The sequence below is a fragment of the Glycine max genome, chromosome 20 (assembly GCF_000004515.6).
Source record: "Glycine max cultivar Williams 82 chromosome 20, Glycine_max_v4.0, whole genome shotgun sequence".
Classification (NCBI taxonomy): Eukaryota; Viridiplantae; Streptophyta; class Magnoliopsida; order Fabales; family Fabaceae; genus Glycine; species Glycine max.
Window position 1 is genome coordinate 46980184 of NC_038256.2, and position 122572 is coordinate 47102755.

Here is a 122572-nt window from a genome sequence, read left to right on the forward strand (position 1 = left end):
TAAAAATATAACTAATATTTTATAAATATATTACAATTATATAATTCTTAATATTCTTATTATTGTTTTGATTAATTAGATTTTTTATTTCCTTCTCTACAATAAATGATTAATTAAAGATCTAATAGAAAAAAAATTAATGATTCAATAATATTGTAAAAATGACAATCAAAATATATTTTTTACTAAAACGTTAAACAAAATATCAGTTAAAATTTATTAAAAATTAAATGTAATTACTTATTTAATTTCTATCATTTTTAAATTTATTTTTTTAGTTCCTATAATTAATAAGTGAATTATTTTTATTTTTAAAATCTACATTTTAATTCTTAAAAGATATATATTATCAAGAAATTTTTAACTAACAAAGTAAAAAAAAATTGAATAACAAAAATAAGAATTAAAATATAAATTTTAAAGAATAAAAAATAACTCAACTTCAAAATCTCCACTATCTTTATTTTCCTACTTTTTATAATGAAATTTGTATGATTAGAAAATAAATCAACGTCAAAATCAACTTTTATAACAATAATTTTTGTTTTCGTATCCGATGACGGTAACGTTTTGGTGGCTGACTGCGTGTGTTTTTGGTTTTATGTTGGCGCGCCTTTTAATGCATGTTCAACATAATTCTTAGGTTGAATTTTGGTTCTCCTGTATTTTTTAATTAGTGATTTTAGTTTTTTAAAAAAAGAATTGTAATTTTTGGTTTATTTTTTATTTTTTCATGCATTTATTTTGTATATTTGAATTAATTAATTTTTATGACATCTTGTAAGTTATTTTGCATAACCTATAAGTAATCAAATATTCATGTATCTCATTAATCTATTATAAAAATAATTATTAATTAATTTGTAAAACAATCTTTATAAAGTTAATCCACTAAAAAACTTATTTTGAATAGCTTAAAATTAGTTTTATTCCAAAACATTTTTCATTTATAAGAAAAAAAGGCTTAAATATCCTTTTAGTTCTTGTAATTTAGTATTTTTTTTATTTTTTGTTTTTGTAATTTTTTATCATTTTTAATCCTTACAAACTATATTTATTTTATTTTTTGTTTTTATATAATACTTTAGATAAACACTTTTTTCATAATCTTAAAGATTAAAAATAAAATAAATATAATTTGCATGAACTAAAAATAAAAAATAATAATTTTGCATGAAATAGTTTGAGAACAAAAAAACTAATTTTCCACTAATTAAAAACTAATTTCCCACTAATTAAAAAAATTAGTTAAGATCATTTAATTTTGTTAACCCACTTAAAAAGTTTTATTCTCAAACTATTTTTAATTGGAACTTGATATAAAAAAATAAAAATGAATAGTTGAAAATAAAATCTCAATCAAATGAATAATATTTTAGACATGGTCTTATTAAATATAATAAAATTATTTAAGATTTGCTTATTTGAGACAAAAATATATAGCAGATTTTTTTGTTGTTTTTATTTGATACCATGATGTATAAATTTGGGGAAATACTAATAATATATTTTCTGACCCATTCTTTTTAATACATTTTATTATTGATCAAAATTTATTAAAAATTATAAATTTTTATAGGTTTTACTTTTTATTTAATGATTATCTATTAATAAGTTTATAATTTTTCATAAAATATGTATTAGAGAGAAATATATTGTTAATGTTCCTCTTAATTTTTTTAAGGAAAGTGTTTCTCTTAAAATTAATGATTACGGTTGTCTGTTTATTTTATTTTATTCTATTCACAGTTGTTCACATATTTCCATTAAGTTAGAAATATAATGTTGCAGGGAACAACGAAATAAATAGAAGGGAAACACAAAAAAAAAACAAAATTATCAACCTCTGTCTTTCTTTTCTTTTCTTTTTTTCCCTTTATTCTCCTTTCCATTTTCAGCCCCTTCAATTTCCAGTTCTAGTGCAACAAGGGGCACCGGAAACTAGAGGTGGGGGATTATTCTTCTCTTTTTCATACAAAAATCAGGTTTGTACAAAAAGATGGTTTGGAATGGCATCTCATGCTCGTCACTAGAGAAACACAGACAACTATTTAATGCCCTCTAATGACAAACCCAAAAAAAAAAAAAAAAAAAACCTCACTCTGTGCAACTACATTATCATACACAAACCCAAAACAAAAAAGCCAAGGTGATGGAGCAAGAAAACAGAAACCTTATAACTTGAGCACCATTTGGCATTTCCATTGCTTCTCTTTGCATCTGGATGCTTTCTTAGTTGACTAACTACGGTAATTTGTCTCCTTGTTGATGTAGGGGACACTGAAGGGATCATACTCCTTATTCGTAGGAAATGGAAAAAAAGTTAGTTAACGATAACATGATCCTTGACAAGAACAGAAGCAACATGAAGTGCAACACCTAACCTAAATATGAATACCTGGTTTCTAGGTTTTTTGCTTGTCTAAGAGTTGTTTTTCTTGTTTTAGACACTAATCCGTTGGGAAAAGAGGTTGCTTTAGGTACAGGTGCATGTGAATGATGTGATTGCCAACTCTTGTCTGATTCTGAACTTTCACTAGTTGCTAGCTCGATCAAGGTCGTCAGGGTCATTAGATTTTATGGTGGCCACCTCCATGCATATTTTTGAAGGGTCTGAAAGAAACGTGGGACTTAGCATTGGAGAAGATGAGCGTTTGCTTTCTGTTTCACCCTCTCCTACGAGGCTATCATCAGTAGTTAAAGCGGCCATTCCTTTTCATTTACCCCTGCATGATGTGGCCACGGGGTGACTTCCTATAAATTTCCATGGGATCAAAGCTTCGCCTTTTCATGAACTTGGGTGTAGCCTTTTTCTTGTCCTACAAAACCATTTTTCACATGCATGTAAACATCATGTTTTAGAAAACATATGTGTGATGGATTTTGGACATAAAATGTGTAATCTCCTCATTCATTCACATATTAGACTTTGAGTTTAATCTCAGTGCATCAGTTTTACATAGAAAGTTTTACAATATTAATCAATCAGAAATCATAATAAGTATAGTTTTTAAGGTAATTATTATAAAAACTCTTTAAGCATTCAGTGCATGAATGATTTACTTTTATACAGTATACTTTTAGATGCCTCGTACTACTAGAAGTAATCGCCTTCAAATTTAGGATCATTATGTTCAAAGATGAGATTACTAGACTAAACATGTATGTAGATTAGCCTATTTTGTGTTCAAGATATCTTATAATGATCACGGACAAAACATGGTTGATAATATGTTACCTCCATGCTACTAGGATCATCTCTTGATGCCTGTTTGCACTTATCTAACACTATTATTTTTGAACCATTTTCCGTTATTTATTTGTGTTCATGTGCATGCTTCTACTTCTTTTCTTCCCCTCTTCATTTCCATTCTTTTTGCTAGTTGTTGATTATGAGATTCCCCACGCCTTAAGTGTATATATCAGCCAAGTTTAATTTTTATGTAGCGTGAGTATTAATTTTTTTACATTATTAATATAAATAATAATAATAAATATGTTTTTTAAGTTAATTATTATAAAAATTAATAAATTTAAAACCAAGAAGAAAAAGATTTAAAACCAATAAGAAATTAATAAATTTATTATACATGTTTACTGATATCTAGATGTTCATATAATTTTTTTCACCGTTAGTGTATTAACCTTCCATCTCCTTTTCTAACAGAGTCCCATGCACCTAAAAGTGTGAAAATATGAAAACATCATTGACTTGTGAATTAAACATAGTGGTATACTTCAATTCAAATTAAGAGTTGATGCATTTTTATTTACATATTTTTATTGCCTTAGAAAAACAAAGTTAAAAAACTTATATTGTTTTTTAAAATATTTTTATATCTAAAAACATGTTATTTGTAAAATTGATCCTTATTTTTTTATTCATTTTTAGTTCTATAAATTATAAAATAATAAACTTTTTATAGTGGATATACGGAAAGATACTTAATTCACATTATTTTTGTTAATATAAGGAAATAAATACAAAATTTATATTTTTTTCAAAATCACAATCACATTACCACACGAGGATGTTAACTTATTCTATTGCTTGTCCATAATATATATGTGTGTCTCATAATAAAAAAAATATGTGTGTATTATCTTAAACGATAGATCGATGAAGTGTATTTATTTTACACACCGATTTAGGATATTTTTTAACTAAGAAAATTTTTGTAAAAAAATAAGATGTCCAAGATATTTGTGTTAAAGATATTCTTATTCACTCTAACTTTTATAGAGATTCTCTCGTCTAACTTATTCAAATGCTTTAAGTTAAGTATATTTTTTTGGATAAGTAAAATTTTAGAATTAAGTTCGGAAACTTTCATGGGCTTTAACCTGACCAATCCATGGCCCGTTTTGGAACAGCCCGCTGTCTCATTCTCCTCCCATGGATTATCAATATTTTATTTCCACGTAAAGAACGAAAAATGTCACGACTTTTTTTTTTTAAGTTTTCACGAATAAAACATGTGAAATGATATATTGCTTCACTTTATCTCAAAATTAATAAACTTTATTAATTTTTCATGATGCACAACTTTTAGATTTTTGTGCTTCAGAAGAGTAATAAAATAAGCTAATATGGTTTTAGCTATCAAAGTTACAATGTTATGATATAGTTTTTAACACCAGATTGTGATTTTGATAACTAAAATCATACTCGCAGATACTTTGATAGTAAAAAAAAAAAAAGATTGATTTGTTCTTTTGTTTTATGGAATTGATTTTGTTCTCTTTTATGGTGTACTACTGGACACTTGGGTAATATATAGGATAATAGGAAAGTATTTGTTTATAAAATTAAGTTTTATAATAAATAAATAATATTTTGAATATATGTTATGATCCAAATCCCCTTTCTATAAATATGTAATAAGATTATTTTTAATTATTGATAATTTATTTAAAAAAATATTACAATTAAATTAAGAAATAAACATGAAAGTGATAGATGGAAAGAAATATATAAGATATTAAAAAAAATCCTAAACTATTTTCGTTGAAAAAAAAACTCATAAAACTTTTAAAGAACAATTCCTAAAAATCATCTCATTCAATATAGTTATTTTAATTTATAGAGAGGGGATTTGGATAAGAAAGTTTAGTAAGTAATCTAGTTTAAGTTAAAATTTATTTTTTCATTCAAATATGTTGTGCTATTTTATCAATGCATGTAATGAGAAACAAACCCAGCCATTTGAATCACCAACCAAGATCTAAGTGTGCGTAAGCTTATCTTACAAGCTTTTTATTTTAATAAACCTAAATAATGTGAAACTGACTTCTTAAATAACTTGTTATTTTGCCGTAAAAAAACCTGTTTTTAAATAGTTCCAACATCATTATTATTAATGACATGAAATATTTATTAATTTTTAGAGAAAACAAGATCGATCACTTAGTAGTATTTTTTCTTTTCAAGCATATATATAAGAGCTGAATAGAAATCTTATTGAATCTAGTGCGAAATTCAGGCCAACAGTCTTCAAACATGTGTTATTACTGCTAATTCTAATTTTTTAACATTGCTGTTGTTATTAGACTGATATTGGAATCAACATGAATCAATAAAAGGAAAGTTCTATACTGGGATCTATTACTATTTCTCATAAACAGTAAAGGCACTGTTTCATGTACTCCATTCTTAAGGTACAATTACTTAGAAGTTAGAAATAGTATACCGGAGCACCAATTTCCTCCCCCGTCGGCCTTCCATTTCTGTTGGTGTATCGGTACACAAACAAAGTTTCCAATTAGCATCGTTTTAATTTTAAATGAAAACAAGCAAATTCACATTTTTACCAACTGGGTCCAATTTTGTTACTGCTTTTTTCTTTTTCAAATAGGAGTAATTTTTAAATTATTCTTAAAAAGAAGTAAGTCACCAGAAATATCATAACTTTTAAGGTAAAAGTCGTAATATCTATTATAATTATAAATTTTTTTTATGACTTCAAAATAATAAGTTTTTTTTTCTTTTACAACTTTAAAGTAAGATTTTTTATATGAATTTCGATTTCAAAGTCGTAATTTCTTTCTTTTTCACGCTATTTTTTGTATTTTATTTTGTTTTATTTTTAATTTTTTAAAATTATAAATAATTTTATTTATTTATTTATTCAATAAATGTTTTTAATTTTATTTGTTATTAATTTTATTTAATATGTTATATATTTTTATAATTTTATTGAATGTTATATTTTTTTAATGTTTTTATTTAAGATATATTATATTTTTTAATATTATTTTATTTAATATATTTTATATATTTAAAATTTAGATAATTTTTTAATAATGTTATTAATTTTTTTAAAATGAAATATAAAAGTAACTTGATGACATTTAATATATTTTTTTGAATATTTATTTTATTTTAAATACTTAAATTTTAAAAACTAAAATTTGAAACCAAATATTAAAAAAGTTTGTCACTAATATTAAGTTATAACTTATGATGCTAAATTATTTATTTTATATAAAGAAAAGTAGTTGTTAAATTAAAAACAATATAATACATTAACATAAAACGATAAATTAAAAGAAAAAAATAAAAAATAAAAACTATATTATTTATTTACTTATTATTTATTTATATTTATTTATATGAAGAGTTATTATGATTGTAACTTTCAACATCAATGATTATTAAATTATCAATATATAAAATATATTAAATAAAATGATACTAAAAATATAATATATATTAAATAAAATAACATAAAAAATATAACATATTAAATAAAAACAAAAAAAAATAAAACATATTAAATAAAAAATATCTTATGACATAAAAGTTATTGTGTTGTAAATAAAGGCGTATTCCTATAAGGGAATGGTGCCAAAACGCGAGTCGCTGGGGCTCTTTGTTTACGCAAATCGGTGGGCGGTGTCATAATGTTAACGACCTTCATCTTTCAACACACCAAACGCTGCCGTTTTACGATAATACGCACTAACTCGCTATTTCCCTACGATCTGATGCTCTCCCAAGCAGGGCAATATTGTCAACTTCTAAAATTGTGCTTTAATGCCAAATCATTTACGTGTAACCTTTTATATACACTCCAACACTAAATGATATTTAAATATGAATATAGATATTATGCTTTTGATGGAAAATATATATATAAAGAGTTTAACAATGATAATAATAAAATATTAAATAATCATGCAATAACAAATTATAATTAACACGACTTAACATAATTCATAATTATGTAAAAATTAATAAATTTATAATTGAATAAAAATATAAAATTATTTTATATTATAATATAATTTGCCATAACTTTTCTCTTTATAATTTATTATTATTACTTTCGGTATGTGATAGTATCACTAATAAAATTTATATCTAAGATCTCTGGTATAAATTAACAGAATCCTAGTTTGTTAAGAAGAAAAAAAGAGAGCAGAATCCTAATGATTTATTATTAGTAATAAAAGATTTTATATCTTTAATTAATCAAAAATTATCTTTGAATATAATTTTAAAGATAATTATTATAAAAAAATAAAAAAAAATCTATATACAATTTATGATTAGATGATAAATGGTTCATTTTAATTAATTTTTTTAATCTTTTTTATTTTGAGAAATAACTAACACTACCCGGTTACATAATCTGATTAATAATTTTCAATTTTAGCGTATGAAAAGGGAGGGAAAAAAGTATTAATGATGACGTAAAACGAGTTAGAATGGTATTTTGGTAATTTGAAACGAAACCTCCAGCAGGTCGCAGAGATGCGGAGGCCATTTGGACGTTCTTACAAATGAAAAATACTACTGTATCTCAATGCAAAAATAAAATAATAAAATATTATTTGGCAATTTTAAATTAAAAAAAAAGGGGAAAAGCTAAGAAACAAAAACAAGGCAAAAACCTCAGTTTCGGAAAGAAACATAATCTGGAATTCGAGAAGCAAATTAATCTTTGTTCCTCCTCTCGCAGGTAACTCAATCCTTATCTTCTCCGTCCCTTTCTCTATTTGCCCCTAGTAGTTTTTTTCTCTCTCTCTCTCTTTAGAAGATTCCACTTCAACTCTATACCTTCTCGCGTTTCAATTTCAATAAATATATCTAATTGGGTCTTTATCTTTTCAATTATTGCTGTGGGTTTGATTCATGTGATTTTCTTTCCCTTTTGTCTCTCCTTAATTTTACTCTTCTGCGGTGAAGGTTTTTTCTCTCTACCTGCTGAAGGTAAATGATGCCTTAAAATTATTGATTATTTTTTCCATGTTGCTATTGATCGGTACTTTTTTGCGTGTCTGCCTCAATCCTGGTCACTTTATGAGGAAACAGATTGTGGGATCTCTGTAGTTAATTTCGTCCCTTTTATGTTTTTGGTGAATCAGATCCGTGGTGGGGGTAATTTATGAATGCTGCTGCTATTTCCCTACCTGTTTGCAATAATCTAAATACCCCATTTAGGGTTGAGTTGAAAAGGGGAAACCTGTGTTGAAGAATCACGTAATTTATATATATATATATATACACACTCACACACACACACATGATTTTGTTGTTTGTGAAGGTTTTAATTTTTTTTGGCCCTTGACTTGAATGAGGTTCTAATACATTGCGTTCTTTTTGTTATCTGTTTGTGTGTGAGAGCAGATGGTTAGGGGAGGAAGGTTTAGTGGCAAACGCAATTTCAGAAAAAGGGTTCGGTCGAAGGAGGGAGTTTCTGATGATTCGGATGAAGACTATGTGGTTTCAGATGAAGGTAGAGAGGCATCCGACTATTACTGCTCCTCCTTAGATGGATGCGCATCAGAGGAGGGTTTTGATAGTTTAATGGAAGAAGAGGAGGAGGAATTTCGAAGAGTGAGGAGTTTAAATAGATCCAAGTCAGAAAAGGGCATTGCTGGTCGGTGGAAAAATGGCATTAAAAACTCATACAAGAGGGGAAGGATTACATATGAAGAAGAAGAAGAAGAGGAAGAGGTAGAGGAAGAGTTTGAAGAGGAGGAGGAGGAGGAAATTCAAGAAGTGAGGAATTTCAATAGGTCAAAGGCCAAAAATGGTGTATGTAGTAAGAAAAAACGTGCAGGTAAAATCTCCCCAAAGAGGGGAAGGAAAATACGTGCAGAACATTTGGAAGAAGAGGAGGAGGAGGAAGAGGAGAAACAAGTGGTGGAGGATGAGGAGGAAGAGAAGGTGGAGAGAAGTGGAGATGAGGAAGAAGAACCAGAGGGAGATAGAGATGGAGAGGATGAAGATTTTGAATATGATGATGAGGATGATGAATTTTTGCCAGAGGAAGAAGATTATTCAGATGAGGAAGAAGAAATGGGGGGGAGAAAGAAGAAAAACGATGGCGTGAAAATGGAGAAGGAGGTTTTGCAGAAGAAAAGGGCCTCTGTGGTTTCTACTAGGGGTCGGAAAAGGCGGAGTTCTATAGCATCAAAGAAGCCCTTGAGAAACAAAAGAAGAAAGAATGGGAGGTTAAGGAAGAAAGAAAAATGTGAAGATGATTTTATAGATAATGGCACAACCATAGGGACAACGACTAGGAGAAAGCAGGGCCAGAAGAGGAGAAGGGTGCTTCTTTCAGATTCAGATTATGCATCTTCTGGATCATCTGATTTTGAGTTTACCATATCTGAAGAAGAGAGAGAACAGGTGAGAGAAGCCAAGAGATTGTGTGGAAATTTGAGAAATAACTTGAGGAGTTCATCCCATCTAATAAATAATGAAGAGGTTGGAGTCCATGAGTATCAACATCCGCAGCGGAAGCCTCCAGCTCGGAAGGGTAAGGAAAAGATAGAAGAACCTCTGGGAAGAAAGGGTAAGGAAAAGGTGGAGGATTTAAAAAGTAAGGGAAAGCAAACATGTGGAATTTGTCTATCTGAAGAAGATAAAAGAAGAGTAAGGGGAGTACTAAATTGTTGCACTCACTTCTTTTGTTTTGCTTGCATTATGGAGTGGGCAAAGGTGGAATCTCGCTGCCCTTTGTGTAAACAGAGATTCAAAGCAATCAGCAAGCCTGCACGGTCAACGACGGGGATTGATTTAAGAGAAGTGGTGATACAAGTCCCTGAACGTGACCAGGTATTTGAATTTTTCCTCAGCTTTTGCATTTTCTTCTATTTATTGCTCCTAATGTATACATTTTGATTTCATGTGCAGGTTTATCAGCCCTCTGAAGAAGAACTAAGGAGCTATATTGATCCATATGAATATGTTATTTGTTCAGAGTGTCATCAAGGTGGAGATGATGGCCTCATGCTACTCTGTGATATCTGTGATTCCCCTGCACACACATATTGTGTTGGTTTGGGGCGGGAAGTACCTGAAGGTAACTGGTATTGTGATGGATGTAGACCAGTTGCTTTGGGATCTTCAAGCTCCCAAGTTCAAGAAGGTGTGGCTGATCCAAGGGTATCTGTCCAGAGCCATCCTGTTAGACCACCCCCTGTTCTACATGTACGAGAAAGTATAGACCTCAACTTGATTTCGTCACCCCGTGCTGCTTTTAATCAAGGTTTTGGGCATCTTCCATCTTCTAGATTTAGTGGCAGAAGTGCTGAAGGAGCCTCTCCTGTATCTGGAGGGGCACCAACTTTATCAGAGAGACGCTGGATACACCGTCAGATTCAACAACTACTTTCAATAGATAGGATGGCCTCTACACCTGGCAGAACCAATGGTATTTCTGCTACCAGTTCAACTAGTAACTTATATAGCTCTCACTTTGATCAAAGTAGGGGAACCACCACTCTGCATGCAAGGACACAGGATGTGGGAACATCATACCACACATTTTTTGATGAGAGATTATGCAACAATTCCTCCCCATTAATGCAGAATGGGGCATTATGGTCTGGACTTATGGGGACACCCCCAGTACCAGATTGTGAACAAGTTCATCAGTTCAGTAGATCAAACATTGTTCCTGATGGTGGCTTATCCCCTGCTGTCAGAGAAGAGAGTAACTTTCACTTTGCAAAGGAGCAGTTGCAGTCAATGGTTAAAAGCCACTTGAAGAGCTTGTCTCAAAATATTGATTTAGGTAAAGTATTGCTTTTCTTCTCTCAGTTACAGATTTTTTTTTTCTACCACTTTTTTCTCATTCATCATATGGGGAGGGAGGGATTTTTGCAACATTTGGGACTCAAAACACATAAAGTGGGGCCTTCCCCCACCTTTAGAGACACGGTACATGACTTGAAACCACAAGGCCCGGATCATTACAAAAATTGAGGACAGGCTTTCTTGTCTGTGAAGAGAACCTTCATAGAGGTACCTGTGCGTTAATCGTTTTTTAATTAAGCATTGGAATAATTTTCCAACATGATATCTAATAACAGTGAAATTGCATCATGGTTCCATTGAAGTGTTTTTTTGCTTATTATATTATACTGCAGTCATAAAAAATTCATAATGCCTTTTTTTTTTCAGGCCACAATACTATCAAGGATATTGCAAGGAGTTCTATGCACACCATACTAGCAGCTTGTGATCTTGAGCACATGAAGAGTGAAGTTTGCACTGTGCCTCCTCCATCTGCCTGTTCCCATATGGAGCTAATGGCTGGTGGGCAAACGAGTCTAATTAAAGGTTGCTGCTCATCTTGCTTTGATTCCTTTGTAGGAGATGTGGTGAAGAGGATTTTGGACACAAGAATTTCGTCACAGTGGTTACGATTAGGTCTTTAGGCATAAAATCATTGTTATGTGTCCAAAGACACCTTTTTTGTTAGTTCAGAAAGACAAGGAACATTTCATTTACTTGTTTATACATACCATATGAATATGATTCACTACATCTGAACAGAAAGGCTGTTGCTTCTAACATTTTATTTGTTTAATTGATACAGAAACTGGTGAACAATATACGCTTCAGAGTATTGCTTGGTTGAATGAAAAATGGTAATGTGAAAGACTTTTAAAATGAAAATCATTTAGGCGTGTTTGGTTGAACAAAAATACGGAATAAGCTATATTATGTTTTTAAATTTTGAATCTTGTTAAAAGTTATTTGTAATTCGTCGCCTATTCACATTCCGTCTGCTTATTTAACTAAGTGAAGACCATAACTAACTCTTTTTATTTATCGGCTAAAAATAATTTATATATAATTGGTACCAGCAGTACCAATTGTTGTTACAATCAAAATAAATATACTACAATTGATTACGCACAAGAATTTGCTTCTCCCTACAGAGAACCATAACTAACTGTATTTGAAGGTTAAGAGGAAACAACCTCTATGATAGGTGGAATACCCGATATCAAACATTATTTAACATGCACCTTATAATTTCAAAATCGTATATCATAGCTAAAAGAAACTAATTCTGGTCAGACAGTTTTTACACACTGGCAGAAACCTCTTCGTTGGTCTCGACTGTCCAAATATATATAACGGCTTTCATGTCACCCCCACAGGAAAAAATACTACCCATACATACGCGTTAGTTCCTATTTTTATTTTATTTTTTATCATTATACCAGCGGCGCACAGATTTCGTGCCGGTCATTATATTCAGAGTGAAATTCTTATCTTTAAATATTTTGTTTGATAGAAAGGAAACACATGATACTGCTGGCACATTTGCCTGCGGTATGTGCGAAGATGAGGTACACTGCTGTTTCTTGTGACTTCGAAGAATCACCCAAAAAGAACTAGAAAAAGTTCCAAGCATAATGGGAATACGGGTTAGGAAAGGATTTTTTTTTCCTTTTAAGCTTTATGATCTGAGATTAAAGGAGATGATGAAACTCTTGAACTAAAAGCATCAGTTCACATATAACATAAATTACATTCATTTTCTACTACTTATTATTCCACTCTGATCAAATACATAAACAATTTCATCAGGCAAATCATACATAGCAGGTATCGCGTGTGAATTAGCCCACTACTGAAGCAGCCACCTCCATGAATTTCCTTCATAAATTATCATCAAGTATGGTGGACAGCAACAGCCCTTGAACAAACTCGCATCTTTTTGCCTTCTCCTCCTTATCCTTAACTGACAAGGTTGATGTCTCCACATTTCTACAGAAAATAGTACACATTAGAAACTAGGAGATGCTAGTAAGACAATCAAACCCGTGCTACTTGATGTATTATTGTTAGCATATTATGCCCTTAGCAAGCATTGTTTTGCAACAGAGCACTAGATTGATTGGGAAGGTGACAGGTTATAGAAACATGAGAAAATAATATGGAAAAAAAAAAGATTAAGAGAAAGCAAATAGTGTGTTCAATTGAATAGGAATGAAGCTATAAATAATAAATAAATCCAAACAAATAAAGCATGCCAGCATCACATGGTTGGCACTAATGGGAGAGGTGGACAAGAAGGAAGAAAATCATCTAAGTGAATACAATCTTATAAAATATTTTACAATATTAACAAACAATTTCTAAACTTATAATATAAGTATAAAGTATAAACTATCCAAGGTACTATTGCATGAAAAACAATAGATGGGAAGTGTAGGGCACCAACCCAAACAGGAATACTTGCACAGAATCGAGCAGAATTCCATGAGATTACGTTTGGATAGAGAATTTTAACCTAGGAAAGTAATTTATCAGAAAATTTAAATTTCTGTAATCTAAAATTCATTGTTTGGATGTTTTCTTAAAAGAATTTAAATTTTTTAAATTTTAAAACAAAATGTTAAACATCTAAAAATGTGAAATTTCAATTTCCTTCTAAAAGTGAGAAATTGAAATTCTTTTCTTGATAGAAGAATCTTCTAAAACGTTCGCGTATTTCCTTTATAACCTTCATCCTCTCTTCCACCTGAAAGTTCCCGAAATCCTATCCTCGAACACTTTTCTTCAAGAAACATCGTCTGAGCTCATCAAGCATTGAACGAGTGTGGGCGTAGGGGGACACGTAGAACTGCATCCGCCAGTCAGGGGAGCAGCCGCCACTATCCATCACGCAGCAGAGGTGCTCGCCGGCGCGAAGGGCCTAGATCATGCCTTGCACCGTTGACTGAATGTTATGGTCGAGTGTGATGGTATACGTCGTCGTGTCCTGATTCTCCTGCGACTTTCCATGTCGCATCAGTATTCTTTTCTTTGGAAGCACACTAACCATATCTTCTCTTCTTTTTGCATTCATTTTCTTTCACCCTCATAGTTTTAATTTTTTTTATCCAAACACAATTTTGAAAATAAAAGAGTTTCAATTGAAATATTTAAAATTCTTAGAATTTAAAATTGCTCAGAATTTTAAATTTTCTCATCCAAACACACTCTGGAGAAGAAGTGGATTTTTTCAAAAGAAATAGAAAACTGAAAGAGAAATACCTTGTTGATACAGTCTCATCTGAGCATTTTTTAGATGATCTTGTCTCAGTGTGTAAGTGAGGCTGAGAGCTGGCATGTTCATTCGCTAAAGGCAATATAAATGATGACAACAGTGGATCTGCATTGGATGAGGACACTATACATGAAGATCCGCCAAAAAGGGATTGTAAATTTCCTTCTCGCAGTTCCTTCCTCAATAAAGATAGTGTTGAATAAGATCCACCTTTCCGTGATTTCCTCTTGCGCTGCATGTATTCACTGGTTAAGAAATTCAACCAATTGAGTTTAAAAGTAAATTTTTTGTGTTGTTTTCAATTTTATTTTGATTATCCTTTTTTAAAGTATATATTTTGGCAACAGTAACATGTCCCATAATATAATAATATAATAAAAGAAAACTCAATAAATGCTCAGTTAACCTGCAATTAAGTAAAAAGTTGTGCTAAACTGCTAATAACCATTTAAGAATTGGCACAACCAAATTTAACTTCTAAAAAAAAGGATATCTTAAATATACTCCCATGTTGTAGGGTTATATGTGCTACCATATCAACCCCCACCCTCAACGCACAAACAGGACATACCTGCAAACAGAAATGCAACAATAAGAAAACCATTGATTTACTTAATTATGAAAAAAATGAATCACTTTTTTTCCAATATGAACATCATAATGTTATTCTCAAAAATATTTGACTCTCTACCCATATGAAATAGAGGGGAAAGGTATGTAGAAATGAACAAAAACTTTAAGGCTATGCACTATTGGTGCATCAATCAGACAGAAAAGATCAGAAAACCTCAAAAATGCATGAAAATGGTAGAGAGGTAAAAGAAAGTAGTCATACCCCATTTCTTGCCTCCATTGGATGCTCTTCGTCAATGTGGCAGCATAATCCAACGATATCAAAATACTCAGAACAAAATGGGCAGAGAAACTCCTCCCTTATATCATCGTCCCCATCATTTTCATCAAAACCCATGAACATGTCTACATTCACAAAAATGAATATTAGATAATCGGAAATAAACAAACATCAGAACCAGAACAATCCCTTTTGGTCCCTCTTCAGCAAATCCACACAATTTAAAATCACAATGATAAATTCTAAACCCAGGTACATAGCTAATCAAGATCTTCACATCAAAAATCCCAATTATGATTGCTATCACAATATTAATTAATAAACCCGTGCCATAGAAAACGAGGCACCAAAAAGCAGTTTGAGCTACGCTTTTTAGGGAATATCATTATAATTATGCTTCTGATTTCATAAAATTCCCATTTCCATGCCCGGTATAAATAATCCAAACACATCAAATAACCATAAAAATCATCATCAACAACAACAGAAACAATAATAATAACCATCAGCTGAACAATTTTCCGGAAAATAAAAAATTTCACGTTATGTCCCTTATTTTACCCCCTTTTAAGACATCGAAACATAAAATCCAACCCCCGCACCCTCGCAAGTTGTAATTTTTTGGTCACAGAGACCTCATCCTGAATAGGAGAAGGAGAAAACGAAGAAGAGGTGAAAAATGAATTGAATTGGGGAAAAGTAAAGAAGGCGAACCTGATCGAGATTGAAGAGCGGATTGGTAGCGCCTGGAAGCGGAAGAGAGACGAGCACTCCAAGAGGAATCACCGTCCATGGATGGTCTCTGTTTGAGTATGCTCCTCCGATTGTGATATCGAATAGGGTTTTGGATGAGAGACAGAAAGAGAGAGAGAGAGTGAGGGAAAGATGTGAATGAACGAAACAACGATGCCGCTGAGGGGAGGACAGAAGGAGCAGAGAGCATTTTCCTCCTTTCATTTATATCCCTTTTTTCTTTTTTCTTCCATTTGCCACGTCAGCACTAAAATCTCTCTACAGTTCAAGATTCTTCGGCTTGTCTCAATGCTCAGTGCGGTTAAATTAAGGTAAGAGAGTCAAATACAATAAAGTTGTCTTTTTATTAATTAATTAAAAAAAACTTAAGCTTTATTATATATTTTTAATTAAAAACGAAATCAGTTACATTCGTTATATTCCATTTTCTTTTTGTCTTGCTTTAAATAATACAAATAATCGCACTTGTATAATAAGAATAAAACCATAAATCCAAGTATTTTTAGCATTCATCAACGCATAGAAAAGTTACACCAACACCAACCATAAGTCGTAATTCATAATAGTAATTTTTTTTATTTTTGTTAGAAGGAGCTTACTTTTAATATTCTGTAACTTTTTTGTTTATTTATACAATAACAAGTTATAATTTATTACTAACTTATAAGTAATCACGAGGTTTTCTTACTTCGTAGGTAGTAGTACATCTTATACTTTTCCTTATTTTTTTTCTCTCACTCTTGCAACCTAAGACTGAATAGCTAATTGTCCAAAAACGACATGCATTGTTAGTTGTTGTTACCTCTAACAAATTTAATATGTGAGATACAGTTTAATAGTCATGCAATACAAGTATAAAAGTGATTATAATTTAATCATAATTCGTTATTAATATAATTTTTAAAATAATTATCATAAAATTAATAAATTTATCGATAAATACACATCACAATTAAATTAAATATATTTTAAGAATAATATTATTAAATAATATAAAATTAGTAAGATTTATTTCATTTAAGTTCATCATATATGATAATTTTTTATTTTATTTTCATATACTTGAGTCAAAAATTAATTATAAATTTATTTTACTTCTTTAATTTATTGTTAACTTTATTTATTAGATATTTATTTATATTCACTTGTTAGATTGTGGATACTTACATTAAATGACTACCACTTATGATATTTAAACTTAAGGAAATTTTTTTAATAAATTTTGCATTTATGATATTCGTGACTACCATTTTTATTGCTACTAATTATTTATCCTGTGTTTCTTTTTGTACTTTCTCCTTTCTATTGTAATTATTGTGTAAAAAATTATTTGTCCTAATATAATATTTATTTTAGTTTTTCAATGTAGCATTAATTTTTTTTTTGCTTATATCACTCATGCATTAATGATGAACTACAAAATCTAAAAATGAATTGATGATTATGTAAGATTAATTTTGTAAACTACTTTTTTTTTCTTGATTTGTATTAAACAATAAGATTATTATTATTTTGGAGCTAAGGGAATACTATATAGGATCGGAGGTATTACCTCCTTCTTTCCATATTATATGATGTTTAAGATTGTGACACATATATTAAGAAATGTAATTAATTTTTTGGATTTTAAATAAAACATTTGGTGACTCCCTCATATACTTTTTATCTTTCTAATTAATGTCTCATTTACTTTTCCTATCCACTATTCTCACCAAAGTATTGATTGAGTAATTTTGGAATAAAATATTTAATATAAAATTAATTTTATAAAATAGCATATTTTAAAATAATTTTTCTATCTAAAATGTCATAAAGCTATAATGGAGAGATTACTATTTTTGTCATTATTAATTAGTTACATGTGTAAAAGATAACTAAAGTCAATAAATTTTACTCCCTCATCCTAAAATAAATGATGTCTTAGGTTATTTTAAATAGATAAGGAAAAACTAATAATAGATGAAAAAGAATAATAATTTTATAAAATTAACGTTAATATTAATATTATACTAAAAATCTAAAGTGATACTTATTAAAAATATTAGTAGATAAAAGCAATTAATATTATATAAAAAATTAAATATGACACTTATTTTGAGATAAAATTTTTTATCAATTGCGACACTTATTTTTTAAACAAAGAAAATAATAAATTTTGAACACAAAACTAGTTAATAGTTGATAAATTTTAGGCATTAATTTAAAATAAAAATTAGACAAATATTAACTAGTATTCTAAGAACATAAGTTGAGAAATTTAAAATAAAAATATTTTTGAAAGACAAAAAATTACACTATCGATGATTTTTTTATCTTCTTTTATAATTTACACAATAAATATATTTTTTAATTTATTAATAAATATCCTTGTAACACCCGTAACCAATATGCTTGAAATTATATAGGTGAAAGTTGTATTTAAGCCTAAATGCCATTGTGTGTATATGGAAGAACTTTGATGGCACGTGATTGGCGATTTGTTGGTGAAGTTGGATCACGTGAGAGACGATCAATCGATCTTTGTTTCTGGTTTGACTGTTACGAAACGACGAAGCATTCATTTTGATTCTTTTGGGATCTGAATGGCGACGAGAAATCGCACTCTGCTTTTCAGAAAGCACAGAGATGCGTTGAAGAGTGTTCGGGTTCCCTCCATCTCCTCGCCGCCATTCACCGCTTCCGGCGCCGGCGGTGGCCCCGTCATCGAATTGGCCACCACCTCGTTTCTCAATCCCAATCGCTCTTACGCACCGCTAAGTACCGAGGATCCCGGCAATTCCAGGTGCGCTTCATCACATCACAGATCTTAAATATCGATGTTAATTGTTATCGTTGATCAATTGCCCGAATAGCTTTAACTTTCATAGATCCGTAGCTATTTTTATTGACTTCATTTCAGCAATTCATGAATACTTGGAGGAATTATATATATAGGACTAGAAGTGCTCACATTTGCTCTTGAAGTTCGTCACTCGAATCATGAAGTCATACCTGGAAGGAATCAAGAATAGTATTAGTAAAGGATACATGTGATGTGGCATTATCGAGAATGAGTGTTGTGGATTAATTACAGTAGAAATGGATGTTTTTCCTTCTGAAATTGTTCACTTCTTTGTCTTTTATTTTTCACACGCGTGTATTTTTTCTGCGAGACTTGGAAATGGCGAGTTATTCATTGTTTTAATGGATACAGTAGGGGTCCAAATGCAATTACAGTGGGGCTACCTCCGGCGTGGGTGGATTTATCAGAAGAAATATCAGCAAATGTGCAACGTGCACGCACAAAAATGGCAGAGTTGGCTAAGGCTCATTCAAAGGCTTTGATGCCATCATTTGGAGATGGTAAGGAAGACCAACGAGCTATTGAAACTCTAACACATGAGATAACTGACTTAATAAAGAAGTCCGAGAAGAGACTGCGGAGACTTTCTGCTACTGGGCCTTCTGAGGATTCCAATGTCAGGAAAAATGTGCAGGTACCATTGCAGAACTCTCACATGATGCTGATGAGATAGAGGATAGGTTTTTGCCTTTTCCCCATAATAATGAATGCGTTTTATTCAACTTGAAATCTGTTGGGCTCTTCATGAACCAAGGATGACTCTTAAATACTGCTTTTATTTTTGAGGGGTACGGAAAGGAAGTGTATCAGATAAAACTATGAAGCACCAATGCTTCCACTTACTTAAAGTATTGTATCTAATACATATCCAGTATCCCTCATACTTGGGTACCTGGCCCATACTTCATCCTCTTTGTGGCTGATGCTCAAGAGGGAATGAGATTGACACTATTCTTGTTTGTAAGGAATAGATAGTGATTAATGATGACAATGATTTATAATTTCTATTCTTTAGTAATGTCCAAGAAGCACCCTTTAGTTTTGATTTTTGGAATTGCAATTATATATTTATTTTTTCTTTAGAAGATTTTATATATATCTATGTATATATTACATTTAGCATATCCTATATATTTTTGGAATACTCATATCATTGTATTGGATACGATATATGAAAATTGCTTTTATCATAGGAGAAATGAGAAAGAAATTATGACGAGTGGGGGCAGTGGGAGATATAAGACTAAATAGTGCAACAAATTTCCAGCCTTTCTATTTTTCACATATGGAAATTCCATTTAAATTACTGCCTGGTGTGAACATACCATAAATCAACGGGTTTATGAACACCCTTAAGGATGTGCAGACAGAAACCTTAGTAACAATCACAATCCCATCAATAACATATACATGGGCATGCAGATGCCATTAAAGATGCATGCATTTTGCTTTCAACCAAATAATCACATCATCACAAAATTTTATCCTCCTTTTCTTTTACCAACCAAAAATTGTCATGAGAAATTGCTCAAAGGTGAAAAGGGTTGACCAATATTCTCCAATAACACCAAAAAATTTATTCCCAAGGACTGCACTTAAAACAACACATCAACTGAAAAATTTACACGGTATCCTATTGCTTAGTGCTGCACAGTGAACTATAGCATGTTCCTATATACAATCTCAGCCAAAATTAAAATTATCATATGCCAACTGTAAGCTAACAGATAATCATTCCCAGTTTAGTTGACATTATTCTGGCTGTCAAGTATGCTACAGATAGAATCTACAGGTCTTATAAAGAGCACTTGGCAAGGAGGGGATGACAAAAAGGCTTAGGACCATATACTTTTATTTAGTCTATGTTCTCTCCACCCTTCTCCATATGTCTTAATGTTTGTAAAGTACTCATCAAGGCATCCTAAAGTTTTAGTGTTTGATTAAATTAATCCAAATATCTTACTTTGACTTGCATGATCGGGGCAACAGACACTAGTCATGAACATTTATTAATTATTCCAAAATGCCTCAACCATTTCCTTTCTTTCTTAGCCAGAAAGATGATAGGCTCATTTATGCATGAATTTGAGTCTATGATGGTGGCTTGAATTTCAACTGTTTAATCTTTATGTCTGAACTAATGTTTCATTTTTTTCCCGTCTTATTCAATAAACTTGCTACTTGTAACTTGTTGAACATTTTCTTATTTTTTGTACTGCATGCAGCGCTCTCTTGCTACTGACCTTCAGAACCTCTCTGTTGAGCTCCGCAAGAAACAATCAACTTATTTAAAGCGCCTTAGACAGCAAAAAGAGGTGAGAGAAAAAAGAGAAAAGCTTTTTGTTTTACCTTTCTTCCTTTACTAACAAAGAAAATGAAGTTTCTAAATTTTTTCCTGGGCGTTTATTTTTTAACTGGCGTAGTTTATTTATATTGAAAATTTAATAAACCAGAAAATAACACAACCATGCAAATAAATGTTATTGACGTTAGCTCATTAAATTCTATCCTCAATTCTCATCTAGAGTACTGTATAAAGACCGCTTCTCTCACGTCATCAATATTTTTTCTCTCTGTTGTGGCCAAATGATCTCATGGTAAATAATATCCTTGAATTTTTGGTCTTTAATTGAGTTGAATGGTGTCGTATGATCCATGTAGCCAACCTCACTTAGTGGGATAAGGCTTTGCTGTGGCCAAATGATCTCTTGATGTTCCTGTTCATCAGCTAACAACAAGTGAGGAAGTATACGTGCTCTTTTGCTTATAAGGAATATGTTGCTGAAGGAAATTGTACCGCCTTACCTTATTCCCTTGCTCTGTCTCTTATATGGAGATCATCTCAATTATCATGCTGTACATATTACTTAATAACTGATGGATTTTGTTTAAAGCTTTTGATTATCATTTTATTATATCGCAGGGTCAAGATGGAGTTGATCTAGAGATGTTAAATGGAAGTAAATCCAGATATGAAGATGATGACTTGGATAATATGGTATTTCTTCTTTTTTTTTGTTCACTTTGTTTCTTGAGTACGGAGTAGGTGGGCCTATATTTTTATCCTTACCCTGTTTATTAGCTATCTATTTGCTCGAAGATTAGTTGACAAATTCTATTATTGATGTGGTCATACCCTTGTTGTAGTTGGATATATGTCAGTTGATTGCTGATGCTATCAAATTATTTATAAGTAGGTATTTAATGAGCATCAAATGGCCAAGCTAAAAAATAGTGAAGCGTTCACAGTAGAAAGAGAAAAAGAGATCCAACAGGTAAGCAAAAGTTGGATTTATGCCCTGCTGTTAATGACTTATTTTGACCTTATGTGGTGTTCTTGATGGACTTAGAACTTTTTTGTTTGCTTTTATAGGTTGTGGAATCTGTGAACGAGCTTGCTCAGATTATGAAGGATTTATCAGTACTAGTCATAGACCAGGTCAGCAGATACCCTCCTGTGAGGAAGTTGACAATTTTCTTTATTCCACACTCTTTTAACCATTAACATCCTCTATATATAGGGAACCATCGTTGATAGAATAGATTACAACATTCAGAATGTTGCAACCACAGTTGAGGATGGCCTTAAACAGCTGCAGAAGGTCCTACTTTAGTTCCTTGTCTACTATTTTAATTTCGCAGTGTTACTAGCTTCCCTCTTCCCTTCTATCTTACACTCGTTATTTCATTTCCCCTATGATAATTATTTGGTTTATGGGAAGTGCAGGCAGAGAGAACTCAGAAAAAGGGAGGCATGGTAATGTGTGCTACTGTGCTTCTCATCATGTGCTTCGTCATGTTGGTTCTCTTAATCATTAAGGAAATTATTTTGTGATCGATGGTGATATTTGATATATTTTTAATATTTGGCCACCTCTCGTTGGTGTGACCTTTCATTTGACACCAATATCCCTTGCCTACTCGGTTGGATAGTAACACAGCTTGTCTTGGAGAAGACCAAGCGGTTTTGGAGGAGACAAACCATATTTTTTTGGTAGTATGTAGAGACCACATTGATTTTCGCATTTTTTTTTTTTTTTTTTGCAATTGGGGAGGTAGGGTGGAGTAGGTGTGTTAGAGGCACAAGAACTTTAGAGGGTTGGTGTGGTATAGTAGGAAAGGATACATAAGGTCAGAAAATGTATAGTGTTTGTATGAACCTCTACGTAAGCATTGTTTGCCTGCAGAACCGGGTGCTTTAGTTCCTTTTCATACATTTTCTTTTCTTTGATTGATGAAAGAATTCTGAATTTATTGATTGATGAAACCTGGGTGCTTAGTTTCTTTTCATACATTTTCTTTTCCTTGATTTATGTGAATTCTGGATTAATTGATGAAAACTAAAAGTAGTACAGGGTGGAAGTGCGTGCATAAATTTAATTGATCCGACCATTTATAGTAAATGATAGCTAATATTTGATTCAACTGATACGTGTATATTTAGTTGAGATTACATTTAATGAAATTTGTGACATTATGTATATGATTCTGAGGAGTACACATTCCATTAGCATTGAGTTTAACTTTTAACCAAAACAAATTTATTTTTCCATTACAAAAAGCTTCAACTTTTCATATTATTATCTCCACTTTCTTAATGCAAAGAGATTTCGTAGCTCAGTTGGTTAGCACCCGTTTTGCAAATTTAGTTTTTAATAAAGCTTTAGCTTTGAATTTTGGTTTTGGTAAACGATAATCATAAATTGACAGATAATAGATATAAATTAACAATTTACACAATGTCAGCCTTTTAATCACCATTTCCCTATGCAGTTTAACTGTTTAAGCCCCCTAGGCCCCTACACTACATCTATCTATCCAGCATTTCAACACCGATATTTGGTTACTAGTGGGAATTCTTTTTCTTGGTTGTCTTAGCGTTCATCAAATCCCATATGTTTAATGATTTTCTGACGAGGTCAGCTTCAGATCAGGGGTCAACATTGGAAGTATCTGGGTCAATGAGTTCACATCTACCCTGGCTCTGTGAGCTGATCCATCCACTTTAACTTCGTAGAACTCCTGAAGAGCAACAAGAGATGCTGAAGAAAGGTTTGTTCCTATATGCAAACATATGCGGAGATAAGATTTTCAAACTAAGCAGCAAGTGTTTGTGTTTGAGGAATAAGAGAGAAGAAGAATACCACTAGACTTGATCAGTTCACGTCCCAAAGGAAGCTCAGTGGAACAACGGATGAACTCATGGATGAGGAAAGGTGCATCAAAAGTGCGAGCAATGTGATCAACCAATAACACATATCCTCCATGTTTCTCACGGCTTTTAATGTACTGCAAAAGTATGGGAATCAGGTCTTCCATCCTAGAATAAGTTTAGGAGAGAACAAAATTAATATAATGTTGGGAACATGGTGGTAAATAAGCAACTTAGAGGCTAACATGACACAGAACGTTTAAAACCAATAGATTGGTCGGTTTCTTCCACTCTTTCATCAGGGAAGCATTGTTACTATTTCGTCATGCAACCATGAATGAGTCCGATTGAGAAATTATGGAAGGATAAGAAAATTCAAGCGCCGTACTAGAATTGTTGAAATTTTCTTTAAAATAATAGTCTTTATCAGCCCGTTTCTTGATAGAATCTTTTCTAATTTCAGTACAGTAAATACATAGTGACATTGATTCCATTAACAACAATTATTGACCGGATATATATAGGTCATGAGTCAGAGACATAACTTAATGTGGTATTTAGACAACATATATGTGTTCAGTCATAGATTTTATCTCTGCCAACAGTCCTCATTGATCATATTTGATATTTCTATCAATCCATCCTCACATCCTTGAAAATTTGTTACTTGGTGCTCATCCAACAAACTCCCTACTCCATATAAATTACAAACAGCAATGGCCAATGGCAACCAGATCTAATCCAACTGGGTGACTACATCATGATATATTTACTTATTCATGTATTAACTTTTTGTCTACATGAAGTCTTTTATAATTAATATATATTACAAAAATTTCAACCAATAAAAAAAATATGTTAAAAAAATGTGCCTAAAAATATGTTCCTAACACTTCTCAATTTTTATTGATAGTTAATTACCAATTTCTGCCTAACCAAAATATAATAAAGACTTAGCTAATACTTGTAAGAAAAGAAAATCAAATTACTCACATAATTTATTATTAACCTATAGTTTTAAAAAGCTAATTGAGAGAGTAGTTAAGATAAATAAACTAATTCTAACTTGTAAAAAATATTTATTTCATCTCTTTAATTTCTTTACTTATAATTATTTATTAAAAATACCTATCTTTTTTTAATTTTTGATACCATAAAAAACCACATTTTTATTTAAATTATTGTTTATATTTCTTTCCAAATAAATGTCCAATAAACTGTTGTAATTCCTTCAATTTATTTTGGCACTACCAAAAATTACAGGAAAATTCAAAATATTTTTAAAATTATCATTACAAACAAAAAGATTTTAAAGATTATTTTTCTTATTCTACATCACATTCTCCTCCAACAAAATAAATAAATGATAACAGATCAAACGAGACATCACACCACCAAAAACTATGAAGCAAATAATACAGATTATTTTTCTTATTCTACATCACATTCTCCTCTGCATCTAGATTCTAACTGAAATTGAAGGTAAATAATAAGAACAAGTAAAGTGAAAATTAAATGTTTCATTGACGAGAAAGAGACAAGTAAAAATAGGTTAAAAAATATAGTGCAACAGGTTCTTCCACCATTTTTAAAATTATTTTCACCTTATTTCTCCTCTCCCAAACATCCTATTATTTCTATCCACCATACCAAAAATGGGGTTAAAGCCATCATCAACGAGATTTTAACAGTTGGAATCCATCTCGCGTTTTCCCTCCCAGCAACATCAGGTATAAGGTCAGTGCAAACGTAAATCAAGGATTTGTGAGAAAAAATCAGGCGAGTGCATATAACTAGCATGGAACGGATAATAGCCCCGAGAATAAATATATCTTTTGAGACTACACAATAATTGCAGCATGTTTTCTTTTGAAAACATAGTCCCAAGTTGAAGTACTAAATAAATAATGTAAATGTACCGGGGCCTACATAACGTGATGAAAAATGGAACTTTGGGGTAAACGTCAACTAAAAAAGCTTACAAAGGAAGAGGATAAAAGAAAGACTCCAAAACGTTCCTTGTAACTAATGGATAGGCAGTAGCATTTGGCATTTGCCAAAAAAACCAACAATCGTAACTTTTTACTCCAATCTAGGACATATATAACAAAGGAAAAAAAAATCACGAGACTGAGCATTCATTAATTCTATGAAATGATCACTTGGCAGAAAGAAGACTCTAGTATTCTCTACGGTGGCAAAAAAATATAGCCACAAAGCATTTTACACCATGAGATATGAAATATCAGGCATTGCAAAAACCCAAGGCAGTCCAGCAACCATGTATTTACTTGCTGGACCTCGTACAACCCAAGGACATTAGGACAATGACAAGACGTTGACTTGTCCCCCAACTGCTGTCGTGTCATAAAGGAGGACTTCACAGATAGACCAACCAAAACTCCTGCAATTGAAGAAATTCTGAATAATCATTGAACAATTGAAGGAAACATAGAACATATGCAGACTGCCAAAACATAATTGATTAATTCCATTAAACTTTTACAGAGAAGCTAGAACAAAGCCAAAGATATAATGTTACCCCAGTAGAGCATGAATATCTTCTAATTAAAGTTGAATCCACCGGACGGCACAGCAGGAGCGTCACTGCTACCAAAGTTGAACCCTGACTGAGAAGCATCCCCTGGAGGCATAGTCTCATCTTCCTCCTCCAACCAGTATGTCTCAAGAATCTTGACCGCCTTTTCGTAAATCTCTGTGTTGTCATGACTCTGGAGGTTCTCAATTTTCTCCAATCCCTCAGCTTCATCAATCATTTGGGCATATAGATTCACATCACCAGTATTTCCTATGTTTTTATCAGCTTCTCCCACCTTCAAGATGTTTTCAAGGCCTTCCAGACAAACTGTAACAATTCTAGGATCAGGACAGATGAGAAGATCACACAAGGGCTTAATACACCCTTGGCTTACTAGGAACCTGCAAACCAGGGGGAAATAATTCATATCTTGCAAGGAAAAAAATTATGAGATCATATTAACCTCTTTGAGAATATTAAAAACAAGTGCTTCCCCATACTTGATTTGTTCATGAGAACCACCGGATGTAGCATTTGAGATAGCCCAAGCAGCTTCTTTCTTGATATCAAACTCAGCATTTTGAAGCAGATTGACCAAAGGAGCAATTAGATTAGCCTCAATCACAGCCTGTTTATTATCAGGAATTGAAGAAAATATTATTGCAATAAGAACTTTAAAAGTGAAAATCAAGCCTTAATTACCATAAAATGAACAAGTAACTATACCTGAATCTGCTGCTTATTACCAGCTGTGATATTGGATATGGTCCAACAAGCTTCCTTCTTGATGCTTTTTTTATAATTATTGGTCAACAGATTAAGAAGGCAAGGAAGAGCCTGGTGATTGATGATAACCTATGGGGCAAAACACTAGGTTAAAGCAACCAGAAACTTAAAAAAAATAAATCATAGAAAGCATATTTTGATACCAGACACATCATTTCCAAAATAGAAACATGAATAGGTAATCTCAGAGTAACCTATTAAATTGCACTTGACAATGGGGTCTTAAGAAACAAACTACAGATCAGAGTCATCTATTATCTCTCCCCAGTGAAAATCCATTATCTATACAGCACCAATTCAGTCAAAAGAAAGGATTGGCATATAAGCAATAGCATTAGAGTTTGATGTAATGTTTGTCTGGAGGGAAAGGGGAACAACAAACCAACAAAAATCTAGTAACCTTAAAAGCAAACATAAATTGATCAATATATCAGATGACAAAAAAAAAATAGATGATAAACAAAAATAAAAAATCACAATATATGCGCTGGACATCAATGAGAACAAGACTCCAACAGTAAAAAGAAAAATGGAGACATTATTCTGAAGGATTGTTCATGTGTAAAACAAAAGGAAAATAGAAAAGAATATTGCAACTTGCAATTAATAGTCATGCTATCACTGTTTTCCTTATTCTGTAATGTAGAAAGGAAAAGTAACATTACTGTACATAACAACCATAAGAGACATTCCTAAACAAAATACCTGAGTCTGCATATCATCTCCAGTGACAATATTTCCAACAGTTCGAAGAGCAGGAATTAGCACTGAAGGGGATGGGTGCCTGAATAAGAGTAGGACATTTAGTATTTGGCATTAAAATGACACATGGGAGCATATATTTTTGCATAGCCATATTCGAGAAGCAGAGTACTCACAGCAGCAGCTCAACAAGTCGGGGACAAACACCAGCTTCAATTACAGCTTGAATTTTATCATTTGTGCCATCAGAAAGATATGACAGTGCCCAACATGCATCAGTCAATACTTCTTCATCGTTTGAATGGATAAGACGGGCAAGAGCAGGAAGTGCAGGTTTAACCTGAAGGAAAAAAAAACAGTATAATGTATGAACTGTGAAATAGAAAATAATAGCAGCTTAAATCAATCAGTAAAAGCAGGACACATACAAGAAAACAAATACTGGAAAGACCAATGACTAAGCCAACGGGTAACCCTACAAGTTATTTTTTTCATTGGTGCTATGAGCCCAGGATTTACTAGTGTGGCTATTACAAGTTTCAATACTATCGCTTTCATATGCAAGTACAATATTTAAGACTAAGATTTGATGAAATGACCTACTCAAGAAGTACATACATACATGCATATGTATATTCAACAGGTAAAAATGTAGCCTGGCTCCTTACACCAAGCAAAATCTCTCATAAACTAGAAAATACAGCCAAATACAACCAAAATAGAAATAAGACCAAAAAAACTAAAAAAATAAGAAAAAACATTATATAAGATAATGCAGACTCTTCCAGTAGCCAGAACAACCTTTACTTCCAAAATACCCTCTCCCTCTCATGACCCCCACACCCTCTGATAGTCATTTAACTGTTTCCCTGCAAGGACCCTCTATCTATTCTGTTATGCTCATGGTTCACACATCAATTTAGTCCAGTAATGAATACCCCTTCACTACTTCCTCCCTCACAGCCCTTCTCTTCCTTATTTCTCCTAACATAGACATTAGTTTCAGTGCCTAAAAGCATACTTTGCAACTTCACAATAGAAAAGCAAGAAAGATTTTGCTTAAAGAAAATGAAGAAAAAACTGAATGATGTTCTTTAGATCAAAAGACAAACCATATAAAAAAATTTGAGTAATATATAACTGCTTTCTGTTTCATCATGTGTGACAGAATACAAATTTCAATTATGATTACTTCATAAGGAGTATTTCACCAACTAAGGTAATAAAAAAAAAATTGCAGCATTCCATCATATTAACAGAGAATACTATAGCGAAATGAAAAGAAATGGTTAACTAGGAGAAGCAATACATATTTTCATACCTGATCAAAAGGAGGCTGTGGCTTGCCCCTGCAGAAGTTTGAAAGTGTCCAGGTAGCATTTCTAAGCATAGAAAGCTTGGCATGTTCATTTAATTGTGCCAACAAAGGAAGCAAAGCCCCATGACTGAGAACAAGATCACGACATCTAGGTGAATCCCCCGCGACATTGCCTAATGCCCACACTGCCTGTGAGTACCAAAATATCAAGGGTAAAATGTTAAGTTAATAACAAATGATAGCATGGAACAGTGCACCAAGGTATTGTTGCCTTCTGATGTCAGATGCATGTTAATAAATACAAACACCCAGCACAAGCATACAGCTCCTCCACCCACACCCCACCCTACTCCAAAATTCCTTTCTTTTGCATGCACGACCATGCACATGCAACATCACACCCACAATAAGCATACCCAAATCCAAAAATGAACATGAACAAACAAGTTTTGCAATCCTTTTAATTTCATTATCACAAAAAAAAAAAAACTGGATCCCAAAGTTCTTGCATTTCATAGACAGATGAAGGTATGCTAATATATGAAAAATGAATAACATACCTGTTCACGGACATCATCACTAGGAGAAGCAAGTAGCTTCACGAAAATTGGGACAGCCCCGTGATCAATGACAACCTTGGTGTTTTCAGACGTCCCAGAAGCTATATTTGTCAAAGCCCAGGCTGCCTCAAACTGCAACATTCAATAGACCAACATCACCATAAGCAATATTCAAATCACTAATTGAATAAACAAAATAGACAAGTACAAACCTGCAACTGTGGAAAGTCTTCCCTCATGAGAAACTCAACAAAGCGAGAAACCACACCAGTCTGTATAACCTCCTCAATCGGCGGACTACGTTCTGATACACACAAAAAACCAAATTAACCAAAGCACCATTAAAATTCACTAAACAACAAATTAAACACAGAGAGACCGATCCCAAACCAATCGAAAGCAGCTTCCGGAACTGCGTCGTCGCCTCGAGCTGCAGGTTATTATCATCAGTCCAAACACCAGTAACCATAGATGGTAGGTGTTCCAACTGCAGCGACATACACACGCATATAACTATAATTCAGGAAAATTTATCCTATAACGAACCAGGTAAATCAATTCAACAATCAGAGTGATACAAATACGAAAGCGATTCGTTAATTAACCTTCTTCTCTACCAAACTAGAGTGAACGGACGCAGGTATCTGCTGAGGTTGGAATCCTTCGCGCCTCTTCTTCTGCAAACTCTCTTCTCTGCGGTTCTTGCGGATCTCCACCATCGTGTCCTCTCGTCGTCTCCGACCTTCGTCCGCGTCCACCGCCACCTTGTACCGGTTGCGGCGGACCTCGGTCCTGGAGTTCCCGCTTGGGCGATACGACATCGTTTCGGAGGCAATCGACGGAAACCGTACGAACAAAGAAGCAGCGCACCGGTCCACGGGGTGTTGAATTGGGGAACCTAACGGTAGGGTTTGGGGATATATATGGATATGGAAAAGAGAGAGAGCCGAAGAGATTTTGGGTTTCTTTTGCGAGTTTTTGAATAGGGGAAGTGGAAAGTGAAAGGTTTATATACGAGGGTGGAAGTGGAAGCAGAAGCAGAAGTTGGGATAGAAATAGACCTGGATCCGCTCACATTTGCGAAAATGCCACTGGTTTGAATTGGAAGAAGGTCGGGGAAAAAGTCACTATCATTTGAGATTGTAGAGAGATGTTGGAAAGTGGAAAGGAAAGTATTTCACTATTTACAAGCATACACTCACACTTGGTCCAACCAATACAAATTTGGGCTTTAGATTCATTTTTAAGAGGAACTACAATTGGTTCATACTGTTTTTGTTTTCGACCTCTATTGTGAAATTTCATTGTCTCACTCCTCCCTTTTTGCTCTTCCCTCCACCCCCATTCTTGGCACCTCTTTTATCTTTTTCGCCTTCCTTCTCCTCCTAACCTTTTCTCTCTTTCTCTTCTTCATTCTTCCTAACCCTCATACACTTTCCAACCACACTCAACCCTTGTCCCTCTCCTTCCCCAACTCCTTTGAGGTAACAAAATCACAAATTTGTTGTATATTTTAATACAATGAAATCGTGATTTCATTACCTTTTTTTGGGTTTAAGAAACCACAACGGAATCATGATTTCATTGTGGTTCAGGAAAAACATTACAACAGAATTACAGTTTTGTTATGTGTTTTGTTGTTTTTTTATTACTTTTAGACAAATATAATGTTTTTTAGTTAAATATAAGTGTTTATTATGAACGATTAGTGACTCATTTTTTCATTTTTTTTCAAATGGCTCATACGAAACAGGCATCGTATGTTGTTGGACACGACCCCCCCACCCCCCCTCCTCGCATGAAGGCTCTTCACAAGAAGGGAGAAATGTTGTAAAGAGACATTGTAGAGTGATTATGTCAGAGCGCGCATGTCATGATGATGAGCGACAACAATAGCCACAACCATAACCACAATCAGGGCCAACTGCTGATAGAATCATTAGACCTCCATTTGGAGGAGGTCCAATTGATTTATCCCTTCCTCAGTCATGCAACACCCACTATGTTGGTCATGTTTGGATTCATTAGGAGCGGTCAGAGCTGAAGCTTTCCAGTTATAGTGCCTAGGTGTTAGCACCTCTACTTATCTGCACGTTAGAGCTTTGTGGATTGGTTGGGGTTATCAACTCTTGTTATAGAGTGGTATCCTACTGTAAACAAGGGCTTGGTGAATGCCTTTTTTTAGAGGTGACACCAAGAGACGTATTTCTTCCATCTACTTGTTATAGAGATGGCTATCACTCTGGATGATGTGTCTTGTCTGTTGTACATACCTATGACAGGCAAGACCATTGATCATGTCCCTTCACTCTTTGATAGAGAAGCGATGAAGATCCCAATGATGACTCATCTAGGCATTCCAACATATGCAGAGGCTGCAACGAACAAACACAAGTGTCAAAATGGGGTTGGCGTGGTTGACACACTTGTATCCCTGATATGTTGAGTCAGGTTCATATGTTTGTGTTGCCACGACTTATCTTTTGCACTTGATTGATAATACGATATTTGTCAACAAGTCCTCGACTCATGTCCATGTTGCTCTCCTCCAGTACTTTAACAACTTGGATGCTTTTCACAAGTACGCATGGGGAGTAGCTACATTGGAGTACCTGTACAACAATCTCTCCTATACGAGCCAGGTATAGCAGCAAGCAGTGTGAAGATCATATGATGTTACTCGTGGTAAGTAAATTATTTTAGTATTGTAATTATCCTTTTGTTATTATAATTAATATTGTTTACAATCATGGGTATTTACGCATGTACCTGGTGTTGACTACTTAGAGTCAAAGGATTATGTGGTGGAGGACCCAATAGCCACCAGATGGAAGGCATTGCGAGGTACCGGGCTTGCCTTTCCGACCATGTAAAGACTGAATGACCTACAAATGGATGTTGTCGTGTGGTGTCCATAAGGCCTTTCGCACAACAAACCATTTTCTTTGGCTTCATCAGATGCGAGATTGATGTGAGGCCTTATTGTCCGGAGAAAGTGTTGAGGCAGTTTGGCCATATACAGGAAATTCCACGCTAGCCACCTCTCTGTCATATGTATCAACTTTGTGATCAGGCGTGGATAGAGTGACAACAACATATCATTCCTTTTGGCAATGTTATGCCACTTTGGGGTCCTTAGACTTGCACCTCTAACTATTTGCCTTGGTTTTACAAGGTTTCTCATTCCTATATCATTTTGTCAAAGGAAGGACAACAACCATGAGATTCTGTACGTTTACCACCCATTAGAGTACAACTACATTCTAGGTAGCTACTGGCAGACTATGTACTAGGTAGAGACTACTCTTTTTAGGTATTGCAAATTGGATTTTTTTTTTATTTTTTTCATAATTTCTCACTAAAAAAATAGTTACTAACTTTAATTGTTATTGCATGATCGATTCTAGATGACATAAAAAGCTATGCAGAGCTTGCTAGACCTCAGAGTTGTGCTAGATGGCACAAGTCATCGTCAATTCATACAATAAGCTTTGCAACTATTGTAAGAGGACTTAGTAGTTGGGTACAACCCAAACACGTAGAGACTCAGGAAGAGGGATGACAATGGTAGTGACAAGAAAAGCGGCAACCCAAACACGTAGAGACTCAGGAAGAGGGATGACAATGGTAGTGACAAGAAAAGCGGTAAAGATAGTTGAATATTGTATTGGACATATGTTATTATTTTTTATTTTTTATGGTTTGATGTAATATGTAAAATTTTTTATGTTGTTTTGAAATATATTTTTTTCAGTTTATATTGTGGTTGAATTATTTTTTCTTTTGTTCATCAATTGTTTAAACAACACACACCTAGTAATTTAACAACAACGGTTTCTTCAATTGATTCATAAACCAAATATCAACAAATAAAAAAACATTGATAATACAAACTTTTTTATAAAAAAACAACAATTAACGTGCGATTTTTATAAAGTAAAAACATGACTACACAAATTTATCACGTGTCAAAGTAATGATATCATAATCAAATATTGGTTTCATTGGTGTGTGCAACAAGGTAGGGATTTCATCTGGAGATCGGCCAAAAGTTGTATTCAATTCAATTGAACCTTTGCTACTAAATTTTGAAAATATGAAAAATATTCTACCCTCATCATCGTTGCATTTAAGCTTCATAAACTCATATTCAATACAACCATCACCCACGTAAACAAGTTGACGGTAAAAAAATCAAGTAAAATTATGCAACCTCGGATGGTGTTCATAATTGTTTTCCTTAAAGCATTAAGCATCATGTCTTCACTTATTGTGACGACTTTAAGATCACCCGGACATCCAAACAATACCCCTTCAGATGATGAAAGAATGCCACCATTGAAAAACACAACAAAACTTCATTAACCTCCTCGTTGGTCAGAGCCCTCCATCGGTTAGAACTCTTCATAGGTAGCCTTTTTCGAGATCTCAAAAATTTGATATGTTTGCTTTCAAGAGCAATGATTGTTCCCATAAACCAACACGAGATTTTTCAGTGTGTCCTTACTCACACGTTTCTCAGTAAACTTCCCAGAAGGTCACCCATCCCATAACTACTTAAAGTCAAGCATACTTAACTGTTGAGTTATTAAGTGACAAGTTACCAAAAAGTAGATGCATGTTATTGGTATAGGTAGTATCAATGAATTCCTTTAAGTCACCATAAATTGTATAGTCTCATACCTACACATTTTCTTGAACCCCATTTTTTTTTCTAAGGACATGCACAATAAGAGATCCTTTCAATGGAGCACACCAAACTATGAACTTTGAGTTCGGTATATTCACTATTGGACAAGAAATGAAGTCTTTCTCTTCATCATTTAACTATTTGGCATCTTCACCACATCCTTAATATTCCTTCACATCAAAGCCTGAAACATCATTGCCTAAGAAGAACTTTATAGTCAAAAGAGAGTTTAGATACGACTTATCTTTGTCATTGTTGTCCTCTACATCCAACTCGAACCCATTCCCCGTAGACATATCATCTCCTAGCCCTTTACACTTAGTTTTCTTCGTTACTTTTTCTTTAGAATTATCCCTTATCTCAATATCATCTCAAACCCTAGTAGAACTCTCAACCTCCATTTTAGAATAACATTTATAGTTTTTAATACATTCTGAATGATTGAAATGTATCATTGTCACTATCTAATTTCTCTGTATACTTATTAACTTTAAGAAAATTCAACTATAATTAAAAATATGAAAAATAATCTATTCTTACTTTAAGGAAATTCAAATATCATTAAAATATTCAATTATTCAAGCAACCAATGACTAATTAAAAAAATTAAATAAAAAGAATGACATGAAAAATCTTTTAAATTTTAACTTAACACTAATTCAAAAATTGCTAGAATTTTTTTAATTGAAAATATAAGAAAAATAAAGAAAGAAAAAGTTGTCAGATTTTTTTTAAACGAATTTTGACACACATAAAATGATTACGGAATTTTAAATTGAAAATCAAATCAATTGTTACGATTGAATAACAAAATACATTAAAAAAATAGCATTGATTAGTACAAAGAAAAGGAAATAGAGAGTTGATGAGATGGAAAAAAAATACACGAAGAAAAAGATAAGGAAGAAAAAATATAATATGATTTTGTTTATTTTAAAATTCATTATTGAATGCATAAATGCTAATTTGTTTATTTTGATTAAGAAACAAAATTAAACATATAATCAGATTAAAATTCTTTATTATTTTCCTTTTATATTATTACTTAATTGTACATAAATGATAATTGAAAATATATTTATTACTTTCCTTTATTTAATTATGATATTTAAAATCATTAGTATATCACGTTCAATTAGAAAATAAAGGTTTATAATTTTTCAATATAAAAGATAATATTATCTTCAGCAAAGATCTATCAATTTTATAAAATAAAAGTAGTATTTAATTATTAATATAAATAAAAATTGGTTTGGTTTTTGAATTAATTTTTGGATAGAAAATAAAAGAGAGGTGTGTAATTTTTGAATTTTGTAAAAGAAATTTTACAATTAAGCATTAAAAATGTATTTTATAAAATATTTTTAATATAAATTATTATCTATTTAATTATGAACCGGAAATGCAAAATGTGAAATTAAAATTTCTGATTTTTGTAAAAAAATTACAATTAGGCATTAATTTACGTTTCATTTTTAACCAACATGTTTTATTTTAAAAATTATTTTTAAAATCCTAAAACCAAAAAGTTGTCACCATTCCAAGCATGCCTTAGGATTGTTTGGTAGGCGAATTTTTTTTACTTTCATGAGAATCTTAAAGTGAGACACTATAATTTTCATATTTGATACGTAATTAATAAAAAAAATTGCCAAAAAATTATGATTTCCAGAGATCAAATTTATCTCATTTTTTTGCAAAAATATTCCAAAAAAAGACAAAAATTTAACTTTTTCCAGTGAAAGAAAAATTTTATTTACATATTTTACATCAATTTTTAATTTTAGAAAACATATTAAGATTAACTAAATATGTTTTAAACATTTTCATTAATCAATTTTTCCAGAAAAATTATGGCGGGTGATGCTGGATTTTACTTTTAATTCTAATTTACCGTTTGCCGTTGTGGAAAAGATCTTGTGGGTCCGGTAGAATCAATGTATATCCAAATGAAATTTGTAACACATCGACCAAATTAAAAATAATAACGAAATTTGCACGCTCATGCGGTAAATTGGACAGGTCTTATAAAAAAAAATATATAAAACTTTCTCGCGGGTAAATCGGTTAGGTCTTATAAAAAGATATTGAAAGAAAAAATATAGAATCTTCTCGCGTCACGGATTAATGTTTTAATTTTTAAACAAATCATTATTTATTATTTAGTAATACCCGTCCCATTCTCCATCTATTTTCTTCTTCGAATATTTGCATCCAACAACCAACGCTGACAACTTGAAAAATAAAATAAAATTCACAATGCTGACTTTATAAAAAAAATATATATATATATAAATACCAATACTGACTACTGAGTCACCCATAAGGCACACCAGAGCTGCAGAAGAAACAAGGAGGTATAAAGAGCTAGATAACCCTACAATCTGCAATTTTTTTGTACCGAATTGGTTCCAACTGTAGTGGGTAAGTTTCTCTTCTCTTCTTCTTATGCTGTTCTGTTTTTTATTTTATTTTTTCTCCCTTTTTCTCCAAGGTTTGTCTCTTTTTTCCGCTGCATGCTTTGTTTTGCTTATCATATTCAAAAAATAAAAAAAAAGGGAAAAGCAACCGCACCGAACTTCTTCTTTTTATTTATTTTTTATGTTAATCTTCTGAACTTGTCTCCAACGGGGATGAAATGAAACACGATGCTTCTCAAAATCACTGTGAAATGCAGTGTGTTGGCTTCTTCAGCCGCAAATCAAACACCGTAAGACTAAGATCATTGTACTTAAAGCGTCTAAGCTTTTTGTAAACAAATTAATTCTGCATAGTTATCTGAGCCTCTGAATTTTGAGTCATAAATGTGAGCAGAGAGAGAATTGCTAGTACTTCTTAATTTTTGTATGTTAGTTTTCAATGGCGCTTAGGTTACGAGACTTTTAATCTTTGCAGCAAATTTTACCTAGTTGAGTCACCGACATGCTACTGTGGAGTCACTTATACAGTGTTGTGGCACCATTCATATATCACTGTATACATATTGATTTGTGTGTAAAGATAACAAGAATGTTGGTTCAATTTGGTTATGTGTTTGAGTGAAGTTGATGTTGCTTATGTAGAGGAGCCATTCACTTAAAAGCAAGCTTTAGATTAGAGAGGAGATGATCTGATGAATGTATGGAATTAAGAACCATGAGGTTTATGGCTGTAATTTTTTAACCTTAAATAGTTATCTAACGTGTTGCTGCTCTGGTTACAGTTTTAACCAGGGATGGGTTTGGAGGAGAATGTAGCTAAGACAAGCACCACCAAGGACGATGCTAGCCAAATGTTGACCTTATGCACACATGCTTTCTATGATTTAACTCATGTCTCCCCGGTGGTATTTCTGTTCCTGCTGAAAAAATGTTATTACTATGGTATGAATTATTCTCCTTTTCAATGCCAATAGTTGTTGTATGAAATGGGGTCATATGATGATGAGTGCTAAGTGTTTGCTGAAATGGTTCCGTTAACCTTTCTGGTAGTTTGTTTTTCTTTAAGTAAACATCATTTGCCCAGATAGACTGGACATCAATATTTATTGTCAAGGTTTTAAATTAATGTCACGGTTGTAGTTTTGTCGCAATCATTGACATTGTAGAAAATTGTGGGCTTATAACTATTCAGTTAAATTCTTTCCCGCATGTTTCAAGATATTAATGGTCATCCAAAATTTTTCCAAAATCTTTGAGGGCTTAGAATTATTCAGTTAAATTCTTACCCTCATGTTCCAAGATATTAATGGTGATCTAAAATTTGTCCAAAATCTCACTCTTCCTTGTTGTAAATATTTATGTTGAATGAAAGATTGAAATAATTAACATTGTTAATTATGTAGTTTCCCAAAACTATTTATTTTGGGGGTGAACATTTCAATGTTCTGTCATCAAAGATTTTATATACTATTATATCTTTTAGGCTACATGTGTGGTATCCTCTTTAATATGTTATTGCCCATGTGTGGCAATTTTTGTGTGCAGAAAATGATTTTAGAACCAATTATCTCTTTTCAGGGTCTAAAGATACGCTGAAGACTTATTATTTGAAAAGCCCATAACTGTCAATTTAATAGACCTAATTTTTTTATCAGATCTTATAAATGAGTCCCTGATCAAGTTAGTAACCTATTTTTTTCAAACAAATCAGCAATCTCTTTATAAATGATCAATAATAAGATATTTAACATCTTTGGTTGCTATTGAAATTGAAGATTATTCATTACACTATGGTTCTGTCTCATCAATGCACATCTTGTTTCTTGCTATTTTCAATGTTTTTTTCTCTTCAAATGCCATTGCATAGGCACCTGTAAGGCAACAGCAAAATTCCGAGCCCTTCAACATCAAGTACATCTTGTTCTCCATAATGATCCAAAACCCGGACCAGCAACTTTTATTGTTCAGTGCATGTATGTCTCTCCATTATTTGAAGATCACAGTCAAGGATTTACTCATCTGATAATATCAGCTCTTCGCCGATTCCTGAAAAGATCAACAATCACTACAGAAGACTCATTGGAAGTGAAAGACCTGGTTGCCCATCTACTTGTAGATATTATTAGGGGCCAGATCCATCATGATGAAAAGATAGTCATGAAGCTACTCGAGATTTTTGATGTAAAACTAACAAATGTTGAAAAAGCAATGTGTCAAATTAAGGAAAAACACGAATTAAGTTATGGCACAGCAAACGAATTTGTTGAACAGTATATTGTTGAATTGGTAAAATCCCAGTTCTACATGACAGCTGTCACTTTAATAGAGCAATTCTCTATCCACCAGTATGGCCAGTCTTTTCTCCTTGATATGATACAGAGTAATCAATTCAAAGCAGCAGAGAAGTGGGCAACATTTATGGGGAAACCAATGTTATCCACACTTGTAGAGGAGTTCATTGAGAGGAACATGCTAAAGAATGCCTATGAGATTATAAAGAAAAATAATCTAAAGCAGGATTTTCCAGATGTATACAAAAGGTGTAAAGAAAGGTAATTGACTTGTACTGGTTGACACAGTGTGGATTTTCTAGTGCTGTTTGATTGTTCAGAGCATCTTAAATCCAATTTCACAATCCCTTACCTTTTTTAATTTCTTATTTACAAGATTCCCTTATTGATTTGCAGCTCACTAAAAAACTTGGCAGAAAAAGGATGTTGGGATGTTGCTGAGGCAAGAACAAACAATGATAGACAGCTTATGGAATATCTGGTTAGAAGTCATTTTCATCTTTTTGCTAATAACTGCCATTCTATATGTACATCTGTGTTGAATAGGTGTACACCACTGGAAACTGTTTAAAATAACAAATATTTTCTTTTTAAACTATGTCCTTTAGTGAATTGTACTGATTAGTGTCACCATTGTATTCATTTTCCTTGATCTTGAATTTTGATTTCTTTGCTATGTTGATTATGTTATTTACAAAAGACACTTAGACAATCGGTTTCCTATTCTGCTTCAGTTGCATGGTGTTTTCAGCAGTCCTTATTGGACAATCTTCAGGCGTCTTCATTAGCTTTATTTAACTTTTATTAACTTTATATTTGTCAACTTATTCCTCATGAAAACCAGAACAAACATTTCATTGTGTTACTGTTCTCTTCATATTTAATGGGTAATTAGGGCCATGTGAATACCCAGTGCTGCAAAATATGTTTAAAGTATATTTCCTAAATATTGGATGATCTATACGTTGTTTAAAATGGTTTTGCAAAGGTATGAATATTTCTCAGTGAGTTTTTAAATCACTGCTAGTCTGTTGATAAAAGTATTGAACCCATTGCTTAAAGACAAGGGATTTCAGGTGGTACACTCATATTTGTTTGTTATAAACTGATTGATGGTTTAAGTTACAAGGCTAGGGGTCGCCTCGCAGAATATATGATTTGTTTTTTACTTTTTTTACCAGCTCTCTAACTTAATATATCAGTTACATAATACATAGGCACCCTAAGCATAATTTTAGCTTGATTATTAGGCACCATCCACACTCTGCTGCTATTAGAATTGCTTAGAGTGGATATATTAAAAGAAGACTTAAGATTTTCAAATTCAAGACAGGGAGGTTTCATGAGCCCATTATGTCCAGTTTTGAGTGGGATTGAACAGTGTGAAGTGCCCGGGATGTATTATTAAAGCATCAGCTGCTCAACTGGAAATCATGACAGTTTCATTTAAAATGGATACAGAACACAGGCTTATGAGAAAAATATTAACACTCTGGTTCTGCATTATATTGAAATGAAGATGTAATAAGGTTTATAATTCTTTTATTTATTTATGTTTTTGGAAAAAAATGATGCTTGTTGAATGTTAGTTTTTCTCGACAGTTTTGGCCTTATAGCCCCAGTAAAATTTTCAAACGTGCATATAGTATAATCTTTTAATTTTACTTGTTCAAGGTTTACTTGGCACTGGAAGCTGGTTACATGGAGAAAGTTGATGAACTGTGTGATCGGTACTGCCTAGACAGGTTTTTGGACATCAAAGGTAGGCCAGCTTGTTGTGATAAGGAGAATACAGATTGTATTCTAATTAACACAGATTTTGTACTCATTAAGTTTGCTGGTTGCTTATTCTTCTTTTGCTTCAAATAGTTCTGTTTTTTTCCTGTTATTTTTTAATTTTTTTTTCTTGTATCACTGGAATTTCTATTGCCTTTGTTACCATCTCGCTTACATTGATGTTGTTACCATTTTATTTTATTTACTTTATTATGTAAAGTGTCTATTCTCTGCTATTTATTCTCCAGATGATAAACACAAATTTGCTTTATGTCCTGCAGTACCTGAAACAAGTAATCTGCAAGGGCGTTATTTACATCTTGATGAATTATTGGTTGATAGCATCATTTGGGTTGATGAAGTTGAAGGTTTGCTTGATGCAACAAGGCATATTAAGGGTTTTAAAGTTATAGGTCTTGATTGTGAATGGAAACCCAATTACGTAAAAGGCAGCAAACCCAACAAGGTAACTGAAATGATCTTCCTGATAGATTAATGTTTCTCCGTACATCTTTCTAAGTTTATTTGAATTGTTTGAAAATAATTATATCTGGGTTTTGGGCTTATGAGCTATGACATGTTACTGATCAGAAGCTGAACTCTTGATTCTCTCTTTTCCTTTTCTCCTCGAATTTCCATGTTTCAGGTTTCTATCATGCAAATTGCTTCTGAAAAGATGGTTTTTATCTTTGATCTGATAAAGTTACACAAAGAAGTGCCTGACATTTTAGATGATTGTCTATCTTGCATTTTGCTGTCACCTAGAATTCTAAAACTTGGTATGAAAATTCTCAATTCGTTTGACTTTGAATATATTGGCAAACCAAATTTTTGGTGGTTAAGATTGATCCCTAACTTCTGTAATATGATTATTTTGACCTGAATGAGAATGCTACTATTAGTGGGCTATGATAAGTAGTGTCTTCTTACAATTGTAAGCAAAAATGCTCAAGGCAGATGAAGCACTAAGTGTTTTTTGTAAATCTCAACTAGTAACCATTACTGCCCAATGGCTTGTATTTTCAGGCTATAATTTCCAATGCGATGCAAAGCAACTTGCTTATTCATATGAAGAGTTGAGATGTTTCAAAAACTATGAAATGTTGCTGGACATCCAGAATGTTTTTAAAGAACCTCGGGGTGGTTTGGCTGGACTTGCAGAGGTACTGTATGTCTGAATGTTTCTTTTAGTGTTTCATGTCTCTTTTTAAGTAATTTTGATATTTAAGAGGGATAATTATCGAAACCCCTGGGTTTTCTATGTTAGTTTATTTTGACAAAACTGGTGTTTTTATTGGTAAATCAGAAAATACTGGGAGCTAGTTTAAACAAGACAAGACGAAACAGCAATTGGGAGCAACGGCCTTTAACTCCAAATCAAGTAATTGCTCTCCTCTTTCTTCTTTGTTATCCATTAATGCTAAACTTTTCTGATAATGCATTTACGACATTTGCTTTGGGAACTTGATTTTTTTGTATAATTCCTAGTATGCTAGGTCTTTGAATCCATTCACATCGGTTGCTGAATACAAAGAGTTTTATTTTTCTAATAGTGGATAAATGGATTGAATGTTTCAAAATTGTATTGTATATATGATTTATAAAGAGATTTAGAAGATAAGACATAAATGACTATGATGACTACAATACATTTGAATCAAGTCATTCAGTTATCTAACGCTGTTCTGTATGTGCAGTTAGAATACGCTGCTCTGGATGCTGTTGTACTTGTTCACATATTCCACCATCTTCCTGGTCAAGGACATGATAAATCTGAGTGGAAGTCTTGCATCGTATGTGACTATATACCTTTTTTCTGCCTAGCCCGCTAACCTTTCCTTCATTGCAAATTCTCTTTGTTATGAACTTCTACCATGCATAAGATTAAGAATACCCTCCTTGTATGCATGCATGCTTATTGATTTTTACTGTTTTTTTTAACTGCCCTCCAGGTGTCCCACACCGAAAACGCCAAGAAATTCAAGAAATGTGTACCAAAGGTTGTAGACACTGACATGGAGACCAGCAAGCATTGATTCTGAATTGAGATCCATTTTCTTAATTGATTACATGTGTATATGGAAAACTTTCTATAGAAAAATAAGCAATTTTCATGAGGGACATGATCATTAATTTCATTGAATATATATTTTTTTTTTTTGTAAATCTGACAGATAATTTAAAATTTGGCATTTTGTACAGGCTATATTTACTAGCTGCAATTACGGTTATATAAGGTGATGCCCAAAATTAGGGCGATAAAACTGTTTTTTTCAAGAGAAATTATATATAGTTGAGGGTGTTTGATAGCTAACTGGAGATAAAAGAAAAGCGAAGAGAAGGAAAATATACGAGTAAGTTCTAGTCTGTCCATTTTATTACTATTCTTCATGCTTTTATACTTAATTGTGGATCACCAATCTAAGGTGTTGGTGAATAATTCTGCCAACAGAATACACAGATACGGTTATAACTGAATAGATATTGGTGCAATAACAGACGTAGTGGACAGAGTAGTGGAGTGGTAGTGGAATTGTAATAACGGAATAGCTAACTGCTGCTACTATTTTGGGTCTGTTGTTGCTGCTATTAGCTTCAGGTATGTTGCAGTTGCTATCAATACCCCTTTCCGGAAAAACAACCTTGTCCCCAAGGTTGTATACGAGGTGTGCAGTGTATCCCATTGTTCCCACGTGGTGTCCTCTGGGGTCAATCCATTCCATTGAACTAGGACAAGTTTGGTTGGCATGGAAGACGAATTGTCCCACTTCCAGTCCAGTATAGATAGTGGTTCAATGACAGGAAGATGATTTTGTGGCAGTGGGCGAAAGGGGGGCAGAGTTTATGGTAAATGGCCTTGGTGCAGCTTCAAAAGCGAAATGTGGAACACCGGGTGAATCCGGGAAGAGACCGACAATTGTTAGCGATAAGTCACCTGGCCAATATGTTCTTCAACCTGAAAGAGCCCATAGTAACGTTTTGAAAGCTTGGTGTAGGCCGGGGCCAGGGAAGTTTGGCGATAAGGTCTGAGCTTTACATACACCTATTCTCTTGCAGCGAATTGAACATTGCGACGGTGCTTGTTGGCTGTAACTTTCATGGCGACCTGAGTTTTAAGTAAACGTCGTTGGAGAGAAGTGTGAATTTCGGCCCCAGTGGATAGCAAGACATCGACTGTGTCCACTGTAGAAGTGCCCTGTAGATATTGGGGAATGGACAGTGGGGGCTTGCCATAGACGACCTCAAAAGCGAAAATTCCCGTGTTGGAGTGAACGAAGGTATTGTATGACTACTCCGCAAGCGAAAGAAACCTGAACTAGTGAGATGGGCGATCATGAACAAAAGAGCGAAGGTATTGTTCTAGAATGCGATTGGTAACCTCCGTTTGGCCGTCTGATTGAGAGTGGTTGGCGGTGCTTATTCGAAGCTTGGTACCGCTTAAACGGAAAAGCTCCCGCCAAAAGTTGCTGACAAAAATTGGGTCCCTATCTGAAATGAGACTTCGTGGGAACCCATGGAGCTTGCACACCATATCCAGAAATAAAAGAGCGACCTTGTAAGTTGAATGGTGATGAGGGAGAGCACTAAAATGAGCCTCCTTGGAATAGCGGCCGACCACGACCAAAATGACGGTGGACCCATGCGAAGGTGGTAGCCCAATGATGAAATCAGGTGACAAATTTTCCCACACATTCGATGCTATTGGTAGTGGTTGAAGCAAGCCGACGGATTTCTTCGTCTCATACTTTGTCTGTTGACAAGTGGAACATTGAGACACGAAGCGAACAACGTCGGCTTATATATTGGACCAATTGAAATTCTGGAGAAGACGGTGGAGCGTCTTAGCTAGGCCCATGTGACCACCGAGAGGGGAAGAGTGAAATTCCTCCAATAATACATATGTGAATCACGTCGTGAAAGGCAACCAAATATTTCCTTGCCGGAAGATGACATCTTTATGCATGGAGAGGTCTGGGCGAGTCTCGGGTTGCTGGTGGATTTGTCGTAATAGAGCATCATATTGGGGTCCTGGACAAGCGCTTGGCGGAACTTCCCAAGGATGACGGAGTTCGACATAGACAACGAGAAGAGGTGCATTTCCTCTGGTGCCAAAATCCGAGATAAAGCATTTGCAACGACGTTGGTGGAGCCAACTTTATACTTGATGGTGTAATCGTACCCCAAAATTTTAGACATATACGTCTGTTGTTTGGGGGTTTGTATGACCTGCAACATGATGTCCTTCAAGCTCTTGTAGTTCGTGAGGATAGTGAAGGAATTGCCAAGTAAGTAGTGACGCCATTTGCAGACTGACACCGTGATTATGTGTAACTCACAGAAATATGTGAAGGCTCGTTGGAGACGCGGGCAAAGGACTTTGCTATAATAGGCAATTGGGTGGGTATTCTGGAGAAGAATGACATCCATAGCGGAACTTGGCGCATTTTTCTCGAGGGTGAATGGGATAGAAAAGTCTGGAGTGGTGAGAACAGGTATTTGCGTCATCAGGTGTTTGAGTTGCTGGAAAGCATGTTGCGCTTCTAGGGACCAGCAAAATTGATCTCGTCGAATCAAGGCGGTAAGCGATGCTACGACAGCAGCATACCCTTGAATGAATTGGTGATAAAACCCAATTAATCCAAGGAATCCTCACAAGGCAATAGGGGTTGCAGGAATTGGCCAATCCGACATTGCCTGGACTTTGTCGGGATCCAGAGCCACCCCTTTTGTCGATAACATGCGACCAAGGTAATTCAGCTGGTTTTGAGCGAAAACACATTTGGATTGTTGGAGGAGAAATTGTTGTTGAGAGAGTGTGGACAAAATGACCTCCAAATGTTCGACATGAGAAGACAAGGAAGGGATGTAGACTAGAATATCGTTGAAGAACACAACAACATACTTGCGGAGAAAAGGTCGAAGGGTGTCGTTCATGGTGGCCTGGAAGGTGGAAGGTGTGTTGCATAAGCCGAAGAGCATTACCTTAAATTTGTAATGTCCATGGTGGGTGCGGAAAGCGGTTTTATGAACATCATCTTCAGCCATTCGAATTTGATGAAAGCCCTGGCGTAGATCGAGTTTCGAAAACCATGAAGGTGAAGCAGTGAAAAAGAAACAAAGGTGGAGAAGGAAGTCAAGGAACGAAGTCGAAATGTTTGATGCGGCATTTTAGGATTTGGGTAATGTTTGCGTCTTTGTGACTTGTGAGATATTACTTATATATATGATAATTTTATTTTGTATTTTTTTTACTAGTAAAATACTATATTAACCTTTATATTTATGTTATACATATTATAAGTTATAAGGATATATAAGTAAAATTCTATATACGCGGGGATACATGGATCCTGCGAGGTGGAGAGCATAATCCCCGTCCCCAAATTAGCTGCAAGGGATTTTTCATCCCCGTTCCCGCGGAGAATTTTTTCTCGACCGTAGGGCCCAGAATAGGGTAGTCCCTACGGGGATCCCGAGTTGCGGAGATAATTGTCATGCCTAATAGTATGTGCACATGTGATTGTTATCCATATTGTATGATGATAGTCCACTTCTATGTATGAAAGGTACTCAACCAAATATTTTGATATCTCATTAGCGTTGTACGATTCAGACTTTTAGTCAATAGAGTTTATGAAATATGATTCTATGAATGTAATATTAATATAAGATTAAAATTTATATATGTAAAAAAATATTATTAAATTAAAATTAATTGTTACAAAATTTATTATTTAAATTTATGTGTATTAAATATATATTAAAATTTTTAGTGATACATATATATATATATATATATATATATATATATATATGTTGTTAATTATTTTTAATATAATTGATCTATTAGCTCAGTTGGTTAGAACATCGTGCTAATAACGTTAAAATTACATGTTCGAGTTATAGATTTCAAACGAAAATTATGAATTCATAATTTATAAGTTTCATACAAATTGTAATATGTAAGGATATTTTTTATTTTTTCCTTTTATTGTTGGGTGTATTAAAAAAATGTTGAGCGCCTAAAAAAAAATACTATCATATAAGGTCTAAAGGTAAATTATAAGAATACTTATTAAATAATAGCACATGCAATGTATTCCCAAGTAGTCCCGATTTCTTTATTCTTTGGTGTCTTCTTCATAACAAGAAACAATTTTTCAGCATGACGTCTTAACTACTTGCGTTTTTTTGCCAATTTCATCCTCACATAAACTCTCCTAGATAGAAAATAACTATAGAAGCTTGCTATAACTGGCGGAGCATGAGATGTTAAGACAAATGACATATTAGAAAAAACTGAACCTTAAAATAAGATAGTTCATAAATGGTGCTTTCATGTTTATCTTATTAACGTCCGCCGATTTTAGTAGTATTTCTTTTGGTACTAATTGTACGAAAATATATTATAAACTAATAGTCTTTATTATATTCTTTTATCTTAAACGGATTTAGTTCAATTGATTATTATAAATTTTTTTATACTTTTTTTTTATTATTATGGATAAATAAAAATATTTTTTTATCCTATCAGCGGTAAAACACCATAAATTATATGATTTGATACTAATAAATCGTAGGTTCGAACTATAATAAACTTAATTTTTTAAAATAAAATTTCATATTTAAATCTTTTATATAAAAAAATGTAATTAAAAGAAAATATCTATTAAAAATAATTAGTCATATTCTTTCACAGAAATTTATTAATAAAATTAGTGAATAACCATTACGGGTGCACGAGTTCGGCAATGTAGAAATAACTTGTATTACATTACTCAATACCCAAATTTTGTAAACTCGAAATAATAAATTTATTCGAGTAAAGAAAACAGAGAAATAGCTTATTTATAGTGAAAATTAAAGAGACCAAAATAATTCGTAAGCATAATTTTGACACATTGTACTTCGCCTGACAGAATTTATACACGTTAGGTACAAATAAAAATTCTGAACTGCGATAGCTATTACTAGGAATTGCCAACTCACCTGAAGTTAGATGATGAGTGGATCAATAAATTATATTCTGAGTCACTCACATCACGTGTATTGTTATTAAATATATCAATATTAATGTTTTGCATTTGCACCCCAAAAATTAATCAGATTAGGTGAGAGTCACAGGAGAGTTGACAATTCCATTAAATATAAGGTATAATAAATAAATAAATAGTGTCTCCAATCAGATTTATGATTTATTCTACTACGTACTCGTCTCACATGCACTAAAGTTAAAGATGTGGTGCACTGCACTGCTCCATTAAGAACTCACTTCTCCGAGTGACCAGGCAATTTTCTGGTAGACGGGTTATTACTTGATTTTCCTTCAAATGTTTGGAAAATTTTCAAATAATAATTTTGCTACTGATTTGTTACTTTGAAAACCATAAACCGCCCAATGGAGCTGCAACATATTTGAAATTGTTATTTAATACAATCAAATCTATTTTAATATTTTTTATTGCTAAAATTTGTGTTCAAAATGACACAAATAAGATATTTTTGTTTGGATTAATTAAGTTTTTATTCCTCAAATGATGAGGTTTTAAATTTTTGATCCTTAAATTTTTTTTTAAAATAATTGGTCCTTAAAGAATTTTTTATTATTAAAAATAGTCTCGTTATTTACGTTATCTGTTAAATGAGAAACTATGATAAAACAAGATAAATTAAATATCATGTATATATTATATAAGTTTTATTATATTAAATAAATAATTAAAATATTATGTTATTAAAATGTAAAAGAAAAATCATTGTTGAATCCTAACCCTCAAGCACCCAACCACCAACAGGAGTTCTACGATGTAAACTAGTAATTATCCTCCTTCTTGACAATCTATGGTTTCGTGATCACACTTGAGTAAATATCTGAACATTGATCGAATATTATTAACAATAAAAACTATTTATAATAACAAAAAAATTATTTAAGAATCAAATATTTTTAAAAAATAATTTAGGGATGAAAATTCAAAATCCTCATTTGAGGATTAAAAAGTTAATTAACCGTTTTTATTTTATGTTAAAACTACATTTTGAGTTTATCGCATTCACGCTTGCTTTGTCCCGTAGGGATCTGGCAGTTATAAAGACAGTCCGCTGGCCGCTGCATTGCAAGAGTGGTTTGGCTACGTTTTTGTGCATTACTCCTTGGCTAATTTTATGCATTATTCAATAATTCCATTAGTTAATGTAAAAAAAAGTAGTTAACTTTTTAAGAAATAATATTATATTCTCCAAACATACATGATTTTCTTTTACTAAAGAACCAACTCGTAAATAAATTACCGGGTAGGTAAATAAAACTTATGACCTTTTGTTTTTATATACTACAATAAGAGTATTTTTTGGGTACTACTATTAGTATTTTTTTGCAATTAAATATCAATTTATTTTAAAATGTAGAAATTGTTGAAGTGAAGTTTAACTTCTTTTGTTACATTTTTTTTTATAATTTATTTAACATGGCTAATTACTTCATGTACTCCTTATTACAATTTACAAGTAGTCTGTTAAAAGCTCCCAACCGAAGTTTAGTGTAGGCAGAAAGGCCCCCAAATTCTACAACAACAAAAATTATCGTTTTTCTTTCCAAATGTTAATTAATCTTTTGTTTTTACACTCACGGTTTAGTTGTCTTTGTAAAATTCTACAGTTTTTAAAAGTTAGACAGTATTATAATATAAGAAGAATAATTTACACTTTTATGTTAGACAAACCTCTTCATTCTTTACATAAATTAGTACTAATTCGTTTTTATTTATATTTTAAAAAAATAGTCTTATTGATTGGTGTTTTTTAAGAAGTTGATTAAATATTAAGAAATTACTGAATAAAAAAAATACTAACAAGGTGTGATTGATCTGTAGAGGGAAAGAGAATCAAAATCTTTTTCTTAGTTCACTCCACCTCTTTGACTTGGCTTTCATTTAGTTTAGCCCCACGAGAACCCCATTATCCAAGACTTTTCTTTCTTTGTAATAACTATTGTCTTCTTCTTCTTCTTCTTCTCTCACACAGATCTTTTTTGCATTCCTCGTTTTGGACTATCTCCTTTGAGGAATAGAGACAAGACAAGAGTGAATACTGAATAGTGAATACTCGTTTAGGTGGATAAATAAAGTGTAAGCATTGTGCAGTGAGTGGTTTGTTTAATGAGAGAGATTGATAAAAATGACCCATAACTCCTCCACTATTTCTTTCCATTTTCAAGGACCCTCGACTTGAGTTTTAGGACACACAATGTGTTTTCTGGTTGCAAGAAAGAGACTTGAAAATGAGGTTCTTCTTCGCATGAAGGACCATGTTTCTTCTTCAGATTTGGGTTCTTGAGAGAAAATAACTGTCAAAAGAATCTCATATTTTGTTAGAGCAAAGTTTTTAATGGAGATCCAGAAAAAACGTTTCAAGGGAAGCTTCCTTAGCTTCTTTGACTGGAATGGCAAATCACAAAAGAAGCTGCTTTGTGACAGGCCTAACTTACCTGGTAATTATTTGCAGTCTCTCATATATATTTATTGTTCTTATTTTTTAAACTTCTGTCTTGCTTGCTTTGTCCATATATTGTGTACCTTCTTCAATTATTAAGTCCTTGTTTGGATCCTAGTGGGGGAGTTCAAAAGTATTTTCACTCCCAAAGCGACAAATTTTCCTTCTTCATTTTGTGTCTTGGAATTTGGGAATATGCATTAGAATTTCAAAAAGCACATTCCTAACTCTGTTCCAAACATAACCTAAGTCATTTTATGAAGTGAGTTTGATGTGCCTATGCTAAACATTTCTGCTACATTAATTGTAGATGTTTCAAAGCAAGGGAAGGAAAACATGGACAGCATGCCAAAGTCACAGGACAATAGGGTGTGCATTTGTTCAACCTTTCATAGTCCATGACTTATTTATAACATTTCCCCCCCTTTTTTTTGTTAATTCTGCCTTTCATAATACAATTTTTTTTTCTGTTGATTGTTACAATTGTTTCAGATAAAAATGGATAACAATAGAGTAAATCCTAGCAATAATGCAAGTTGTGATATTGATTGTGCCATATCAATTAATAGTGATGAAGGGTGTGGGGCTAAAGTCCCAGGGTTAGTAGCCAGACTTATGGGTTTGGATTCATTGCCAGTTTCAACTGTCTCTGGGCTCTCCTCCTCATCCACTTCATTATATGGCTCCAACTCTCTTGGATCTTCTCATTCTCCTGACGATGATGTTCTTCACTCAATGGTTGACTGCTGTTGCCCTGTGGATCCCATAAATATGCGACTTAAGCCAGAGAAATCTTCTTGGGCTGCCATGCAATCAAGGGCTCAGAAAGTGGGAAACCCGGCCATGAAGAGATTTCAGACTGAAATGTTGCCTCCAAAGTCTGTTAAACCCATTCCAGTTACTCACAACAAACTTTTGTCTCCTATCAAGAGCCCTGGTTATACGCAACCTAAGCATGCAGCTCATGTAATGGAGGCAGCTGCCAAAATAATTGAGGCAAGTTCCCAGCCATGTAGGAGGAATAGAATGTCTTCATCTGGATCTTCATCTGTTCCCTTAAGAATTCTTGATCTGAAAGAGAAATTGGAAGCTGCACAATATGAATTCAAATTCATGGATACGCACACTGCTAACCCTCTGAATGGCAAACCTAGTGAGAGGAGAAACAATTTATATAAATCCTCTTCAAGTTTCAAAGGTTCAAGGGATTCAGTAAAGAACAGTTCTTGTCAGTTGGCAAGCAAAGGAAAATCTGCTTCCCTTGCAATGCCATCTAAAACCAATGCTCAGAGCCGTGATGAATTGACTTTGAATGGTAATAGGAGATATATGAGGCAGAACAAACAGAATGATGTAAAATCAAACCAGTTTCCCAGGAGCCAGAAGAAACAAATTGTAGACCGGGCCAGGGTCATGCAGCAGAGAGCTTGTACAGGCCAGAGTAGCAATGTGCTTGGGAAGAATAACCAAAAGCAGAATAGTGTAACCAACAAAGGTGGTTCAGCTTCAAAAGTGGACTCCAATAAGCCAACACAAACTTGGTCTTCAGAAAGTTCTACCGGCGCCAAGAAGACTACAAAAAAGGTTGTTGTAAATGCCAACATTGAGCCCAAAAGGTTTGGCACAAGGATCACTGATACCATAAAGGAGTTTCCTGTTTCCAAAAGGAAGGGTATTTTCCAAAAGAAAAACTATAGTAGTAGCGATGTTCACAATGAGGCAAGAGGTTCTAATAGTGCAGCTAATACTTATGAAAACAAGTCCGTAAAATGCAATATTACAACTGATAGAAGTATTGACCAGGATGCATTTAGCATGAAAGGGAGCAATGGTGTGATTTCATTTACATTTACATCTCCCTTGAGAAGAAACATGCCCGAGTTGCAGTCCTCTACTGAGCAAGTGATGGGAACAAGGAACGAAATTGAGGTCAATTCTTGTAATAGTGATAAGCTTTATCCCCAAAAGTCATCATTTTCTCCTCCCAGGTTACATGTAATAGATGGTGATGCTTTAAGTGTTCTTTTGGAGAAAAAGCTGCAAGAATTGACATCTAGAATTAACCCACCTCAGTGCTCCCTCACGACAGAAGGGTCTTCTACTGGTTTAAGATCTAGTTTGGAAGACAAATGTCAAAGTGTGTTAAGCACCACAGTAAGGGAACAAGACAGAATCTTTCGCAATAAATTGGACAGCATGCATGATAATTGTTCTTCAAGTGATATTATGATGCTTAGCATGAATCAGCAACTGCAGGTCTCATTTTCTTCTATACTGTCAGTCTCATCTATTGTGGATTTTATTTCATTTTTTATGTAGAACTATTAAATATAGTATATTATCCTTGGTAATCTTCTGCCATCGATTAGTCAAGGGAATATATTTCAATTTGATAGAGGGAAGGGGGATGAGGGGGGTGCACATTATGCTTTTATTACTAGTTTCCTTGGGATTTGTTTAATATGATCCACACGGCAAGTATAGAAACAACTTTCATTTCTATCAAGTTATTCTTATTTGCAAGTTTAAATATTTTTAATGTTTGAAGTTTGAACTGGAAAGAAGAATATACTTATATTAGCACTAAATCACTCTTCACTTGTGCAGACATCAGAATCAATGGAAGAGCCTAGCTGTAGCAGCAACAGTGAAAGCCAAAATGGAAGTTACTTACATAGTGCATATGGTAATGTCTTAGTATTTATTTTCTTTACACTGCCTCTGAGCATATTTTTATCCAGATCTAAAATCAAAACTTTACACATTTTATGGTAATGAGTTGCTTTCACTTTTTTTATAAATCTTTAATTGCAAATTTGCAATATTGCATCAAATTTAGAAGAACCTTGAGGTGTGCTCGGGGTAGGGAGTTAACTCTAGAACTGTCATTGGGCCACATGTGGTAAAGAAACCTTGCAGATGTTGCAGAATTTTTCTTAATAGGTGGCCAATTATGGAGCATGACAGTTTCAATTTAATGTCTAACATCCAACATGCCATGCATGTATTATAAAGATATATGTGTTATTCATCAAGTTTATGTTATGAAAATAACTGTTAAGAATTTTTTGTGGTTCCTCAGCTCAACTGCATATGCTCATAAAATAACCTTTCCATTTTTAATCTCTTTTTAGGCAGCACAATTTATTCTTCCATGCAAGATGAGGAGGTATCTAATTTTTCTCCAATGAATGAATCTCTGTCACTCGAAAACAAGGCAGAATGGTCTGAGCAAAGCTCTTCCATAGTGATGGGGGATAACATGGCCAGTGAGCAGTTAAGTTTAATGTCAAATTCGGCCGAATATACAAGATCAGCAAGGAACATGGAGCTTGAATATGTAAAGGATATATTCAGCAATGCAGAGTTGATGGCAGAAGAATTTGTGGTGGGTGAAACAGACAAGATCATAATGGAAAATCTCTTTGATAAGTTGGAGAATGAAGGCCTTGGGGCAGAAAACTATGAAGAGTACTCTAAGATTGAGAGGAAGATTATATTTGACACTGTGAGCGAGTGCCTTGAATTAAGATGTAAACAAGTTTTTGTTGGAAGCTGCAAAGCATGGCCTAAATGGGTGGCTTCAGTTCAGAGGAAGAAGTGTTTAGCAGAAGAGTTTTACAAGGAAATGCTGAGCTTTAGAAATATGGAAGATGGGGTAGAGGTGGATGAACTTGTCAGCAAGGACATGAGCACTGGATGGGGTAGATGGCTTGACTTTGACATTGAAGCCTGTGAGGAGGGTTCAGAACTTGAATTTGATATTGTAACATGTTTGATTAACGAATTGGTTTCTGATTTGTTGTACGTTTAATTCCACGGTGGCATACATTAACATTCTTCACAATGTATAAATGGATAAAGCAATCACATGACATGGTAGGCTTTGTATTAGTTTTCTATAATTGTAAACAACTGATCCCTTCAAAATTCCCTCTATGCAAATCCATTGGATAGTGATATTTTTTATGTACTTGACGGTAGAACTTATCTTAATCGTTAAAAGATCTATTAGTATATTATACTCCTTTCTCCGTATTTATTAATTTGTACATTTTTTTGTTGTATTTATGAAAAACAATGTTACTTCTACGTTTAATTTTTTATTTCTAGAAGTAAACTGTTTTTTTTTTTATATATTTTCTTTTCACTTTTTCTTCAACCAAATAAAGAAAGTTTTTTTTATTTTTTACTTTCACTCGCTTTCATATCTTCCAAACGTACCATAAGATAAATCTTTTAAGTTAGCAATATTACATGAGCACTTTGTTTTTGACAGAATTACATGAGTACTTATTTCATTTTCTTAGTACTTGTTTATTTTATATTGCGAACACGCGGTGGGAGGAAGGGAAGACCGAATAGGATGAATCTAATTCTCGATCTCTGCATTCACCAACTACAAGGAACTCTTTATTAGGTGGCTTTCAGTGAAAATAACCATTTTAAGTAAATATCTAAATTTATATGCGTTAGTACTTTATAATATAATAAAATACAGGCGTAATTTCCTAATGAACACCAAATATAATAAGCTTTAAATTCGAAATAGATCCATTAAAAAAAAAAGATACAATTATCCCAATTATAAATGCAATGAATTGAACAACTTCTGTGCAAATGTTTGTAGAGACTTGAGACAGCGGGTTGCACCCATTACCCATCGTGGGGTTGAAGCCATGATGTTTTGCTTGACATCAAGCTTAAATGGTTGTCCCCTTGTGTATACCGTTATGTTTGCCCATTAACATTTTTTTTTTATGAAAGACAACAAAATTTTGATTGAACATGCATAATTAGTTTATTTTAAAAACTTTTGAATGGTTAATTATTTGCAGCCACACCATAAAATGATCAATCTCTCCTGAGCCTTAATTTATATGCTTTAATACTCCTGATAAGGTCAGGTTTGTGTGGACAAGCTTGCCAACCATGGTGGCAATATGCCAATATGTTTTACTGTCTTTAGTATTTAGTATTTATTAGTGTTTCTTCTTTTTTAGCTATTCCTCTTATCTCTAACATGCTCGTGGATGTTCTTTGATACATGAATAGCAGTGGGCCAGTGAGAGCTATTTTGAATAAAATTTTGAGCAAAAACCTATAAAAGAGAAGAATAAATTAAATTAAAAAGATATATAAATCTAATTTTGACATAAATTAGAACTAACTTATGTATATTAACTTTAAAAAATCATTCTTTTATGAAAACTTCAATAGTTTGACATTCTTACCTTAAAAATAATTTTAATTTTAATCACTATTGATCTTTTTGATTTAAATTGTGTGCAATTTTGATCTTTAATGTTTTTTTAACTAATTAAATATCTGTATTTGTAAAATTAAGCAAATACTTAGGGTTTATAATAAATTCAAGATTAAAATAATTTAAAAGGTTATAAGTTAGGAAATTAGTAAAAAAAAAAATTGAGCGTATAACTTGGAATATTTCTTAGTATTGTTAGCAAGTTAAAAATACAAATTAAGAGAATCAAGTTGAGCGTTTTTTTTCTTCTTTTTTCTTTGTCATGTTCAATTTGAGTTAAAAGGATGCATCATGTATATTACATCCAATGTGTTGATGGGCTCATAGACTAAACCGACTCAAGTTAAAGCATCATTTAACATTAAGCATGAATGGATTCGACCAAAAACAAACACTGAAGTGAAAGAAATTGTAGAAAAATGTTATTTTGATTGTAATGAAAACAGAGCAAAGCAATTGGTGCGCACATGGGTCCTCTTAGGTGAGAGAAAAGTGGTGTTCTTGACTTTTCAACGCTGATGCAGTTGTTGAGAGGAGAATGGGAATCCACACTGTTTGATGGATTCATTTTATTGTTTGATCTGCATCTATTGTCAACGCGCCTCACATGTCATAACAATCTAATCTATCCGTAACCGCTAACCATTTATTACAACATGACATGTGGTTTCTTATTTATTTCCTTGTCTTTCTGTTATGTTAGCTTAACTCTTTCCTTCCATCTTCTGAGATCTGCCATCAACATTGCACCTTTGCCCAACATAATATCCTTGTCATATGACACCTACTTCTTCATCTCTCTCTAATCAAAGTTAGGTATATGAACCATAATATTAAACTCCCTTCAATGGTATTAGTGTCCATAGTTCACTTAACCCTATGTGTAATTTAATTACAAGTTATTCATTGTGTAATTTTTTCTTAACCCTTTTTTGGTAGAAATGATAGAAATAGAAGATAGATTTTTGAATTAGAGTGTGTTTAGTAGAGTGAAATGAAATGGAATGTAGATGATTTGAGATTAAATTTTTAAATTAAAGTATAGTATAAAAATATGATTTCATTTTATTATTTTATTGTTCTATGTTATTTCTTTTTAGCTGTTTCATCCTGACCAAACAAGGGTAAAATAAAATATAGGAAGTGTGAGTTCCACACAATTTCTCCTATGTTACTCTCTCCACTCACCCTATTTTTCTCTTACCAAACAAAACATAGAATTATTCATTTAATTGAAGGATTTATGTTTAATTTTTTTTAGGTAGAATTTTTTTGAGTTGACAATCACATCCAACGAGTAAAATTAATCTTTGTCTCAGTGGGTTAGGAGACATTTATAATTTCTAACTTAGGAAAAAAAATTATACATTATTATGTACAATAATATCATTTATTTTATAATAATTATTTTATAAATTATATATAAAATAATTTATAACTGATTAATATTGTAAATTTTTTACACCGAATATATGCAAAAAAGATAATATTTTAATTAATTAAGTTAGAAATATAGTATTTAAGGAAAAAGGAACTTTGTAATGTATCATAAAAACATATATAAACGCTAAAAAGTACTGATGAAAATGACAATGTAGTCATGTAGATCTTTTTGATATAAAAGATTGAGCACCATCCCCAGAGTATCATTCCACCTTTTTTTAATGAAATTCAATTATTAACTGTTATTGAATCCGATAAGAACAACTACATTTCTAAATTTAGATTTGCGTATTCGAAATTATTTTGCTGGTCTTTTTAGGACGATGAGATTGGAAAAAATGGCTAAAACTAAAGAGCAGAGTTGAACGAATTTAAGCAATCCGTAAAAGTAATTACACATAATTAACACATAATGTTTTCTAGCCAAAGACCTGTATGTGAGATCAATTGTCTATCCTGATTCAATTTTTTTTTACACGAGAGTAGAACGTCAAGTACGTTGTAATTTTCCATCAAATATATCATATATGTACCATTTATGCGAAGAAAATTATTCCTCATATCAACCTCACCTCATCAATAATGTATATCAGTCACATTTTTTAAGTGTTTTATTTGAGTTTCCTTTAGACTTTTGTAATAGAAAAAAATGCACATGCAGACATTGGTTGTCAGACTTTGATTTGCTGGACACTGTAAGTTGTAACCCTCTTTCCTAAGCAAAATTTGTTGGCAAATGCTAATTAATGCATTAAAAATATGTTTTAAGATGTTATAATTGAATATTTTTTTGTTAAAACTTATAATTATTGTTATTTTCATAATTTTTAATACACTTTGTAATTGTTTAAATAAATTCGTTTAAAAAATGTTTAAATAATTTTTTATGCAATACTTTTTAATTAGTAATTTTAATTCCAAGCCACTGATCTCAACATGACCCAGATCTTTATAATGCTGGCCATGTTACATCCCTCCCCATCCCACTGATATTCTTTCGTTTTTTTCTTGGGTTTGGAGAAAACTGAAAAGAGTCTCTGCTTTCTATGATGTTCAGTTGTTCACAGATTAATATGCCATGTATCTTCTTTCTAGATCATTAATTTAATTGAGGTTTTTAATTGCAGAATGATGCTACTATTAGAATACTCAGCGGAACTGCGAGAGGATCCTATGGGAAGTATTGTCTTTGCTACATCTCAATCTCCTGCGTCTCATAATTTATGAGAACTTGTGTAAGAATTTTGTCTGTGAATCGTATGAAACTGTAAGCATTTCTATAAATATTGAATGAGTCTTGAAAAAATATGTACTAATTCTGATGAGTTTTTAGAATTCAATTTACCTAATTTTTTATGTAAAAAAAAAAAATCACAATTTTGTTATAAGCTTTTTATAATTTAATGATTCCAATATTGTTTACTATAATATTTTAAAAATAATGTGTATTGTACTGATATCATGAGTGAGTCAACTCTCGTTTTCTCTTTATAAACAGCTTATCTAATTCTCTTGATGTGACCCAAACGGAACTTGAGAATTAATATTTACAACTTGCAAGCATTAATTTACATGCCTCGATTCATTATACTAATATATATAGAAACCACTAACCAGTCAACAAATCAAGAACTACAATCTTAAAAAGATAATGCATTTTTTTTTGGGTGAAGCTCTAAAGTAAATAATAAAAGGAATTTAAAACTTAATTCATGATTTTAAAATTTCGATCTAATAATATAAATGTTTTTTACAGGATATAAATATTTAGTTATATATTTGTGTTATGAAATTAGAATAAATCATACATTATTTCTTAATTTGAATATATTATAAATTTAAATAAGGACATATTATAACTTAGCTATTCTAATTAATATAATTATACATTTTCATGAATTAATGATAAAATTTATTTACCGTCTTTTACACACAAATATAATTGATATGATTTTATTGCCGATATGAATTGGAGAAAAAAAGTAATTATACTTTGTAACAGTTGACTTTATTTTTTATTTATGGAAATTGACTTTATTATTTAAAGTTTAATTGAATTGCTTAAGTTAATTAAAATTAAAATTAGCAAATATTGATTAGTTATTTTAGATATTTTTTTAAACACTTTTCAACATTAACAAATAGCTTTAAAAACTCATAAATTCCCGTAAATATCTATCAGTAACACTAACACTAACACATGGATAGGTCTTATGTGGATGAGTAATTTTTTACCCACAGAAATAGGTAGTGGGCTAGTGGCCAGTTGGGGGCTACAAGTTACAATAGTTACCGCCACCTTCTATTTATAGCCATGTGATCATGAGAATGAGACTGGTAAATGCTTCAACAGCCTAATGACTAAAACTATCTAACTAAAATTAATAATATCTGTATAAAAAGATATTTGAAGACTTAATCTTCTAACTTTACTTTTTTCTTTAAGAGTACGATCATTGTTTTGTCATTTATGATTTTATCAATCAAGATTAGCAATTATATGCTCAAAAGTGAGTGGATATATAAACTTTTTATGAATGTGGGACACATATAAAAACGATCTAAAAGCTTTTGAAAGTAAATCATGGAAAAATCTTCGTGACATTTAGGGTCTAAATATTATGCGTGAAAATATAGGTATTAGCAAAATTCTTTGAGATTATCCCAAATTGTATTTGTTTTCTAGTTATAAATAAAATGATATAACCATCATTGTTTTTTTTATAAAAAAACAAAGTTTGGCTTTATTTGGGTTTGTCTACTTTGATTCAAATTTGTTAGAGTTCAAAGTAACTTTTAATTAAATATCTAAGATTAGAAAATATAGAAAAAAAAAGTTAGACAGATTTTTTTTTAAAAGATGTCTAGTACTACTATACGTGTGGGTCAAATGTTCAATTAACTTAATATAGACATGTGTTTCATGGGTATTACAATATTGTAGAAAGTTGATGATTTTTTTTTACATACACAATAAAGCATTTATTAATGTTTCCTTAAAACATAAAATATCAAGCAAATGACGTATGAATTATGAAATATAAAAGTACCTTAAATATAACTCATGAGTTGTTATCACTTTTGTAAAAAATAATATCATACTATTATTTATTTATTTAAGATTTAAATATATTGTCAGTGTTTTAAATTGAGTGAGGTCATTTTTATTTTGTTCCTCCAAATTTAAATTTGTTTTTTTTATCTCTCAATTTCAAAAATATTTTTTCGCCTTTTTTTTATAATCCAATTTTTTTAGTCTCTTAGGTTAAAAAAAAATCAACATGTCAATCACCCCAAAATCAATAAAAAAAAAAAATGATTGTGCGGTGAATGTCAAATAAGAAATTCCGACAATCCAAACAATGGTTCACAATGATTTTGGGTCAATGACTCCAATTGCAACACCTATGAAGACGTCGATACTCAAAGTTAGGATGTGAGTTAAGAAGTGAGAATGAGTGAAATTGGTCTATGCCGGGAGAAGAGTCCATGTATAAAGACATTATTGGTGGAAAAAATTGTTAGATTATTTATGTGCCATGTGAAAAGTTACGTGATTGAATCTATTATATTTGAGTATTTGACTTCTTATATTCGTGTTATTATCCGTTCTTTCATGGTATATTTTGAGTTAATCATGGCTGCCGATTTTTGTGATAAGTTATTGTATGTTTGGTGTTCTTATACTAAGTGACCTTCAAGGCTTCCCTATCAATGAAAATTTACTTTGATAAGATAATATAGGTTTAACGATGAAAATAAATGTAACTTTCATAATAGTTGCTCCCAAGTATTATTTTTAAGCAATATTGACTTAAATAATTTACAAGAGAATATTTCTTCGAGGACAATGTATTTTGAAATTTAAAAATGTTTTTGAAAAACTTTTCAATGTTAACAAATATCTATAAAAGCTCATAAATAGCCATAAATATCACACAGTGGATATCGACGTGAATAATGATCAGTTTTTACACTAAAAAATAGGTAGTGTGGACTACAATTCTTATTCACTTCATCATGTCTAATGACTCAAATTATCTAATTAAAATTAACATTTATAGTGTAAAATGTTTGTGTAAAAAACAAGTTTAAATAAGTATTTGTAAACCTTATCTTCTAGCTTTAATTTTTCTTTAACAATATTATCTTTATTTTGTCATGCATGATTTTATCAATGAAGTGCTACAATTCATTTCGTGTCCTTTTCTCCAGGTTTATTTATTCATTGCCGCTTAAAAGTCAAAAGTGAGTGGATAAATTAAACTTGTCTTGAACCTAGAAAACACATAAAAAAAAAAAAAGATCTAAAAGCTTTTGAAAGTAAATCAAATCATGGGAAAATCTTCTTAGAGCAACATATCATATTTAAATAGTGTGTGTGAAAAAATAGGTATCAACAAAATTTTGTTTATTCAATTGCATCTATATATTTTGATTCAAATTTGTTTGGAGTCAACATAAAAAAAAATTGTTTATTAAACCATTTTTTATAGTTACTTTAAGATGTCGAGTACCACTGTAAGTCTATAAGTGTGGGTCAAATGCTCAATTTAAATCAAACATAGACCTGCGATGCATGGGTATTTCAAAATTGTAGAAGTTATGTATTTTTATTTTTTTTTGAAACCTAAGTTATGTATTTCATGTTTCAAATAAACAAAAAAATAACAACAAATGACGTGAAAAATAAAAAGTAATTTTTGTTGAGAAAGTATTTTTTTGTAATACAATAGAATTATGATAAATATCAATGTTATAAAATGTCATGTTCCTTAGAGCAATATTATTTCTTTTTTTAGCAAGATTTGTAAATTCTCTAACTAACTAAATATTCATTTTTCTTATAAAAAAACTGAATATTCATTTTCATTGATTTTGGAATGAGTCAGTTATTCCTTCATCGTAATTGGTTGTGCGATAAAGAAAATACGTTAACGGAAAATTTTAGGAAGATATAAAAGACGTAAATAAAGTAAGAATTGTAGGAAAATAAAATGAAGTAAAAACAAACAAACTTTTAAATTTGAATTGTGTCAAATATAACTAAATTTTTTTCCTACAACAAGATAAACAATTAAACAAAAAAGGGAAAAAGTGGGTATAATTTCGGAAACTGTGTGGCAATCTTATCAACGACTAATTCGGGTTTTAGCAAGCATGATTCAAGCCTGTGATTGCCTTTAGTTAAAAGGTTCTTATTATTTATTTAAGTTACGGAAAAATTATATTTACTTAATTATTGATTTAAATTATTAAATTGAATATTCATTATTGATTATTTTTATGTTGTTTTAAAATATTTTTTTTATTAAAATGATAATTACTATCGAATACTTATTTTGTATCTATTATTAGTTTATTACCAAAATTCTCCAAATAATTCTTTTCATGAATAAATATATTTTTAATTATTTTTAACTATTTATTTAAAAACTTCTTAATTCCCTTCTGTCCTCCATCATTTTAATTTTTCATTTTCTACTATTTTGAATAAGGATAAATTGAGAAAATTGGTTGGTTAAATTTGGCAAAAATATTTCCGGTGAGTATTTTGATATTAATTATTGTGTTTTTCTTTAACTGAAAGAAGAATTTTCTCATCCAAATTTTCTAAAATTTAAAGCATATACCTTAATTTTATGTGCTTTTTTTTTTGTCAAACTGCCTATCTTTTAAATATATTTTTTTTGGAAGAGGGTCCTGTTAAGATTTCATCCACCACTATCCTTGCATAGCTTATATATTTCGATTTGTCCATCATGATGAATGAAGGCGAGATCTAGGTTAAGCGATAAAAGTATGAGGAATGACAAATTAAGGATATAAAAATGGCGATTTCGCGCAAACCTTGTAAAAGTTCATATAATCCTAAGTAAAACCATTTATTTATTGATTGTGTTGTGTGTGTGTGCACGGTCTCAGGTCAGGTTAATTACACTCACATCTACATCCACTCTCTCTTTCTCTCTTCTTCTTCTTCTTCCTCCTCTAAGACGAATAATAATGGAGCAGCTTCAAACCCCCACCATCACCCATAATAACACGAACCCAGAAACCAACAATGGCGAATCCCTTTTCTTCCAAGACTTCGACAGCACCTGCTCCACCCCTTACGTCAGCGCCCCTTCCAGCCCCGGCCGTGGGCCCCTCCCCGGCTTCTTCTACAGCGCTCCGGCGAGTCCAATGCACTTCGCCATCACAGCCGCATCGTCTTACGAGAAAACTCCTTCTTCCGCACCAATGGGTTTCGAGTTCGAATTCTCCGCCCGGTTCGGGTGCTCCGGTTCGGCCGGGTCCGGTTCGATGAGCTCGGCCGACGAGCTGTTCCTCAACGGTCAGATCCGGCCCATGAAGCTCTCCAGCCACCTCGAACGGCCGCAGGTCCTGGCTCCCCTATTGGATCTGGAAGGAAATGAAGACGAGGAGGACGAGGAAGTAGTAGAAGAAGGCGTTAACGTTAACGTTAGCGTTGTCCGAGGAAGAGATCTGAGGCTGAGGGACAAGTCGGTTCGCAGGAGAACCAGATCCATGTCCCCTCTCCGGAGCAACACGCCCCTAGAGTGGGCCGAGAACGAGGAGGATCACGACCAAAACGTGACCAAGCCCAACAAAACCAACATGATTAGTTCCTCCGAAGCAGAGAAAGTAGAGGATGGTTTTGGTTTGGAGACAACACCTTCGGCCTCGTCCTCACGCTCTTCCTCCGCCGGGAGAAGCTCGAAGCGGTGGGTTTTCTTGAAGGACTTTCTCCGAAGCAAAAGCGAAGGGAGGAGTAACAACAAGTTCTGGTCCACCATTTCCTTCTCACCAACCAAAGACAAGAAAAACCAAAATCCACCAAACACCAACAAAAACGTGGCTTCTTCTGAAACCACGCAGAAACCCAAGGGAAGTAGTAGTTCTCAGACTTGGGCCAGGAGAATAAGTGGGAAGCCCACGAACGGTGTTGGGAAGAGGCGCGTGCCAGCCTCGCCGCACGAGTTGCACTATAAAGCAAACCGGGCCCAAGCAGAGGAGTTGAGGAAAAAGACCTTCCTCCCTTACAGGCAGGGTCTACTTGGATGCTTGGGATTTAGTTCTAAGGGTTATGGGGCCATCAATGGCTTTGCTAGAGCCTTAAACCCCGTTTCCTCCAGGTAAATTTCTTCGCTTTCCCTTTAATTGTACAGATCATTATTATTATTTTTATTTCTTTCTTCATTTTGGAATCCTTTAGCTTAGTCTTAGCCTTAAGAATTAAGATCACCCCATGTTCAAGGGGTTCGTTTTACGAGGGTTCTGGTTCTGGTTCTTGTTCTTCCCTCTCCATCCTTCTTGTTGAGGATGCGGAACTGATAAAAGTATTATTATGTACAATATACCAAGTCATGTACTCGTACTCGCAGCATTTTGCTATTTACACAGTTGCTGTGCAGTGACTGGAGTTTATTACTAATATATATATTTTCCACACTTAGCTTTTCTTTTCTTTTTACTTAATTTATTTAGGTCTAATCCGCTGTTATTATTATTATTGTGGTGATGAGAATTTTGATGCCTGTTATGTCTCGTACACTATATGGATGCATCGGTTACAGAAACCACGTGGTGTGGGGAGCCATGTTAACAGTTGGGTTTGGCCCCATTGTAACTGTGCGAACACGCTTGACATGAGCTATTTCCACACCACAATTGAAAGATGCCTGTGTTTTTGTTTGCATCTCTCGCGTCCTGGGTTTTAGGTTGCGTATGCGAATTGCATGAGAGATAGGCTGTGTCGGGATCATGGCAATAGAATGAATGAGATGATCTAAAGTTTGCGCTTTATTTTTGGGGTCCAAAATGGTCTTTTTAGATGCAGCGTTATAATTATGCCGTGGTGAAAGATTATTTGAGCTTTGAGTTCGTGAAAAAGATGTTTGCAAATCTATATGCGACAAGATGTGGACATAAAGTTGGATTGAGATTATATGACATTGACTCGCTTATAAGTTACTAGTATTATAAAGTAGGAATGGAACCCCCCCAGGGATGTTCCATTTTTCTTTTTGGTTGCTTCTATTTTTTTTCATTCTAGTTTTTATACCACCCTGATGCCCCACTTGAGGGATTTATAAGTTGCTAGTGGATTTGGTGGAAATTATATAAAAAAGGGGCTAATAAATAAACCACGAGACATGAATCCGCCTGGGGGGCCCAAGTCCTTCAATAAGCTGGGAGGCATTTAAATTTGTTTAGATGTGTGTGCGAATAATCAAACGATTGAAACCCTTCCTATCCGGACTTTGTTACGGAAGAATTTGAATTTGGATGGACTTTCCAAATTTTCCTTTTAAGATTGAATCAATGGTAGTTGTGGTAAAATAAGATAATAAATATATCTGGTTGGTTGGTGGTTCCAGAAGAAACTGTTCATTATGTTCAATCACATGCTAGCTAACTGTGCGGGGATTCTGCTAAAGTAAGCAGCTAACTTGTACTTGCGTTACTTGACCCCGAATTTTTTTCCCAACCTTTTTGTCATAATATTTTCCCCTTACCTTTTGCGGATCACGATCCTACTGTAGAGGATACTAGTCCTAGAAAATTTATAAATATAGTTTGTATTAATATGGATTTTTGGATCACAACTGCTCCGCGAGTCAGTTCCTTCATAACTGCACTAGATAGCATTTCACCCTGCATTGCTGGTGACAAGAAATTGGTCAATGAAACTATGACGAGATGACTGCTTATACTTCTTATACTTGGACACGCATAAATTTTAAACACTAGTGACATCTTTCATTTTCTCTCTCTTTCTATTGCTCTAAATCATTAATTAAACAAATCATTTATTTTATCTTTTTTTTTTTATTTCTTTGCTCAAGAATCATTTTTCTAACGAGACAAATTGGAATGATAGTACAATAATTTCCCAAGTGCTAAGAATTTACTCACTTTGTTGATAAATAGTTAATTTGTTAAAAAAATTACTTAAGTAGTGTTGGGTAAAAAGGGATGAAAGTGTGATGAAAGAGAGTGGAAAGAGACTACAAAGGGAAATTATTTGATTGAAATAAAAGAGTGTATAAGAGATAAAAATTTAAATTAAAATAATTGGTAAATAAATAATAATAAAAATTTAAATAATAGAGATGAAACAAATGTCCCTTTTTTTATCTCCAATATCCATGCATGTTTTCAACCTATTATGCGGCATTTTTATTTTTGAGAATTATATTCATAATCGATTATAAAAATTTCATAATAAATTATGCAATTTCATCAGATCACATGATTGATTATGTTTTAAGTATAATTGATTATATTGTAATCCTAAGAATTATTTTATCTGATTTTTTAATGATTTAGTGGATACATAATTGATCATGATATAAGCAAATTGATTATGTTGACAACCCGCAAGTTCTTTGGTGATTTACATGACAAATTATGTGAATATGAAAATGAGATTATGTATGAAAATATTTTAGTGATTACCTAATCAAACTATGTTATAAGCCAAATTAATTATGTTGCAAAGGACCGCAATGGTCATGAGTTATGCAGGACAATTTCAAGAAGAATTATTTTTTTTTTCTCAGCAGCCAATCCAAATCCATCCTCTTTTTTTGGAAGAAAATTTTACCTCATGACACCCACAATTTTTTTGAAAAACTCCGGTGTCTGAATTTATCACAAACAAACATCTATCCCACAACTTTCATCCTTAAATCATCCCAATTCAATTACATATCAAATTCACCCTTTAACCAAATACACCTTAAAAAGATTCAAGTTGAATTCATCTGCTCACAGTGTTGTAATGATGTTAGTAATCTAAATCAACTGTAATAGGTTTAAAATAGGATACTATTTATCAGATGAGAATAATCTATGGCTTTACTGTTAACTAAGCGCATGGTCGGTGAAAAAGATGGGTGTGTGATATGAATTTAGGGGCATGGCCAGGGGCGTAAGACCTTGGAACTCAGGATTTAGAACCCATATCTCCCGGAGCAACGAATCTTCCATCATAATGAGATCAAGCATAGGAAAATAAGATGCTGAGCTTAGTGAGTGTCAATTCATCTGACTATACAAGACTGATTGACTGCATCAACCGACGCAAAAATTCAAACATGTTTAGACGATTCATCCAAATTAACGTCAATAATGAGAGCTTTTTTCGGATGCTTTTTAGAAAACAATCACTTCTCTTGTTAGCAAATTCGTTCCTCTTCTTATTGTTGACTGTTACAGTTTGAATAATTTTCAATTACATTTTATGTTAGTTGATTAATTGGATTGTTTGTTTAAGAGAATGGATCTTTTCTAATTTCTTTTTCATTTTATAAGTTTACGAAAAAATAAATCAAATACGGATGATTAAGTATAACAATGAATAAGGTCCAGATAAGATTATATTACCTGTTGTTGATAAAAAAAAAAAAAAAAACCTGTTCATGTACTTGCACTAAAAAATATATATTTATATTTGTCCTCAACTTGAGTAATAACTTTAATTTTCATTTTTATATATGCTGGAAACTTATACTAGCAAGTACCGTCAACCTCAAAATTGAGATTTAAGATTAGCATTTTTCCTATTAAAGGCTATATTTGATAATATTCATACACTTTGAAATATCATACTTCCTCTGTTCTATTGTAATTATTGTATAAAAAAATATTTATTCTAAAATAATTATCATTTTAGATTTTTGATGTGACATTAATTTTTTTGTACTTAAATTTTTTATGATATTAATGATACGAATTATAAAAAAATAATAATGGATGAAGTACATTTGGTCAATACCAATTATATCTCACTTTTATCTCTTCTTTTTTCTTTTTCTTTAGGTATTAAGTAGACATTGCTATCCACCAATCTTTTACTATTTAAGAAAATTCAATCATATCAAGATTTTCAAAACAAGTATGGATATTTTATTTGAAAATCTGAAAGTCTGACTATTCACCAGGACTTTTATGTCATTGCTAACTATTCGCCAAAACTTTATACTACTGTAAGGATTTATTTAAAATATTTAATTTTTCTATCGTCATCACTTTACGTATATCATAATTTTTATACCTTAAATATAATAAAAAATTACATAATAAAAATTAACAAATTAAGACATTTGATAACATTAGATAAGATCGTCTAAAAATTAAAAAAGTTTAATAATCATGTATTGTTAATTATTTTCTTTTACACTGAAAAAATTAGAAATCATTGTTAGTATGATGTTTTTAAGTAGTTTATGTAAAAAATATAAAATTATTTAATACAAATTAAATAACCTATTTTGTTAAATTAAAATAAATGAAAAAGAAAGAACCTACAAAAGTTTAAACAAAATTCAAGCTCTAAGTTAAAATATATTAGTTTAAAAGTTAAAAAAATAGTTAATCGGAATAGCAAGCTTGAAATATAAATAAAATCTTATAATTAAACTAATTACAATATTTTAGTTTGAATTTAACGAAAAGAATCAATAACCGAACCAATTTATTTATTTAATCGGATCCGGGTAACACCCATGTCTTCGATAATCCACCTATCAAGAAAGCGAATTATTTGTTAATATTAATAATTTGGAGCTAAAAGTCGACAGTTTGTGGAAAAACGCAATAACAACAAAGGCCGAAGATGAATCAAACAAGCCCAAAACCAAATTCTGAGAAAAATTCATTCAGACCCAAGCTAAGAACCCAATTCTCAAAAAATTAAAATAAACTAGAACCCAACTTGTAAAAAGGGGTGTTGCGAGAATCGAACTCGCGACCTCTCGCACCCGAAGCGAGAATCATACCACTAGACCAAACACCCTATACAAATTCTAAAAGTGTCAAATTAGTATTTAACCTAAACAAAATCTCCCTCAGTGCTCTCTATTTGGCATAGACTTCAATGTCAAAACGAACTGATATACGAATAATAAATTTACATGTTAAAGTAGTTAAAACCAAACTAATAAAACAGTGAACAAAAGAATAAACTTCTATATTCAAACAAGCTAAAATCAAACTGATATACCATTTTACTCACTTCGGATTGAATATAAGAAAAAAAATTATATAAATAAACATTTTTTTATAAAAACATAGATAAAAGGTTACAACAAAATAAGATGAGTGATTAATAAAAGTAATTTAAAATATGTTATGAATATGATATTATTCTTTCAAATCAGAGCTGCATTTTTTTAGATATTAAATTTATTTTCACAGCAATAAATAGCATTTTCTTTTTACAGAAATGGGCTTGATCAATTGTATGCATTTGTCATATGCAGTTATGCATTTCCAAACCACATCCTTTGTTTTATCCTATCGAGTATTAAGTATTATTTTATAGGCATCATCACTCTGTGTTCACATTCTTTGAGAAGGAAAGGTCGATAATATTTTTACAATATTTTTAGTATATTATTTCTAGTTTACAATGTAAACAATAAAATAATGAGTAACACGTAGGTTCCTGCTAGCGTTTTAACACATTGAAATTAATAATAACATTTATGTCACTCTTGCTTCATTATATTCTTCGATTATTTCATTTTCATACATTAAATTTTAAAAATTTTATATTTTTAAATATATTATTTTGATCATTTTTTTCGTTAAAAACATTAGTATTCTATTATCTTTTAAATTTAAAAAATGATTAATATGATACATTTCAAAAACACAAAGGAACAAAATAAAACATTTAAAATTTAACTTACAAAAGTGAAACATAATCAAAAGTGATATTAAACATTTTGAAATAATTAACTTTATATAGTGACTACTAAAAAAATAAACAAATAAACAACTAAAAGAAATCATAATCTCCTTCAACCTCTTCTAAATGTAAAAAGGTAAAAAATGCATCACTACACAAATCAAATAAGGTCAATGCATAATCAATCTTACTCGAATCACAATAAATTCTTATACTCCTCGCTAAAAACTCAAAACCTTTTATACAATTATGTTATTGGAAACAAAAGTAGGAAAAACCAGAGCAAGAGTTGTTTTCAAAAAAAGACAAAAACATGATCATAGCTCACTAATTAATCCATATCTAAATTAAGAAGTCAGAATCTGACTCTTTGTGAGGTTTGCAAGCAAAACCTCCATTGTCGTGTGAAGTTGTACAAAGCAAATAGAGAATTTTTCATCCAACATCTACAACTGGATCCAACAAAGATGAGCAGTGTAAAGAGGGGCAAAACGGTGCATTCCATTCGAAGATGATTTTGACTGATCTGGTCAGTCAAACCTCATCCACAACCAGGTATTGTCGTATTCTTTTTTGCCTTCATTAACATGTTGTTGCCAATGACGACGATGAGACAATTGTTTTCATCGGGTGAGGCAACAATTCTGGTCGTGTAGGAAGTTGCGACGAAGACGAAAGCAAGGATGGGACAAAAGTCTTTTGGGTTGACGTCGAAAAAAGAAGGAATACTTACCCATTGTGATTGAAATTATTATCATTATTAAATGATTAAATTGAATGAAGATAGTAATAATAATGTGAGAGTAGATGTTGTTGTTGTTCGTGATTTTAAATCTATCTTTTCTTTATTTACTTAGTGATTTTTATTTTTTTAATAAAAAAGATAGTGATGATTTTTAGATGTTACTATGTTAACTTAACTATTTTAAAACTTAAAACACTAATGGACATTAACATTTCTAACAAAAAATTGAAAAAAGAACAAAATGATACATTTCTGTATCAAAGCAAAACAACTACAAAAAATAATGGACCAAAAGTAATATTAAATCATTTTAAAATTTATAAGAATACTGCCATTACTAAAAAAAATTAAAAAAAGACTAAAATAATAAATTTCAAAAACATAAAAGATTAAAATAAAAATTTTAAAACCTAATATACTAAAACAACTGGGAAAGATAGTAGTCTAATAATAATTAATAAACATTTGGGTCATCAATTAAAAGACAACTTAGACAACTTTTAGAGAAATTAGAATTTATAGATATGCGGCGCTTGAAATAGTTGATTTAGAAACAAATAATTCCATTCCACACTAGTAAACTGACTGGTTACGTACATATATAAATTTAAACACCAATTATTTTCACGAAAGATGAGAATAAATCCTGATTAAGAAGTTTCTTAATCTCCATCCCAAGGCATTACCCATTCTATTATTAGTAATGCTCTGCACAACAGCCATAGAATCAATCAATCTGCACTTCCACCCTGCTAACTTAGTAGACACCTTCTCCAGAAGATAATTTCCCAAAGAGTGGGCTTCGCGAAAACCGGCATCTTGCAAAAATTATCCAAGATCATATGCAAAGATAGTGTTTTACTGTTGTTGATTGTGCCTAAACTGGAGCATTATGGGAGTGTTGTTGACCTGCTTGTCGGACTTATGGCTCGTTCGTCTTGAACCATCGAATTCGGGGAACTATGTGGTGTTGTCCAAGGTTTATGCAGAAGTTGACAAATACACGGATCAAGTCCCAATGCCAGACAATTTTGAAATTTCACCATGGCTTTGCATTAGAGAGGAACTAATCATTTGGATGTAGTGATTGGTTCAAGTGCGCACTGGATAGTTTATCATGCCTTTGAGATCAGGGAATCAATATTTGTTTATATAGATTCTCAAATTTTGGTGATTTTTAGACATAGTAGTTTCAAATGAATTCGAAGCCTGTTCTTCTTTTATATTATTATTCCAAAGGAGTAATATCTAAAATATTTTTCATACATTTTTTACTATTCTTTTATGTCTTTCTATCTTATTGTGCGTTTATGAAATTTGTTTTACCTACTGATACTCTTAAAGAAGTATTCAAGTCTATATTTTTTTTTTATGAAAATTCAATAAAATTACATGAGACATAAAAGCGTCTATAATATAGAAACATGGAAGCATTGTCCATATATTGAATCAAAAATAAAAATTGTCTTCTTTATAGACGATTTCAAGACAGAAATGAGATTGATAATACTATTATCTTGCATGTATTCTATCTTATATATTTTTAGAATAATTGTATTGCCATAATGGATATGCATTGTATCTGATATGTGCATCGTATTTGTGCATCATGAGTGCCTGTACTTTTGCCATAAAGAACTGTACTAACCATATACATTATCCTTCATTTAAAATTGAACCTTGCTTCAGATTGCACGGTACCATATGGAGTACATTAAGACAATAGTCATGCAAGTTACAAGAAAGTAGGAACCTATCACTATCTGGTTAAAAATTGTAATGAAGTCCATTGAGCATCTGTTACTTGCGGCTTATAACTTCAAATCACATTGCATAAATTGCTGCTACTGCCAGGAAGAAGAGATTGCTGATTGATAACTTGGGAGCACCATTTGTCTCTCCTCCGATGTACTCTGCCAAATTGAAGTTTCCTACACACAGCTTATATTTTGTTAAAGCAGCAAAATTTATAAAAAAAAAATGGAAAAAGAGGATATCAAGATAAAATATATAAATTTCCGTGGAAAGTAATTAAACTAGCATCCTGACCTCGTCGCCTTGAGTAGCTGCAGCCAACATTGAGTGCATATCTCATTTGTTGTAGAATAAGAAATTGGATAGTATGTTATCAATGCTATTCAGCACTAGTTGTGTTTCAGTTAGGCATGGCCCCTTTAGCCCCCTTCCCTCCCCACTGATTATGAGTTATTTGCTTTGTTATATTATCAAATATGTGTAATCAATTAAATATTAATGTTTAAAACTTGAAACAATTAATGTTCCAAATCTTTATCACATTAAATATTTATTCATATTTAACATTTTTTTCAAAGTCAATTATTTTTATGAACTTTGATTAAAGAGAGAAATTTCTAGTCAAAATCTCAATAGTTTAGGAAGAAACGCATAAGATAATCCCATTACTCTGATCTCATTCTCAAGATTTGACCATGACACACATCATAAATGACAAACACCCACCACACCTATTTAATCTCACTATCAAACTCAATAATGCACACATATTCACACGCATCGTCTCTAATTTCTATAGGCATTGTTTTTCTGTCTCCAAGTATTTCCCTTTGTTTAACATTCAATTATTTTTCATGGATTTCAAATATCATGCTGACCAAAACCAAAGGACATCATCGCCAATGACACATCCTCTTTCCACTGTCACCTACATATCCAAAAACTCATCAGAATGTAACACTCCTTTCAAGATACCCATTTGTTTGATTGTTTAAAAATACAAAGTTTTTCTAACATCGGTTCATTTATAGGGTTTGAGTTTGCGCTAGGGGGTTTTCTTTGTAATGTTTGGACACCTAATGTTTTTCCAACATCAATACCAATCAATGCCAACGAAGCGTTACAACAAGAGATAGAAGAAAAACATATGCAACGAGAATTGGAGAAGGAGCAAATTAGGAGACAGATGTTTGCAAGAGAGATGGGATTGGCAAGATGACAAGATTTGTAGAAGTCGAGGGAGAAATGGCGTTAGTGAATGCATTGGTAATCTCGTTAGGAAACTTATTTTGAAAACGAGTTTCTATATCTCTTAATCCAAAATTGAGCAATCAGAATAATAACATTAATATATTTGGTGTGCCACAATCCAAATAACCCCTAAGTTGATAGCAAACAACCTTCTATGATGTTGATGTCTAACAATGATAATAAAGTATCCATACTGATTAGTTTACTTGCATCTTTTTGTTTGGCAAACCACTACTCAACAATATGTTTTCTTCATAATATCTTATTCACACACCAACATCCTAAAGAAAAAATTAATCAAGATATAGGAAATGTTGAAGCTCTTAATTGGCTGCTTGGCATATACTATTTTGTTTATCGCATTGCAAGCTAAGCCAGATGTTCGTCTTTTTGGTACAAAGTGGAATGCGGTGTCATCTCCTACAATTTATGGCAATGACAATTCTCCTCTAGTTTTGCTGAAGAGATTCAAGCAAAAATGGATTTGTTCATCATGTCATGTTACTACTACAAGTGAACAAGTGTTGAACGACCATCTTCAGGGAAAAGGAACAAGGCTAAAGAAGCATCCATGAGACATTAGCAGCTTAATGAATTTATATTTCTTTTTTTTTTCCCCTGAGAATGAATTTGTATTTAGATTTTTAATCATAAAAAGATGATTGAAAAGTTTTTATTTATTTAACTCCGGAGAAAACTTCAGAAGATTAAATAAGTTAATATTTCTCAAAATTTGGCACTTCTCCATAATTACTCCTGTTCAACTTTGAGAGGAAAATAGTCAAAATACCATGGACGTGTCGTTGTTATAGAATGTTACTCTTTTATAACGGTGGTATCAGCTACAAAGCATGTGATAGTACAACTCGCATATAAAAGAAATTTGATTCAAAATGTATTTAAAGAAACTAAATTTTAAAAATTAAATATCAAAATTTATATTTAGAAAGTTTCAAATGTTAGTTAAAAATAAAGTTATTAAATTAATAAAATAAAATATACTTCCATTTCTTTTTCACTATAAGAATTGCAACCCAAACATGATTAAAAAGGGTGAGAATTCAATAACTAGTGGGATACCGATTAAATGGATAAACATTATAGACTCCGCAAGCTACATGCCTACATCGTAGGAGTTTTCTGATTTACAACAAAATGGCGAATGGTGTAAAGATTTTAAAATAGAGGTGAAATGTTGTTTAATAAGCCAAAAGCCAGCAACAAAAAGTGTTTGTTTTCGACGCATGGATGTAGAGAGAAGAGTCCTTAAGTATATATTGTAGTCTTCTCTTTCTCTTCTGGAGCAAAGATAAACGATCACCAGAAATAACTAGCATTTGCACGACATATAATGGATTGGTGAAAGAAAGGGAAAAGTGTCATTTTCATTTAACAGCAATTTCTTTGTACTAAGAACAAAATATGTTTAACAGCAATTTGTACTAAAAACATTTCTATAGAAATAAGCATCTAGAAACGGGGATACCAAGCCATCTCTGACTACATGGACTATTTATTTGATGTACTGAGAGAGCCATTTGAAACCATCCCCGTAACCCATTTTCTTCACAATACTGCACATGAAAACCTCCATAGGACGGACTTTAGAGTCTGACAAATTTACATTTCCCTTGCCTGTGGTAAAATTGGTCAGGCCCAAATGGTAACGCAACTCTTCTTCTGAGGCAGCATATGGAATATCTATCTTGTTTCCAAGGATAAGGAAAGGGACAGTAGTCAAAGACTCATCAGAGAGCAGAGCATCTAACTCTTTTTTAGACTCTGCAAATCGTTCCTTGTCATATGCATCTACCAAGTAGACCACTGCATCTACCTGCATTAAAGATGGACAATGCTTACTCTAGATTCTCTAAAAGCAACATAGGAGAGTAAATAAGAAACCTTAAGCAAGAAGTCCTCAGTCAAAATATTAATGGAACTTCTTAAAAGTCATGATGCACGTACCAAAGTCCAGGCATGCTTAATGCTTGCGAATAACAGTGCAAGCAACAACTAAAAAACCAAAAAAAGGAAAGCAACTTCTAAGAAGGCTAGATTTGTTCAGAGAATCATCCTCCCCACAGAGGTATACTATTAGACTATTAGTAGCAACAATTATGAAGGCATGATTATCAGGATATCCCTTGATTTAAGTATATATTATGCTCAACGAGACACTCCATGGGAAAAATTATATCAGCAGCAGATATGTCTGATAGCATACTATTAGCAACCCTCTATTGAGAAAAGGCGCTATCAGCGAATTACCATGTATAATTTCTGCCTCCCATGAATCAGATAAACGAAAACCATTTAGCTGGGATTATGAAGGCATCAATCCTTTAACTAAGCTCTAGTCACATATATTAAACATTAGTTAGAATATTCCACACATGAGAGTATTGTTGACAACTTGATCATTACAGCCAATTTCAGTAATGAGTATAGGAAGAAAACTTTATCCTTGTTAACAGCTAGAACGACAAATTCACATATTCCAAGGCAAACTTCTAGTGCAGCTTCATTTCTGCAATTGCTGCATGAGCATGGATCACCACATATTAATATTAGCATGTAGACCAAAAGTCCAAAACCATATCAGATTGAGAAGTAAGATTTAATCCTAAATTCCAAACATATCTTACAGGAAGCCAAGTTCCATCAAGTGATGTTTTCAAAAGGTGCAAAACAGAGTTGAGAAGTCAACTGTTGGGGTGCACTTTGTAAATATATGCACAAATGTGTGTCTGTGTTAGGAGAGGGAGAAGAGAGAAAGACCTTAGCATAGTAATCTTTCCAGACTCTTCGTGCAATCTGGTGACCCCCGAGATCAAAAGCTTTAAACTTGATCCTCCCAATACTCAACTCCTCTGATGTGGGATACTGTGTAGGCTGATGCTGAACTAGTCTCTGCCAAATAAATTCCCATTAAAAAAAAATTACCAATAACCAGGCGCATATTCTAGCCCCAATAAACTATGGTAATGTCAGGAAGCTAGAGATTACAAAGTACCTATTTGAAATCAATTTGTTAAGCTTGCTAAAACCAGAAAATAATTGTAGAGAAAAACACATTTAAAAAAAATTGATGTTAGATGACACAAAAAAAAAGCATTAGACCAAAACATGACAATACAGATAATTGATTTTAAATTGCAGACCACACCTACAATTGCAGCGCAATCAAGGTTTTAGATTGTGGTCACGGTCACACTTACCATTTTGCTGTGATCCTTGATATTAAGAAAAGATGCATACAAATGCAATGAGGTGTTGAAACGTGGCCACAAAGACCCCAAAAACCTGGACATGGAGGGCAATTGCGGTTGCAGACCATGTTTTAAAACCTTGAGCACATTATTGCAGTTTTTGAGGCTTCCTCAACTGCATCACCTGATGCATCGGGATTGATTTTAAATTGTGGTCCACAGCCACAATTTTCCACAACATTGCACAGGAATATAGACAATTAGTCATGTAACCCTTCATTGAAAAACTCAATCTCATAATATTTAAATTGTACAAAAGGATCCTAATTCAGGAAAAAAAAAATCCAAAGCAATCAACATAGGATTTATAGTTACTCCAAGCACAAGCAGCCCACAAGACACAATGACTTCAATCATATTCTTAGAGAGAAAAAATATTACGGGAAAAGCTCAATAACGTTTCCCATATCATCAATCATCGCTGCTTGAGTTTAATCGTTTCTAATTCTAACTAAACGAATAAGATTCCCAGTAAATTTAAATCGATTCAGGGCTTAAGCGTTTGTGAAGAAGGAGCAGAGAAATAAGCGGAAAAGGATGGGAAAGGGAAACCTCGTCTTTGAGCATGTGAAGCAAGGTGGTCTTTCCGGCATTATCGAGACCTAAGAATAAGATCTTGGCCTCCTTCTGCCACAATCCAAGCGATGCCAGAATCCCATAAAACCAATCAAACAAAAACATCGCCTTTCTTTTACGCTCGATCTCAATACTACTCCACTCCCAATAGATATCAATATTCAAACAGAATACGAAGCCTTCGGTATTAAGATCTGACCCCCAAAAACAGAGTGAAGATGAAAGCAGAAAGCAAGGAATATAGAAAGAGTGACTGTGCTGCTGTAACCATTTCGATGGCTGTGGAAGTAGAACTGTGGGTCTTGTGGGAAGGGAAGGGTGACCGGCTAATCCGGTTCAGCTGAATTTCAAATTCTAAAAATTCTTATATACACGTTTAAATTCTATCTAAGGTTTTGATTTTATTTCTTTAAATAATTTTGTTTTCATTTTACTCTTTATAGTTTTTCTTTAATTTTAGTTTATATTAAGTAAAAATAATTAAATAAATTAAATAAATATATTAAAAATAAAAATTAAAAAAATATTAAAGAACTAAAAAATATATTTTAGAAAACATTATTTTAAATAATATATTAAAAATTAAAGGATGAAATTAAATGTTAAAAATTTGAGAAGACTAAATAAATAAAAAACTAATAAATTAATTTAAAATAATTTGGATAACCAGAATTGTAGAAGAGAAGACACTAGTCTCCTGGAATAATGATCATAGACATCTTGGTTATCTCCAATGATAAAAACATGTTTCATTGTGATATGAGCACATCAAAATCAAAGGCCTGAATTCTATTATCCAGCAAACACTATCTCAATAGTGAAGCTCTAAACCACTGTCAAGTATGGCAATTTCTTTGAGCTGGATTTCACCCTGCTTATCCCATAAGGTGTGTGTTGATCATTTCTTTTTCTATTCTATTCAGTCAATCTTCTTTATACACACACAGCTCTACACCTACTCTACTTTGTACTCTTTCAGCTAAACTTGCCGCATTCAAATTGTTTGCCTCGCAACACTGCAACTTCATCTACCAGCACCGTCTTTTGTGCATTGGAGACAACCCCCGGCGGAGAAAGTAAGAACTTTGACTAAACTGCTTGAAAATGTGTTCATTTGAAACACAGCAAAATTACCGATTATCAAGATTCAGGGATCAATTTCACTTTAGAATGAGTATTTCAATGTCCGTGCTAGTCAAAATTAATGATCTGTAATTCTTTATTAAATTTTGATAAGAAATTCCTCTCTGAATTCACTGTGCATTTAGAAAATTGAATCATTCCTAGTTATGTTTTTGGTGAAAAATGAGAATTCGATGATAAACAGAGTTATCTTTCGTAGTACTGGATTTTGAAATAATTTATCTCATCTCCTTTACGATTTTCAGGTCATTGCCAGAGAAGACCACTACTGTTGGGCATTGGAGCATTAACTGCAAATTTACAACCAACAAATTTGGTCTTTGCTCAAGGTATTCATGCCAGCTGATGTGATCATATTTTGTGTTATTAAGTTTCACTTCACTAAAAGGATCTATCTTCATATGTAAAACTGAAGAGACTAGTCTAGTCATAATCTTCTGAAATTTTGGAATTCCATTACTCTTTGTCGTGTAGAAAAATCAGACAGATGCCGAGTTTTTTTAGACTATGAAGATGGGTATTCTTACATATACCCCATTGATTGGAAGGTAAGAAATAAGAATCCTATTAATCTCACAGACACTCTAGTTATTACAAGAAGATAATGTGCTACAAGTTTGAATGTATCTCTTCCCTAGGAATTTGACTTCAGGGCTCTTGATTCTGCATTCAAAGACAGATATCTACAGTTACAAAATGTAAGGGTGAAATCTATACCCACTGAGAAGAAAGACATCCGAGATTTGGGTCCTATGGAAGAGGTGATGCTGCAAAATTGTCTCCTAATATGTTCTGTAGTCTAATTTATACTTAACTAGTTTGTATCTTAACCAGGTTATATACAATTTGGTGAAACATATATATGCTGCACCAAACCAAAGACCAACAATAAAAGACATGCAGGAGGTTTCTTCTCACTTTATTTCTTCCTCAATGTTTTTACTATTAAATATATATCTTTGAATTCTAAATATATACTTAAAACTATTTTTGAATTCTGAATGCAGAAAACCATAGATGGAAAACATTACTATACCTTTGAATATATACTTACATCACCAAATTATTCTAGTGCCTCCTTTGCAACAATTGCTATAGGAAATGGTAAGTAACCAACCCACTACCCTCTCCTATCTCAATGTGTCACTGGCCTTGATAAATGCTCTGTCATGGTCCCAATGCTACCTAACAGCATGTGCTTTTTTACAGGAAGGTACTACACGCTAATTGTTGGAGCCAATGAAAGGCGATGGAAAAGATTTCGAGATCAGCTTAAAGTGGTAGCAGACTCCTTTAGGCTTCTTGACATCTAAAATGTCACGGGACAATGCAAGACAGACGACTTTTAATTTGCATACATATCAAGTTTGAAATATTTGTATATCAGAGCAAAATAAGTTTTTAAAAGTGAATGATATGATATCTTCTACTATACCAATGGAAATTCTTTTTCCGTACATTACATGCAAAGGTCGTCTATTATAGCTAGTCTAAAATTTCATTATTTTGTGTCACGTGGTCAAACTCAAAATTTGTTCCTCGTGTATTCTTGCATTGTTCCGCGGCAGTAGTTTATGGAATTCTCGGCCAGACAATTTTGAGAATGATGGGTGTGCCATATATCCTTGGACCACTTTTAGACTAGTTTTACAGGTTTTGATGGAAGCAAAGAAGCCAAACTTTAGTGGCAGCATGTTAATATTAGTTGCCTTTGATGTATTTGGTTTAAAAATGCCCTTTTGCAGATACTCTTTCTTTATTTTCTGTTAAGATTAGGTGCTCGTCAGAATGACAATTTTCTGTTATCCAGTAATCTCTGCGGGGGTCTAAAGTATGGGAACTCTTTCCTTGTGGGACGGGGATGAAAAATCTCCCCAAGTAGATTTGAGATGACAGTTCATAAGAAGAAAAAAATCATATCATTGACAGGGAAACTTGTAAGAAGAAATCGAACCAAATCTAACAAAATGGTAGACATCACATTGCTGTAAAAGATGTAAATCTCACATTTGTAGATAAAATAATGTAGTGTAATACTCCACAGTCCACACTCACTTGTCTGTTTATAACTTTATATAAGTAGAAAAGTTCAACAAAAATAGCAAATTAGTTTCATAAAATCTCAAACTACTTGACAAAATACACGTGGAAATTTGCATCTATTATCTAAGGACAAAAAACTCGTGAATTCGTGTAATTCAAGCACTAAAGGAATTTTGCTTCTAGACTATCGCTATGTATATACATAGGTTATAGAACAGTTGAGACTGTATTTTCTACAATTTTCACAAATGAAGATTGAAGAGAAAAAAAACTACAGTAGTGTCATCCGCGCTTGAGAGACAGGAAGAGTGAAAAGTCCAATAGAAGAGTAACTCAGCTGAATTAGTGTTGATTCCGCCGCCTTCCTCTCTTTGTAAAACAAATCAATATATCGTGGAGACAACACCGTCAGTCTAAACTGCTTGCCTCCAAAAGAATATGCATCCTCAGCTTCAATACTAAAGTCTCAAAGCAACCAAATTCCAAATTCCTATCTTTAATTCCTACACTACCCCTGCCACAGTACCCTCTTCTTATGCCAACCAATGCCGAGTGCTGATCCAATACTCCCATTCTTGCTACATGCAAGCCTCCACCTGACATTGGAAAATTCCACCAGGTGCAGCAATCACCAGTCATTCAACTCAAGTAATATATGAAACAATTCTCATGAAGCAACATTAGTTGCAACTACTCACATTATATACTCCCAATCTAAACAAGCCGATGCTGGCGCAAAGCCTTACCAAAATGAGGTTGCATCAATCGGACATACAGACCATTTTTTGCCACCAATGAATCATGGGTCCCCTCCTCCACTATCCTTCCTCCGTTTAGAACTACTATGTTGTCCACATGCCTCATCATCGCAGCCCTGTGTGCTATTAAAATAGTGGTCTTGTTTCCCATTATTAGGGTGTCTAGAGCCTCTTGCACCACTCGGCTTGACTCAGATTCAATTGATGAACTAGCTTCATCCAACAACAAAATAGGAGCATTTTTAAGCACTACCCTTGCAATTGCAATTCTCTGTTTTTGTCCTGGAGTTAAGTCAACACCTCTCATCCCAACATGAGTGTCATAACCATGAGGCAAGCTACTAATGAAATGGTGAGCATTTGCTATTCTTGCAGCCTCCTTCATTTCAGCTTCACTGGCATTATGCCTGGCATATATGATGTTTTCCCTTATGGTAGTTGAGAAGATAATTGGTTCCTGCTGAACCAAACCAAGGTGGCTCCTCAACCATCTCAAATTATATTGTTTTAAATCCCTCCCATCTAGCAAAACTTGGCCGGCAACTGGATCATAGAATCTCTCAATCAAAGATATTATTGTGCTCTTCCCTGATCCCGAAACTCCCACTACAGCAATTGTTTGTCCTCCATTGACTTTGAGACTAAAATTGCTTAATACCAACACTTCAGGTCGAGAAGGATAACAAAAATCAATATTTTTCAACTCAATGCTTCCATATACATTGGGTGGCTTCAGTGCTGAGCTATCATCAGGATCAATCTTAGGCACACGATCTATAATTTCAAACACTGACATGAGAGATTTACGTCGCTTAAGTATGTAAGGAGCCAACCCGAAAGGCTCCACAAGGGCAAATGTAGCAAATGAGAAAACAATGTACTCCTTGAGAGCAGTAGGTAGATCCACATAACTCTTATTTACACATAGTGCAGTGTACCAAAGTAGAAGGGCATTACAAGCAAAGAGCAGAAACTGTGAAAAGCCAAATCCAAAACCAATGGCCACTCCATGAAGAAAGCTTTGCTTAAATATTTTATTTAACTGCAACTGGTAGAGTTCCATCACCTTATTACCAGCACAAAATGCAACAACAGTGTAAATATTCCTAACTGCATCTTCAAGAACCAAAGATGCCTTTCTGTGCATTTCCTGTATGCCCTTTGAAAAGCCAGCAAGCCACAATTTCTGCAAGATCAAGACACATGCATTATCAGTCATTCACATAGTTAGCAAAAGCAGGTCCATTAGTTTTAGTAATTGAAATTAAACATAAATTTACATAAATAAGAATTTCCATCAATGAAAACGAAACCCCCATAAAGAGGCAAATTCAATCATAGTACCCTTGATCCTGCAAGGTAATAAAATGCAATGAAACTTTTATTTCCAAAGGATAAACATTAAATCTGTTGAAGAATAAAATTAGCAAAGACACGGCGAAATTACACTTATTACAGACTATTGATAACTTCAACATGAAAAGGTATATTACAAATTATAATTGTTATTTATCACAATGCCACAGGTAATTTCAGATATCAAATTTGTTAAAACAACCACAACTGAATGTGCATTTAGTTTTTCACCATTCGAGATGCATGCATTATTGTTCTTTTGGAAAAAGATAATTGGACACTCGAGGTGTTGACACCAAGGGAGATAGGAACAGAGGAAACAAGTGATTGATGATGTGATGTGGCATGACATGAAAAGAGAGATAGAGAGAAATGATAGATGTTAATATGATGTTTGTATTATTTGGGTGTTCAAATATCATGACTCTTAATTTCACAGTGAAACAGATACAGTCACGCAAATGAATTAAGAGTGATAGAGAGATGCACTGATACACATGAGTGAAACAATGCCTTTTTTTTTTTCTTTTCAGCCTTTCCTTTCTAAACATTAGCAGGCCACACACCAACTCTGACTCTAAGACATTTCAAGACTTTTGGATTTGGTATCGTTCATGAGGCAAAGGAGACACATTGTAATAGGTCATACTAACTAGCAATTCACCTTAACTGGCTTCTAATGAATGCAATAAAAAAGAAAATGATAGGCCATATGTTAAGAAAATAGTACAATTTAGGATAAGCATCCACGTTTCATTTTTCATTCATGACTTGAGAAGATCCCCACCTGATGGGAAAAGGTTCGGCTGTTGTTGAAATGAAAAGACATGGGAAATTGGAAATATACATTTCAAAAGCACTGAATTTTGAACAGGCATAAATTTTTACAGACTGTTGACAAAAGAAATACAAGCACAATCCTTCCACAAGCAAAAATTACATTGCAAAATCAGAAAAGCAGGTGCAAACCTGGGCAAGAGCAGAAACACAAAGAACTGGAAGTGTTGCTAAGGCCACAAGTGCTAATCGCCAGTGCAGCAAAACACCAATGAGAAAAGCAACAATAACAGCAGCACTGTCCTGAATAAATATGGAAAGTCGGTTACTGAATGCTGCTCGCACAAATGTAGCATCATTGGCCAAGCGCATGGATAAATTGTCAGCACTATTTTCCTCTTCATCAAACCATCCAGTTTCATTGCGAAGCATGGCTGTGATGTTATGAAAACAGGTTAGGTAGAGTTCAGAAGTCCAATTCTTTATTTTGAAAAAAAATGCTTAAATCTACGCACCTGAGAACATCATTCTCCTAACTCTTTCTGTCATTTTCTCCCCCATAATACCAAAATAGAAATGCTGTAAAAAGTTGGCAACAACTGTCACAATACCCATGCAGGCAATGATCAAGCACCATTTGTTTATCTCCCCTTGTAAGTGCTGAGCTTCATCAATTCTATAATAGTCTGTCACCACCAGACCAATAACATAAGCAAGAAGGGGATTGAAAGAACCAAAGATAGCAGCACCTATGCTTCCTAACACAGCATAAAGCCACTCTGCAAAACTAAGCTCTGCTAGCCTCCAAATTGAGGGTTGTTTTCGATGCCTTGCATCCTTTGTTTCACTCATTTTCACCAAAAGATCATCAGAATGACAATCAGGTCTGCTAAAAGTCTGTGAATGGGAGCGTTCATTTTTAGGGTCGGACGTTAAAAGAGGTGAAATGGGAGATTCTGGATCAGAACCATTTGATGTTTGTCGATGCACACATTGAACATCAATCTTGGGTAACTCTGGTAGTCTCATTTCAAAACTATCCTGCCTTTTTATTGATGGCTCCTTATCTGATGAATCTAAAGACTGGCCATTCTCCATCAACTTCTCAGAAGGTGGGCTCCGGATTTTTGGTGATTCTTGTGAGTTGAAGAAGCCATCTGAAGGCCGAAATATGGCAGAAACTCTCTGAAGAGAGGGTGACTTTATCATTTTAGGAGATGAAGGTTCTTTGAAGCTATGACTTTCTGAAGAATCTTTCTCAATTTGGAAAGTTGCAGTCTCCTTGTAGTTTCGAACAGGCATCCTGGATGAGAACAAAGTGATTTTCTACATGCAAATGGTGAAATCTTGCAAATTATAAAAGCATTAAACATTGCCGCTTCAACCATAGTGTAACAATGATTAGTTTATTACTATAGAAATTCATTTTCTTAACAGACTATTGCCACTTCAACCATCATATTATCTGTTTTTTTTTAAAATAGTCGTGTTATATTCTCCATAAACATAAACAAAGTAGAAGCATGATTTGAGGCAGTATCAGACCTCTTAGGAAGTTTTGTGGCCTCTTCACATCGAAGAAGCTCTGCGTATAAGCCATCCAGGGTGAGTAACTCATCATGAGTACCCATCTCAACCAGTTGACCATCCTCCATAACAGCTATATAATCAGCATTCTTTATAAGACTAAGCCTTCGAGCAATTATGATTGTTGAGCGTCCCAACATGAGGAGATCCAGAGCCTCCTGAACAGACCTCTCAGCCTCAAAATCAAGTCCACCAGTAACCTCATCAAGCAAAAGAATGGATGGATTTAAAAGCACAGCTCTTGCAATAGAAAGTTTTATTTTCTGCTCTTCTGTCAAAGCTAGACCAGCCCTGCCAACCTGAAAGACAGAAGCCCCAGTTTAGGAGGTGAAAAAGGATTCCCACCAAAAAAGATATAATTGAACATACAAACCAAAAAAAGAACAATAGGCTTCATATGATCATGTCAATCAAGCTTCACCTGTGTGTCATAACCTTTATCTAATGAGCTGATAAAGGTATGTGCATGAGCTATTTTAGCAGCCTCTTCAATTTGATCCATGGTGGTATCTCGCCCATAAGCAATGTTGTCTCTTATACTCAAACTGAGCAAAGCAGGTTCCTGGGTGACCAGTCCTATTTGGTTCCTTAGCCATTCCAGTTTCATATTCTTTATGTTTTCACCATCTAAAAGAACTTCCCCTGAACCACAGATTGGTAAATTAATTTAAATCTGAAATGACCTATAAAGTGCTTTAGATGAAATATAGAATAAATATGCACTATCAAGGGGAAAACAATTACCTAAAGTTGGATCATAGAACCGCTCCATGAGGGGAATAATACTACTTTTTCCAGAGCCATTTCTGCCAACAAGTGCCACAGTTTTTTTAGCAGGAACAGTGAGATAAAACCCACTCAAGATAGGGATTTCAGGGCGAGAAAGATAACTGAAGTAAACATTCCGAAACTCTATATTTCCTTGGACAGAAGCTGGAGCACTGCCATCATGATTAAAAGATGAGGATGACCGGCTTATCATCTCAAACAGTCTATAGGCAGCTATTCGCCCTTGATCAAATGAGTAGAAATTTGTTGCAGCTTGATTCAATCCCCTTAATCAAATTAACAAAAACTGTAAGCAAATGTAAAACAAATAAAGAAAAAAATAAATAGAAGTTGGGAATGAAGCTCACAAGCCACTTAGAATCACAGCAAACAGAGCTGTTATAATTTCACCACCATGAGCTTTTCCATGTATAATCAAGAGCCTTCCAACCCAGAGTTGTAATGCACAAGAACATATTGCAAGCCCATATGTAAAACCAAGGCCAAGGCCTTGAACGAGACTTATTAATATACCATATCTAAGAGTAGCTTGCAGTGATGTTGCGTATGAATATTTGGCCAATGTTTCATTTGTAAATGCATATAAGGTCCTTATATATGAAACTGCCTGCATCACAAGAAATTATACACATTCAGAACTGATGGCACAAAAAATGATTCATCAAATAATGAGAACTTTACCATTCTTTCCACTTCACGAAACTCAAACCATTAAAGCAAAAATATCAATAAAGGGTGCAGCTTCTCCAAACTTACAGATAAATAAAGAAATCAAGGCAATTGTATTCATTCCCTTCCAACCATAAGTAAACATCAAAACTGTTCCATGTATTATCAAATCAACTAAATATGGATCCAATGAAGCAGGAACACAAATAGAAGCATGGACCAACGCTATAAATATCTCTTATATGTGTATAATCTTAGAATTTGTGACAACTTATTCATGATTACAAACAGAAATTACAAGTAGAATCTAGAAGCATTTTCTTTCAAAGATACCATTTCACAAATTGTGACCTAGTTCTTAGTTCCTATTTGAAGGAAAAAAGATAGTGATGATCTACCCTCAACATGCAGTCAGCAAAACAGAGCTTCCAGCCTTCCACTATTGAGTTGCAGCATAATGCTGGCATATTTAAGGGTGTCTGTGTACCTTTAAATGTGTTAACGTATGTTCATGACTTCTCTTTCGTATTATGCTCATGTCTACGAGAAGGAAGTTGCTAATATGCAAAAAGGTAAGTGTAACCTTGCTGCAATAGAAAATTCTTAAAAAAAATATCTTATCCTCCCCCAAGTAATATTTTTTTCTTTTTTCTTTCTAATGAAACTCTCTTTCTATCAAATAAATTGATACCATCTAAGTAACAGACATCTCACGCAAGTCTTATTTCCATAAATTGGTAAAGAAAAACATAAAATTTGGTTCTATCAAAGACATTCTCCAGAACTTTCCTCTACATGCCGCAAATTGTACTACACTTACTGGATGAATAATATTACAAGGAAAGATACAGAATCACATACATGATATCATGATATGAAAGACTTTCAAACAGATTTAAATCCTTTCTTTCTTTTGGTGTTTAGTAAAATTAAAATCAATTGAAATTTACAATAGAATTGAATCTATGAATAAAGCAAACATTGGTTCAATGCAAGGATGAATTAAAATTTAACAATTAATAACCTGTTCAGCAATGCTGGCTGCTTCAGCATATGCATCTTGAATATTCTCGGCAAGCCTATGGAGGAATATATTTGATATTCCTCCTGCAGCAACAATAAATGGACCTGTAGCTAATGTTATCAATGCAATCTGCCAACAATTGATAAAAGCAATAACAAGACCACTGAAGAATGTTGCCATATTATGAATATAATTCCCAACCTGTATCATCAAAAGTCAATACACACTGTATGAAATGTATTGAGATATTATCTGGAAAGAATAACAAATTTACGAAGGAGTGAATATTCACAAAAGAGCACAACAAACCTTTTCACTAAGAGCAGACTGAATGAGCAGCACATCACTCAATACTTGACTCACAATGTCTCCGTTATTTCCATAAGTATCAAAAAAACTCATATCTTGGTTAAGTAATACTTGGACATATTTTGATCTGATGACAGCAGTCTGCCGTTCTCCAGTAAGAATCCAACACGAAACCTCTATTAAACAAGAAAAATTAGTATTGCATGAAACTTAAATTTAAAATCTAATAAGAAACATTACTTGTAATTAATTTACCAATCCAACCAGCAGCAAAAACTCCCCCAGCAATATAAACAATGGTTAAAGCAAGCTGCAGAAGAAACAAGGGTAAATAAGCATACAGGTCCCTTTTTCACATCTGGTTCACAAACTAAGTGCCTTGCGAAATAATTAAATACGTTGTTATGATGTCATATGGTTCAACCACTGAATTAACCAGTTTAAAAATGAACAGCCATACTGTTTGAAGCGAGTTTAAAACACAAATCTATTATTCATTACTTGTGGGTTGAACCATGCTAAATGATGTAACGACTTTTCTTCTACATAATTATTATTTGCACACCAGCTAACAACAGTAATGTATTTGTAAAAAGTTGAGTGCTAGTGATGCAAGACGTGCTAGCATCAAGAATGCCTAAGTTTAAAGGTCAGATTGCCTCAATTTAATATTATTTACTCAACTTAGCAATTGTAATGTTCCAAATATCATACTTAGTCATAATAGTTAAATTTTGAATTTTCTTTGCAAGGTCTATTTTGGTAATTTTCTTAGGTTGAATTCAGGCTCAGCTTGTTATTTAGATGATATTGGACTTCAATTTGATATATTTTCCAACCATCATAGGAAGTCTAAATCCTTATAATATTAGGACTGTATTCCTTATTCTTAGAGGATATGTCATAGGCATCCTATTGAATAATTGTTAATGTTTTTCTCCTTATATTCGCCCAAAAAGAGAAATGAAATGAATAATCAGTTTTATGAATAAACCCTAGGTGAAATGCCTAGGTTTATTTTCTTCTGCTTCTTAGCTATTGTTCAACTTTCTCAAGTTTTGCACTCTACCCAAGACTTGATTTCCTTGCCATATAGCAACAAAATTCATCCCATCAATACCCTAATTAATCCTTTTTTGAATTCCAAAACCCTTTAAACGTCCATATACCCGCAATTACTGTTAATATCCAGTGAGCCGACCCTAAAATCCCTTCATGTGCCCAAAAATTGCCCTGCCTTAAACATAACCCCAATGAAACTTCTCTCCAACAATTCTTCTGTCAACAATTAATGTAAAGTCGAGATTAGAGGAAAGAGGTTCCTTTAATGGCAGCTCAAGGTCTCACACCTAACCAGCCAGTGGCATGCTGCTGCTCAAACTCATCAGACAGCAGGTGGACAAACCAGGCTCTAATTGCCCACTCATTAAAGCCAGGTTTGATGAGAGGAGCAAGTTCTTTAAATAGGGATTCCAGCCTTCCATTCCATGTCTCACATCGTCACCCTTAGCCCTTCATCTGGATTCCCATTCTTCCCATTTTCTTAACACTTTACTCATGCTAGACAAAAAAAACTCCAAGCATCACTCTCCAAATGTTCAAGTAATAAAATCATTGATGAGTGATGAGTGATGACTAACCCAATAAATAGTAAGTTTATAACTACAAAAGAACAGGCCAAAATATAACATAAAAAGGCATCATAAGGTGCCAGGTTAAGTCCCACGACAACTTTGGTTTCTCATCCAACCCCTTGACGCATGATCTTTTGAAGCAATACATACACTGTAGCTTTAACGTTTTTGATGTAGAAATTGACATGAATGTGCGTAATCAATAAGGAACCTAACACACACAAAGTTGCCAATGTTGAGTTTGGAACCCTTAACAAAGTATCAGCATGGCCCTAAAGACTTGGAAGACCCGTGTGATACACTGACAAGGACAAAAAACCCTTGCGAAAAAGGGAAATAGGGGAAGGACTATGCTATGATATGTCTAGTGTAGTCAGGTCAGTTTTCAATGGAAGTTTAATTGCTGGATTACCTCAGGCTACACGGCAACCAAGTCCATAAAACCTACAAAAACTAATAGCACAGTTCACAACAAGACTTTCACTGCCTAAGCTGAGCGAAATCAAATTACCAGAAGCTAATTAAAATATAGAACCTGCGTACAACAAAAACTAGGGTTTTGAAACGAAAACGAACCTCTTTAAACCTGTGAAACTGCTCTTCCGGCAAACCCTGCTGTGGAACCCGGAGAACCTTGGCGAAGTAGTGCAAGTAAACAACGAGAGCAGTGCCGTGTGCGGCGGCGGCGATGGAGCCGACGAGCATAAGAAACCAATCGAGGTGGTCAGCGCAGGCGAAGAGGCGGGAGAAAGGAACGGCGGCGGGCGGCGGCTCAATCTCGTCGGCCTCCTCCATCTCCTCCTCGACCTCCATAGGCTGAGTTGCGGAGGTCTCGGCACCGAGGTCGAGGTAAGGCGACGGCGACTCCGGCGGCTCCGACACCTCAGAGACGGGCGTGAGAGGCTGTATGTGCGGCGGGGACCACCCGAACAGTCCCCTCGAACCCATCATCTCCGATCACACCAACTAACTCGCCGGGATGAAGAAATAGAAAACAGATCGCACGAGAATTCAGAGCGGCGCGAGCTCCTTTCTTCTGTTGAGGAAACGACGACGTATTGAACGCCGCCGAGGTGGTTGTGACTTGTGAGGTGGCTGCGCGTGGGTTGACTCGGTCAAAAAAGGGGACTATACCTTAATTTCTTCCTTTTTAAGTTTTAAGTTACGACTCTTCTTTCATTCTTCTTCTTCTCCTTCACCTTTTCTTTCTTTCTTTCTGTTTTTTTTTTATAAAAAAAAGAAATTGGAGTTTTGTTTCGAAGAAAAAAAATAAAATAATAATAATGATTCAATGAATTGAAATACAGCGAGTGTGTGCTGTGAAATTCTGATGTCATGCATGCTGGAAAAAATGGAAGGGGGCGTTTTGGTAATTTAAAGACTATGGTGGCTTTGGCAGATGTGTTCACAGCTGGACGATGTGTTGAAATTACGTTGAGGCCCCTAGTGGTAGTCGATGGACTGACACGTGTCAAGTATTGATATGCTGTTTTTTTAACCATTTATTTTTTATTTGATTAATATATAAAATGATCAGGAAGAAATTCATATATGTTATTGCATTAGTTATTAAGGTAATATTTTAATTTCAATTTCATTAAAAAGTAAACACACTTTTTATTTTTGTTTAATGGGCTGGGCAAATAAATTATCTAATTGGGAAGGTTACAGCAAAAGCAGGAATAAAATTGAAAAACTTACAACCAGTTGAAGCAGATAATCCAAATTTAGCAAAACTATCGACCAATGTATTTTTTTCCCCTCTGAATATGGCTGCACATGCAGAAAACAAATTTATATCCTTGAAGCTCCAAATCTGATGAATCAGATAAGGATATTGGGTAGGAGTAGACCAAAATTCATCAACTAGCCTTACTGCAACAAGGCTATCAAATTTCACTTTTAACTTTGTAACTTCATAAACACACTGCCTTCAAGTTTTGGGGTATTTAATTCTAATTCTAATTTAAATATGCATCCATATGCTATTTTGTTTTCTTAAAGACCAAAGAAATGTCAGCAAATTTTTTCCAAAAATAAATACTTAATATGTCACGAGTTTGGAGTGATAGAATCAAAAAGCGTATACAAGCGAGTAGGGATTTTTTATTTTGAAAAATTAAGGGTAAAAACCCTTTTTTTTTATAGTGTGAGATGTTAAAAAATTGATTCTTCAAATACGTATCAATTTAATTATTTAATATGCAAAAAGTATATCTTATTGTCAAATTCATAGGATAATTATGTCATTAAATTATAATGTCTAATGATTAATTTGACAATAAATTATATGTTTTTATGATCAATTTAACATTAAGTTATAAAATATATGAATTAGTTTTCATTAAATTTTTTATACTATCAATTTGTCTCACTTTTTATATTTTTGGTATTAAATTTAAATTTTTTTATCTTTTAAAAACAAATTTATTGTTACTCACACTTTTAGGAGAAAAATGAATATTTATCATAAAATTAATATTAAAATCATATTATGATGGAGTAAATAAAGATTTTATAAAAATTATAAATAACAACAACAAAAAATCCAAATGAAATAAATTCTTAAATTTTAAATGTGTTTGAGTGAATTTTTATAATATTATTTTTTTTAAAATGATTTTAAAATGATATAATACATATTTATATTATTATAAGATAAGTTAGAAGTAAAATCTATTAAACCTATGACATGGCATACCCTGACTTATCTATCTATATCTATATTCATTCATATCAATCAATCAATATATATATATTATACAAAACAAAGTTATTGTAAGAATACCGGAATTAAGCATAAGAATGAGCCAACTTACAAGCACTATTAATCACCTTATAGCCCAAGATCATTTTGAAAGATAATTCTATTTATCTTCCACCACATAAAATTAAGAATAATTCCAAACAAGGAATCCCAATGCAACTCATAAAACGTAACTATTCTTCCAGTCATTACAAGAATTGGTTGCGTGTATATATATCTTAGAATGTGTAGCAAAGAAACACGGAGGAAATGGAAAAGAAAGGGTGAAGAAAAAGGTAGGTGGTGCGAGAGGGGTATATAGGATAGAGAAGAAAACATAAGAACCAAGAAATAGAGAAAGAATGATGTTGTGAAGGTATATTGGACAGTTATAGTAGAGTGGGAATGAATACAATGAGAAGAGGGGAGAATTCCGGTGAAGAAATCAGAGGCTTCAAGACAACATTCTTAGATTGCTTTGGTAGCATGTAAGACTCCATCGTCCATATATATTGTTCAAGCTTGTAATCAACTCATTTTCTTGGGAGAACTCCTATGACTAGTTTAGGTGCAATTTTTTAATTTGGGTCCATTTTTTAAAAATGATCTAAAAGAAATAAGTCCTGATAACTGACACAACTTAGAATTAGAAATTGTAACACACTTCCTATATTTTTAATTAAAATTGCAAAATTATTTATGATTAATTTTTTTTTACTACTTTAAAGTCATAAGTACTTTTTTTCTTTTATGACTCTTAATTTTTTTGTTTTACAACTTTGAATATGTAAAATCTTTTTTTTTAAATTGTTTAATTTTAATTTTTTTAAATATAAAAGTTTATATTTTTTTACGGTTTAATTTTTTTTCTAATTTTTTAAAATTTTAAAATAATATTTAAATGCCAAATAAATAATTTTAATTATACTTATTAATAGTTTTTAGTTAATATGATGTATATTTTTTATGGTTAAATTTTATATGTTATTAATTTATTTTAATATTTTATTATGTACAATATATTATATATTTTTAATATTATTTTATTTAAATATTTTTATTTATTTAAAATTTAGATAATCTTATAATAAAATTAAAAACAACATAATAAACTTTTACAACTTTAAAGTTGTAAAAAAAATTAACTCATAATTAATTTTAGGACTTGAATTAAAAAAATAAAAAGTAATGAAATTGCTAACTTACTTGAGAAGTTGTGTCACTTATCACGATTTATTTCTCTTCTTGGATAATTTTTTAAAATCGATCCCAATTAAGCATAAAATGAATCCATCTTGGTAAAAATGACCTCCTATGATAGTACTAATAGGCAGCAAAGACAAACGGAAGAGGAGGCCATCTGTTGTATATATATTATGAAACAAATGTAAATAATTTTAATTCATGTAAAAAGCCATAAAGTAAAAAAAATTTTATTATTCTGTTATTGAATGATCGAATTAGGTTGATTTTTATTAATTAATGAAAAATTAGCTTTTTAAATTGTAATCAAAATGAATCAAATTAATTTTAAAATCTGAAAATTATTTTATTATACGTCAAAAATAAATAAAATTATTTGATTACAAATAAATCAAGGTTACAAATAGAATAATATATTATTAAATTGATTAATTATTTCGTAATTGATTTGATTCTTATGTATTTTTTAAAACAAGTAGCATGCATATAAAATTAATTACACAATGAAAATAAATTTATATTTTGTTAGTATTTTTGAAAAAAATAGAATGGAATATTGCGCTCACGTAATTAATGAATACATATTTTCTGTGAGGATATCTATAATCTATCATTTATTTATTTATAATAACAAAATGATCAAAAGTCAAACAGAAAAATAGTTTAGGAATAAAGATTGGTCAAATTTCAATTCAAGGATTAAAAACAAATTTTTTAAATAATTGAAGGATTAAAAATATATTTTATTCTAAAAAATAAGGGACACAAATGTTGTCTAGTCTAAGGTAAAATAAAAATCTTTGACCTGAAAATATTTACAAATGTATTTACACTTTGCTTACTCTAAAGAGACAAGTGAAATCAAGATGAAGTTTGTAATTGTAAATAGGAGAAAACTTGAAAAACCTAGGTGATAATAAATTTTGCAATTGGAATTTAAGAGCCCAAAATTGCAAAATCATAATTGAGAGATTGATATTAAATTTTCTAATTCAAAAATAGATTTGAAGTCCACGTTGCAAAATATTGTTGCTTTTCAAACGTTAGAAGTCACATATCTTCATTTGATGCTTTATAGATGTTTGGTTTCTACCAAATTCAAATTCAAGTATAATTAAAAGTGAATTATTAAGAAGTTTATGGATTCAAAAATAGGTTCCAAGCCCACGTAACAAAGTAAGATTGCTTCTTAAACTTTGAAAGTCACATGTTTTCATTTTGTGTTTTGTAGATGTTTGATTTGGTTATAAACCAAATTCAAATATAATTAAAAATGAACCAATTAAATATAGACTTAATGTTTAGAATTATAAGTGAATCAATAAAAATTAAATTCGTATAGATAATTGTAAAAAGCTTAGAAATGAAGATACTTGTAAAATTGGAGACAATTACAAATCCCTACTTCAACGCGATCATAGATAAATTGCAGCAGATCAAATACAATAATATTGATTCAAAATATAATTGATAGAGCAAATAATATAATATTGATTCAAAATATAATTGATAGAGCAAATAATATTATAGCCCTAGGCCTAAACTTCAAAACTAAAAGGGTTTAAAATATTTAAAGACAAACAACTCTAAATATTCGAAAATGCAAAGTAGTTAAATCATTAAATTGCTGCATTGTTCTTGAGAAAAACCCTCGTGAGAACAGCCTTCGATTGCAGAGAAGCCTTAAGCAAATCGACACCCTGTTTAGTCAAGACAAAAATACACATCAAAGAAAAAAAGTATTGCTGAAATATTGGGAAATAAAAGTGCAATATATAAACTTTTCACCAAGTTAAAAAGCATTCGTGACACACAGTACAGTAACATATACTAGAAGTAAATCATACTATACGTCAATAATAAATCAAGAGGAAGAGTAACATTTTGATAATTTATAATTAACAATGCATGACATATATACCTGAGTCATCCCCAACTCAACCACCTTCTCTTTCAAGGCACCAATTTCTATGACGTTGAACTTGTTCAGTAGAGTGATACTTGATATGGTTGACATTGGCTGAATGACTAAATCATCCATGACCATGTAAGTTACAACTTCTTTCACAAATCCACTATTATTGGGAAACACATCTTCTGCAACCTTTTTACCTACATAAGTTACTTTACGACTCATAGCATTCAGGCATTGAGGACAAAGAGTCTTATTATCACAAGTCACATGATAACCACAGCTATATGAATTATGGCACGTGTAGAATGAAGCTTCCGCGTTATGATTAGCAGAGTTATTACCAATGGCAGGGAGAAGGGCAGAGAATTGCTGGGAAGAAATGGGAGCTCTTGGCTTCAAGAGGACATCCTTGTGTAGGTGTGGTTGCAGGTAAGTGTCGCTCAGATTTTCAACACTTTGATAGAGATTGCCTATGCTGCCAACCATGCCATCCTTGTTTAGAAGCCTTATGACAGCACTCAGAGGCAAGCAAAGCAAGTTAAGTAGGAAGTCTATGATCTCCTTTGATGCTTCAGCGAACAACACTTTTTCACGCTTTGAGTCAATGAGCAATTTCATAGTCAGTTTGGTGGAAGCTGAGGAAGCCATATGTTGAAAAGAATCAGACACGTACTCAAGAGACTAGATAATTGCATAATACATTGGTGTATGAGGACTATATATACACACACAAGAGGCTTTTCAGTTATTCGCATGGTGAAGGGGTTATGGTTGGCTGTTGCAATATTAAATGGGGAATTAATGCATGCATTTTGAAAGAATTCATATTTATGCTTATTAACTATTTTAACGTATCAACTTTAGACTTCCAGCAAGTGAAACGGCACGCCCGGGCAACAACAATCCCACTGAGTTCAAAAGAAAGAAAAAAAAAAAACTCGCAAGTGAAGATAATGCAGAAACAAAAAGTTGAGTAAAACAAAAAACACCAAAAAAATATTTTTATTCTCTAACTCTTCGAAAATAATCACACATTAAACGCTGTACAGATCAAGACTATATTAAAAAAAAAACACTCACTGACCCGAAATATTCTTGTCTAATGTCATATACTTTTTTTTTTTACATAAATATCCTACTATACTTTTAAGAATTTAATGTCTATTACCATTACCACTAATAGTATAATTAATATAATTTTAAATTGTCATTTAATTACGGATCAACATTTACATTAATTTAAAACTATTATTTTAAAAGTCAATAATTTTATTATATATATGATAAAATGAAATAATAATGGTTTTCTCATCTTTTTTCTGCTGTCTCGTGAATGATTCTAGATTTTTCGGTCTTATTAGTAGTAGATATAAGTGATATGACAATCATTTTACAGCTTTCTTATAACATAAAGAAAATAGTCCATTAAATTTACAATTAGAAACAGATGTGAACAAGTATTATTTATTGAATTCAACAATAACTTACAATGTGAATGTTGTAAATTCACCACAATTCACTAAGCTCTAACGTTCACTAACCCCAAGCTAGATAAACATGATAAGTTTATTGTTCAAAGCATGAGCCTGGACCAACAGGAGCAGTTCTTGCATTAAAATTATTGACAGGAGCAGCTGGAACCCCTCGTCTATTCAAGAGACATCTGAAGTAATGCAATCGCCGCAATGCAATTATGTTAGCATTTCCTGAAGTAGAATCTCTCTGACTCCACAAGCGTTCTGGGGAAAACAAGTAATTGTTAATTTTGCATGATCAGATCCAGCACCCTACATTTCCCAATCCCACCATCCTTTCCAGTTTTCCCTAAATTATATTTAATAATGGATAAATGATAAAGTGAAGTGAGGGAGTCAAAAGATTGACAGATTTTTAAGCATGCATACTCATGTATCAAGCAAGAGAGACAGAAGGAAACTTGTTTTTGCTTCAGAATTCAGATAGTGGTACATCAAGCAAGCAATATCGAATACATGAACCCTTCAAATGGCTTGCATATTTTACCTTCTATTTGAGTGAGACAGAAGGAAACTTTGTTTTTGCTTTTCTCTATTTTATTTTTATTTAAATAGAAGAGTGAAATGACACTCTCTACATGAACAATTGTACTCAAGGTAGGTTGGTCATTCCCAGTTAAGGAGGAAGCAATTAGTTATAGTTTATAAATAAGCCATTACATTTTAAAACAAAGTCTAGCTGTGCCAATTCCTTCATCCATCAGAACTAGCAATTGCAGTTAGGAAAACAGGTATTGCATATTCAATAGGCAAGGAATAGGCTTAAAAAGTAAAACTAAGAAAATAATACAAGAATGGTGAACAACTTTGCATTAGTAAAGCAGCTAACCTGCTGCTGCCGCCGCTCGAGGCCATATTGTTTGCTGAATATCTGATGTATCAGCTGTCTCACCCCACATACAGACTTCTCCTCCAAGTACAAGTTTTTGTTCCGAAGCTTTCCGTATTCCTTCTAGCGGCTCAGCAGTATAGACATCATCCCAAGGTACATTTAGATAGTTAAGATACCATACACCTTGGTTACTGAAAATACACCTGAAACCTTTTGCAACAGCCTTTGGACAAACCCCAGGGCCCAACCTACAGTATTTAGTTGGAATACTTTATCCTGAAACTGAGATATTTGAGTTTCATACAAAAATACAACTACTTAGACAGAAATTCACCAGTTATGCACTACAGTCCGCGGATGGAGCTTAGTTGGAAAAGTATTGAAGGTTTCTTCCCTGAGAAGTTACATAAAAAATTCAAATCTAAAAAAGATGTCAACATTTTAAGAACATGATATAGTAAATAGAAATAATGTTTCATAGTTACTGTACTTTTCACAGTAGGAATAATATAGATATTGTCTTGTTTGTGAGCATGCAAGCTATTACTGGCATTTGAAATACTAGAAATCATCAAGGATCAATTAAGGGTATAAGTGAGTTTTTATGTTATGATGCTATACTTTTTTTTGGTTACAACGATGATGCTATATATGCATAGATCATACCAGTTTACTGGACTCCAATTTTTTGTAAGAGCTATGTTTTGAGCCTTCAGTACAAAATATTGATAGGCATCTTTAGCAGTCATGTTGTGATTCCGAAGCCTGCATCGGAGATATAATCATATCTGAACATTGGGCTTGATAGATTGACAATCAATCAAATTCATGGATCACGATGTTAATTTTCTGGAAATTGACTACCATCTTAATGCTCAAAACTAAAAATTTAGAGGCTGAAAAAAAAGGGAGGATAAATTTCTCTACTTGCTTCACAAGCAAATAATCCCAAAATTTCAGTTGATTCTGAAGTATGAAAACTGATGTGACTTGAATACAGCAGCAATCACAATCCCTTCCGAAATATCTTTTTCTCACCCTCAGATTCGAATAGTTAAATAAAAACAAATACTTGCCAAGTTGAATTTCATATTTTGAGTTGAGTTTCCATAGCATGATAACTCAATGCCTTTATCGCCCTAGGCAACTAAAATCATATAATGTAATGAATGAGTATAACAGGTTACGATTGGTACCATTTACTCACTGTAGAAGTATTACTCCAGCAATCTGTCAAAATAAATTGCAATTTCTAATCAGTTAGCATTGATACAAAATAGCTTAAAAATTACACTAAACTAAAATATACTTTTTATTATAGTAATTATTATAAATGTTGTGAAGTCAGTAGTCACTCACATGGGCATTGATACACATTTTAACAATATAATGGACAATATTAAGTGCAGTATCTTGTGTGCTTTTAGTGTTTTTCTCCAATTAAAATAGGAATTTTGCCCAGCAACCTATGCACTAAAACTCAATATTACAGGTTGGTGCCAGTTATCGACATAAAACATCAATTTTAATTAGAGAATACCACTATAAGCACCTACGGTACTATATCTAAGTTCTCTCCTATAACCATTAATCTGAAGTTGTGCTAACAATAAAAATGTTTCTCAGGCCATTGATTAATAACTTATTTAGGTCCAGCTGCAAGAAGAGAGACATGCATTACCTGTATTCACTTCATCACCACCCAAGTGAAATAGTTCAAATGGAAATATTTTTCTCATATCTGTAAAATTTAGAAAAGGCGAATGAAAAAAAGTTAATTATTAAGATCACTGCATACAGTAATAGAGAAAGATATGGGCATAACTAGGGATGGTCAGTAGGTGGTTTTAACAAACCCCATAATACTGATATTTTTGTAAGAGAGAGCAAGGGTCAAGGTAGAGGGGAAGAAGATATAAGCTAAATATATTGATGCATGTTTTATAGGAACTTAACCTGTTAGAATACCAGAAAGGACATCAAAAGTAAACTTCTTCGAAACATCTAGTGGCTCCTTACAGGAGGGTGATGGCCAAAGATTGGGATATCCAACCCCCCTAAACAGAAACGAAGAAAAGAGAAACCTTAATACATTTTTGGTCTACAATATGCGTCAGTAGAAATAGTAAATTGTTTCAGCAACCAATTTAACTACAAAATTTGTAAAATAAATGGATCAATGCTTAAATATTTTTTAAAAAGGTAGTGACTCACATCAAGGTCATAATCAGACCAAACAAATATGTAAGGGGGAAAATAATCAATTCCCAGCAGTAATAAACCAAATTGAAAAGCTAATTAATGTCAACGCATAGGAATCCATTGGGAGCAAAATTTGATAGCTAGCTACATTCAATCCGTAGCTAGAAAGCTTCAGCTTTCCTATGGTAAACATAAGTATTTCTTGAATGAAATATCTATACCAAATTTTAAAAGAAACTTTGTGGGTTTTCATCTACCAGATTATCATCTTAAGAAAAAATATGATCATGAGATACGCTTTACCATGATGCCGCATGACCAGGGATGTCCACTTCCGCCATCACATTTATGCCTGAGATAAACGATGCAGATACTCATCGTTTTGCATGATACTGAGAAAGATGGAAGGCATAAAAGGAACAGAAAACCCCCAAAAAATATAAAAGCATGGCCTAAAATGCAAAATGCTTCCAATAATATGAAACAAAAACTTCAAAAGGATTTTAAGACACCTCACCTCTCATTTTGGAAAAGCTTTATATCGAGGCAAAGTAAAACATGAAAAGAGAAACAAAGTATTAGTCCGGGTTAGATTTAGAAAGCCAAGTCAAAGATGGTAACTGGAAAGCAATAATGTAATAAAAGGCATGGATCAATTCATCACCATTCTATAATATTATTTTGGAATTACAATAATATATTTTCCACTCTCCTCCCTTTAACCAAGCTTCTAATACAATTATTTTTGTCTAAATTTTCCAGATCAAAACTTTTAAGGATTACAAAATTAGTGACAGATTTATAAATAGTTGCAATATTCTATGCAACTAGATAGTTTGAGGCGAAGATGAACATATCAAAGACTTGACAAGTAAGTTTTACTCTTTTCGACTTGTTTCCATTGGTAAATCCCCCTTGCCCATTATGAAGAAGTAGCCAATAAATTTCTTATGATTTAAAAAAAAAATGAAAGCTAATATATTGGTAGGAGATGGAATGGGGAGAGTCTTACTTGACAATTTCATATGCATCCTCTACTGTGTAACGTTCCCACTCTGTGTATGAACCTTTCCACAAATTTGGATAAGTAGGTACTTCAAGAGGAAATGACTGCTCGTCTATGATGTGCCAATGTAAAACATTCTATGGTGTACAATTTTTTTATGTAAGCATTACATGAAACAGAGTAGCATGGTGTGCTAGTTAGGAATTAGGATACACTTTATCTTACAAGTTTAGCGTAGGACATAGATTCAATTATCTGCTTAATTACGTCAACTGGTAAATAGTGCCTTGATGTATCTGCAAAATAAGTAAAAGACCAACACAAGTGTCAATAGAGCCTCAGAACATAGCACATGAACACTTGCAGAATGTAAATTTGTCTCATTTACAAAATCTTGACTCACCCAACATAAGCCCACGGTATGGAAATCTAGGTTTATCTCGGATGGACCAAGGTGCCTTGTATATTTGCACTGTTTTAGTTGTATAATCAAAAGAACACAACTGGCTGAATGTCTGGTGCATCACAAAAGAGGAAAAGAAATGAAGAATAGGTCATGCACAACATAACAAGTTTGCCAATCTTTCAGAAGGTAGTGATTCCTGTGCCCACAATGCATATTGAGAAACACAATGATAATAATAGTTCAGCTTTCATTTTGAAGGTGAAAAAATATATAATAAAATTAAGTTTAAGCAATTTACTGTGTATATACCAATAGTTATATATGTTAATGCTAGTTCATAATTTCACTGATAAGAGTGACAAGAACTGCATTCTTTCAAACTGTTGACATCTTACCCAATAGACATGAACAGAGCAGATTACAGATTTGGCCAATCGTATAGAGAAACACACAGACCTAAATTATGAAAAATGAGATTGCACACAAAATTTGAAAGTTATCTAAAAAAATAAAAAAGAAAATTTATCCAGAAATAGCTAGTATGTACAACTCCTTTTATCCCTCCACTTCATGCTAAACAGCAAAGAGGACAAAGAGAATTTTGAGCTGACTGAGATGCAAATTCCATACATACCTCTAATCCACGCAATGCACCAAAAACAGTATTTGCCTACAATAAATAAAATCACAAAAAACTTAGATGAATAATGGCCAATTTGAAATGACTATTATTAAAGAAATAAAAAGATAAACCACATATTGCAATTTATTTGTTTCTGTCCATTAACCATAAGAAGGGAAGCACAACACCATAAGAGTCTTTATTCCAATTGCTACTATGTGGCATTTTAGAATGGTGTTGACGGATTGGTTGACTTGTTCATGGCACAGAAAATTACGGCATTAAACTAAGAAATACATATATAAAAGGAAATTAGTTCTAACTTAGGAAGGGAAAAGGACAGCATAACCTTCAGAGTTTAAGTATCCATTACCCAACAAACAACATAATCTCATTGAATATTCGAATCAAATAGCAAATAACACATAGTCATATAAAAACAAAACACACCTCAATTGTGACTTGCCCAGCACCAGAAAGCGCCTGGGCTCTTGAGACGAACAAATTGTAGCTTTCATCCACTCCAAGTTGAAGCTGCAACAGAAGTTCCCAATCTCAAAATCAAAACTTGATGAAAACAAAGAAAAGGAAAAACAAAACAAAATTTAAAAAGAAAAAAAGAAGAAAGAAAAGAGCCCACCTCCTCACTGTGGGAATGAACATTGATGCTCAATTTGGTAACATCATAGACAGGCCTCAGTGTTCTGAGAAAACTGAATCTGTCGCCATGCTTGAACAGGATCCCTTTGTATCTATCAAAAGCATCTCGAACAATGGCAGAGGCAGCACCATTGCCAGAGAGAGAAAGTGCAGGGTCAACAGAAAGAGAGTCATTGCCGAAGATGAATTTTGCAGGCAGAGGCCAAATGAACGGAAGAGACTTATGGGGTTGTGGTTGTGGGATTCTGGCCCCAAGAGCTTGAGAAACAAAGAATGCACAACAGATGAGGAACAATGTTTGAAGAACAACACTTGATGATGTTGGTATGCACAACAACCCCATGGCTCTGTGAAGACTTCGAGGAATGGTTGGGGTTTGAAGCGCTTAGAAGCACTAAAAGAGAACGTGAATGTATTAAACATGATTACTGGAGCAGTTAAGGTTAAGAAAAATTGAGGAATCTGACGCTGTAAGTAACAACCATAGTCATTAGCCAGGTAAGATAATGTAAGAATCATTAAATGTACACAACAGACAAGAAAATAATATAGACTATTTGAGATTCCAAAGAAGATTTCTCTTTGAGTGCATAAAATAAAATATGACTGTGTACGTTACTTCAATGTCATGGTATTGGCGTTGGTGTCACAGGTGTTTATTTGTGTCCGAACCACTTATTGTTCATGGTGTTCCTAGCCATATCGAAAACTAAAGTATAGTTGCTCGTACAATACATGAGGCAGCACATTGAACAAGGAGGCATAAGCAAGGGATGATGATAATATTATATGTGAAATAGCATATCATAATCTTTTGAAATAGCAAGGGATGATGATAATATTGGAAAAAATTATTATATTAAACATACAACAATAAACGGGACATACCCCACACCTAGAGAAAGGATGATGATAATATTATATGTACATAAAGATGAAGAGATAATTAAATAAGAAAAAACTGTCTTGGGTGTTGCTCTTTGGTCTTCACTACTCTCTAGTCTCTAGTGTGTTCTTCTTACACCTCCTACCTACTAAGAATACTCTCGGCTTTATTTTTCAAGTTTTATTTGTTCTTCTCTGCTTCCAAAATCAAAACCATTTTTTTTCATTCGTGTTGCTTAATTTATAGGCCATGCCTAATAATAAACTTATTTATTAATTATTGCAAATTATTACCCAGGAAATAATTTTCATCATTAGAATTTTGACTTTTCTAAACATGTCAAATGTATTTATTTCAATATTGTTATTTTTAATATTGCATGATTTTCTTTCAAGATTAGGTCAAATACCAAAACTAAAAATTAAATAATAATTTTGAAAAAAAATTTATAAATGAGATATTCATACCTTATTCAAATAGAACAAAAGGTCAAAAAGAAATTGAATTAATGTAGTCATAAGAGAGAAAAAAATGCAATCACAATAACTTATTTTTTAATTTAAAAAAACGTAATACTTAGAAGAAAAAAAAAGACTTTTATATTTAAGGTGAAAATAAGAGTCAAAGAATCAATTATGAGTGAAATTTAATTATTATTGACTACGATTATTTATGATTATAATGAATGTATGTAAATCCAATAAATGAGTAATTAATATCTAAAAGAAATTGGGGAGAATAATGTGCAATTAATATTCAGTATTATTATATTGAAAATAATTTAAAATTTAAAATTAAAGAATACAAAATTATTCACAATCTATAAGTGATGAGACTTTAAAAAGTGTATCAGGTCATTGCAGGTAATAATAAACTTGGTTAAGTTCGAGTAAGAACACAAAGCAAAATGAGAAAAGTGTTGAGATTAGGTAGCAAAATGAGAAAAGCGTTGAGAATAGTGTTGAGATGATGAAAGCAAAGACATCTTTTTCCAAAAGTGGTAGCTCAATTAATTACTTCCATACTTCTGGTAGCTACAAATTACAATATTCATTACCCTTAAAGATGTCTGTGATATCACCTTAAAAAGTTGTCCTATTTAAGTTTCTAGCTAGATTTATAGTGTAATCATCTCAGTTTTTAAAATTTGCTCTGACATTCTCCATAAAATTTATAATTTCTGGATAAAATAATACATATATAATAAGCTTTTTTTTTTATTACTGCTTTCCATTATAAGTTCTCCAGAAGTTGGAATAAGGTACCCTTAATTTGTGAATTGTTACTCATCACGTGAATCAAACAGTGGGTCTATTTCTTTGATTTATTTATCTTATAATTAGTTCTCCACTCGCAGTTGTATCTTCGAATTGAACCGATCAAGTTTTCCCAATCCCGTGAACAACCTGCACATAGGTATAACTTTTAGACTTCATGCTATTTTTCTATCTTTAACCACTAGACTGGTGGCAATTGGCAAAACAAAGTTGATAATGATAATGATAGAATGTCATGTCATAATTTAAGCTTTTTACTTTGTTCACAAACTTCAGCACAGTAATGAACAAAAAAAAAACCTCATATGGTAGTAATTTATGATATCAAATAAATGTTTTTCTCACAATAATTAATAATTTGTTGTTGTTAATAAAAAGAAATAGAAAATTCATAAAAATACTTATTTTTTGTTTATATGAAAAATAAAGCCATAATCACACACGTTATCCAAATTATCATTAATTTCCACATGTCACAACTAAGAAATTAATAAAAACAAACCTACATGAGACCAAGTGGATTTCGACCTAAAAGAAAAGGACCATGTGAGATGTGACTCATTTAGCATTTTTCTCAAATCTCTTTCAGTGGCTGAATCTCAGCCGTCCAATAATGCCCTTTTATTTATAGTGTCCCTCTTCCATCCACTCATACCAATCATCATCCAATATAACTTTTTCCCGTGAACTCTTAGGCGTCTAAGTACTTGGATAATAATCGTAAATGGAATTACTTTTTGAAAATTACAAATTAATTTTATAAAATCCATTTTAAAGTGATATAATTTATGTATTGAGTTTTGTACTGAATTGAGTAACTTCTAAATTCTAAATTGTTGGTAATTAAGGTAATGATAATATGTTATTTTTTCAATATATTATTAATTATTAATATCGATTCATAAGATTTATTTTAATATTTTTTATTAAATCAAATTATATAAAATAAATAATTTGAATATATAAACCATCAATATTTATGAAACTTTCTTCTAGTCATCCCAACAATCCGATGACAAGGGATTTTTTTCTATTACCATAAATTTTATGGCTATTAGATGCCTTCCAGTACGAGACATTAAGACCTTTTGCACGAATTGTGAATATTCGTAAATTTTGTTTTTCTTATAAAGTCGTAATTCCATGTCTAGATAGTTACACGAGATGATAAGGAACAAAACGTAATAAAATGGACCGAAATATAATTTAGTAAAATAAAATTTTTATTTTAATATTTGGTTATTTTATGATGAAATAAAAAAACATTTTCTTATTTTGATAATAAAAATAATGAAAGTAATTGTAAACACTAATATTTTTTTTATAACTTTGATAAAGTGAAATGTCTCATCCCTTTCTCTCCTTTTTACTGTTATTTAAGTAAAAAATAGTAGGCCTAAAAAAAGTAAAAAATAGTCCAAACACATGAAAGAAATTTATGTATAGATAAAGTCATGGATTTCTCAATCTTTCCATTTCATTTCTTCCATATTTTTTGATATAATATTTCTTACATATTTACTCATAGCTATCAAATACCAACTAGATCTTGCCTTAAAAAAGTAGCACTACCAAAATATGGTGAAACTATCAAAAGGGCAATTATTTTTGTAAGTTATCAAATGAGAATAAATTTTAAATTAATACTCACAGAGGAATAAGTCATAAGGTATTATATGACTGTTGAACAAAATCGTAAATTAATTCATAATTTTTTTTCTACTAAAATTGTAAAAAATAAATGACTTTTATTTTTTTTAATTATGATTTTGAAGTCAAATATTTTTTTTTAAATAGTAAATAGAAATCATAAATTGATTTATGATTTTAAAGTCATATTTTTTTAAAATTAACTATTAACAAATTTAAATTAGTTTTATTTAATATTTTTTATATTTTTATATAATATTTTCTTTATTTTTGTATATTATTTTTTACCTAACGTTTTGTTTGACATAGCATATTTAGTTGCCTTATTTATTTATTTATTTATTTCACTTCTATTTATCGATCAAAATAATAAATATTTGGAATTAATATATATATATTTTTCAAAATAATTTTACATTATCATCCAATTATATATTATCATTTGAATTATTTTAAAATTTAATCAACTTATCATATATGATTGATTATGATTTAACTGATTATATAAAAAATTTTACATACATAATCTTTTAATTAAGATAATTAATATTTTTAAGTATCTCTTGAAAATTTCAGTAAAAAAAAGTATCTCTTTAAACTTTTATAATCGTAAAAGATAAAACAAAAATTTAAATAAATAAGGTGCTTAAATAAAAAAAATAGTAAATCTATAAAAACCAAATTGAAGATAAGTAGGTCATTCATTATCACTGTTGATTATAAATAGCGAACCTGCACAGCTTCTCTTAGAAACTGGTAAGCCAAGTGGGAGTAGGTTCTAGAAGAGATGAAAGTGTTTGATCTGATTCTGCTCAAACTCAAAGTTGTCTGGGTTGAGGTAAAGTGTTGCTTCGTCTAAGTAATTAATGTTGCCTTCATTCAATTCAATTTGAGTTACGCTACGTGCATTACACTCAGAGGAAGCAGCACTTGTACCTCAACTAATTAACTTAACTCTTGATGAGGAAATCAAATCACCCATTTGATTTTGCATTTGCTGTCATCTCTCTTCTATAAACTCTCACTCGCAGGTGCAGGTGAAGGTGCTTAAGTATTAATTTTTTTTTTAGTATCATGCTATTCAATCTTATCTTATGCTGCAGTATTAATAATAATAATGTCGTCTACCTTTACCCTTTTTTTTACCTAACAGGTTCATTACTGGCAGAGGGTGAAACACTTATATCAAGTGTTAGATATGTTTGAAGGGTGGTGTTCTTTTCTGCAATAGCCAATTGAAATTCAGTTATGTTATATTATTGCAGGCTGATTACTGTTCATCCAAGTTTTTGGGCCAACAAGATGAAGGGAAGGTTAAAATCTGATGGAATAAGATAGGTGACGCAATGATGATGGTTTTTATCAACAAGCAAATGTTAGTTGTTAATTGTTAGTTCTCTCTTATTCTTTTACCACCAAACCAACCTAGTAACTTTGTGTCACTAGAATGTGATTAAGCAGATTGGCAGTTTGAAGGAAGGTACAGTTATGCTATGCAGTGCATGTAATCAGTAAAAGCAAATGGAGATATAGTGTTTGATTAAGATGATAATGTCAAATTGCTGTGTGGTGGATCATATAATACTAGCATGGATGAGATGTTTAGTTTAAATGGGTTTGGTTAGGGAATGCTTGTCTAACGTGTCCAGTTATTGATGCTCAGAATGATGGTTGATAAACCTGTAAAATTGGTAGTGTTTTTGCAGGAAATATTAGTGATTGTAATTGTTACACAAAAGTTGGAGGGATATTATAGGCTTAGGGTATGATGTAAGGGTTGAACTCTTTTATTATTATATTTCTCCTAGCTTGTACTACTTTGCTTTGCTTATGAGATCCATACAGCTAAATTATTTTCAAAAATTGATGAAGAAATCTAATCCAGATGCGATTCTCCTATTCGGTTCTGCATGTTAATGCAATATTGATGTAATTTTTTGCAAGAATTGCCATGCAATATTGTGGAATGTCATACCTAATAGAAGGACCTTAGAAACTGTAGTTGCCTAATCACTGATACTGTAGAATAAGATCTGATGGCTCTGCTCTCAAAATAATATTACCATATGATTGCTTTTGGCAGAACTCATATTTTCAAAGAACAATGAAAAATACAAGTTGTGTTCAGGGAGCTGTACAATTTATAAGATTCACATGCATCATTACAATTTAGTACTATATAATATATAATATGAGAAATTAATTAAATTACATATAATAAAACTCTTTTTTATTATTTTTTTCAAAAACAAAAAGGTGCCAATAGAGATGGATTTGACACTATATGCATTTTATTTGCAATAAAATCGCGTTTTTAATTTGAAAAAACATAACTAGTGTGGCTACAGTGATGGAGTAATGGACAGTTAATTTAAAAGAGCAATGAAGGTGGGCATTGTAGGCCCAGTCACCTTAACCCAGCAAGCCCATCATTCTTTTTGTCACAACCCATGGCAAAAATAGAAGGTAAGTAGAAAAGAATGAGGAAAAATGGACAAGAAAGGAGATTAGAATCACTAAAAAACACACAGAGGCAATGTAGATGTGGAAAAAATGAAAATTGATTGATGATAAAATTTTGAAAAAAATATATGTATGTGAAAAACTATAAATCTTGAAAGGAAAATAAAAGTGATACTAGTTAATTGAAATATAACTGTTATCATATTTAAAACCATGCTAAAAGTAAGATTATATTCAAGTTTAACATAATAATTTATCTCATGTAACAATATATATATATATATATATATATATATAAGAATGGAACCTGAATGATATGTAAGAGTTAAGAAAAACTTTACTAGTGGAGATTTGACGTGACGTGTCATGTATTTTGTATTTTTGGAGAACTCCAAAAGAGTGTTTTGATTAATGCTCTAAAGGAATCTAGTCTTGAAAGAAATCAATAAATAAGGAAAATTATTTGTATTTCCTACAATGTTGAGCATTTTAAGCCCTCTAGTTTTTCGAAAGATTGGAAGGTGTCCTCTGATAATTTCTGGAAAAAAATAAATTGAGGCATGTCTATTTAAACTTTTTTTATAAAAAGTGATGATGATAATTTATTTTTGAAGTTTTGTATATTTTAAAAATTGTTTTTATTACAATTACAAATTTCTTTTATTTTAAAAGGTAGTTGTAATTATACTTTTTTCTCAAAAAAATAGTTTAAAACAATATCTCAAAATAAATAGAAATATATATATATATATATATATATATATATATATATATATATATATATATTTAAAAAAATTACATACAAAAATAATTTCTTTAAATTTTTTCAATGTAATTTGTTTCAAAATAAAATTAAAAAATGAAGAAAAATACTGAAAGAAATACTTGCTATTTTCAGAAGACCAAACCAGTGCTGCAGCGCTATATCTTCCGGACCATTCAGATCAGCATAAACTTCGTGGGAATGATCGTGTTCAATAAATAACCAAAAATACTATTCTGAAAACATAAACTATAGTGGGACTTTGAATAACCAAAAAACATAAACTTCGTGATCATGCTCCAGTACTTTGGAAACTAACCAAAAATACTAATCAGATCAACATAAACTTCGTGATCAACATAAATTAAAAAATGCTCCAGTACTTTGGAAACTAACCAAAAATACTAGTGGGACTTTGAATAACCAAAAAACATATTCTGAAAAGACCTATGTATTTATAAATACATATGTTTTTTTAATTAAGATAAAAACAAATATGCATTTAGTTATGCAATTTTCCGAAACATGTATTTTTCGTGCCTCCAGCTCTTGACCGTCTCTGTTATTGCTGCTTAATTTCAATAAACAAATTTAATTCCAAAAAAAGAACTTCACTAATATACATATATAATATAATGTAATGATATTATTGTATTCAATTTCTTAGAGAGAATATGTTGATGTGCTAGACACTGATAAAGAAAGCGAAGAAAAACAAACCTGTCCAGAAATTATTTGAAAAGGACGGAAAACAAGACTGATGTTACATTATTTATTATGTGAAAATATGCCTTCTTTAATTTAATTAATAGCACCTAGATAATACCAGTTTTATGACAAAAGACATGAAAATTTACCTTAACGGCTTAAGCCTTCAAATATCTAATTCATGGTCTTCCCATTTACCCTATCTTTCTCTCTCAAATTAAATTCCATTAAGTTTTAGATTCCATAATTTTTGGCTTATGTCTAATTTTATCGAGTTGTTTATCAGATTTTGAACATTTGATTGCACCATTTTGCTATTGATCACAATCCCCTTTGCAGACATCTGAATCTTCATCCTCCCTTCACTCTCCAAATTAAATAAACTCTTCCCACCATCTCATATTTGAAGCAGAGAAACGAGAGGGATCTTTTTCAAGTCAAAGATGTGAGAAGGTTCTAACTCTCATTATTACGAGTTCTTTTTCCTTAAGGCAGTAGTGGGTACTACCATTCGCATTATTTTGTTTCCATTTCAAATTCACAACTAACATGTTAACTTGGCACAAATTTGAGGTGGGAAAAACAATTTTGCATCAATCCTCTACCATATGATCCATATATAATTCAATTGCAAATATGATCAATTTTACAACTATTCAACTTACTAGCTTCAAAGTTTTAACACTATAAATAATGAGCCCCGATATTCGTCCAACAAAAGAATGGGATGGATAGAAGAAAGATAGAGAGAAAAGAAAGAAAAAGAAAAAAGTAGAGAGCGAACATGATATATGTGATAAACAATAACAAATGCAGAAATTTTTATCAGTGGGATAAAAATTAATTCTAATATGGTTATAGAAAAAATATTTAAAATTATTTTTATTCATTAGTGAATCTTGTTTTAGGTTCTTAATAATTTTTTTAATGGAGTTCTAATAAAATAAAATAAAATTAATCATTCTAATATATCTATTTTTTTCATTTTAATCTTTATAATTTTTTTCTATTAGTCCATAAATTTTCCTTAATTTATTTGTTAGGTTCAATTTGATTAATTTATTTTTGAATGTTCATATTAGATCTTTTATTTTATGAAATGGATTCAATTTGATGTCATCTAGAATCAATTTTGATCTCATTTTTTTTAGATAATCGAAAAAATAGAATCAATTTTAAAAAAAAAATGACCTAGTTATGCTTTTAAAAAGTGAAGCGGTCAAATTAAACCTAATAAATAAATTAAAGGATTAAATTAAACTTAAAAATAAATAAAATAGTGATTAAACCAAAAAAATTAAAAGGATAAAATGATAAATTTAATATTAATTTATTCTCTCTTTTTATTTTGTTTATTTTTTAAATTCATTTTAAAATAAATTATCTTATGAAGACAATATATATTTTTAATGAGGGCAAAAAAAATTAATACACATGTATAAATAAAAAAAAGATCTTGTGGGAACAATTGATCTCACACCTAAACACGTGCATCCGCCATTGGTAATAAATAGAGTGATAAAAGAAGAAGAGAGGTTTAGAGAGAAAAAATGAGATGGAAGTGGAATGGAAGAAAAAGTATATATATGAGTATCATTTTTCATTAAAAAAAAAATTGTATGCTGAACTTCTTTCAAATATAAACCCAAACACTTGATATATCAAATTTCCTCTTGATTAAAAAAGAGAAAATTTGCAAAAGTGAGAAATGATCATTTATGCACATGTCAAAAGAGTTTTTACTAAGCGGTTGGAAGAGTTGTTACACGAAATGAACTACAAAACACGCACAAGCTTTTAAGAAAAATGGAAATTAAAGTAGGTAGGTCAACCTTTAACAATACAAGAGTGGTTGGAAATTAAAATAAGCTATAGCATTTTGACCTAAAAAAAGCGAGCATTTGTTGAATTATCAATAAAGTTTAATTTTTATTTATTGTGAATACAATTTTTTTATATTATCAACTATATAATTAAAAATCGCTTTAAATATAACTGAAAGAAAATTATTAGAAAAGTCGATAATCTTATTATTATAATAATATATAGATAGATGCGAATATAAAAATATTTTACATTTAGGTATTTTTTTTAAGTATTTTTTTATTAGTTTACATATTTAAGTATTTGATCAATCTATACTTTTTTACCGTCTCCCTTGTTGTCAAGGAACTCACTCTCTTCTCTTCTCATTTTGTCATATTAATTTAAATATTTTTGGAAAAGTTCTATTCCTTCAAAAATTTCTTGCATTGTTTGAGAGATATATATTATGGATAGATTATATTGCCTACTCAAGTTAATTTATGCAAAAAAGGGGTATCATCTTAAGTGCAATTTATATCTCATGTGTTTTGCTACTTCTTTGAGAAAGATATAATCATCACATGTTTCTATCTTGTTCAGTGACAAACAAGATGTGGAACGCAGTTTATGCATAATTTTTTTTTATAGGGTTTTTCCTAATGAAAATTTTGCTCATATATCCAATTTAACGCTATATTATATATATTTTTGCTATTCCTTTGCGAAAGATAATGATCACATGTTTCTATGCGTCATGTTTGTCATTTTTATTTGAATGCAGTGTAATAATATTGTATTTCAGAATCTTTTATTTTATTTTATAAGTTGATAAAAGTTAAATTATAGACCTTATTTAAAGCCAAAGTTGAACAGTGCTCAAATATATTTTTTCTAAATGATATATTGAGAATGTAATTAATTTTTTAATACGTAAGAATCAATCATAAGTATTGAAGATTTAAAATAATTTACACATCATACTTAATTAATTGAACTAAATTTGATATCATAATTTTTGTTTATATATCTTTATTTCTCAAATTTAATATTGCAAGATTTTTGTATATAAGTTAGAAAGTATTCTTATACTTTTTCACTTAAGAATGCTTTTAAAATAAAAATTGAAGATGAATAGAAAATGATCTAAGAAGCCGCTGGACCAATGAGTGAATGGCATATGAAGGCATGGGCAGTTTTTGGATTCTGGTACGGATCGAAAAAGCATAGGTGTATAATTATCAAGGAGGGTATTGACTCTATATACACGCATTAATAATTAATCAGAAAGGGTTTATGTTTTGCGTATAGCAAGTGTGTGCCATCAAATATATATGGATCAATTTGAAGGGGGGTGTCCCACAAATCACGTGAAGGGGGCAATTGTACAAGACAAAGAATGGTCATTTACAATCTCCTCTAATCTTCTCCCATCCAATTATAATTTATCTCTCACGTGGGACTCTTGGTCCCACCCTTCTGCTCTTATTTCTTTCGTCTTCATACGGTCGATTTGTTGCATATATAAATATTTATTTAGTTAGTTTGCACTACTAACCATTTAATGCTAGCTAGCTAGTTAGTTATGGGAGACTCTTCTTCATCTTCTTGTCCTGCTTCATACATTCATATGGTAATATTATAGCTTTAAATTATTTCTTATTATAAGACCATCGTTTTGTTTTGACAAGTTTTCTACGAATTAATTGATATAGGTGCAGCATCTGATCGAGAAGTGTTTGATCTTTCACATGACCAAGGAAGAATGCATGGAAGCTCTCTCTAAACATGCAAATATTAATCCTATTATAACATCCACCGGTATGATCTTTACTCTCTATAAAGAGCTTAAACCAAAGAGCATGCACACGTGCAAGATCACAGTGTTCCTTGGCGTGTGCGAAATTCGGGAAATATGGATATGATCATCAAGATATTATATATATTTGAATAATATATACCTAGTCATGTCTCCCACAAGATAGCTAGCTCATGCTAGCTTTCTGATTTACAAACCCTATTTTAATTTTTGAATTTGATCAATTGGAATTTTATTGAGAATTTATCAAACAATGTTAGCTGCCAAGTAAGCTCCTTTTGATCGTGACGCACTTTGAAAGATATAGCAACTAATTGTTGAGTCTTTCCCCGCCGGTTCACGTTAGTAAAATTGATTTTTCATATGAAATATTTGAGAGCCAAGGTTTCCATTTGAAATCATTAGTTGAGTTATAATTTGGTTTTGCGAACTTATAATCTTCAATTCCTTGCTTCAAATACGAAGGAATCCTAAACGTCAATTCCTTGTATATTAATGAGATATACAACGAGTTCAAAATCCTTATAGCTAATTTGATATAAACAAATAAAATCACGGTGCTACCAAAAACAATTTTCAATGACAAAATCATTTACGATTTTTAAAATTTTGTCACTAGTTCTTTTGCGACACCAGTATTAATAGTATAAAACAATTTTTTAACTAAATTTTGTTACTAATCCATTAGTTTCTCGTAGTGTCGGCATTTGTCTAATATCATATAGAAACCATACGTCAGTTTTTTTTTGAAAGAAACTATATTACCATTTACACTTAACTTAAGATCAGGAACGCCGAGGATTCAGACAGAGAAACCATCCAACTTGTGAAAATAACCTTTCAGTGTATCCATAATGTATTAAATAATATATTTCTTATCTATATTTGTTTTGTATGTTATTAAACTATTTGACAATGTAACAAAAAAAATACTAATAAAGAAGCCTTTTAATTTGTGATATTTTTTTAATGCTTCAAATTAGAAATTAGACATAATGGTTTGATGCAAGTTTTAAACTGGCCGCCGCATCTGGGTACACCAAAAAAAAAAAAATTAATGAGATGCTAGCTTACCTTAGATGATAACTTCTTTGTTTAAATTATTTTGTGTGAAACTAAAAGAGATGGACAAATTAAGAAGATAATAGGTAGGATATATAGTTAGTGTCTAACTTCAAGGACTCAATAAAAAATTTGAATTTTCAATTTTCAGTATGTGTTTCCTCATCATGCTTCCCAAACAAAACATGATTGTATATTATGCTTCATATCGGATATATAGCTTCCACTACCAACCTACCAACCAAAACAGAAGCATGCACGTGCATATGTTGAAAGCATACGATGATTTTATGAAACATGAATATAATACGTATGGATACGTGCTTCAGTGTGGAAGGAGCTAGAGAAGGAAAACAAGGAATTCTTTGAGGCTTACATGAAGTCGAAGGCTAAAGACGACAGAATGTCTCAGGAAGAGACAAATCAGATAATACAGAAGATGATCTCAGAGTCAGATTCCTCTAAAAGATGACTAAACAGCTATATAGCAAATAACACAATGCCATGTCAGCTATGTAATTTTATCTCAGATAGTATATAATTAGTATCAGTATGCATGCATATTATCACATATATGTGTGTATGGGATTAAAACCACACGTCTTTTGTGGTTGTGACTTAGTTTGGTTGTACCCAACAACAGGAATATATATTGTCTCATTTAAAATATTTACATGCATGGCTGCATATTTTGTGAAAATAAGAGACGTAGATATACAAAGACTATAGTTTTGTAATTTCATGATTGTTTTTTTCTAAAGGACACCTATTTCATATGGTTTGTACCGATAATTCTATATCTTAATTAACTTTTGTTATATCAGGACTTGTTTACTTCAGATTTTAACATTTAATATCTGTCATGACCATAAACATATTTTATGCATGAATATATCATATGTTACACTTCAGATCTTAATTAGCTTTTCTGTCGATCCCAATCATTTCACTCTAATTCTTTTTTATTACACTACATTAATATATCATATGTTACACTTATATGCCTTTCTTTTATCTTTTTTGGTCTCTCTAGTGTTAAATAATATTGAAGTGTTCATGGATTATTTTCCATCTCTTATTTCTATATGTTTACTATTGTGTTCAGTGATCGAGGCTACGAGAAAGTAAAAAAATAAAATAAAATGAAGAATCTCCTTCATTCAAATTTTGTGGAAATTAGCAAAAAGCACAACCAAGCACAGAATAATTAGAAGAAACTAGCAACCATAACTCAACAACAGAGCAGCAAGTGATTGAGTGTGCAACAAATTTTTAAAACTAGTGGGGTTCAGCAAACATTGATAAAGCACACAAAACTTGACTCATAAGTATGTTCTGATTATCTAAAAGAACATGGCATTCCTCTTTGGCGCATTTAAGCACATAATAATAATCATAATTTAATTAGGGATTAGTAGAGCAAATCAATGAAGGGTAAACTCACTGCGAGTCAACGAATGGAGTCGGCGATGGTGAGAACTGAGAAAAGTGGAGAGCGAGTTGAAGCCACACAAACTCAGAAACCCTACCAGTGTCTGTGAGAATCAAAAGGCAGAGAGACGCAAATTAATGTGTTTGTTGGGTTGGGGCCACGCGACATTTCCCGCGCGTGCCGGAGTTCAAATCAATACCATATGATAATGAGATATCGGTCGATTTTTTTTTCTAGGCGCCACGTCAATGGCGCGCAGAACACGGGGAATTTTATTCATTATTTTATCAAATATAATTATAAGGTATAGTAGATCATTTTAGTAGTAAGGTGAGTCATTATGTGATAAAGAGTTTAATAAGTTTATATTATTAATATAAATAATTTTACATTCAATTATCAATCAAAGAATAAATTTTAATAATGTAGAAACTACAAAGTCTTAGTACTTTTTTACTCATATAACAAAAAATACTCTCTTTGAGATATCCCCACTATGTGAAGTCTAACTTACGATTTCGTGGTGTTGAATGCTGGTTGATATGCCCACTGTGTGAAGTCCAAGTGGAAGATTCGTTCCATACTTTTGTATCGTGCCCGAGAAATACATGTTGCTGGGAGAAGCTACGTATATGGCACCAATTGTTGAGGAGATTATCCCTGCGGTAGAATCGTAATCGAGTTTCATGTTTAAGCTTTTTGCGATTCTGAATTTTTGCAGCAAAGGAGGAGAGTGGCAATGACGCTCTGGAGCATTTGGACAAGAAGAAACGATAAGCTTTGGAGTAATATCACTGTGAATGATTCCTCGGTTATCCATAGAGCAGATGAATTCTACCAAGTCTGGTTTGATGCAAAGGAGATGCATGGGAGCTCTGCAAGGGACACTACTGTTTCTAATACTGGAAGATGGAGTCCTCCCCGCCTAGGCTTCACGAAAAGTAACGTGGATGCTAGCTTCAAACATAACTGGAGGAGGGATGTGTATGAGGGATCATCATGGTAAAACTTTTGTTTTTAGAACTGATTTTATGGAGCCTTGTTTGTCAGTACCAGAAGGAGAGGCATGGGCGCTTGCAGCAGCAACTAGATTCATAGCTGAAAGAGGGTATCAAAACGTTATGTTTGAGGTTGGCTCCAAGAGTATAGTGGATAAAATCAATAGAGTGCAGTGGATAATTCTGAGTTGGATCACAAGATCCAACAATGAAGGAGTTTGCTTCTTAATAATCTAGATCGATCATATGTCATTGGATCTGTCAAGAGATAAGTAATTGGTGTTGTTCATGAACTTGTAAGGGTGACACTGTTTTTATCCTATAATCATAGGATTGATTGTATTGAATAATTAATTTTGAAAATGATATAAGTATCTTTCAGTAACAAAAAAAAAAAAAAAGACATTAGTTAGTGTCATTTGAATTTTTTTATATCTTAAAAAAATTATATTTTCTAACCACTCTTAATCATATTCATTAGAAATGGTGCTCACATTTGAGTTAACTTAAGGTAACTTAAGGGTATAGTTTAGTCCACTAAACTTGGGCATTTTATATGTGAGTTTACAGGAGTACATTGTTGATCCATGCTATATATAAATTATATAACTTTAATAGTTAAAATAAATAAATTATGTTAAATTGAAATATTTTAGCATTATGTTTGCAAGTTCTCGAATGGCAAAATCATCACTCCATTCTGCAACAATGAATTTCATGTTTGTAAGTTTTCGAATGACAAAATCCTAACTTCATTCATCAACAATGATTTGTTTATTCATAATTGATAGTTGATACGTGGTGTTTCTTGTATTTTTGATAAAGCTTTTTCAATAGTTACAAATTTGTCCATATCTCAGGCAGACAATCGATAGAACGGACACGAATTCTCTCCAGTTGAAAAAACTTGGGTGTCCAGTTTAAGATCCTCACCATTAATACATTTTTTTATTCTTTATAAATTAAATTTATCTAACATTAAAAGTAAGCTTGACATTTCATCCAGTTTTTTTCTTAATTTGAGAGGATCTTTTTCCGACATTAAAATCTAAAACACTATGTACTACTAGTGACAACTGTTGTCACATCACCAATAAAAACACCAACAAACTACATGTTTATTCATTATTAAAAGGGTAACAATACTCTTAAACATCATGAGTTCGCCATCCTATTCTTAACCAGGTTCAGTCACAGTACATCACATATCTGATGTTCAGATGCCTCATAATTTAGAATTACTTCAAGCATTCACCTTAGGCGCCCATCCAGCAATAACATATTCCTCCTTTGGAGGCTTTGTTTTCTCAAATGACTCTCGGGAGAACAGCAGCTGTAACAGAAAAATAATTGTCCATTAACCAACTAATTCGTCTACAGCTATACTACTCAAATTTCAAACCAGCAATTACATCTTTTTCTTTACCAATTGCAAAAAGATTTCAGTTGTAGGAGTTGAAAATTCACAAAGCACCCAAGAAGTTAATGAGATGGATTTAGAATACATAATTTTCAGATCCATTCAACCAGAAAAAGAAGAAAAAAAAAAAACTGACCAGAGAACCAGGTAGTGGAAAACCATTAGAATTGGTCCAAAGCCAGTTAAAACTATAATTCAACTAAGTAGACATATAATATGATCATTAGTTAGCAAGGGCAGAAAAAAAAAAAACTCCATGAAAGATGCTATTTCCATCTACACAGTTAGAAGAACCATGTAAATAGTAGAAGTAATTTTCTTTGTTCACAATAGAATGCAGATTGACAGACAACATAATTCTCCAAAAATAGCCACACAGAACGCCCAAATGATAAAAATCATCAAATTCAGGAAATTAATTGACTTAGGTTATATGAATTTATAACATTTTATCATGTAAGAAAGGTTCTTTACTCCCTGACTGACCAAGGAAATCAGGTGAATTCACACGGCTTTAGTAACTTTATAAGTTTTTCAAACTTGGAAGCATATATGTAGTTTATTTTCACTTTATAGCATGCTCCATATTGGCCAATTTAAAATAGTGAGGGGATGTGTAGTAATATCTGAAATTAGACAAAGATGCACTTCAAATTTTATATACAGATGAAAATAACAAAAGAGGCCATGGGGAATTAATCTTTGGGCACCAACTATTTCATGACAGTTCTCAAGCAGATCCTCGATTTGATCTGTTGAATTTTTTGCTTATCAATTTTGTTTCTTGAAAGATTGGTGGCATCAAATTGATCCAATAATTAAATTTGTCATTGAGTGACATCAATTAGGTTTGAAGAAATAGTAATTTTTGGACTATTGTGATATAAACATTAATCATTCAATAATTAAATTGATGTAATAATCTTTTAAGGACCAAATTGATGTTCCAAATATAATTTGAGGAGAAAATTAGAGATTTACTCAACTCAATGCAGGATCAATTCACAATAGATAAATAGATTGCTTTTTATGCACTGTAGGCTGTAGCATAGTATTTATGTGCATGAAACCCTTTTTGCTTAAAATTACTGTGCACAATCAGGACTAGACTCGTTTATAAGTAAACAAGTAATTTTTTTCTTAAACCATTGACCTATCTTTTCCAATTGCGTTTACTTCTTTACTTTAGTCTCTCTTTTTAGCATTTTATTGTGACTACAAGACATAAAATTAGTATATATTAAATAATAGATTACTTCAGTCATTTTGTAGGAATTTTAAGCATATTGGCATGACAAGTTTGACCACAGAAAATTCTCATCACCAAATGCCAATCAATGTCACCGTTCAATGGAAATACAAAAGACACAACTAAATAGCTTCAAAAGAGCACATCCATTGCAGAAAACAACTGCATACCTTAGTGTAATTGTGCACATGTACCAAACTTTCTGGAATATTCCAATTCTTGAAGTGGCCCAGTGCTACCACAAGATGGTACAGTTTTGGTGCCAAACTCAGATCAACAGCAGTGACTTTCTCCCCAGCAATGTATGGACCCTGACCATGCCTCCAGCATATTAGCATTGACGATTTAAAGATTACAAATGGGTAACTAATTAACAAATAAAAAAAAAAAAACTGTTTCAGTATAAAAAAATTCACTTGCATACATGGGTCTTGAGATGTTCATCCAAGGCACTCAATTCAGCAACCAATGCTTGCTCAGTTCCATCGTTTGTATCCTTGCTCTTCAGAAAACTCACAAAAGACCCAAATATCTTTGATCCCCTGCAAATGTAAACATATTGTGTACACTCAAATTCAGTCCTTAAGAACAACTCTCAATTCAAATAATATTTTCTAAAAAAATTAGAACGCCGCAATGCATAAGCCAAGTATATTTTTCTCCTCAACCACCATTCACATAACCCAAATCAAAGCCCCCTCACCAACCATAAAAACAAACTAGAAAAGGACTATGGCTATTATAAATAGTGCATCGAATAAACCTGAATATATAAGTCAACATTCTCTTGAAAACCATTTCCCAAAGTGAAGTGATATCACCAACAACAGTGACAACATTTTCACAACAGGAATCAATTCCCCAAAAGGGTCAACTATTAAAATCAGTTCTAATTAACATTGAAACAGACACACACAAAAGTCAACACAAAAGAAACACCATAAAAAATATTCCAGACAGCAAAAAAGGTAAAGTTTGAAATAAGAAGAAGAAAGAAAGGGTGACGGATGAGTCATACACGGAGGCAAATTCAGGAGGAGTGATTAGAGAGGGTTCTGGGTACTTTTCCTCTAGTATCCCCACAATTACATCAGAATCAGCCACCCATTTGCCATCAAAAAGAACCACTGGCACCTTCCCTTCAGGATTCACACCCAAAAACCTAACAATAACCAAAAACAAAATTGATATTACAGTGAGGAGTGAGGAAGAAGAGACACACAATGGCACGTTAAAGTTCAACAATAATATACCATTCGGGTTTGTTACTGAGATCGATGAGGTGGAGTTTGTAAGGAATTTTCTTCTCCTCCAAAGTTAAGAGGACCCTTTGGGAAAATGGACCTAGAAACAAAATCAAGCCCAAAAATAATCAAAATCCAGAAACATTATTTCTATGGCAGAAAAAGTGGAAGGAAGAAACATACAATCTCCGAGAACATTTGGAGCCCCAACAGCAGCCTTAACAGCAACCTCGAGAGCCATTTCCGATGAATGATGCAAATATAGAGAGAGTGAGAGACACAGAGCGAACAACAACGTGGAACGAACTGCGCTTATGATCTGCTGTCGTCGGAGCGTATTATTATAGAAATCCGTACTTTGTCATCTTCCGATAATTAAATACGTTTCGTGTTTTTTTATATATATATATATTATATGCATTTCTTATTTTATTCAAGGCTTGTGTGATTTTTGTCTATAAAAAAATAAAGTCATTTTTTTATTTTGGTGCTCTAAAATATTTTGTTTTAATTTTGTTCCTTATAAAATTTAATATTTTTAATTTTAGTATATGAGGTGAGGTAACAGTGACGTAAGATACTCACAATTATTTCACTATTTATTTCCATTAAAAAGAGTGAATATATTGGATTTCCATGAGAATAATGGTTATTTTATACAATTACTATAGTATCCCACATCATTATTTCACATTTTTTAATTTTATTTTTAATTAAATAATTTTTTTTAATTTACTGGTGTTAAACAAACATGTTCATTTAATAATATTCACATTCCCTAGAATAAATTTGCATAGCTTTGAAACATACTCGTGCCCTTGTTCTTATATGTTTTTTTAAAAAATATGTGATTTTAATTTTTTTTATTTTTTAATTGAAATATATTATTTTTTATTTTTAAAAAATTTACAATTTTAATTTTTATGATTAATTTTAAACATTAATCATGTATTTCATTAATTGTTGATTAACACATGTCTACTTATTAGTCACATGATGATTTTTTTATTATTTAATTTTTTTAAGACTTTTATTTAATTGCTGATACGCTTAATAATAAAAAATAAAATTAAAAAATATACAATCAATATTTA

The 122572-nt window shown here is 32.3% G+C and overlaps 15 protein-coding genes and 3 non-coding genes across 23 annotated transcripts; 8 read left to right on the plus strand and 10 right to left on the minus strand.

The window, feature by feature from the left end:
* Positions 1-7806: 7806 nt before the first annotated feature.
* Positions 7807-11793, plus strand: LOC100797448 (uncharacterized). 2 transcript variants are annotated; one of them, XM_006606483.4, is made up of 4 exons: positions 7807-7964; positions 8633-10069; positions 10148-11030; positions 11420-11793. In XM_006606483.4, exons 2-4 carry the CDS (start codon positions 8633-8635, stop codon positions 11674-11676), a joined length of 2577 nt encoding a protein of 858 aa, XP_006606546.1. In that variant the 5' UTR covers positions 7807-7964; the 3' UTR covers positions 11677-11793. The 2 variants fall into 2 exon arrangements, with proteins under 2 accessions (XP_006606546.1, XP_006606547.1); XM_006606484.4 differs by lacking the exon at positions 7807-7964 and adding an exon at positions 7994-8215.
* An 886-nt stretch (positions 11794-12679) lies between these two features.
* Positions 12680-16105, minus strand: LOC100795155 (protein DEHYDRATION-INDUCED 19 homolog 3). Its single transcript, XM_003556482.5, has 5 exons — positions 15874-16105; positions 15142-15284; positions 14800-14877; positions 14294-14544; positions 12680-13021 (listed from the first exon to the last, which is right to left on the minus strand). Exons 1-5 carry the CDS (start codon positions 16100-16102, stop codon positions 12913-12915), a joined length of 810 nt encoding a protein of 269 aa, XP_003556530.4. The 5' UTR covers positions 16103-16105; the 3' UTR covers positions 12680-12912.
* A 2251-nt stretch (positions 16106-18356) lies between these two features.
* Positions 18357-23021, plus strand: LOC100796741 (syntaxin-43). Of its 2 annotated transcripts, none has more exons than XM_003556486.5 (8): positions 18357-18694; positions 19106-19388; positions 20980-21069; positions 21678-21752; positions 21952-22029; positions 22128-22193; positions 22276-22356; positions 22482-23021. In XM_003556486.5, exons 1-8 carry the CDS (start codon positions 18495-18497, stop codon positions 22587-22589), a joined length of 981 nt encoding a protein of 326 aa, XP_003556534.1. In that variant the 5' UTR covers positions 18357-18494; the 3' UTR covers positions 22590-23021. The 2 variants fall into 2 exon arrangements, with proteins under 2 accessions (XP_003556534.1, XP_006606549.1); XM_006606486.4 differs by having other exon boundaries at positions 19109-19388.
* A 464-nt stretch (positions 23022-23485) lies between these two features.
* Positions 23486-24705, minus strand: LOC102663053 (exonuclease DPD1, chloroplastic/mitochondrial-like). The gene is made up of 2 exons (XM_006606487.3): positions 23899-24705; positions 23486-23814 (listed from the first exon to the last, which is right to left on the minus strand). Exons 1-2 carry the CDS (start codon positions 24071-24073, stop codon positions 23654-23656), a joined length of 336 nt encoding a protein of 111 aa, XP_006606550.1. The 5' UTR covers positions 24074-24705; the 3' UTR covers positions 23486-23653.
* A 1195-nt stretch (positions 24706-25900) lies between these two features.
* Positions 25901-30920, minus strand: LOC100797267 (importin subunit alpha-2). Of its 2 annotated transcripts, none has more exons than XM_003556487.5 (11): positions 30417-30920; positions 30202-30298; positions 30024-30115; positions 29812-29943; positions 29255-29440; positions 28110-28273; positions 27937-28015; positions 27172-27300; positions 26946-27073; positions 26449-26846; positions 25901-26310 (listed from the first exon to the last, which is right to left on the minus strand). In XM_003556487.5, the coding sequence occupies exons 1-10, from the start codon at positions 30630-30632 to the stop codon at positions 26471-26473; spliced, it is 1599 nt and encodes a 532-aa protein (XP_003556535.1). In that variant the 5' UTR covers positions 30633-30920; the 3' UTR covers positions 25901-26310; positions 26449-26470. The 2 variants fall into 2 exon arrangements, with proteins under 2 accessions (XP_003556535.1, XP_006606551.1); XM_006606488.4 differs by having other exon boundaries at positions 25901-26327; positions 30417-30811.
* A 5859-nt stretch (positions 30921-36779) lies between these two features.
* On the plus strand, positions 36780-43105 carry LOC100797818 (uncharacterized). 2 transcript variants are annotated; one of them, XM_006606489.4, is made up of 11 exons: positions 36780-36925; positions 37704-37863; positions 38789-39473; positions 39609-39693; positions 40887-40974; positions 41270-41454; positions 41635-41767; positions 42015-42151; positions 42295-42369; positions 42686-42781; positions 42941-43105. In XM_006606489.4, the coding sequence occupies exons 2-11, from the start codon at positions 37716-37718 to the stop codon at positions 43022-43024; spliced, it is 1716 nt and encodes a 571-aa protein (XP_006606552.1). In that variant the 5' UTR covers positions 36780-36925; positions 37704-37715; the 3' UTR covers positions 43025-43105. The 2 variants fall into 2 exon arrangements, with proteins under 2 accessions (XP_006606552.1, XP_003556536.1); XM_003556488.5 differs by lacking the exon at positions 36780-36925 and adding an exon at positions 37032-37211.
* Positions 43106-49869: 6764 nt separating this feature from the next.
* Positions 49870-54967, plus strand: LOC100797988 (uncharacterized). Its single transcript, XM_003555570.5, has 5 exons — positions 49870-50478; positions 50791-50849; positions 50973-52736; positions 53088-53166; positions 53615-54967. Exons 1-5 carry the CDS (start codon positions 50376-50378, stop codon positions 54292-54294), a joined length of 2685 nt encoding a protein of 894 aa, XP_003555618.1. The 5' UTR covers positions 49870-50375; the 3' UTR covers positions 54295-54967.
* Positions 54968-62934: 7967 nt separating this feature from the next.
* LOC100798350 (uncharacterized) lies at positions 62935-64644 on the plus strand. Its single transcript, XM_003556489.5, has one exon. It carries the CDS (start codon positions 63196-63198, stop codon positions 64330-64332), a length of 1137 nt encoding a protein of 378 aa, XP_003556537.1. The 5' UTR covers positions 62935-63195; the 3' UTR covers positions 64333-64644.
* A 4279-nt stretch (positions 64645-68923) lies between these two features.
* On the minus strand, positions 68924-68995 carry TRNAP-CGG (transfer RNA proline (anticodon CGG)). The gene has a single exon. It is a non-coding gene; the product is annotated as a tRNA-Pro (tRNA).
* A 6006-nt stretch (positions 68996-75001) lies between these two features.
* Positions 75002-77837, minus strand: LOC100526929 (GTP-binding protein SAR1A). 2 transcript variants are annotated; one of them, NM_001249208.3, is made up of 3 exons: positions 77465-77837; positions 76422-76553; positions 75002-75477 (listed from the first exon to the last, which is right to left on the minus strand). In NM_001249208.3, the coding sequence occupies exons 1-3, from the start codon at positions 77591-77593 to the stop codon at positions 75157-75159; spliced, it is 582 nt and encodes a 193-aa protein (NP_001236137.2). In that variant the 5' UTR covers positions 77594-77837; the 3' UTR covers positions 75002-75156. The 2 variants fall into 2 exon arrangements, with proteins under 2 accessions (NP_001236137.2, XP_040868964.1); XM_041013030.1 differs by having other exon boundaries at positions 75009-75477; positions 76862-77759.
* LOC113000847 (small nucleolar RNA snoR83) lies at positions 75850-75967 on the minus strand. Its single transcript, XR_003266168.1, has one exon. It is a non-coding gene; the product is annotated as a small nucleolar RNA snoR83 (small nucleolar RNA).
* A 311-nt stretch (positions 77838-78148) lies between the features above and the next one.
* On the plus strand, positions 78149-80069 carry LOC100798877 (photosynthetic NDH subunit of lumenal location 1, chloroplastic). The gene is made up of 8 exons (XM_003556490.5): positions 78149-78375; positions 78468-78564; positions 78877-78960; positions 79106-79179; positions 79270-79392; positions 79466-79537; positions 79639-79735; positions 79841-80069. Exons 1-8 carry the CDS (start codon positions 78331-78333, stop codon positions 79942-79944), a joined length of 696 nt encoding a protein of 231 aa, XP_003556538.1. The 5' UTR covers positions 78149-78330; the 3' UTR covers positions 79945-80069.
* Positions 80070-80730: 661 nt separating this feature from the next.
* On the minus strand, positions 80731-90826 carry LOC100799399 (ABC transporter B family member 20). Its single transcript, XM_003556491.5, has 11 exons — positions 90154-90826; positions 88199-88253; positions 87944-88119; positions 87635-87835; positions 86289-86548; positions 85897-86207; positions 85574-85794; positions 85111-85451; positions 84081-84868; positions 83758-83999; positions 80731-82618 (listed from the first exon to the last, which is right to left on the minus strand). Exons 1-11 carry the CDS (start codon positions 90526-90528, stop codon positions 81389-81391), a joined length of 4200 nt encoding a protein of 1399 aa, XP_003556539.1. The 5' UTR covers positions 90529-90826; the 3' UTR covers positions 80731-81388.
* Positions 90827-95004: 4178 nt separating this feature from the next.
* Positions 95005-96076, minus strand: LOC100798512 (uncharacterized). The gene is made up of 2 exons (XM_003555571.5): positions 95448-96076; positions 95005-95226 (listed from the first exon to the last, which is right to left on the minus strand). Exons 1-2 carry the CDS (start codon positions 96057-96059, stop codon positions 95146-95148), a joined length of 693 nt encoding a protein of 230 aa, XP_003555619.4. The 5' UTR covers positions 96060-96076; the 3' UTR covers positions 95005-95145.
* An 806-nt stretch (positions 96077-96882) lies between these two features.
* On the minus strand, positions 96883-103366 carry LOC100527041 (beta-hexosaminidase 1). Its single transcript, XM_003555573.5, has 15 exons — positions 102685-103366; positions 102495-102578; positions 102057-102092; positions 101420-101531; positions 101242-101312; positions 101023-101153; positions 100528-100544; positions 100314-100362; positions 99765-99865; positions 99490-99549; positions 99005-99038; positions 98475-98573; positions 98143-98202; positions 97806-98056; positions 96883-97180 (listed from the first exon to the last, which is right to left on the minus strand). Exons 1-15 carry the CDS (start codon positions 103045-103047, stop codon positions 97008-97010), a joined length of 1641 nt encoding a protein of 546 aa, XP_003555621.1. The 5' UTR covers positions 103048-103366; the 3' UTR covers positions 96883-97007.
* A 3972-nt stretch (positions 103367-107338) lies between these two features.
* MIR4407 (microRNA MIR4407) lies at positions 107339-107469 on the plus strand. The gene has a single exon (NR_048746.1). It is a non-coding gene; the product is annotated as a microRNA MIR4407 (primary transcript).
* A 6338-nt stretch (positions 107470-113807) lies between these two features.
* On the plus strand, positions 113808-115913 carry LOC100800093 (uncharacterized). Its single transcript, XM_003555574.4, has 3 exons — positions 113808-113887; positions 113970-114075; positions 115465-115913. Exons 1-3 carry the CDS (start codon positions 113840-113842, stop codon positions 115605-115607), a joined length of 297 nt encoding a protein of 98 aa, XP_003555622.1. The 5' UTR covers positions 113808-113839; the 3' UTR covers positions 115608-115913.
* Positions 115914-118515: 2602 nt separating this feature from the next.
* On the minus strand, positions 118516-121838 carry DHAR4 (DHAR class glutathione S-transferase). Its single transcript, NM_001250008.3, has 6 exons — positions 121662-121838; positions 121488-121578; positions 121253-121396; positions 120659-120776; positions 120405-120545; positions 118516-118898 (listed from the first exon to the last, which is right to left on the minus strand). The coding sequence occupies exons 1-6, from the start codon at positions 121717-121719 to the stop codon at positions 118809-118811; spliced, it is 642 nt and encodes a 213-aa protein (NP_001236937.2). The 5' UTR covers positions 121720-121838; the 3' UTR covers positions 118516-118808.
* Between the last annotated feature and the right edge of the window lie 734 nt (positions 121839-122572).

Bases quoted from the DNA above. Each gene is read 5' to 3' on its own strand.
- LOC100800093 (XM_003555574.4), top strand. From the start codon at position 113,840: ATGGGAGACTCTTCTTCATCTTCTTGTCCTGCTTCATACATTCATATG. The intron at 113,888-113,969 runs GTAATATTATAG...TAATTGATATAG, and splicing joins CTGCTTCATACATTCATATG to GTGCAGCATCTGATCGAGAA. The intron at 114,076-115,464 runs GTATGATCTTTA...TACGTGCTTCAG, and splicing joins TCCTATTATAACATCCACCG to TGTGGAAGGAGCTAGAGAAG.
- LOC100798877 (XM_003556490.5), top strand. From the start codon at position 78,331: ATGGCAATTTCTTTGAGCTGGATTTCACCCTGCTTATCCCATAAG. The intron at 78,376-78,467 runs GTGTGTGTTGAT...GTACTCTTTCAG, and splicing joins CACCCTGCTTATCCCATAAG to CTAAACTTGCCGCATTCAAA. The intron at 79,393-79,465 runs GTGATGCTGCAA...TATCTTAACCAG, and splicing joins ATTTGGGTCCTATGGAAGAG to GTTATATACAATTTGGTGAA.
- LOC100795155 (XM_003556482.5), bottom strand. From the start codon at position 16,102: ATGCTCTCTGCTCCTTCTGTCCTCCCCTCAGCGGCATCGTTGTTTCGT. The intron at 15,285-15,873 runs GTTCGCCTTCTT...TTGTGAATGTAG, and splicing joins CGCTCTTCAATCTCGATCAG to ACATGTTCATGGGTTTTGAT. The intron at 14,545-14,799 runs ATATCCTTTTTT...ACCAGTGAATAC, and splicing joins AACATGGGAGTATATTTAAG to ATGCAGCGCAAGAGGAAATC.
- LOC100797448 (XM_006606483.4), top strand. From the start codon at position 8,633: ATGGTTAGGGGAGGAAGGTTTAGTGGCAAACGCAATTTCAGAAAAAGG. The intron at 10,070-10,147 runs GTATTTGAATTT...TTTCATGTGCAG, and splicing joins AAGTCCCTGAACGTGACCAG to GTTTATCAGCCCTCTGAAGA. The intron at 11,031-11,419 runs GTAAAGTATTGC...TTTTTTTTTCAG, and splicing joins GTCTCAAAATATTGATTTAG to GCCACAATACTATCAAGGAT.
- LOC100797818 (XM_006606489.4), top strand. From the start codon at position 37,716: ATGGGTTTGGAGGAGAATGTAGCTAAGACAAGCACCACCAAGGACGAT. The intron at 37,864-38,788 runs GTATGAATTATT...GCCATTGCATAG, and splicing joins GAAAAAATGTTATTACTATG to GCACCTGTAAGGCAACAGCA. The intron at 42,782-42,940 runs GTATGTGACTAT...ACTGCCCTCCAG, and splicing joins CTGAGTGGAAGTCTTGCATC to GTGTCCCACACCGAAAACGC.
- LOC100797267 (XM_003556487.5), bottom strand. From the start codon at position 30,632: ATGTCGTATCGCCCAAGCGGGAACTCCAGGACCGAGGTCCGCCGCAAC. The intron at 29,441-29,811 runs GTATGTTATTCA...TGGTACTCACAG, and splicing joins GTGATGATGTCCGTGAACAG to GCAGTGTGGGCATTAGGCAA. The intron at 26,847-26,945 runs GTATGGGGAAGC...CCTGGTTTGCAG, and splicing joins GGTTCTCATGAACAAATCAA to GTTCCTAGTAAGCCAAGGGT.
- DHAR4 (NM_001250008.3), bottom strand. From the start codon at position 121,719: ATGGCTCTCGAGGTTGCTGTTAAGGCTGCTGTTGGGGCTCCAAATGTT. The intron at 121,579-121,661 runs GTATGTTTCTTC...TTTTGTTTCTAG, and splicing joins TCCAAATGTTCTCGGAGATT to GTCCATTTTCCCAAAGGGTC. The intron at 120,777-121,252 runs GTATGACTCATC...TTACATTTGCAG, and splicing joins CCTCCTGAATTTGCCTCCGT to GGGATCAAAGATATTTGGGT.
- LOC100798512 (XM_003555571.5), bottom strand. From the start codon at position 96,059: ATGAAATTGCTCATTGACTCAAAGCGTGAAAAAGTGTTGTTCGCTGAA. The intron at 95,227-95,447 runs GTATATATGTCA...TTGACTAAACAG, and splicing joins TTGAGTTGGGGATGACTCAG to GGTGTCGATTTGCTTAAGGC.
- LOC100526929 (NM_001249208.3), bottom strand. From the start codon at position 77,593: ATGTTTTTGTTTGATTGGTTTTATGGGATTCTGGCATCGCTTGGATTG. The intron at 76,554-77,464 runs GTTTCCCTTTCC...TTTATTTGGCAG, and splicing joins TTCACATGCTCAAAGACGAG to AGACTAGTTCAGCATCAGCC. The intron at 75,478-76,421 runs GTCTTTCTCTCT...TCTTTAATGCAG, and splicing joins GGAAAGATTACTATGCTAAG to GTAGATGCAGTGGTCTACTT.
- LOC100798350 (XM_003556489.5), top strand. From the start codon at position 63,196: ATGGAGCAGCTTCAAACCCCCACCATCACCCATAATAACACGAACCCA.
- LOC100799399 (XM_003556491.5), bottom strand. From the start codon at position 90,528: ATGATGGGTTCGAGGGGACTGTTCGGGTGGTCCCCGCCGCACATACAG. The intron at 88,254-90,153 runs GTTCGTTTTCGT...TTTCTTCTGCAG, and splicing joins AGTTTCACAGGTTTAAAGAG to CTTGCTTTAACCATTGTTTA. The intron at 88,120-88,198 runs GTAAATTAATTA...CTTGTTTAATAG, and splicing joins TTTTGCTGCTGGTTGGATTG to AGGTTTCGTGTTGGATTCTT.
- LOC100797988 (XM_003555570.5), top strand. From the start codon at position 50,376: ATGGAGATCCAGAAAAAACGTTTCAAGGGAAGCTTCCTTAGCTTCTTT. The intron at 50,479-50,790 runs GTAATTATTTGC...CATTAATTGTAG, and splicing joins TGACAGGCCTAACTTACCTG to ATGTTTCAAAGCAAGGGAAG. The intron at 53,167-53,614 runs GTAATGTCTTAG...ATCTCTTTTTAG, and splicing joins TTACTTACATAGTGCATATG to GCAGCACAATTTATTCTTCC.
- LOC100527041 (XM_003555573.5), bottom strand. From the start codon at position 103,047: ATGGGGTTGTTGTGCATACCAACATCATCAAGTGTTGTTCTTCAAACA. The intron at 102,093-102,494 runs GTGTGTTTTGTT...TATTTATTGTAG, and splicing joins CTGGGCAAGTCACAATTGAG to GCAAATACTGTTTTTGGTGC. The intron at 99,550-99,764 runs GTTAAGTTCCTA...TAAATTTTACAG, and splicing joins CCTTTCTGGTATTCTAACAG to ATATGAGAAAAATATTTCCA.
- LOC102663053 (XM_006606487.3), bottom strand. From the start codon at position 24,073: ATGGAAGACCTGATTCCCATACTTTTGCAGTACATTAAAAGCCGTGAG. The intron at 23,815-23,898 runs GTATTCTTCTTC...GTTTGCATATAG, and splicing joins TGAACTGATCAAGTCTAGTG to GAACAAACCTTTCTTCAGCA.
- LOC100796741 (XM_003556486.5), top strand. From the start codon at position 18,495: ATGGCGACGAGAAATCGCACTCTGCTTTTCAGAAAGCACAGAGATGCG. The intron at 19,389-20,979 runs GTACCATTGCAG...TACTGCATGCAG, and splicing joins ATGTCAGGAAAAATGTGCAG to CGCTCTCTTGCTACTGACCT. The intron at 21,070-21,677 runs GTGAGAGAAAAA...ATTATATCGCAG, and splicing joins GCCTTAGACAGCAAAAAGAG to GGTCAAGATGGAGTTGATCT.